General features: G+C 38.3%; 5 protein-coding genes and 2 pseudogenes across 9 annotated transcripts; 2 read left to right on the top strand and 5 right to left on the bottom strand.

The window, feature by feature from the left end:
• Positions 1-2233: 2233 nt before the first annotated feature.
• LOC148932499 (vacuolar iron transporter homolog 2 pseudogene) lies at positions 2234-2848 on the bottom strand (annotated as a pseudogene).
• Positions 2849-20156: 17308 nt separating this feature from the next.
• Positions 20157-23590, bottom strand: LOC125198506 (MLO-like protein 10). The gene is made up of 15 exons (XM_089065808.1): positions 23287-23590; positions 23141-23198; positions 22863-23062; positions 22658-22777; positions 22427-22487; positions 22239-22327; positions 22075-22149; positions 21885-21973; positions 21717-21766; positions 21596-21636; positions 21347-21520; positions 21161-21196; positions 21010-21077; positions 20863-20923; positions 20157-20776 (listed from the first exon to the last, which is right to left on the bottom strand). Exons 1-15 carry the CDS (start codon positions 23410-23412, stop codon positions 20333-20335), a joined length of 1692 nt encoding a protein of 563 aa, XP_088921934.1. The 5' UTR covers positions 23413-23590; the 3' UTR covers positions 20157-20332.
• A 9129-nt stretch (positions 23591-32719) lies between these two features.
• On the top strand, positions 32720-114062 carry LOC125198505 (uncharacterized; annotated as a pseudogene).
• On the bottom strand, positions 58996-60360 carry LOC148932500 (putative B3 domain-containing protein Os03g0621600). The gene is made up of 5 exons (XM_089064079.1): positions 60261-60360; positions 60133-60190; positions 59777-60050; positions 59474-59652; positions 58996-59389 (listed from the first exon to the last, which is right to left on the bottom strand). The coding sequence occupies exons 1-5, from the start codon at positions 60296-60298 to the stop codon at positions 59156-59158; spliced, it is 783 nt and encodes a 260-aa protein (XP_088920205.1). The 5' UTR covers positions 60299-60360; the 3' UTR covers positions 58996-59155.
• Positions 60743-61880, top strand: LOC148932501 (uncharacterized). The gene is made up of 2 exons (XM_089064078.1): positions 60743-61231; positions 61296-61880. The coding sequence occupies exons 1-2, from the start codon at positions 60809-60811 to the stop codon at positions 61716-61718; spliced, it is 846 nt and encodes a 281-aa protein (XP_088920204.1). The 5' UTR covers positions 60743-60808; the 3' UTR covers positions 61719-61880.
• LOC125207332 (uncharacterized) lies at positions 61957-64113 on the bottom strand. 2 transcript variants are annotated; one of them, XM_089064077.1, is made up of 4 exons: positions 63957-64113; positions 63782-63842; positions 62960-63312; positions 61957-62833 (listed from the first exon to the last, which is right to left on the bottom strand). In XM_089064077.1, the coding sequence occupies exons 2-4, from the start codon at positions 63834-63836 to the stop codon at positions 62225-62227; spliced, it is 1017 nt and encodes a 338-aa protein (XP_088920203.1). In that variant the 5' UTR covers positions 63837-63842; positions 63957-64113; the 3' UTR covers positions 61957-62224. The 2 variants fall into 2 exon arrangements, with proteins under 2 accessions (XP_088920203.1, XP_088920202.1); XM_089064076.1 differs by having other exon boundaries at positions 63952-64109.
• A 14568-nt stretch (positions 114063-128630) lies between the features above and the next one.
• On the bottom strand, positions 128631-135065 carry LOC125200893 (serine/threonine-protein kinase/endoribonuclease IRE1a-like). Of its 4 annotated transcripts, none has more exons than XM_048098717.2 (7): positions 134723-135065; positions 134270-134492; positions 130215-131704; positions 129917-130089; positions 129320-129566; positions 128936-129239; positions 128631-128864 (listed from the first exon to the last, which is right to left on the bottom strand). In XM_048098717.2, the coding sequence occupies exons 1-7, from the start codon at positions 134872-134874 to the stop codon at positions 128718-128720; spliced, it is 2736 nt and encodes a 911-aa protein (XP_047954674.1). In that variant the 5' UTR covers positions 134875-135065; the 3' UTR covers positions 128631-128717. The 4 variants fall into 4 exon arrangements, with proteins under 4 accessions (XP_047954674.1, XP_047954675.1, XP_088921710.1 ...); XM_048098718.2 differs by having other exon boundaries at positions 134270-134400; positions 134723-134860; XM_089065584.1 differs by lacking the exon at positions 134723-135065 and having other exon boundaries at positions 130215-131655; positions 134270-134398.
• Positions 135066-144179: the final 9114 nt, after the last annotated feature.

A 144179-nucleotide genomic window follows, 5' to 3' on the forward strand; every position in this document is an offset into this window, starting at 1 on the left:
GGGACGGAGGAAGTATAAAAGAAAACTTTTTTTAAAAAAGGAAATGTAACATCTTTTATGAGACAAACTAACAAAAAATGTAACATCTATTAATCCCACAATAATAAATCTATATTCCAAATACCTCTTAGATAATATTATTAAATCCGACCCTTGAGTGACACGATTCATTGTAATCAAAATAATAACACCGCTAATTACAACAACCAATATCCAACTCACCAAGATTATTCGATTACAAAAATTATGCACCTGTTAGTAAATCAATGTAGTACATATTTGAAGTGTATGCTCAAGATTATATACAATGATTAAGAAATACTCCCTCCGTCTTACAATATGAATCTTTTTTTTTTTATAAATAAAAAATCTCAAACCACTCAGTTGGGCACAAGTTTTAAAAAATATAAAGAAAAATAGATTGAATAAATTGAATATAAGTCTCACTTATTTATATTAGCTTTATTATATAATAAAATGTTAGTTTGGGCACAAGTTTTATAAAATATAGAGAAAATTGATTGAATAAATTAGTAGAATAAGTTGGTGGAATGTGAGACTTACTTATCACTTATAGTAAGTGAAATAAGACTCTTATTGTGGCGGATGGAAAAATATGACTCTTATTATGGGACGGAGAGAGTACGAGACTTTATCTTACAGTAAATAACCATAAAAGACTTATCTCACTATAAATCCATTAAATATTATACCGCACTAGTTTCGTTAGTCTCCTAAATTAAGAAAACGTTCAGATAGACTCTAACCTTTTGTAATAGTCAGTTAAAATCTATCTAGCTTCCACGATAATGTAAAACGTGACAAAGAATTGCTCATTTACTTTTAGATATTAAATGCTAGTAAAGTTATGATAAAATATTCATTTTCATTAAATAGATAAAAAAAAACTGATAAAGAGTTTTCACATGTATAAACACTCATCATACTCTGCAGTATACACACTCTAGCAATGAACCATTGTGGGCTCCGACAGTGAGCCACGATCATGAAGATAAGAACTAGACAAAATTTTTGTTATCTCTTGCATTTTTAATCAGTAATTTAGGTATTATGAATGGACCATGACTGAGTATTTTTATTGGTTAAAAAAAAAAGCAACGGGCAGAGCTTTATTAGAAAAACACAAAATTTTTATTATCTCTTGCATTTTTAATCACTAATTTAGGTATTATGAATGGACCATGATTGAGTATTTTTATTGGTTAAAAAAAAAAGCAACGGGCAGAGCTTTATTAGAAAAACAAATTATCAGAGGTAAGAAAGACATAATCAATCATATATCAACCAGTCGTCATTAAATGCCTCATTTTTCCTTTTTCGCTTATTCACCAATAAATATCTCATTTCATTTTTACTATATTTGGTAAGTGGACTAACTAATTATCTCATTCCATTCACATTTTATTATAAAACTAATACTATATAAAAGTAGATCTCACATTCAACTAACTTTTCTATCTACTTTTCTACATAAAGTCTGACAATTCTTAAGACCCTCCGATCAAATAGAGGAATTTAATCAAGGACGGAGGGAGTAGTAAGACCCAAAGCAGGGGACCCTAAAACATGAACACCTTTATAAAGTTGTATGTGTACAGTGACAAAAAGTTTTGTCGTGAAATTCTCTTCTCTATGCACGTGACGGAGCACTACTAAGTCAAACTCATGCAACAAACTCTGCACTCTTCGTACTATAGATATGCAATTGATGGTCAATTCAAAATTCCCCACAATAAAGGACATAATATATCATATTTAACAAATTATTCATGACACAATAATTGCAATCCTACTTCACCATATTGCATGGCATGGTACAATTCATTGTCATGACATTGGAGGAAGTTTTTACAAAAGCATGCATTATAAGGGCTATTATATTTGATGAGTTTTGTTGATTATCTCGAAACGAAGATGAAGAAGTTTGGTCGATTGAAGATAGGCACAAAACTACCAATATGAGTCAACAAATGTATTGAAGAATATACTCCCTCCGTCCCACTTAAAATGAAACATTTGGGAATCGGTACGGGATTTTATTTAGTGTTGTTTTTTGAGTTAATGAAGAGAAGGTAAAGTAAGAGAGATGAAAAAGTAGAGATAGAATTGTTTCCATTTTAGGAAATGTTTCATTTTTAATGGGACAACCAAAAAAGAAAAACGTTTCATTTTTAATGGGACAGAGGAAGTATATATGTAAAATATAGAAGGCTTAATGACGGTCTTTATCCAAAAGCATGAGCAAGCCATAGGTGAGAGCCATGGAAATCCAACCTCCAAGTAGAACTCTTAGGGCAGATATCCGAACCGGAGAGCCGCCCAACCGAGCCCCAACCCCACCGAAAAGGAGTAGAGCCAGAGAGGTCACTAGTACCAAAGCGATGCACCTAATCCCGTGTCGAGTAAATACCAATGCTGACACTATAGGGACAAGCGAACCGCACAAGAAGGCCAGAGCAGACGCTCCAGCAGCCTTGTACGGATTAGGCAGGCCCGGTGAGAGCGGATGTTTGGCGGATTCTTGAATCTTCACATCCTCGCATTCTACACTGAACTTGTTAATATTTGTGTTTTCAATGTCTCTTTGGGTGGAGACGGAGACGAATTCCCCTACGGCCATGCTGCAAGCACCAGCAACAGCTCCGGCGACCCCTGATAGGATCATGAGGCTGCGGTCCTCCTTTGCAGCACCGATGCCTAGCATGAGGGAGGTGGTGGAGAGGAGGCCGTCGTTTGCCCCGAGGATTGCTGCTCTCAGCCATTGAGCCCGCATGAGGTTACTCCGGCATTCGCCATCTTCAACAGAAAGCTGCTTCACTTCACCCATGTCGAGTGTGCAGACCATGCCAAATTATATTTATATACTATTTAGTAGTAATTAACAAGAATATAACTTGGACATATATATTTAGGTGGTGTCGTGAATAAAAACGTAACGTTATAAACTAGGAATAATATCACAATTATTAGGGACAAGTATAGGACATAGTAATATATATACCTTTTGTTGTTTGAATCACCAATAAAATTGGAACTTGTTTCGAGTATCCAACAAGAATATAACTTGGACATATACAGGAATCTTCCATCTTGGCTTACCTACCAATCCATCGAATTACACTAGCAACTGTACATCTTAACGAAGAAAATTTTATTCTACATGATAGTACTATACTTATTCATTTGCCATTATTAGCAACAAGGATCTTTATGACAAGATGCAATAGCTTAAACGGTCGAGTTGTTTGAGACTCGTCCATCCTTAACCAAATGGTCAAGGGATTGATTCAAGTCTTTGACATTGAAATAACTTTGTAACTTAAAATCCTTAGGCCAGTTTCTCTCATCATTCGATAATAGTCATTGGATCCGCCAGTGGATACTATTGGTCTGACAACACAAAATGCAACAATTTAATTGGAAGGTGGCGTTTACCAAATAGAGGGATCAAAAACTACAAAATTAATACATATTAGGCATGTTCACTTTGCAAGATTATATCTCGGGATTAAATATGTATTGTGTTTAGTTTATGAGATTGATCTCACAACTCAATCCTAAATAGATAATCATGTGATAATAGTCATAGCCACCCTCCTCCAACTAAAATCACCTTGAATTACAAAAGCTTCAAACTAATTTGACAGTGTAGAGTCAGGATCCTATGATTGTTGGAGGTGAAAGTCAAATTGATGTTGAATTGAGAAGTTTGTAGGGATTACCAATTTCAGGTATCGGGCTTCACACTCAGTAGCAAGCAACAAAGTACTTCCTCCGTCCCAGATTTGTAGTAACATTTTGCCATAAAAGTCCGTTCCACATTTGGAGTAACATCTAGAATTTACCATATTTGCACATAAAATTTTACCCCATTATTCACTAAAATTACACCCAAATGTCATTATCTATATTAAAATAAATCAAAACAAAAATAAAAAATCAAAAAGTCAAAGAAGGACCCACCTTCAACCAACTCATTTCATTTATTATACACTTCATCATCTCACTTCATTTATTACACACTCCATCATCTCACTCCACCATCTCATTTCATTTATTACACCACTCCACATCTCACTTCATTAATTACACACTCTACCAATTCCTTAAAATCCGTGTCATAACTAAATGTTACTATAAATGTGGGACGGAGGGAGTATAAATAGGTCGAGTAGCAGGTATTAAGGGATTCTGGAAGGCAAAGGATAGTGGGGGATCGTGATTTACAAGAAAATCTCTTGCACAAAGAAATTGATAGTATATCCAAAATTGGTACTCCCTCCGTTTCGCCATAGTTGAGGCGAAATTTTTCGGTACGGAGTTTTAGAAATGAATATTGAGTGTGTTAAATAAATAGATAAAAAAGTAAGAGAGAGGAAAAGGTAGAGAGAATAAAGTATAAAGTAAATAAAGTAGAGAGAATAAAGTAAGAGAGAGTAAAGTAAGAGAGAGAAAAATGTTACCATATATAGAAATGACTCAACTATAAAGAAACTTTTCGAAATGGAAAAATGACTTAACTATGAAGAAATAGAGGGAGTACATCACAAGATCACAGTGCCTTCAAACCAAAATCAACAAATTTCCTGAAACTATTTATTTAATTCTTCTGAGTTGAAAGAAAAATTAAGTTCACAATAGACTAGTACTCCCTCTGTTCTATGCTAATTGAATAATTTTCTATTTTGTGAAAGTTCCAATAAAATTGAGTCATTTTTATTTTTGACAAAAAATTTACTTTGTCTTACTTTATTCTCTCTTACTTTATTCACTATACACTTAACACACTTCTTAATCTTCGTGCCAAAAATAAGCGCCTCTATTAACATGGAACGGAGGGAGTACCATTTTTGGCCGTCCCTCAAATTTAGGCAAAGTCTAAATATGTAAAGTTTTTAACCAATTATATACCACTAATAATGTGGATCCCACAATCAACTAATACTACTTTCACTACCTTTTCTCTCTCTCTCTCTCTTTCTTATTTTTTTCAATATCTCTCTTACTTTACAATTGCATATTAAAACTCGTATCATATACTCCCTCCGTCCCATTGAAGATGACCCACTTTCCTTTTTAGTTTGTCCCAGCTAAGATGACCCATTACTTAAAATGGAAACACCTTTATCTCTACTTTATTCACTCTCTCTTACTTTACTCTCTCCTCTCAACACACAAAATAAATTTGCATAAAATCGCGTGCCGCCCAAGAAAGGGGTCATCTTCCTTGGGACGGAGGGAGTACAAGTTTGTCTATATTTTGGGACAAGGTAAGTAATATGTATAAAAGTAGGTAGGACCTACGTTCTACTAACCTTTTCCATCTATTTTCTAGAGCACTAAATTTCTAAAAACCCGTACAGGGTCAAATTTGGCCTTGTAATTGTGGTAAATGGATTAATGAAAATAAAATAAAACAGGAGAGAGGAATAAAGTAGAAGAGATAAGAGAGAATAAATTAAATGTTGTAATAAAGTACGAGTGATTAGATGTTTTGATTTTTTTTATATATATATAGGGGTGCGATCATATCATAACTCATATTTATGTGATAACCTAATAACCCTATCATTTTATGGGTCAAAAGTATCATTTTTACTAAAAATGATATTTATACACGATAAAATGACATTTTTTCAGCATGCATAAAATGATACTTTTATTCCATAAAATGATATTCTGTTCCATAAAATGATATTTTTCGTCCATAAAATGAGGGTTATTAGGTTATCACCATAAATATGGGTTATGATATGATCACATACATATATATATATATATGGATGATATGATCACATCATTTTATGGAACAGAATATCATTTTATGGAATAAAAGTATCATTTTATGCATGCTGAAAAAATATCATTTTATCGTGTATAAATATCATTTTTAGTAAAAATGATACTTTTGACCCATAAAATGATAGGGACAGAATATCGTGTATTTAAATCTGGTCTTCATTTTATGGAACAGAATATTATTTTATCTTCATATATATATATATATATATATATATATATATATATATAGGGATGTATTCAAATCCTTTTCATATCTATATATATATATATCTATATAGGGAGATGATCAAAATAAGAATGCATTTAAATCCAGAAATGCAGCCCAAATCTTGGCCCTAGGATTAGATGATCTAATGGTCAATAATTAACCCAAAACACGGAAGGTCATAATTAAGTAGTTTTAGGTCATATTATAATATTTGGGTTTATGTCATGTTAAGATCATTTTAGGTCATGCTTTGTTAGCATGACCTAAAAATAAACTAACTATGACCTAAAAATGCCTTACGTATGACCGTGTTCTGCGTTTCTGTATTTAAATCTGGTCTTCATAGATCAAAACCCTATATATATATAGGGATGTGATCAGGTCCATAAGTAAAATACTGTCAAAAATCAAAGCAAATCTCAGCCATTGGATCCTGTAATGTAACCGTTAGATTAATGTCACGTGTCACCTAATAATGTAGATTGTGTAGTCTAATAATGTAGCTTGACTAATAATGTAACAGCTGTAGTCTAATAATGTAGATTGTGCGGTCTAATAATGTAGCCTAGTTAATAATGTAACGCTTTTAGTGTAATAATGTATCTCGGGTATTATGATCACAACCATCTAATCTGAGGATCCAAGAGCTGAGATTTGCTTTGATTTTTGACAGAATTTGCCTTATGGACCATAGTGCGCCCCTATATATATATATATATATATATATATATATATAATTCTATTAATCACAAATCCACCCTTAAAGACCGAACTAGAGACCAAATTAGGGCCACTCATTTTTGTTAATCTTATGGTTATGATTAATTTACAATTAATTTAATATTTTATTAAATAAAAATGTTTTTTTTAATTTTTTTAAATTTTTTTATATTTTTATTTTATTTTTTTTAATTTGTTTTTATTCGATAAAAACTTGATGGAGTAAATAATGAACTATATTCACTACATAATGAACTAAATGAATGTATGTTATGAACTTATTACTTCATTCAGTCATGCTACTACTTCATTCCATTAGTTTATTACTTCATAATGTGTTATGACATAATTATCTTTCAGTTGGGTTTAGGGTTATTACTTTATTCCGTTAGTTTATCACTTCATTCAATCATGTTATTACTTCATTCTATTAGTTTAGTACTTCATTCCGTTAGTTTATTACTTCATTCAGTCATGCTATTACTTCATTCCGTTAGTTTATTACTTCATTCAGTTATGTTATTACTTCATTTCATTAGTTTACTACTTCATTTCATTAGTTTATTACTTCATTTATTATTTTATTACTTCATAATGTGTTATGACATAATTATCTTTCAGTTTAAGTAAATTCAATATATAATGAATGCGAAAAATTACTTCATAACATACATTCATTTAGTTCATTATGTAGTGAACATAGTTCATTATTTACTCCAGCAAGTTTTTATCGAATAAAAAAAAATTCTAAAAATTTTTTTAAAAAAAAAAATTAATTTTTTTTTATAATTTTAAAAAAAAAAATTTAAAAAAAATTTAAAAAGTTTTTATTTAATAAAATATTAAATATATTCTAAATTAATCATAACCATAAGATTAAGAAAAATGAGTGGCCCAAATTTGGTCTCTAGTTCGGTCTTTAAGAAAGGTTCGACATTGATCACAACTCTATATATATATATATATATATATATATATATATATATATATATATATATATATATAACAACAACGCAGAACCAATCATATGGAGGTCATATTTAGGTCATTGTTAGTTTATTATTAGGTTATTATAGTAAGGATGACCTAAAATGATCTTAACATGACATCAAACCAAAAATTTATAATATGACCTAAAACTGCTTAATAATGACCCTCTGTGTTTCTGGATAATTATTGACCATCAGATTGGCAAATCTCATGGTCAGGATTTGGTCTGGATTATATATATATATAGGGATGTACTAATATGCTAACTAATTTTAAAGTGCTAACGTACATCCAATCACATGCTGCCACGTGGCACGAAAAATGCAATATTATATACAGAAAAATGCAATATGAATTTCGACAGATTGCATTTTTGTTATATGAAGATTGCATTTTTTATTGTTGAGTTTTGCATTTTCGATATTGACTGTTTAATTTGCATTTTATATCTATACGGATTGCATTTATATATGTGAAAATGCAAAACTTAACAATATAAAATGCAATTTATGTGAAAATGCAAAACTTAACAATAAAGAATGCAATTTTCCTATAACTAAAATGCAATATGCGGAAATGCATGAACAACTTCACAAATGTGTATTGCATTTTTATATATACAATATTGCATTTTTCGTGCCACATGGCAGCACGTGGTTGGATGTACGTTAGCACTCTAATTAAGGATGCGCCCTAGTGCTCCCCAATATATATATATATATATATATATATATATATATATATATATATATATATATATTATGATAATACCTATTTAAATCACCAAGTTTGTTTAAAATCTTGTCCATCCCACAAAGTTTAAAATCCGCTAATTAAATACTTTTCTAGTTTATCCCATGAGTCGAATGTAAGGTGGAATCTTTGCATCTCTACATTAAAATCCATCTTAAAATCTCAATTCAACTTTAAGATCAAGCTTCTTATAATTACACTTTGGATTACAAGCATCTTTTTAGTGATTTAAATCTCAATCCATCTTGAAATATCAATCCACGTCAATGAAGATTCCACCTAAAATTTAATTGATGGGACAAACTAGAAAATTGAAACGTCTTGATTTAATTAGCGAATTTCAAACTTTGTGTGATATACCAGATTTTGACCAAACTTTGTGATTTACTAAATGGCTATATATCCTTTTCCGTAAAGGATAATCATATCATTGTATAATGTATATCCTATCTATACCATAATCTCAAAAATATCTAATCTACCAAAGAACAAGATTAAAAAAACCGTGTGCAGAAACTCATTTCTCTGATAAAATAAAGAATTTTCATAGAGTTGCAAACTTGCAAACTCATAACAACGATTTATCAACACAAATTCTGGCAAAAACTTATTTCTTCCACCAAAACCTACTCTCTCAACTTCCTCGTTAGTCGTTACCAAACTACTATGGTGGCGTCCAGATTCCTAAATAAAATAATACGAAGATACAATCTAGGATTGAGTTGTGAGATTATTTTAGTCATATGAGTTAGCTATGACTGATTATCTCATGATCATCCATCTAGGATTGAGTTGTGGGGTTGAATCTCATGAACCAAACACGCTACAAATTTGATCCCGGATACAATCTTGCAAACCGAACACCCCTTATATGTCGATAGCTCCGACAATTAAAATTATTTTCCCAAATTCTATCTCTAGCAGCATAATAGCAAGCAAAACCTAACTTAACCTTTATTATTGTTGAAAGGAAAAATTAAATGTAAGTAATTAGCATTTTATTAGTTAGTTGAAATTGTTATTCCTTTTTATTAGTTAGTCTTTAGCACTTTTCCTAGCCTTATATAAATACATTTTATTGTACTTGCAAGTAATTTTTGCCAAAATGTAGTCATTAGTTATGGTGATTATGAGGTTACGGGTTCAAACTCCACCACCTGCTAGGAGACTTTCAGCCTTAATCTGCAAGTCCGGTCGAACAGAATTAGTCGAATTCCGTCAAAAAACAGGTTCGGTATACCTGTGGTTAAACCAAAAAAAAAATTTCCCCTTTTCACTCTTTCTTTTTAGCATCACAATTTTTGCCATCTTCTTCAATGGCATTTCTCTACCATTTCTATTATTTCAACCAAATTCACTCATTACCAAATCCTATCTGTTGATCTCAGCAGCATTTTATCAAACAAAAAACAGGCGTATTTCCATTTTCCAATTGATATACAACTTAAAATTATAATTGGATATACATAATAAACAAATACCAAAAAACAGGCGATGGATCATTGCAGAAAATATCCAGATAAGAAGAGAGCAAACCCCAAAAGCAAACCCCCATAGATGAGCAGAAGTTTCTGGGCAGACGTCAGCGCGTTCCCTCCCAATCCAAACTGCTGATTCTGCTCGAAACCCGCAATCTCCATTCTCTTACTCTCGAAGAAGCTCTGCGACGCGCCGCACGTGGGGCACCTCCAATCTTCTGGAAGCTTCTCGAAGGGAAGCCCCGGCGGAATCGGGTACGACGGGTCTCCCGCGGTCTCGTTGTATTTATACCCGCAGGATCTGCACTCGTAGATTCCCGTGTTCACGACGGCGAATTTCTCCTCGAACCGTCTCGCGTCAAGATTCGTTTCCGGTTCCTTATCCTCTTCTTTGGAGACGTCGATAGATTTGATGGATGTTATAATTCTCGCACGGTGGAGAAGCTTGGGAAATGCGGTAGGAGGAGTAATGAAGAGCAGCCGCGGCGGAGACGGTGGTGGTGGTGGTGGTGGTGGAGTGAAGAGTGTGGAGGAAGAAGGTCTGGTGTTAGAGGAAGAAGACATTATCATCATTTTTCTTGACTTATTTTTGGTTGTGGTTTCAAATTTCAATTTTGTAAAATAATTCCTTCTGTGGCTCCAAATTTGCCAGGGTATACAAATAAATTTCTTAGTAGTATAAGGTTTATTTATACCAAGTTAATTCCAAGTGGATAAGCCAAATTATACAGCTCCCAAATTATTGACATTAAATTAATGCCTCAATAAATATAAAAAAATTTGAATTTGTAAATCAATAATATATTGAGATGTGGTATAATACTAAATTGGATCACAAAAAGATAAATAGTGGAGTACTTCATTTAGAGGGGAGCACTATACTCCCTTAGTACAGTTTTTAGTTTGTTGAAAATGTTGCTTATTCTATTCAATAACATGCTTAATTTTTTGTTAAATACGCTTATTTTTGTTTCATATTTTGTTTATTGAAATTTTTTTATTGTGCATGTCGAAATGTTGCTTTTTCTACAAAAGATTGCTTACTTTGTGTTTACCTATGCTTAATTTGGCTACAAAAAGTTTTGCTTAAGTTATTCGAAATATTGCTTACTTGTTGAGATACTTTGCTTACTTCAAAAAATTGCTTACTATCCTGGTATAAATCGAGTTGCTGGCGATGGAAAGGAAAGAATCCCTGCTGGCGACGCTGAACAGGTTCAACATATTGAGAAGGAAATAAAGTCACTCCGTTTCAGGAGTTCTCCTAAACATTTTAGTCGTTTGATTGCTAGACTTAATTCGTAGTAGAGGAATGCAGCCCGGGGAGATGGGATTCAGACCACTGCTCCATTTCTCATTAACCGACCTACCGGGTAACCTAGCCTATTGAATTGTATTAAATCTGCATATCGCGTCGAGCAGCATCAAGCTAGCTAGAAACCAACCATTGCATATTGATGCGAAAGACATCCATGTGACGCTTGGATTCTCAACTTCTAGACACTGATGTTGAGAATGAGGTGTTTGCAGACGCGGAGGGAGGGATCAACATCAAAAAATGTTTCCTAATCTTAATGGAAACTGCTATGATTGAAACAAATGTGACCGGCTACCTGAAGCCAAAGATTATGAGCTTCGTAGATGACGTGTCTATCGTAAGCCAATATAATTGGTGTGCGTACACTATTTCTATGATGTTTTATTACTTGCAAAAATTAGGAAATCGGGAAAGGCAAACACTTTAGTGGTATTTCTTTGTGTGAACGAAGATGCAATTCTTTTTGCATTCAAAGCATTCGTGTATGAACTAGGCCAATAATAGCATTCAAATCACAGTGAAATGCAGTAATGAACTGTTTATGATGCAAACATAAAGTTCCCATTTTGACATCCTCCAACGAAAATTTCAATCACATGTGAGTCGTTTGACACAAAATTACACACACAATTCATTGCATTTTGCACATCTCCACAGTTGTTTATTCAACTTGTCGATGGCCGCCTCTGTTTTTAGATTTCTTTCCAATAACAGGCTTCAACTCATTCGAATACTCAGGCACGCACTGCACTGACTAAGAAAATAAAATTCGCAGTTAATATTACTTCGATAGAATATCATAAGCATCGAAGTTGCCGAATATTGCATTGATACTACATATATATTGCATTGTACAATATTGCATTTCTTTTGGGCATTATGTTGCAGTATTCATTCTGAAAATTTGCATTATTGAAAATATAACTACAAACAAAACATTGATTACAGATAAATGCACATTGGATCATAAATTCCTAACTTTATTAGGAAACAAATCATAAATATTTTTTTCTTTGAGATTCAAATTCAACCCAAAAATCAAATAATTTTGTCATGACCCATAAGTATAATGCAAAATATAATACTCCCTCCGTCCCACAAAAGATGTCACACTTGTGAGATGGCACGAGATTTTAGGAGGTTTTGTTTTGTGTGTTAAATGGAGAGAGAAAATATAATTTTTATATTCATTGAGAGATAACTTTTTCTAAAAAGAGAAATGTGACATCTTTTGTTGGACAAACTAAAAAGGAAAGTGTGACATCTTTTGTCGGACAGAGGGAGTAGAAAACTGCAACTTTTTGACGTAAAAATGCAATTGTTAACTGTAATGTAAAACCAGATTTCGATACTTACTTCACACAACATGCAGTTTATTGACATTTGAAATAATGCAATATTAAACACGAGAAGATGCATAATAAGTTTGCTTCTTTTGTCGTGAAACTGCAACTTCTTTTGACGTAAAAATTTACTTCTTTTGTTTGAAAGTTTGCTTAATTTGTTGTGCATAAAAACAAATCTTACTTCGAAAGAATTATAGATTTCCATGAATACGCTTCTGTGAATGAAATATAGCGGTGAATCCACATACATTGCAGTGTAGAATATAGCCTTGTTTACGGGAAAGGTTGCAGTATTCAGTCCAGAAGTTGCAGAGGTGAAATATAACGATGCACAACACATATTACAGAGAAATTAATTGCAAACATAAGTATCACATCAAATTTGAATAGAGTACAAATTCGAAAACAAAGTGATGCGAATTAAATAAAAAAAATCTAAAAAACAATCTAAACTCGAGATTCCATTGACGAATTAAAACATAATAAAATATTCACAAACCGGCGAATTGTCTAATTCCATTAACACATTTCTTTGGAGTAACATCAAGATTTATGATTTGTATTTCAACAATATATAAAACGGAGTACAAGGGTTATGTGCATATGCGTTAAATCTTCTCAAATAATCTGTGTAAATGAGTTTTTTGTAGAAGAAGATAATGAAAGATTGTAAACTTACCATGTGGGAATGACGGCAGTTAAGGGAATTAGTGTAACTGATCAAAATGCATTCCGTGCTTACCCTTTGTGCATATAAATATGAATATTAAATCAAATTGCCAGCAGATGATGTGGCACAATCACGTGCGTCTGTAACTGAAATCGGATGGCCTATATTGGTGGGAAGTTGTAAACTTAAAAAGTGATATTTTTAAAGTGCATCCCGATATCCTAAACAAACTTTTATTATATAAAAACTTAGCTAGTTAGGATTTATTCTAACTAGTATCACCAACGTGCGATGCACGACCCATTTTCTTTTATTTAAACTTATTTTAAACTGTAAAATAATTTTATAAATTCATAAAAATATCATTGTGTGAAATCTGAAATCATAAATATATAAAATAAAAGGCAATTATTAAAAAATATAAAATCAAACAAAGAAAAAAAATAACACATATACCGAATGAGAAACAATATTATAATTTTAAATTCTAAAATCGCAAATTTATACAATAGCAATTTATTGTACCAATAAAAACTCATATAACCAAATAAGTTTATAAACCAAAAATTGCACACAAATCACATATCATTTATATCACTTTTAGATCTATACTACAAAAGATCAATCACAAACACATGTCAATTTAAGTAATGTATAAATATATATTAGAAGATTGCCAAATTGATCAAAATTATCAACAAAAATACAGCAAAATAGCATGGAATATACAACCGATATCAATATGCATGCATTTAGCCGGAAAAAAAAATTCGTTGCATACCCTAATAGTATACCCCACATCGCCTACTTTCAGTGTAGCTGCTACCATCCATACCACGTCCAGGAAAGAAAAATGAATGAGAGTGTCACCAACCTAATATTCATACAAAGCACTACATGAAAAAAGTTATACATTGGACACTTCACAATATGCGAACAGAGGTGAATCCATATCTCAATGCTTTCACCACTAACCTTTGTAATCCTGGCCTCCTGGATAGCTACTAACACAATTTGTGTTTCTTGATCTTCAACAAAACCTCAAGGTTCATGACAACAAAAGGCAGTTGTTTTCGCCTTCTGCTTCCAAGAACAGTAACACGATTGATTACAGGTGGGAGTTTTCACGAATACAGAAACGTGAATTGCGACATTGTTAGGGAACGTTTGGTTCACAAGATGGTTAGGGGGGAGTTAATATTTTCCTGTCATACTAGATGGGAACTTGGGCCAAGATGGGGGTAACATAACTAATGTTTGGTTATTATTTTGGCATGTGGATAAAAAGCCCATTTGATGTTTGGTAGGGATTGTGTTAGTGGATTTACACCAACCTAAATGACGCATATATAAACAATTGCAGCCTTTCTTTAGATCTAACCTAAATTATTTTCATTTCGTTCCCTCTCCACACTGAAATTTGGGCGGGAATACTTTCACACTTTGGCGCCGTCGGAGACCTCAACGGAGCAGAAAAATTCAAACGTACTAGTCAATTTGTTTCTTAAAGCACCTACGCGTTTTTGTCGACATAGATCTGTGTCTGTCCTTTCAACACAAAAGTGTAGATTTGTGGGAATTTTGTGCAGTAGGTTTTCTTTGATGTAGTGGACCTTCAATTTTGAAATTAAAAGATGTGAAATCAATGCACCAACGAAAAGGAGGAGAAACATTCACCCAAGGAAAAAAAAATCAAAACTAACCGTAGATTCGTCGCACCTCGACCATCGTTCTCTTCTTGCTGGGTCACTTCTTTCACTGATTCAGGGAAGCTTTTGGTGTAGGGGTCTTCCTCGTTGAGGTCAATTGAGCTTTGATTCAATTTGAAATGAGAAGGGAGAAGGACAAAAGAGAAGAACAATTGAGAGCTTTGATTGAAATGAGAAGGGAGAAGGATAAAAAGAGAAGAAATTGAATTATTGGTCGCGGAAATCGAGGTCAGATGGACTCAATCTAGGGGTATGGAGTGAGTTTCGGATCTTGACGAAACCAAGTGAACAGTGCGGGCCTCACTTGGCAAACACGGGCTCTGAACTAAACTCAATTGGCAACCAAACACAGGATTGAACATGGTATCAAATCCTTATCTGTGCGAAACATAGGAACCAAACGTTCCCTTAATGGTGTTTGATGCGGCTAAGGATTGCGGATTTGCAAGGAAATTTTCAAATGCGAAAAGTAGAAATTATTATGGTTATTTTATTTATTTAATAATATGAAAAATCTCTTTATAAATCCCGAAGCTAATAGGTTAGTGGATAAGTGGCAATGAATATCATTAGTGGGTAGTTGATCATGAAAAAAAAAATAAAGAGTCATAGTATTAATATTTCATTTAAATAATATAGTAAGTATATAAGAAAAATCTTTTTATATTATTAATGGCATTCATATAATTATTTCCAAAACTCCCCTTTTATAGATACTAGTATTAGCCCACGCGCTATGCGCGACACATAATTAGATATTTTGAATAAATTAAATATAACATCATTACATAAGATTAAAAAATAAAAAATATAGTACTATATAGAATAATATGTTAAATAATTAGAAATATAAAATTAAATAAATTTTAAATTAAATAACATGAAAATATTTGTTAATTACTACACTTATCGTTACAACATACTTCAATACTATCAATATTAAATTGATATAAAATAATAAAATATACAACTAAAATGTATATATAACGGGGACAATAACATCATCATAAAAAGGCATAAAAAGATAAAATGATGTACAAAACAAATAAAACATAAACATTAGAAGAATAAAACAATACTTTGTAATACATAAAAAAAAATTTATGTGAACAATCTTAATTGTAAATTAATAAGAATAGCAAAATAAAGAAAATAAAATAAGTAATAAAACACAAACTCCAATATCTCGATGACTCTTACTCAGCCTTATTTTCCTCCTTCATCTCCAAATTAATTATTTATGCATATGCGCAAAAACAAATGTGATAGTTTATGATCTTCGTCTTCTTTGCTTCCTTCGTCATTTCGTTGCTTTAGGTGTTTTCTTTGCATGAAAACTATGGAGTGACGAAGTTGGTGACAAATATGTAATGTTGTAGCTTCAACATATTATATTATAGATAGTCAGAACTTATGTGATTTCTATATTTTAAAAAATAGAACTATTATAGTCTGGACAGAAAAATTAAAACAAAACTAATAAAAATAAAACAAACTAACATCAAGAAAAAATTGAAATATGAACTAACATCGTTGAAACAAATTAATCTCAAATAAATGTACTACTATAGGTAAAGAGTAATAATCATATCAAGAAAAGTTCTTCCTTTGCAAAGAATCCTTGATGCAATGAGACATGATAATGAGGAATGAATTACTCCCTCCGTCCACGAAAATTTGTCCCAGTTTTCCATTTCCGTCCGTCCCCCAAAATTTGTCCCATTTCACTTTTTACCATTTTTGGTAGTGGACCCCATATTCCACTAATTCATTCCTACTCACATTTTATTATAAAACTAATACTTTAAAAGTAGGACCCACAATCCACTAACTTTTTCAACTCACTTTTCATTACATTTCTTAAAACCCGTGCCCGGTCAAACCAGGACGAATTTTCGTGGACGGAGGGAGTATAAGTTTGCAAATGATACATATTTATAGACAAAAAGTTGAAAGTATTATGTAAATTCCTTGGAACCGTGTGCCTTGAATCCTTGTTCCTTGCATGGAAAAATAAACAATGAATGATTTTAATTTTAGATAAATAACTAAAAATTAGTAATAAGCTAAGCATCGACATACATATCATCCGATCGTGGAGCACACATTCCAAGAAGATTACATTGGTTTATCCACGTTTAATGAACATAAACATGCATGCACAACACTCGAATCTCTGATGAAGTATTGTTAGAGTGTAGATCGTTAAGGAATGTGAATTCCATGATGTGAACAAATTTTTACTTTTGTCGCAAATTTGTGATGGAGTGAGGGGAGACGATGAAGAAGTGAAATAAAATCTTGCAAATGATACATATTTATAGATATAAAGTATTAAAATGAATCATTAATGTGACGGTTACAAAATAATAAGAAACAATTATATTTTGTCCAATCACTAATTTGAATATTGTGAGTCAACATTGTAACTCCTAAATTGAGTGAGACTAATAATCATGAAAATAATTGTCAAAGTAACTGTAAAATAAATATACATAAATATAATATGGTGATTAGTTATTCCATAAATATTTAAATTGATCACATAACTTATAAATATTTTGGAATAAGGATAAAACTTATAAATATTTTAAAAGAAGGCCAAAATTCGCCTTTTATATATGTATTGATAATAAATAATGGTTTCAAAGTCACGGGACTCTTGATAAAAAGTAAATTTAGTATTGAATTATTAGCTGCGAACTTGATTAATTGATGGACATAAAATATCTTAAACTTGAGAATGAGATTAATAATAAAAAAGAGATTGAAATTCGGTAATATATATTTGAACAATGTATCATGGCAGGAAATGAGCTAGAATTAGATTAATATGGATTAAGTAATTATAATTGGCTTACAATTATATTAATTTATGAGCCCAACAATCATAGAGCTCAAGTGACTTTTCAATTGCATGACTCTTCAGTAGGGCTGATAATTCGGCCATCGGTTAGTCGGTTAACCGATGACCGAACCGAACACTTCGGTTCTCGGTTAACCGAGAACCGCCCCATTCGCCCAATTTCGGTTATCGGTCATATTCGGTTCCAATCTGCATGTCTTGATCAGTTATCGGTTAACCGAATAATTAAAGAACCTAATTATGCAAGACTGTATGGTCAATTAAATCAGCCAACACATTCCTCTCAGTATGCAAGTTAGATGGCATAGGGGATATTGCTTAACATAAATTCATGATAGTAAGACATTAAATGACAATCACATAGCACATTTGGGCAATCAAAGGATCACAAGAAATTTCATGCAGTTAAAGGATCACAGTCTTGCATTTTTTTAAAAAAAATTCGGTTCCGGTTCGGTTAACTGGAACCGAACCGACACTATTCGGTTAGGAACCGAACCGAACTGAGGCCAATTCGGTTTCGGTTCCGGTGCTTCTACGTCGGTTACATTTGGTCTCGGTTAACCGAGTTTTCGGTTCGGTTCTAACCGAACCGACTGAATTATCAGAGAGTGGAGGGAGAATGAATAAAGGGGTGAAAGTGGAGGGAAGAGAAGAGACACAAATTAGAATATACGTAAAGTTTTGCAGAGAGAATTCCTAGCTTTCTTCTACATAGCAATTGTATCGGGATAGTTCCTGCATCGGATTGGATTGCATGTGGACCGCGATAGTAGTGGATTCAACCTGTAGGAGATTCAATCAATCGAACAAAACAACACAACAATTAAAATTTAATTTCGTTGTGTTTTACATGCTCAACTTGCAATACACTGGACTTATTAGATGAATACAAGAATGTCTTACATATTGATCATAATAGTGACACTGATCAATATTTTAATAGCCTTTATAATTATATTAAGCTCAATTTGATTATCTCAAAAGTCTACTAAGACAAAGTATATCCAAATCTCATTGGATTCCTAGCAAGCCCATTAATACATTATTTATAGGAAATTAGAATTAGAACACAATATTCCATCATCGAGCAAAATTTCCTCCTGCACCTAAGGGACTTATGATTTTAAGATACAAAGAAAACTGAGGCTAGGTGTGCCTCCCCTTGGGTTGGCTGGTGCGACTATATCACTCAAGTTTAAATGTCTTTCAAAGATCAGGGTTTGATAGAATATTTCCCAAGTGATATTTGAACTTGAGTAAGAGTAATTGGCTAAAATAGGGGTGTCGAAACCGGTATCCGCAGATATCCACACCCGACTCGTCGGGTACCCGCACCCGATTTAACCTAAAAACTTAGTCCCGATACCCGTCCTGCTACATATCGGGTAATCCCGATACCGAGTCGGGTATCCCGCACCCGAAGTTGCGGGTACCCGACCCCGACATGACTATTTTTTTTTTGTTAATTGTACTCCATATTTTAATATTTAGTCGGCACACTTCTGAAATCTAAATTGCAAAGCAAATGAATCTATATACTCCATAATACAGTATATAGATAATATATGTCTGTGTGCTAGAACTATTGTATGCATATAACTGTGTGTTTCGTTCTGTGTACTATTAATACATGGTAGGAGTAATATATAATATAATCATAACTCACCTTAAATCTCTATAAGAAATAGAATGAAAAAAATAAAAAAATTGAAATAGAAGTTGTATGTTGTGTGTTGGAAAAATAGAAAACGAAAGATATAGAATGGTAAAAGAAATAAATACACTCATAACTCCCTTGAACTCCGGCGCCGGTGGGTGGAAGGAGGAGTCAGGTAGAAGAGAAGAGAGGAGACGAGATTTAAAAAATAAACCCTACACCAAAAATGCTGAAATTAATTAATTAAAATAAAAACTAAAAGCCCTTAATCCTATATTAATCGGGTATTTTGGGTATACCTGTGCGGGTATCAGGTATACCCGATACCCGCTACACCAAAAATCATGATACCCGACCCCGCCCCGTTACCCGCTATCACCGGGTAGCGGGTACCCGATACCCGGTGGGTATCAGGTCAGGATGGGAATTACCCGTTACCCGCTGCCCGTTTCGACACCCCTAGCTAAAAGATTATAAGTTCGAATCAATTGGTAGAGTGATAGGAGTAACAAGCATTTATCTACGAAGAAATCTACATTAAAGGGTATTCATTTGATCCATAGGAGTATACCTAAAATCCTTTGTTTAGGTCAATTAGCATCTCTAAATGCGTAGTAGTCACAAATTAAACATGTAATTTATTATAATGTACACAAAAATATCTAAATATCTAGTAACAAGCTCCTCCTAAGACCGTAAATTTTCACCTTTTAATAGAGAATCAAGTAGAGCAATTCAAGGATAGGCAAATCTTGAGAAAATTTCAACAACAGTATATGCTGCCAACCACATTACTGTTGGGTGGGCGCCGGCCGCACGAACGAGAAGTCATCTTCATTCCTTGTTTCCTGTGCATTCAGAGCAAAATCCCCATCATGATCATCATCAAGATGGTGTCCATCATGGTCGTGGTCATGATCCAAAGGATCATTTGACCGTATGATTAAGCTGGCCGTGGGTGGTGGAGGTGTGGATGGTTCCTCGAGATCAGATGCATCATGCTCTTCATAACTAAATCCCCGAGTTGAGTGACCAGTGGTCTTGAATCGCTGAAGCATCGTGCCCGTGGGGTGGAAAGGTGATCCCATGGAAGATGTTGGACTCGCGTTCCCACCTAAGTTTCGCGTAGGGGTGTTTCCTCCCCGCCCTTGCTTCTTCTTCACTGCCATATGCCACTTCTTGAGGGCCTTGGACGTTTGCTCATCGAAGATGGTTTTCTTCATGTTAGATCCCATCTGGATTTTGATATTTTGGACATTTTAGATAACTTTCCCTTCATATAATCTATAGAATAACGCGAAAATCAATATAACAAGATCACCTGTGCAATGAGGGCATAAAGTGGAAGTGTGATGTAGCTGCACAAACACAGGACTGCCACCCTATAATATTAACACAAAAATGAAGTCATTCCATCGAGAATACAAGGAACCACGATTCTTAAAGGGTGTGGAACATCATCACTTACCCTACACCGATCTTGGCAATCACAAGTCCGAGATTGTCATGGATGCAAGAATCAATCCCAAACTCGTACTGCACATGACAAGTTTTTTCCTCTAGTTAGTGACATTATGTAAAGGAAAGTTTAATATTGAATGTTGACTAGGGATCATTACCCAAATCCACAAGAAGTATGTCACTTGGAATGCATTCTGCACAGACGGTTACAAAAGACAAATTATATGCATAATCATGACTACTGCAACACTGAGGTGAATCCTTTTATTTCTCCTATAAAATTGCCCAAGTTTATAGAATATGAAAATGGCCTACGTTTGTTGTAATAGAGAATTATTCAGTACCTGAAATAGTGCGAAATGTATGAGATGCAGCACCAACCGGGGTCGACCGAACCAAAAATATTTGTCCGAGCCTTGAACAAGAGGTATGCCCTGGACTACCGCATGTCTCTCCGTTATCTCAAGGGCCATTTTTGTCAAAATAGCTTGTAGCTTTGTGCCGACAGCCAAGATTATCTGAGACAATCATTGTGTCACTAAGTTTTTCTCTTCTTCCGCATTTGAAACTAGTATAAGTGATAAGAATCTTACAATCACGGGAATTAAGGATGCCCAAAACAGTGCTTGCCACCCTGAAATCAAACATTATGTCATAACCTAAAGAAACCGGGGGGGGCTACAGTTTTATAGAGTAATGGTGTAAGTAACATACCATGAACATTTAGGAGCAAGAACACAACGAATGATCCCCACAAAACTGGACTGTAAACGTATAAACGAAGTGGAAAATGAAATCATCCATATATTTGTGGGTGGAAGAGAATTCTCAACTGATTAAAGAATTAATCAGAAACTATACATTCAACTGGAGAATGTTTACCTTACTCCGACAACAGTCTTAAAGTCGTCTTCTAATGACCTTTTGATGTATTTTTGGAAGTTGAACTTGCTTCCAGGGGCCAAATGAACCTACAAAAAGAAGTAAGGATTTATTAAGAAACAGTACTATTGAACATATAGAAGAAATGACTACACAGGTCAGTAAGTTAGCGATCAATGAAAGGACTCACAGAAATGAAGCCATTGCGTAAAGTCAAGTAATCAGATCTGCTAACAGACCTAAAGAACTGTCGGAAAAAGCATCCCTACATGAAAGGTAAGCATCAGCGAGCTACAATGGCATAGTGACCACTGAAAAATCGAGAATACAAAAAAACACGAAGTTAAATCTCACAATGTAGAAAAACAGAGGTATCCGGGTCCAAAAACTAGTGTGTGCTCTCACAAAAGACGTCTCATGAGTAAGCCTGAATCTTGAAGGATCTGAAAGGTGGTCCAGATAGATTGATAATAACCACAAAGTGTGTGTGCCTAGTCATGTAAGTTAATGAAAAATGAAGCAGAGTGTACACAATGATATACCATTAGAAAACTCATAGTCGTGGGTAGAAGTCTCCTGCTCCCATCCTTTCCAGCCACGAATCTTTACATCGTTTAGATATTCCATATCAATCAAAAGGCTCAATTTCAGATAATTTATTAGGAGTTGTACACCGAATGCAATCTTTTCCATAATATGGTGACAAAAAGGCATTTGATAGAAAGCAATTTAAAATGCACAAACACATTGATAAACTGAATGTTGAGATGTACCTTAAGTCTTCCGAGAGCCATAGTGATGGCACTGTAGCTCACATGAAAGACAGCTAAAAAGAATATAAGAATATGAACTTGATGCAGTCCATCCACGGTCATAAGCGGTACACGCCCCTTCTAAAAATGTCAGTTATGTTAAGCAATTAATTAGATTGTGTTGATTGAAAGCTACCATACAACAGCTTCATTACCAATGGTATACCTCAGCACATTTAGTAGAAGATTTGGCAGCTAAAACGCGGCGTTGAAGCCTGCGATGGCTCTCTTCTTCTTCTTCCTTATCAGCCTGAACCGCTTTGCAAGGAAGCATGATATCAGCAGCAGCGTGAGGTATGCAGATTTCAGCAATGTAGTATTGACTGAATACAAGGGTTAGAGAGATGAAGCCAAGAATCATCAACTCTGCAGCAAAGCAAAACAAAACAAAACCAAATTGAGTTGTAAAAAGTGGAGAAATTTGAGCAGCAATTAGAAATTTACCAGCTTTGACCTTCTCCAACGCCTCATACAGAGCTTTCTTATGCCTATCTGTTAACCACTGCGAAAATTCACATAAAACAAGCCCCAATTCAAAATTTTATTTTCAGAACTTGCTAAGTAGTACAGTAATTAATTGATGTTCTTACTGTTCCGGCTTTGTGGAGGAGCTTTTCAAGGACAATAGAGATGAGTATAATGACAGCACAAACAGCAGCAACTGCCCATGTTGCTGTGTGCTGAAGATCTCTCTCTTTTTCGGCCTCTCCAGCCATACAAATTCAAATTACCCACTTCTAACTTCTAATCAAAATTGACAAAAAATCAAGTCTACATTCATGAACTCAGATATGCTTCCTCCATTAATTGGAAAGTTCAGTTCAGAAAAGGGATGCTATTCCTTGGTTTTTGAGCCTTCATTTTTTATTTTTTTTAAAAAAATTTGAGAAAATCAGTCTAGATCTAATATTGTGAAGAATCCACTATTACAACGTCTGTAATTAAATGCAAAAATGCCTTTTTAATTGACTATGAAAATACTTTTTTATGTTACTAGTGCTCCATCCAATATTTAAGTATTCTGTCGGTTAGTTAATTAAATTTATTTCACTCATATAAATATAATATATTTTTTTAATTGCCAAACACATAAATAATATATCCGATTTTATAGAATCATAGTCCCTCCGTTACATGTTATTAGATCCATTTCTTTTCGACACAGAGTTTAAGAATAGTGTTTAAATCGATTGTGAATAAAGTAAGAGATAATAAAGTAAAAGAGAGATGTATTTTTCGTCAAAAATATAAATGACTTAATTAATTTAAAACATTCAAAAATAGAAAAATGACTCTATTAATATGGAACGGAGGGAGTATTTTCAATAACCTTAATCTCTAATGTTATTATTTTGTTAACAAATAAAATTATTTTTCAATTTTTTTCATTAAATTTAAATCCTTTAATTTCAGATTTTTCTTCTAGATAAAAAAAATCATAGAATCAGTAGTAAGTATACCGGAGTTGTAAACAATGGATATAGCCTTAATTATATAATGGGATCCTATACATTTTCACATTCTAGTTAGTTCAATAACCTTTAAAATGGTAAAACTAAATTATAAAGTTTTAATTCTCAATGATCTCATTCGAATATAAATTGATGTTTTTTTGGTAATGTTAAAAAATATTATTTGAGTAAAATAAGAAAGGGAGTGAAAAAAAAAATACTTATTTTAATGAAATATGTCGATTTGAACATTATTATCAAATAAAACACGACATTTTGTGCATCGTTAAGATAATTGTGAAAAATTAAAACTTCATAATATAATATTTCAAATTCTATAATTATGATATAAATTACCTAAACTTCATGATTTAATTAACTATCCAACCCTTACATAAAAATGCTATTAGAACTGAAAGTTTTCCATGGACTATATAAATTAATGATTACAAAAATGGACACCAATATATATTGAAGGTTTGAATGAACACAAAATGGACTAAACTAATGATTGCAAAAATGGACACCAACATATATTAAAGGTTTAAATGAACACAAAAAAGACTAAATTAACGATTGCAAATGGACTAAATTAATGATTGCAAAACTGTACTCCACTGTATATTGAAGGTTTGAATGAACACAAAATGTTCATGAATATCGACAGTGCCAGGTTAAGGTATAAAACGATAAAACTGTATAAATGTTACTCCTAGTAATTATCTATTAAATCTTCAAACAACAAATATATATATTGTCATCGTAATATTTTATTTAGTAAGTGTATGTATAATAAAAATAAAAGACATATTTATTGGAAAAGAATGGCATCACTATATATTGAAGGTTTGAATGAACACAAAATGTTCATGAATATCGACAGCGCCAGTTTAAGGTATAAACCGTTAAAATTGTATAAATGTTACTCCTATTAATTATCTATTAAATCCCCAAACAACAATTATATATATTGTCACTGTAATATTTGATTTAGTAAGTGTACGTATAATAAAAATAAAAGACACATTTAATAGAAAAGAATGACATCATTAGATATGTAGGTTTCGTCTAACTTTAAGTTAATGGAGTACTACTTATCGCTCAACTTTACCTTGGTTGGTTTCTAAATTTTATTTCTGTCAATTGCTTTACATTGTCATTTTAGATTTATAACATAAATTAACTACTAAAAAAATGAATAAAAAGTTAACAAAAGAATGTGCCACTAAAAATAGAAACGGATGATTAGGTCACATTCCATTTTGTATAACTTATTCTTATTCACATACTATTGGTACACGTACAATTTAAAATGACTCTTACATGTGAAACATCTATAAAATTAAGTATAGCGTTGAAATTCTGGCGTCAATTGTGGAATTTTTAAATTTCTTTCTAGTTTCATCAATTCATAAAGTTATTGCAATGTCTTAGTCAGTCATGTCAACTTCCACATTATGGCTGCAACGTTATTGTCTCAAGAGAAAATTTAATAATTAGGGAGCCCCGAGGCTCCACCATCCTATTCTAGTTGTCATAATTAGGTCTGATATTTTGTGAAACATTACAAAAATAGATATGAACACAACTATTAAATTAGTGTTAAAATTTATGTATTTGTGTGTGGACCGAAATCAACTCGATAAAGACATAGTAATTTAAAAATAAAGATAAATTAACAAAAATTATATGCCCTTAAATTTTAAACCGATTTTTATTTTAATCGATTTTCATATAAATTACTTATTCCTTTGCTTGATTAGCCTTTTATTATATTTGTTAAGTTAAATCACTATCAATTACATGGATTATATGGAAATATAAAAAATATGGATAACCAATGCAACAGAATGGTGCCATTTAATTAGAGAATTTATATAAATTGAAGTATGATAAATTAGCCGATTTTAATAGAGTTGCATCATATGGTTTGCCTAGTTATTTTATTCCATCTACTTGCAATTATATCTTATTCAGGGTGCAATTACTTTTGATTTTTAAATTGCACTTAAAAAAATTCTAAAATAGATTGAAAATATAATTATCTTATAATTTTAAATTAATTTCTTATAGAAATTTATGTTTATAATAAAAAATATAATAGGATAGGAATAGCTATGATTATTTAAATTTTTTAAAATTATTTAATTTAGAATTTAGAGTTTTATAGTAATAGAATAATCGATGTGCATGATTATGATTATTAAAAAATTTTAAAATCATTAAATAATAAGATAACTGGGTGTGAATAACTATGATTATTTCGTTAATGATAATACTAAAAATTTAAGTATAACGTCATATTTTTAGCTTGGAATTTTAATAATTACTCTCTCTGTCCCATTAGAAATGAAACGTTTTCCTTTTTGGTCTGTCCCATTAAAAATGAAACGTTTCTAAAAATGGGAACAATACTCTCTCTACTTTTTCTTCTCTCTTACTTTACTCTCTCTTCATTAACTCACAAAACACCACTACATAAAATCCTGTGCCGAAAAGCAAATGTTGCATATTTAATGGGACGGAGGGAGTATTTTACAGTAAAATAATCGGATGAGAAGTACTATTATTACTTGATTGGATAATAACACTAAGAAAGTAAGTTTATATATATGCATGTAGTCGGTTATACAATTTAGAATTATAAGAGTTATTCAATAATATTATTAGATGTGATATTAATATTATTTCATTCGAGATAACAAGAAATTAAGTATAACTTGGAATTTTAAAATTATTTAATGATGAAATAATTAGATGTGAATGACTATTATGATTATTTTGTTTGATGATAACACTAAGATTGTAAGTATATATGCATGTAGTCGTTTTTATAACTTGAAATTTATAAAATTATTAATAATAAAATAATTGAATGTGAATGACTATGATTATTTTGTTTGATGATAATACTAAGAAAGTAAGTATATATGCATGTAGTCGTCCTAATAACTTGGGAATTTTTAAAATTATTTACTATATAAATAAATGGATGTGAAAGACTTTGATTATTTATTGATGCTAACATTAAGACATTAAGTATTTATATGCATATAATCATTTTTATAATTTAATATTTTTAAAGTTATTTAATAATAAAATAATTCAAATGTGAATGACTATGATTAAATTGCTGGATGATAATACTAAGAAATTAATTATATATGGATGTAGTTATTTTTATAATTTAAAACTTTATGTATTAAGTATTTAATATTAAAATAATTGGACGTGAGAAACTCCTATTATTATTGTGTTGGATGATATGTAGCTAGTTTTTTAGTAACTTAGAAAATTTAAAATTTTTTAATACTAAACTATATGGATGTGAATGACTATGTGATTATTTCATTTAATGGTAGCACTAAGATATTAAGTGAATATACATGTAGTCATTTTAGAATATAAAAATTAATTAATAATAAATAATGGATGCAAATATATTATTATTACGTTGGATGATAACACTAACAGAATTAAGTATATATGCATATTCATTTTCATAACATATAATTATAAAAATTATTTAATAATAAAAATAATCTGACGTGAATGACTATGATTATTTCGTTTGATGTTAACACAATTAAATTAAGTATTTATGCATGTAATCATTTTTATAAAATCAGCCAATAATAAATAATGTGACTATGATTAAACTTTCTGATAATAACACAAAGAACTGAAGTATATATGCATGTAATTGTTTTTATAACTAAGAATTATAAGAATTATTTAGTTATAGAATAACAAGCAGCGGAATATATTAACATAATTTCGTTGGATGATACACTATGAAATTAATTATATAATAATGTAGTCATTTTTATAACTTTAAATTTTAAAATTGCTAATAATAAAATAATTGAATGTGAAGACTAGCTATGGTTATTTCGTTTGATGGTAACACAAAGAAATTAGGTATATATGCATATAGTTAATTTTATAATCTAGAAACTAAAAGATTATTTAATAATAAATTAATTGAATGTGAATGACTATGACTAAATTGTTGGATTATAATACTTAGAAATTAAGTATATAGCCATTTCTTCGTTACTTAAAATTTTATGAATTACTTATTTAATAATAAAAAATTAGATACAAAATACTAATATTATTTCTTTGGAGATAACACTAAATATATAAACTAAAAAATTTGTAGGTATATGATGCAGTCATTTGTTATAAGTGGAAATGCAATTCATGTATGTTATCTATGGAATTGATTACTAAACGTTTCTTAAATGTGTACATATTGATTATGGTAAATTTAATTTTCCTAAATGAGCATAGAAGGCTAATTATGTAAATTTTAAATTAAATAATAATCATAAATTTATTGTAAATTATAAATACCTAAAATATCCAATTTTGTATATACAATTTTATTAATTTATCATTACTCTTTAATTTAAAGATAAAGTATCTTAAATGTTGGATTTGGATTAAATTATCTTAAATTATCTTTAAGAATAAAGATAAATTATCTATATAATAATTTAATGTTGGATTTGGATTAAATTGAGTCAGATTCAAAAAATCTGTTATTAAATCAAGCATTGTTGCATATAAAGTTGTTGCACACATTTAATACGAATCATCAAGATATTTGGGTACATAACGATTGTTATGGTATACTTGCACAAAAAAAAAGATATTCCATGTATTTGTGTCGTGGGGAAATAGTGGGGGACCTGTAATTGCAATAGACTTATAGACATATCAATAATCTTGGTTTAGATAAATTTTTCTCAAACAATAATTAATGCCACTTATAGGTAGTACTCCCTTGTTTCCATGTTAATTGTGTCATTTTTCTATTTTATAATATTCTAAGACAATTGAGTGATTTTTATTTTTGGTTCTCTCTTACTTTATTCAACGTTACTTAACACACTATTCTTTTGTGTCATTTTTCTATTTTGTAATATTCTAAGACAATTGAGTGATTTTTATTTTTGGTTCTCTCTTACTCTATTCAACGTTACTTAACACACTATTCTTAATCTTCATTTCGAAAAGAAGTGTCTCTATTAATAAGGAACGGCGTGAGTATTTGGTTGAGATCTAGTAATTTCTAATTAGAGATGTCAAGTAGGGCCATGTCTAAAGTGAGCTGGGCTAGGCCTATGTTTTATTGGGCCCAGTCTAATCCAAACCCACATTGCAAGTAGGTTGGGCCAGCTAAATCATTATACTTGGCGATTGATTCTAGGGGTGGGTCGATACGATATATCGTATCGAAAACGTTGTATCGTGTATCGTATCGAAAATATTGATATGAAAGAATTTCATATCGTTATCGTATCGAAAGTTTCGATATAAAAAAATTTCATATCGTTATCGTATCGATATTTCGATATATCGTACCGAAATTCGATATATCGTTAAATATCGATATATATCGAAAATTTCAATATATATCGAAAATAAAATATCAATTTATATCGAAAATATCGATATATCGTATTTTCGATATAAAACGACAAATCGCGATATAAGGAAATTCATATCGTTATCGTATCGAAAACTTACGATACGATATCATATCGTATCGAAAATTACGATATATCGAAAATTCGATAATTTTTCGATATTTTTCAATACGATACGAGCGATATATCATTTTTTCGGTATTTTTCCCCAGCCCTAATTGATTCATTTTAAGTTTACACAGAAATGCTATGTTTACACAGAAAAAAGATAATAACCTTAGCGATTGATTAATTTTAAGTTTTATGAAATAAAGATCTCCTTTTTCTCCTTGTTCCTTCTTCAAGTTCATCATTACCATGCGTTCTTCAATTATCAGTTTCTATACGGCATAAATAGTTTTGGTGATAGATCCCATCTATTTTATATATTTTATATAAGAGTGGATAACCCTCTTTTCTTATGAGGCATTTTAAAGAAGTGAGTGGCCCATTTCAAGAATGGTGTTCAAGCAGGGCCCAAATCGATGATGAAATTTATCTCTTTTATCTCGTCTTGTCTACCTATGTGATGGAAGTCCAATGAGTCATTCCTGCCCACACGTGAAGGGGCATGTTAAATATCATAAATCTTATCCCACATCATCTTGGTGAAAATCATACCTCTTCTATTCCCTTTGTCCACGATTTAAACTCTCACTTTGACTCAATGCGAGTTTTAAGAAATGCGAAGGAAAATGAGTCGAAAAGGTTAATAGATGTAGGTCCCACTTCATATATTAGTTTTATAATAGAAGGTGAGCGTAACGAGTTAGTAGAAAATGACATATCTAGATATTATTTTGTGGATGAACGATAATAAATGTGAACATTATTTTGTGGATGGACAAAATTGACATATCTAGATATTGTTTCGCAAACAAAGGGAGTATATAAGAGTGGATAAGCTCTCCTTATGTGAGAAAAATTTCCTAGTCAAGGAATACCAAAGTGGCAATCCTATTTGATATGTCACACCTTTAAAGTAACGTTTGACAAATAGAAATATCTAAAATCTCAATTCCAACTAGATATATAAAATATGGAAACAATCTAAGTATAAATGTACACCATTTATTATACGGAAAGATTGCACATTCGAGTACTACACTATATATACGCACATACTATATTATATATACAGGGGGGGGGAGTGTTATATTGCTAACTCAATACCTAATTGCTAACTACAACTAAATAATAGCCATTAGATATTCAAATTAAGGGCTTAGATCATCAACCACGAAATGTCAATACGATCAACAAAAACGTGAATAAAACCATATGATTAATTCCATAAAATATCAATAGGGGTATTAATGTCAATTAACTACATGTTTAGTTATAACTAACTTTTAAAAGAAATCCCAAAACATTAAATTCATATAACATATATCAAATTAAAGATAATTTTATAAGGATTCCAACGATATCATACATGCATATGTTCCGACGTCAAAATTTGAAAAAAATTTCGAAATTTTTTCAATTTTTTCGTAAAACAGAAATGTCAACATACTATATAAAATATGTCAATATAATACATGTAGAATGTCAATATAAGCAATGAGTTGACATTCTTAAAGCATTGTGTTGACATTCTCAAAGCATTGTGTTGACATTCTCAAAGCATTGTGTTGATATTTCCGAAACACTATATTGATATTTTCATCTAAAACCCTAATTTGACATTTTTTTTTATCTTTTTTTATTTTATTAATAAAAACAAAAATTACACGTGGCAAATTGTAGACCACACGTTTTCTAAAATCCTATGGCCTTAAATTAGTTGTAGTTAGCAATTAAGTGATGAGTTAACAATTGATCACTCCCCTATATATATACAACATATAGGTTCATCATTTCATGAATTAAAATTATTAAATGATTTATTCACTCAGACATCTTAGACGTAAATTAATATAAAAAAATTTATCACATCACCCATTTTATAAATAAAAAAATGTAGACAGATAAAAAAAAGTTTAATTATAACTTCAAATTTGATGGCATTAAACACTATATAAATTAAATTAATACATACAAATGATTATGTAGTGTATACATTAAATAATTATATGGGTAATTATATAGTGTATATATTGACTGTATGAATATTATACATTATGTTAAGTTATAAAAATAGTTATTAATAATAAGATAATCTAATTTTATTATTAATAATAGCTATAAAATGATCTAAAAACTAATTTAATTACATTAATCATTTTCAATATATCATGAAAAAACTTCATAAAAATAATAAGACAAATGATTATTGCAATTTAAAGAAATTAAATAAAATTTTATAAACTAAAACTACTATTAAAAAAGAAATTGCTCGTCATTTCAATTACTATATATTATGTGGGTAGGTTTGTGTTAAAATGACAACTCCTCTTAAAATGACACCGTGACACCACTTATACAACAATATTATAAACGCTACACAGCAAGATCCAACACGTTAGACGTGTTGGATATTGCTGTTCAAGAAAAATTGCTGTTTAAAGACCAACACATTGCTGCCCGTCTTTTTTTTTTTGCCACGTGGCAGCTTATTATTCGTCCGCGTGTACAAATGATTGGCTAAGAATGGTGGTATGATATTATTTTAACGGGTGGTGGCACCCTAACATGCGGTGTTTATATATAGTGTGTCTAGTATAGAATACGCATAAATTTCCCATATAATAAATGGTGTACATTTATATTTAGATTGTTTCCATATTTTATATATCTAGTTGGAATTGAGTTTTTATATATTTCCATTTGTCAAAAGTTTAAGGGTGTGACATATCAAATAGGATTGTCACCTTGGTATTCCTTGACTCTAGGGAATTTTTTCTCTTATTTATGATGCTTTTAAGGAGTAAGTGACTCATTTCTAATAAATAATTATTCCCTCCATCCCAAAAGACGGACCAATTTTTCTAATAAGAAAAGTTTTGAACAAACACACATCACTAATAATATGATACGGACAATCTACCAATACTATTTCCACCTCCCTCTTTCTTAATTTTTCTATATCTATTTTATTTTATCAATTCCACGTGAAACTTTATCAATTTTTGAGTACTACTTACTTAAGAAAATAATTAACGGTAGAATTAGAGTGTATCTCATTTTCCCCAATCTCTCCGATTATTCATCATCACTACAATTTCTCCGACGCTTTTAGATTCTTCCACGGCGCCGCCGCCACTACAACCACCAACGCCTCCTTCGGGTTCACCAGACGACGTCTTTCAGTCCTAGTCGATGCACTGTGGGGCTTAGCTTTGCACCCCACACCAAAGCACTACCCATACCTAAAACCTAATCTAGATATTTTGCTAGTTCCACCACCGTGCATCCGGCGTTAGGATGCTTCGCGGTTAATTTCGATTTCTGCATTGATTCATCCATCGGATTCGTCTTGTAATCAACGGAAATGGCGGGACAGAATCCGAATATGGATCAATTCGAGGTGTATTTCCAGATAGCTGACGTGGATCGGGATGGGAGTGAGGCCATTAATTTTCTCCAAGCTTCAAATTTGCCCAGACAAGTCCTCGCTCAGGTTCTACAAGTTGGTTTTCTATCTATTTTCTCTTTATCAGTGTGCATAGGAAAATAGTTTCTTCTGCTCTTTAACCAGTAACCAACTCCCCATCTTAAGATTGCTAAGTGGTTTGTTCCTTTGCCACATATTTCGGAAAAAGTGTCTCAATTCGCAAACCTTTCAAAATTTATGATTAAATTTGCTGTGCTTTCAAATGTGCTTTCCAAATATGAGACAGTGGCATGCAAATTTTTTATAATAAGGGATTTTTGAATTTTTATCTATTTATTCTTCTTTTTTTCGTATTATTTATCCCCACAATATTTAAAATTGACTTGATTACCCCTTTCACCACAATTTAGATTTTATTTTCACCCAATTTCTTCTTCCTCCTACTTCCCTAACCATCCTGTTCCAGACGTTTTCTTTCTCCAATATTATTTTGCTGATCTAATTTTGAACCACAACCACAGACACATATATAAACACAGTAGAGTTTAATCATCTACTACTACATTTTATGCTATTAGTAATTCATTTGATCGATTTTGTTCCTTGAACTTCTTCATCGTCCAAAACCCCCAATTTTCCCTTATAAGCCTACACACAATCACGATATTCAACAAAGAGAGTGTTGTTAGGAAGCGTGATCGGAACGAAGAGTGTATTCAATTGAAATAGGATGTGAATGGTGAGCAGAAGGAGGAGGGCAGAACGGAGAGAGGTCGGGGAAGAAGAACAGGAAGAGGAAGGAGAAGGTGTTTTATGCTGTTTTGTAGAGGATTCGATTCGGAGGAAGAACCTCGGAGAAGATGGCAATGGAGATATGATTTAATGGTGAATGCTTGATGATTGAATTCAATTAATAAAATGAGTATCCAATTCTTGATTAGCTGCTTAAATTCAATGGAGGCGGCCGTAATTACACAGAATTGTGTGAAAATAAAATTGGAGTAAAATTGCAATTAAAATTGTGGTAAAAATATTAGGGATAATTTATAAATATTGTGGGATAAATAATAAGAAAAAAGATGAGAAAATATATAAAAATTGCAGGTATATTTTCTCGTGGTTAGCATGCTCATTACTAGATGAGTAAATCATTTTTGCTTCTGTTAACTAATCATTGGATGTGGGAAGTAAGAAATCCAAGGTGCTTTGAGCATCGAAGCAGCAGAGCAGGTTCGGCTTTGTTAGGCTGATCTCGGTTGTGAAGGATACATTTGTTTTTGCCTTGAGGATTTAGACTATCTTAGCTTTGTACGAAGAGGCAGCTGAAACATTAGAGCTGTGAGGATTTGTGGGTTAAACTTGAGAGGCAGCTTAATCATCCTTGGGATTGAGAAAGAGAGCATTAAGTCCCATTGTTTTGAAGTAGGATGGGAGTAGGTTTGGATTCGTTCTCTGCTTCTTTTGTTTGTTGGTAACGAGTTTGTTTTGGGTGCATGTGTAAATTATCCGAAAATGTTTTTGAAATAAAGTGATACTTCTTTCCTTTGATGTTACTGACTATTAAGTATTAAGGCAACATAGAGTAGAGGTTTACACAGTGGTTCACCAATATATTAATCTTGAAGAAAGGCAGGGTATGTCATGCTCTCTTTCATCATAAACATTATATTTATGTCTGCGATTTATGGATGTCACTGAAAATAGTCCACATGGTGATAAGTGTTTTATTACAGTGCTGTGGCACCTATTGTAATTATCCTGCTGCTCTTATTTGAATTGAAGAGCTATTTATTGATTTAGCAAGAAATGTTGTGAAATTAGACCTCCAAATCTGTTACAACTACAGCAATACGCCCTTTGGAAAGTTTGTGTATAATGGATACTAAATAATTATACTATTGTGCAGATATGGACATTTGCTGATCAAAATCGACTCGATTTCCTGGGTCGTCAAGAATTTTATAATGCTCTTAAACTCGTTACAGTTGCTCAAAGCAAGCGAGAGTTGACCCCAGAACTCGTAAAGAATGCATTGTATGGTCTAGCTGAAGGGGTTGGCAGCGGAAGCGCTCACATAAATCAATTATATAATAATTATGATCTATTTAGCAGATTATTTAGACAATATCTATTCGCGTAATTATCACATGTATCATGCTCATAAGTCAAATAAAACATGCTTTAAATTAATTGAAACCTAAAACATGCTTTTCTAGGGTTTAGCCATTATACCTTGATGATTCTCCAAAGAATCGAAGATGGCTAGCGCCTTCTCTACGTGAAGATCTTTAGTACAAAACCACGGATCTTCTGTCTGGTTCCCGGACTGTAAACTGATATCAGGGTGGGCTGATCTCACCAGTGCACGACAGAAATCCTTTCCCACGGAGGAGAAGAAAAATCGTCCCTCTTCTATGAAGAGAGGGGGACGAATTTTTTTTTAAAAAAAATTATGTTTTCTGTCTCCTTTATTCTCCTATTTATAATAAGTCACATATTGGGCCCAGAAAGGGATCTATGGAAGGCTTTGGATATGGGCTCCTCCAATTAGCTTTTTACTAATTAAATTAAACCCAATTTAATATAAGCTTATAATTGGAATATTACGAGCAGCCACTACAGAAGTAATATTGCACTCCCCATCCAAATCTGAAATTATAAGTACTTCGGGTTTCCATTACTTGATATTTATTTCCCGCGCTTAAGATAGAAACATCCATTAATTAATTATTGTCTGCTATGGACTTAATTAATTAATATCTTATTTATTCCAAGAGAGGACTCAGCAAGAAAACTTATTTATTATTCATAGAGTAATTAAACTCCAACTAGCTAGGTTCCGAATAATAAAACCTTATTTCAAGCTTCTCTTGAGGATGTTATCAAACGAGACTCACCTCGCGCACGATTCAACATAATAGCAATCCTAGCACCGCTAGATATTAATCACCACTACCCAATATACCAGGCTTATTGGGTTGCGAAAAACCCGCACCATTTGGTAAGTCAAAGTAGTGCATAATCAATACCGTATGCTCAATGCTAACGTACATTGATTAAGAAATAACAATTTACAAGACCTCGTCTTTCAGTAGATAGCATAGAGACTGTCTCGCTGTTAGATCCATTCAGTGCTATACCACACCAACGTCATCTTATTTCAGTAAGACTTAGAAATAATCGGACTGACATTGCAACCTTTCACGATAGGTAGTCTAAGTCTATCTAGGTTGTGAAATTATACTTTTTCTTTGTTTAGAACTGACCGTGTTACCTTAAAGTGAACGACGCCCACAACCGGTCTACTAAAACAAAGACTTAGACTTTGTTAAGTTACTTATACATTTAAACATGTAATAAACATCTATTAAATGTAAAACATAACAGCATTATGACAAAAATAATCTGTTTATTCCTTTGGAAAATAAAATAAGAGTTTTAACAGTATTCAATCATTCGAAAGGTGATTTCTAGTATACAAACTCTAACACCAGCTTCATCCAAAAATTCCTCCTCCTCATATAAATCTTGGGCTACTAGCTCCTCAGTCTAATATAAAGGCAAATCCATCTCCTGCACAGTTAGCCGGACCTCAGGCACCCTTGCCAGGTACTGGTGTAAGTAGCCAGGCACTTCTAACTCAGCCAAACCAAGTGACAAAGCCTCCCCGGACTTTGCCTCCTAGTTCTGGATTTCAATCTAAGCCAACTATTGCAACCCATGGTATGCTTAGGACTGGTTTGATGACCACATCTCCTCCCCAAAATTCGTCTGAATCAGTATATCCCAAAGGATATAGCTCGCCTGCTTTGTAAACTAGAATATAGTCCTTAGTCTGTTTAAGGTACTTGAGTATGTTCTTTACTGCAATCCAATGCCCTTGGCCCGGATTAGACTGATATCTTGCTACCATGCCAACAGCAAAGCAAATATCAGGCCTTGTACAAAGCATAGCATACATGAGACTACCAACTGCCGAAGCGTATGGTATCCTTCTCATCTCTGCTATCTCAGATGCAATCTTAGGACACATCTCTTGAGATAAATGGATGCCATGTCTAAAAGGCAAGAAATCTTTCCTGGCATCCTGCATGCTGAAACGACTAAGTACAGTGTCGATGTAGGGCTCTTGAGATAAGCACAACATTCTTTTCTCACAGTCCCGTAGGACCTTGATACCTAGAATGTGTCCCGCGTCTCCCATATCCTTCATCTCGAACTGGTTTGACAACCACGTTCGTACTGATGACAACATCTTTTTATTGTTTCCAATTAGAAGAATGTCATCTACATATAAAACTAAGAACACCACATTCCCCTTCTCAACCTTCTTGTACACGCAGCTCTCGTTAGGGCATTTTTCGAATCCAAATTATGAACAGTTTGATCGAAACACTGATTCCATGATCTAGATGCTTCCTTGAGGCCATAAATGGCCTTCTTAAGCTTCCAAACCATGTGCTCTTTGCCCTTGACGGCATAACCCTCGGGTTGTTCCATGTAGATGGTCTCCTCAAGACTACCGTTCAAGAACGCAGTCTTAACGTCCATCTGCCACACATCCCAATCCATGTAAGCTGCTATAGACAATAGTATCCGGATCGATTTGAGCATGGTCACCGGGGAGAAGGTCTCGTCGTAATCGACACCTTCCTTTTGGGTATACCCCTTAGCCACTAGTCTTGCCTTAAAGACTTTAACTCGTCCATCGGGTCCACGTTTACGTTTGTATATCCACTTGCTCCCAATGGCAGTACAGCCTTCGGGTAGGACAGATAAATCGTAGACGTCTTTGTCTATCATAGATTGTAGTTCCGAATCCATTGCACTTACCCATTGGCAATGATCGACATCCGCCTGCGCCTCTACAAAATTCCAGGGATCTAGTACATTGCTGTCCGAGGAGTGATCCATAGATTCTCCCAAACCAATGTACATTTCGGGCTCATGAGAGACCCTCCCACTGCGGCGCGGCACTACAACATTAGGTGTAGAAGTTGAAGGTTCGGGAATTGGTTGTACTATAGGTACTTGTTCTTGGTTAATGGAACTTGTGACTGAAGTGAGCTCTTCAAGAGCCACCTCACTGTTGGGTTTATGATTCATAACGAAGTCTTCCTCTAAGAACGTCGCGTGAGTACTCACTATGACTTTCTTGTCTCGGAGACTATAGAATTAATAAGCTTTCGATCCTTTGGGGTATCCTATAAACAAACATACCTCTATCCTTGAGTCCAGCTTAGTTGGATCCTTTTCCAAAACATGAGCTGGACACCCCCATATCTTGAGATGCTCTAGATTGGGCTTGCGCCCAGTCCACAACTCATATGGAGTGGCAAGAACAGATTTTGACGGTAAATTGTCTAAAATGTGACTCGCAGAAAGCAAGGCATGTCCCCAAAACGAAATAGGCAGTCGTGCATAACTCATCATCGATCGGACCATGTTTAACAAGGTCCTGTTCCTTCTTTCAGCTACGCCATTCTGCTGGGGTGTGCCCGGCGCAGTCAGTTGGGATTCAATTCCCTCTACCGATAAGTAGTCCAAAAACTCAGCACTGAGGTATTCGCCTCCGCGATCAGATCGCAGGCTTTTGATACGTTTTCCATGATGCGTCTCAGCATAAGCCTTAAACTCCTTGAACTTGTCAAAAGCTTCAGACATAAAGCGCATCAAATAAACATATCCAACTTTCGAGTAATCATCAATAAAAGTGATGAAATAGCGAAAGCCGCCTCTTGCCTCGGTTGACATTGGTCCACACACATCAGTGTAAACGAGTTCTAGTACTTCCTTGGCCCTATTACCTTTCATCCTAAAAGGTCTCTTAGTCATCTTGCCTTTCAAGCAGGATTCACACGTGGAAAATGATTCAGTATCTAGTCCTTTAAGAAGGTCTTGATCCACGAGAGTTTGAATCCTCCTTTGGTTGGCATGACCAAGTCTAAGGTGCCATAAGTACGTTTCGTTCATTGAACTTGAAGGTTCCTTTCTTTTCTTTGAAATTTTCGATGCATTATTGAGTTCTAATTTGTGATTATTAAATTGTGTAGATATGATTGTGTACAGCTTGTTTTCCATGATACCACGACAGATATAAGAACCATCTTTCTTAATAACACAACTATCATTAAAAGAAATCAAATATCCATCAAAAACCAATTTAGAAACTGAAATTAAATTTCTTCTAAAAGAAGGTATCAACAAAACATTCTTCATAACCAAAAATCTATCACTACTAAAACGCAAATAAACGTCTCCCACTGCTACGGCCGCCACTTTTGTAGTGTCGCCCAGCTGGACTTCGATCTCTCCATCATATAGCCGTCTTGTCACCTGCATTAAGTCAGGATCAAAACAAATATGATCAGTAGCTCCAGTGTCTATAACCCAAGTATGAGATGAAGTTGAAGCCAAACATGACTCAACAACTAGAGCTTGGTGCATACCTGTAGCCTTGCCCTTTTTAGGGCAGTCTGGCTTCCAATGCCCCTTCTCTCCACACTTGAAACACTTTCCGGTTTGCTTCTTTCCCGACCTCCTCTTTCTCTTTCCCTTAGCTTCCTCAGGTGCGACCTGGTTTGTCACTTTCTTCTTTCCTGCGCCAGGCCTAGGGCCAGAGGAACGATTTGATGAACTGACCATCGCAGCCTTAGCTTGGTTCATGAGATCCTCTGCCGACTGGAGTTCAGTCAACAACTCAGCCAATGTGTAATTTCTCTTGTTCATCACAAAGTTGAGCTTGAACTGCTGAAAGCTGGGGGGGCAGACTCTGAAGGATGATAGTAACTTGGGACTCGGCATCAATGACACCTCCCAAAACCTCAATTTGATTGAGGTGGCTCATCATCTCGAGGACATGGTCCCGCACAGACGAGCCTTCCTTCATAGTCTTGCACATGATACTCCGAAAGGCTTGAGACTTAACCGTTCGATTCTGAGTACCAAAGAGATTTGTGAGATTTTCCATAATCTCGGTGGCAGTTGCCATGGCGGCATGCTGATGTCTAAGCACTGTTGACATGGAGGCCAACATATAACACTTAGCCATCTCATTTGCCTTATGCCACCGTCTATGGGCATCTCGCGCTGCTTGCGCGGTGTTAGCCGCCGACACTGGGGGCCGTGGAGTAGTGAGCACAAACTTGTACTCATCAGCCGTGAGAACGATGTCCAAATTTTGTTTCCATTCTATGTAATTTTGGCTCTCGAGTTTTTTTTCTTTAAGAATTGCAGAAAGAGGATTGAGTGACATGTTGACGATTTAGTTTGCACTGCAAAACAAAATATTTACTATTTGTCATAAACTTATGTGATGAAATTGAGTAGATTAACCATAAAACTTTTCAAATTCTCACAACTGTAAAATTAAAATGTTTTACCCTTAAGCAGAGGTCAATACACATTAAAATTTTAACATTTTTACTAGTCACAACACCGACGAATAGTCCAGAGACCGCAGCACGGCATGGCCGCCAAATGTTGCCTAAGCACGACCATCAGATTTAGCATTACAGAATCTCGTTTCTACAACACACTCCCATAACAATGCTCATGCGTTGATAACAAGACCAAGCTATCTCGTAAATTCTGTTTGAACTCCTGAAACTCGTAATTTCTTAAGATTATTGTCCCCACAGCATGGGTGGCGATAATATTGAAAATTACTTTCTAGTTCATACTATTTACATTTGAGAAGTCTACCTATATGAACTCTCTATTTCTTAGGATTATTGTCACCACAGCATGGGTGGCGATAAGATTCAGAAATTAGCTTCATAAGTTGTGGACCAATCGATGGAGACCATATACAAACTTAGTTCGTAATTATCGCTTAGATATTTAAGTTATTCATTAATTATCCTTAGCCTTAGTGCAGATTAAAGGCTTAATTAAATTCTGTTGGTATTTAATTGACTTGATAATTAAATCGTTTATAATCTTTTAAACATCTTATTAAAGGATAATATATTAATTACTAAAGTTTAATCCATATTCATGTCTTCTATAAGATTTATCTAAAATAATTAATTATTTATATCTTTGACGGACATGAATAAATAAACTTACATTAATTCCTTATTAAGATTGGGAAGAGAATAATATTTTATTATTTTAATGAAATCCTACATATCTATCCTTATTAGGATTTTAGATATATAATATAATTAGGAAACTATTAAATTATTCTTGTCCACATCATCTAGGATTAAAAGATATCCCTAGATATGGTCAATAATCTAAATATTCCTAAAATCTAGGGAAATCTTCCCAAATATTTTATTTCCATTATATAATAATATTTTAATGATATCTTTAAATTTAGAAATCAAATAATCATTAAAATTAATATTTCATCGTTATCTCGTCGTACGAGGTTGGCACGTACAACGAACGACGAAAAATCAGCCGGGAGATTCTTGCCGGAACGGCGAGTTCGCCGTCCAGCTCTCTCCGGCAGCCCGCGCGACCGCGCGGCTGCTTCCTTCTCCTTTTCCATCGCGTGAAGAACGCCGACTACACTCTTCATCGTCTCCGACCAGAACGCGGCGAGTCCCGCGATCCTCCGGCCGATCCCTTCCGCCGCTGTCGACTTTGCTCGAACCAGCCGCATCCGCTCAAGGCGGCGCAGCACCGGTCCGACGTCATGCAGCTAGGGTTCGACTAAGGTTAGGGTTTAGGCTAGGGTTAGGGTTTCCGGGTCGGTAGAACCGCCGCTGCTCTCGGACGAGCAGCGACTTCCGTCGATGGCCGGCACCGTCGATCGCCGTGAATTCTGGAGAAGATCAGGCGCGGTCTTGCCGGCGACGTGGACGAGCCCATGCTCGTGTTCACGTTGCCCAGTGATCGCCTCCTTACTCCCACTCGTTTAGACAATATCTATTCGCGTAATTATCACATGTATCATGCTCATAAGTCAAATAAAACATGCTTTAAATTAATTGAAACCTAAAACATGCTTTTCTAGGGTTAAGCCATTATACCTTGATGATTCTCCAAAGAATCGAAGATGGCTAGCGCCTTCTCCACGTGAAGATCTTTAGTACAAAACCACGGATCTTCTGTCTGGTTCCCGGACTGTAAACTGATATCAGGGTGGGCTGATCTCACCAGTGCACTAGGACTTAAATAGAGAAGACAGAAATCCTTTCCCACGGAGGAGAAGAAAAATCGTCCCTCTTCTATGAAGAGAGGGGGACGAATTTTTTTTTAAAAAAAACTATGTTTTCTGTCTCCTTTATTCTCCTATTTATAATAAGTCACATATTGGGCCCAGACAGGGATCTATGGAAGGCTTTGGATATGGGCTCCTCCAATTAGCTTTTTACTAATTAAATTAAACCCAATTTAATATAAGCTTATAATTGGAATATTACGAGCAGCCACTACAGAAGTAATATTGCACTCCCCATCCAAATCTGAAATTATAAGTACTTCGGGTTTCCATTACTTGATATTTATTTCCCGCGCTTAAGATAGAAACATCCATTAATTAATTATTGTCTGCTATGGACTTAATTAATTAATATCTTATTTATTCCAAGAGAGGACTCAGCAAGAAAACTTATTTATTATTCATAGAGTAATTAAACTCCAACTAGCTAGGTTCCGAATAATAAAACCTTATTTCAAGCTTCTCTTGAGGATGTTATCAAACGAGACTCACCTCGCGCACGATTCAACATAATAGCAATCCTAGCACCGCTAGATATTAATCACCACTACCCAATATACCAGGCTTATTGGGTTGCGAAAAACCCGCACCATTTGGTAAGTCAAAGTAGTGCATAATCAATACCGTATGCTCAATGCTAACGTACATTGATTAAGAAATAACAATTTACAAGACCTCGTCTTTCAGTAGATAGCATAGAGACTGTCTCGCTGTTAGATCCATTCAGTGCTATACCACACCAACGTCATCTTATTTCAGTAAGACTTAGAAATAATCAGACTGACATTGCAACCTTTCACAATAGGTAGTCTAAGCCTATTTAGGTTGTGAAATTATACTTTTTCTTTGTTTAGAACTGACCGTGTTACCTTAAAATGAACGAAGTCCACAACCGGTTTACTAAAACAAAGACTTAGACTTTGTTAAGTTACTTATACATTTAAACATGTAATAAACATCTATTAAATATAAAACATAACAGCATTATGACAAAAATAATCTGTTTATTCCTTTGAAAAATAAAATAAGAGTTTTAACAGTATTCAATCACTATCAAGGTGATTTCTAGTGTACAAACTCTAACACCAGCTTCATCCAAAATCCATCCTCCTCAGATAAATCTTGGGCTACTGGCTCCTCAGTCTAGTATAAAGGTAAATCCATCTCCTGCACAGTTAGCCGGACCTCAGGCTCCCTTGCCAGGTACTGGTGTAAGTAGCCAGGCACTTCTAACTCAGCCAAACCAAGTGACAAAGCCTCCCCGGACTTTGCCTCCTAGTTCTGGATTTCAATCTAAGCCAACTGTTGCAACCCATGGTATGCTTGGGACTGATTTGATGACCACATCTCCTCCCCAAAATTCGTTTGATCCTCTTGGTGGGAATGTGGATGGCTCCCAGCATGGAATTTCTTCTCAAGTAAGCAACAACATCTTGATTCCTTCTGCAACTCAGGGTAACATTGGCCAAACAGCATCAGCTATGACTCAACTAAAAGAGCCAGAGATCAATGGGTCACTACAATCTTCATCCTCCACCCAGGTCAGAAAGGACGATCCAAAACCACTTTCAACAACAGGGAATGGTTTTTCGTCAGACTAGGTGTTCGGAGATGTGTTCTATGCATCATCTTCTCAAGCACAACAGAATTCCTCTGGACCTGCATATCCAACAAGTAACGGACCTGTTTCATCGACGGGGAATTTGGTGTTAACTAGAGACCTCTCTTCAGTTAAACAAAGTGGTGTTTCTCAACCTCCAACTATTCAAGCTCAGCAATTCCAAGCCGTTGGGCAAGCAAGCCAGCATGTTTCAGCACATAAACCTCCTCCGTTTCCTGCTGCAGCTGGACAACATCCTCCTGCAGCTGGACCATCTAAGGGTCCTTGGCCAAGAATTACCCAGTCTGATATTCAGAAGTATGGCAAGGTGTTTGTGCAAGTTGACACTGACAGAGAAGGGAAAATTAGTTGCGGACAAGCACATAATTTATTCTTGAGTTGGAAGTTACCTAGAGGTATGCCCTAATTCATTTGTGACTGAAAAAGCTAGTTTGATTTGACTTTTTCTGATCTGTTTTCTTCTTTTCTAGACGCTGGATATTTTCCCACTATCCTGATATCTATTGGTGCTCAATTATTGCAGTTTCATCTTGTATATAAGCAGTTTCTTTTCTATCTTCAGCAGGTCAAAACTGATTTGAAGGGTAATAGTCATAGCTACCTTCTGAAATAATTTATGATGAGTTCTTCTGTCTTTGTTGTAGCTGCTCTTGCTGTGTTACTATTTCTTATGTAAAGCAGTATTTTTATTTCAGTTGTGTTGTAGTGCTCAGTTAAGCTACATGTCAACCTTTCATTCAAATGATATGTTGATATCTACAGTTGTCTGTCTAGATTCTTTTGATGATTGAAAGCTTTCAGGAGGTCAACATACTTTATTTATGGTTGGATATCATAGGCCTAGTGGGATCTAAGATGTATTATAGTGTGGTAATCATGAAGTTTGAGTGCAGTGGTGAGGGGAGTATCTATCCCTCACCCAGTGCCTTATCTGATTTTATCCAATTGTGAGGGTTTCATTAGTTATAAAAGGGTGAAGTACTGTGGGGGACATGAGGGGTCTATTTGTCCATACCATGTGGTGGTTGCCTTTGGGTTGAAAGAATAAAGTTTCAAACTTAGGTGGGTTACTTTTAATGGTATTTTCTGATCGTATCCTATGATTGTTTGTATTCTTTATAAAAGCATGTCATCCTTGTATGATTGTCTGACATCATTTAAAAAAAACTCTCTGCTATCAAGGCTTGTGCTATAAAGGCTGCATCCTGCTTGTTTTCCTGATATGAATTGTTGTATTTGTTTTATTAGAGATCTTGAAACAGGTCTGGGACTTGTCTGATGAAGACAATGACAATATGCTTTCCTTGAGGGAATTCAGTGTTGCGCTTTATTTGATGGAGCGATACAGGGAAGGACGTCATCTTCCTACAGTACTTCCCCACTCTTTTATACTAGACGACACATTGTTTCCCGCCCCAAGTCAACCTACTGTTGTGCATGGTGTTACATCTTGGAGACCACCTTCCGGTTGGAATTTTATTCTGTTCATCTAAAACATCTATGTTAAAATTTAGTAACTTGACTGAAAATCTGTCTATTCTTTGTAAGGTTTTCAACAATCCCAAGGGGCTAACAATGCAAGAGCTATACCTTCTGCTGGTCCTGGAAGGCCTCCACGTCCAGCCGCTGTTCCCCATCCTGATGAGCCCAATCAACAAAAGGCTAAAGTACCAGAGCTGGAGAAGCATCTTCTGGACCAGCTTTCCACAAAGGAGCAAAATGCTTTGAATAAGAAGTCTGAGGAGGCAAAGGATGCTGAGAAAAAGGTATTTATTTTATACCGTTGTTCTATTTCTCCAGAATTTCATTCTTGTTGTGAATACTGTTTTTGTGCTTCAAAACTGGATGGAGAGGTTACTCTAGTCTAGTCTCATTGTGAATACATATGTATCTGGACTACCTCTTCTATCCAACCCATGCTTTTCCTCGTGTTTTTTTTGCATACTTCTATTCTTGTTGAAGTCACACTTTAATAGTATGGTCAATGCACAACTTGGAAATCAACATTTATGAAGCGAATTAGATATCTGGTTTCTTTTTAAAGCAAAATGCTTTAATACTGATCAAACTAGTATAATTGCTTCTTATTTTTCTCAACATATCTCCAGAGATTTTAATTTAACTAGTTACTCATCGTGGTTAGTGCATCGTTGATCATGAAACTACTCATTGTTGCAGTTATTTCTCACACATCAAGTGCCCTTTTTTATAGGTAGCTAATTTTAGACCAAAGAATTTAACTTCCTTTCATCTGACTTTCTCTCTCCCATACACATGAACACAGAGATTCTCAAGCACACAGGAAGTAAAAATTAAATTTCAAAGTAACTTTCAGTAGAATGACGGGATATGTAGCTTGAACATTTGTTTTACTAGAGAAATCCCCCAACACTGAGCATCATTATGGGATGAGAAATCCCCACAGCTTAAAGTAACCTTACTACATATGCAATTTGAATCATTTACAACATCTGACACAAAATAGGGCATTATCTTTCACATTGGAGCATTATCGAACCTTCGTTTATTTGAACATGCGATCTCTTCTATACAGGTAGAAGAACTGGAGAAGGATATTCTGGAAGCTAAATAAAAAGTTCAATTCTACCATGCTAAGATGCAAGAACTTGTGAGTTCGCCATTCATTTCTTATGTGATGATGAAAATACGGGCATAAAGAATCATAGATGCAAATTATGTGCGGGATCTACACCTGTCAGTTTTTAATCTCAAAACTGATCTTGTTTGAGGATTTTCATTTTTAGCTTAAGTTGCAATAGCATTCATTATATGTCATTATCTCTCTGTCAACTTCTACATTACCGAATTTCTACTTACACTTTTTAGTTTTTTGTCCTTTTGTCATAATACGAAACTAATAATAATGAGAAATTCCCTTTTGGTTTCTTGTGAACTTATGACAGAGCTACTGCATTCCTGATGTACCATTTGATTTCAGGTCCTGTACAAAAGTAGATGTGACAGTAGGTTGAATGAGATCTCTGAAAAAGTTGTAGGTGACAAGAGAGGGGTATATTCTTTGATATGACTTATTCATGTTCATCTTTCTATTTGTTGACTCATTTGTCTGAGCTGTCCTTCCTCAGGCTGAATTATTATCAAAGAAATATGCAGAGAAGTACATGCAGGTCGGAGATGTAGCTTCAAAATTAACAATTGAAGAGGCCACCTTTCGTGATATTCAGGTAACCGTTATGTTTGGCTTCCCTCTGCTCTATGTCAATGTATTGGCAATTATATACGATTCTCATTCCTTTCAGACATCAGATGATACTCTTTCGATCATTCTGTATGTAGGAGAAAAAAATGGAACTTTATCGAGCAATTGATAAATTGGACCAAGAGAATGCGGATGGTGCTCAGGTATGTACCACCTCCAATAAATTTAGTGGACAGTTGAAAATTTCAGAATAAAAAAGGTTCAGTGTCCACCAGGATCGAGCTAATCAAGTCCAATCAGATCTTGAGGTGCTAGTGAAAACCTTGAATGAACAGTGCAAAACTTACGGATTACGTGCAAAACCAACTTTACTCCTTGAGCTTCCATTTGGTAATCATAATATATGCATGCCTACATGCCAATCTGCATCTCTTGTAATTTTATATGATTGAAAACCACTTTATTAGCCCTATTTATGCAAAGTATGTTTTGCCACAAGTTATTGGTATTTCAAATTATTTGTCTCTGCAATCTAATTATTGTGTGGTTTGTATATCAAAACCTGGTATTATTTTTATGCATGTTTTGCGCTAAAAATCTAAATATTATTCTTGAAACATGTAATGTTTGTTGTCAATAATCTAGAGCCTCACAGCTTCGGGGCTCTCTATTTTTTAAGTTATTTTTCTCTTGCTACATGGTTTTAGTGTTTGTTTCTTGCGTGATTGAAAAGAGGTGATTTACACGGTGTGCGCACAGAAAGAATATAATAGGTTTCCTTGGTCCAGCAAATCCTCTAGATCACGCGGTCTAGGAACACGTTGGTCGTCGGAAAATCCTGGTCGTCGGACACACAGAGCACGCTTTCAAAAACCCTCAACCACTTTACTAAACCTAGTATAGGGAAGTAGGGATCGATCCCACAGAGATGGATGCGTAATAATCATGTTCAAGGATTTGGACTTGTTTTTGGGGTTGGCTGCTGCCACGCATTTTTCTTGGGTTGAGGAAAATAAACTTAACTTGGGAATTTAAAACTGCTACGCTAATAGCTAGATCTAGGCGAAACACAAAAGCATGCACGAAAACTACTCGAACTATCACTAGATCTAAGAAACTACTCTAATTACCTAGACCTGGGAAACAAACTGACCGTGGGGACCATGACTGAAAAAGCAGAGTACGGACGAAAAGCTGGCAAAACAACTAACTCTGGTACTAACGAACAACGACATCATCTTCTTCAACCAAATTGCGTAAAAACTCAGAATAAAAATAACATGAACCAAATCGGAACAGAGCAGACTGAATCTAAACCATTTTAATGAGTAACAATGAAGAACTAAACAGATCTACAGATGCTAGACGAAGTAAAACAGAAAGCAAGCGGAAAACTCAAAATCCATGCACAACTCAACCTCCTCGCTTCGAATCCAACCTCAGACGCTAAATCCACTCCGGATCCAAGCGTCTGACACAAACTCCAACCAAAAGAAACAATCAATCAACAAACCACAGATCTATCACAAAATTCCCAGATCGAGTACTACCGCAGCAAAAATAGAGATCGACATATAACTTGTCACAATAAACTCTCAACAGCAGGATCTATGTAAATCAACTTGAACAGATCACAGATAAACGCAAATAAACAGAGTGAATAGATAATCAGTAGCATCGACAACCGAATCGACTCCCAAAAGTGAAGTTCGACCGTGAAAGTGCAAAACAAACTGAAATTTAAAGAGATTGTATCTTCGCCCACACGCGGACGGTGTTGCAACTGAAACTTTGTGAAGAAATGAACCCCTTCGTAACCCAAACTACCCCAGATCTCCCATTCCCAAGTGTGTGTTATGTGTGTGAGCTAAGAGTGAGCGAAAAAAAGTGATGATTTGTGTGTTGCATGCTCTTCTATTTATAGGCGTTGGAGTGGGGCCCAGCGAGGTATAGATAGACTTTGTTGCCCTCAGCTACTGACTCCCTCCTTCACGCCTTCTTTTTCCTTAGATTCTGCTCATTTTACTTCATTCCTTCGCTAGATTGTTTCCTTCAACACTTCCTTGATCTAGCGATTCTGTCACACACCTGGCTTATAAACCGTGTTAGACCCAGCAAAATGTAACGCTTTTCACCATATTATAACCGATGCATGAAATTAGCCTTATCAAACTGCTCACACTTAAACCATACTTGTCCTCAAGTATAAAGACAAGAGAAAGGAAAAAGAATAAGGCGAATTTCAAGCAAGGTTATCCCCTGACCGACTCCTTAGACTCTAGACAGACTCCTAGACCTAGACACAATCAAAAACTTAAAAAGTTTAAGAAAAAACATACAAACACATAAACACATATGCATGAGCTAGCTTCAACTTTTTAGGCAACCGTCCCCACAAGATTAAGGTCAATCCAATAGGTTGCACTCCTCCAAATAGGCCCTTTCCCTTCCTCTACCTAGCCAATCTGTCAGCTTGTCAAGATAGCCCTTTTTCTAACCCAATTGTTGGATTCACTCGATCACTCATTCCTCACCAGGGATGTTAGGATCGATTCTCTCTTAAGTTATTGCCACACCACTGAAGCGTCGGGTTATGAGAGTTCCTCCTTTTCCTGGGTCAGGCTATTATTGTTCCTACCCTTTAGGAAACTTCCCCCCTGGACATCATCCAGCTTATTCCTCCTTATATATATATATATTTTATTTTCTCCCCCCCCCCTTTTTGTTTTTTTTTTTTTTTTTTTTTTTCTGGACTTTGTCCAGCTTATTCCTCCATTTCCTCCTCTCTTCTGGACTTCGTCCAGCTTATAACACCTTACCCTGGACTTCGTCCAGCTTATACCTTCATAACCCAATTTCCTATTTTTCTCCTTCACAACTCTTCTCCCTAAGCATTCAGTGGCGACCCTTAAACATGTGTTAGCTCGAAGTTATTTAAGGCTTATAACTCGCTATTATAGTAGGGCTTCACAACTAAGTAAGCAAAGGCATCCTCCATCATTCTCACTTCACTCAGATTGACTTGGCTTTTTAAATGAAAAAGCTTCTAAGTTGAAATGCCTCCTACTTTCAATTACTTTCACTAAGGGAATCATGCCGTATTATATTCACTGGCTCATGCGACAAAACTTAGACCTAAAGACTCTTAACATGCAGACAAATTCATGCATTGACTCTTCTCCCCCTCCCACTTCACTCAAGCTTGTCCCCAAGCCATCGTCGTGAACGGGGGAACAGAGAGATCAATGCAAAACAACAAAATAGGTTATAAAAACAAAAACTTCTCACACTTAGACCAAGCATTGGGCTAAGTGGGAGAAAAGCACAATAAAACAGAAAATACAAACTTCTCACACTTAGACCACGCAGTGGGCTAAGTGGGAGAAGACACAAACAATTACAAAACACACATAGGTAACATAAATAATAATAAAAAAACTGAAAGCAAGAAAATTAAAAGTTACTTGGTCATGGGGTGGTGATTCACTTCTGGGGCTGGCTCCCTCGAGAGCCAGACTGGGGTGGGATACCGGGTCGGGTCATCCTTACTTTCTTCTTTGCTGGCTGCTCCAGCTCTTCCTCTTCCTGGGCTGACTGTTCGGGTACTGGCTTCCTCACTATAGACTTTGATTTAGATGGGGCTGGAACTTGTTTGGGAACGGGCGGGGAGATCAACTGCTTGAGCGATTGTTGCGGTTGCTTGACGGAGGGACTGCTCTGAATGGGTTGCTTGACTTCACTGCTGGACCCAGGAGTTACCTTCGACAGGGTCAAGGGGAGCGTCTGCTGCAACCACTTCAACATTTTCATCGAAAGCTCCACCGCTTCCGTCATTCGCTCATTTTGTTTGGCGCACTTCACTGCCAAATCTGCAATGTTGCCCCTCAGGGTCTTCACTTCCTCCCGATTCCCGTTCAATTCCTTTCTGATCCCACCAAGTTCCTTAATCATTTCCTTCCTCATCAACTGCATCTCTTTCTTCACATCCTGGACTTCCTTTCGTAACTCTTCAACCTCTTCACTTGGCATGGCTTCCTCGGCTTCCTCGGGCTCTGCTTTTACCTTGTCTCCTAACGGTAAAAGAGGGTCTTGGCGCCATGAGTCTGCAGCAACCCCTTGTTGAAAAAATAATCAACACTGAACACCTCCGGGGATTCGCACATGACTACCAACGGAGCGGCCTTGGCAATCTTCATTTCTATGATTTGTTGGAGATAGGCGCCGAGGAGGTGGCAGGTATACATATGACGCACAGGGTTGCTCGTCATTTGGTGGCATGCCTGAGCCAGCCAATAGCCTAGGTGCACCTTCACGCCTTTCGCCATGCACCATGTGAAGTAGAGGTCGGTAGTTGTAAGAGCTGAATTAGCGGTTCCCATCAAGTTGTAACTGACAAACGTTTGAGCAAAGCGGAGAATTCGGTCTTCGATGTGAGAGGCTTTGGAGTAGCTGGACTTAAACGTTCCCGCCATGGGGTGAGTGATCAGTTCCCATGCCGTTTGCACCTTGAAATCGGGCGTGTTCTTCGGCACTCCAATCATCCTTTCATTCCATGTCCCCTCTTCATCTTCGGCTTGGGTAAACAACCCCATTCGCAGAGACCATTCCCAGATGCTCATCTCATATTTTTCATTAAAAAGCCTGAACGTTATTGAATCCGTGTCAAGATCAATGGTGTTTTTTAAACGAGAGGTGGAGAAAAACTCCCTTGCTAGATCCACGGGCACCCTCTCCTGGCTGTGTTGTAATAACCACTCAAATCCTATCGAATAGATACAAGCGCGGAATTCCTTGTCACATGCAATCATTTTAAGCTCCCTTGAGCTGTACTGCTTCCCAGATTTGGCCATCTTCCCAGCGCTACATCTTTCCTTGTACACTGTGGTCCTCTTCTGGTCGTCGAACTGCCTCATCTCCTCTAACAGCTCTTTAGTTAGCCAGACTTCCGGACGTCCTGGAATAGGCTCTTCTTCAGCTTCTTCAGATTCATAATCGGGATCAGGGATGGGCTCGTCTTGTTCCTCGACAGAGGGATCCTCGGTCATAGGGGAAAGGGTCTCCTCGACCTCCTGACGGAGGGAGCTTTCCTTGACCGAGTAGATGAGGTCACCGCCGCCTTCCCTTTTCTCGCCCTTTCCTTGGCCAAGCGGCGTTCCTCTGCCTCCCCAGCATCAGGAACTAAGTCATCGACTTCATCGAGGAGACTCCTCCTGGTGCGCCTCCTTTCTGCCCTCTCGTCTATCTTGGGTTCATCTTCATCCTGGTCACCCACTAGGTTCACAATCAATTTCAGCCCTCCCTTTGGCTCCGGTACTCCAGTCGCAAGTAGATCTGCTTCTTCCAACAACTTTTCCGGGGTTTTCCCTTCACGTTCCACTATCGGGGTCGCCCCCTCAATATAAATGGGGTTCTCCCCCCAGACACCACTTAGGGTCGCCCCCTCTTCCACGAATTCAGGGGTCGCACCCCTGAAATCAATTGGGGTCTCATCCCCAGTTTCTAAAGGGGTTTCCCCCTCAGCAGCATCCTTCACAATAGGGGTTTCCCCCTCAATCGTACTGTCCACAATAGGGGTTTCCCCCTCCACAACTTCATCTAAAACAGGGGTTTCCCCCTCACCAACTTCCTTCTCTTCAAAATTAGGGTTCTCGTCACCTTGATTCTCTGTCTCCACCATCGTCCCGCCGTTTGTTGGTCTATCCTCCTCCGGCCGTTCGTGCACCATCTCCTCTTTCTCCGCCTCCTGTGAAGCGGTTTCTGCGTGTTGAGATTCAGAATCTTGCGGCCTTTCTTCACGAAGATTCTCCGGTTGTGCAGCCGAGTCTGCCGGAATCGTCAGTGGTGGTACGACCGGCGCGGACGTCATCAGGCTAGCGGCGAACAGGGCATATACTTCTTTTGCTGTCTCGACGCTCCCCAATTTCTGCGTCAATTCCGCCAACAGAGTTGGGTCGTACATCGTTCTTTGTGAACTTCCGGTGAGTTGGGTTGAATCCATCACTGCAGATCTGAAATTGACAAAAAAATCTGGTCGAATTTGGGTTAGGGTTTGTTTTCTAGAGAGAGAATGAAAGGAGAGAGAAGGGAGAGTAAATTCAATTTTTTTTCGTCGATTTGGGATTATTGGAGAGAGAGAAGCGACGGTTGCTTTTCTGATGAAAGGATGGTGCAGTTGCAGGCATGAGGTAAGCAACTGTACAACTTCCATAATTATCGGCAGATTTGAAATTCAAATTTTCTCCGTCCCTCCTTGATCTCTTCCTTCAAGCTTTCCTTGACTTCTTCCTTCATATTCTCCTCTAGATGATTCCCTTGATCATGATCCTATACTTAAAAAGAATTGAAGGTGCCAGACTCCCAGGTCAAGGTTAGAGTATAAAGTATCGGTTTCTTTCGGAGTCTGGTGCTTCAAAAATATTTTTGGATTTTCTTAGTTTGAAAAATAATTAAACTATTTACACACTGTATTTTCAAAATAGTTAACCTACTACTTGACCCAGGAATTCATCGAGAATACCTCCTCGTCCGTCTAGGCAATAGTTGGGAGTGCATGTAGCGGAACTTCGTCCACCACAACAACTCGGAATTAACCATTGACAAGGAAAGGGACTGGATCTCCACTGCTCCGTTTGCGCGGATGTCGATGATGGTATATGGGCCGATCCGTTTAGACTTCAATTTTCCTGGCATTAGATTGAGCCGGGACTGGAAAAGGAGCACCTTCTGTCCCACATGAAGTTCCTTGACCCGGAGATTCTTATCATGCCATAACTTCGTCCTTTCTTTGTACCACATGGCATACTCAAATGACTCCAGCCGAAGTTCCTCCAATTCTTGCAATTGTAACTTCCTCTCTTCTTCGCAAGCTATCGACTGTTAGAGTTTGTATACTAGAAATCACGTTTCGAGTGATTGAATACTGTAAAAATCTTATCATATTTTCCAATAAATAAAACAGATTATTTTTGTCATAATGTTGTTATGTTTTACATTTAATGGATGTTAATGCATGTTTAAATGTACAAGTTAACTTAACAAAGTCTAAGTCTTTGTTTTAGTAGACCGGTTGTGGGCGTCGTCCACTTTAAGGTAATACGGTCAGTTCTAAACAAAGAAAAAGATGATTTTCACAACCTAGTTGGAATTTGACTATCCAACGTGAAAGGTTGCAATGTCAGTCCGCATATTTCTAAGCCTTACTGAAATAAGATGACATTGGTGTGGTATAGCACTGAACGGATCTAACAGCAAGACTTGCCTTAGGCTATCTACTGAAAGGCGAGGTCTTGATAAATATTTATTTCTTAATCAATGTATGTTAGCATTGAGCATACGGTATTGATTATGCACTGCTTTGACTTATCAAATGGTGCGGGTTTTTCGTAATCCAATTATCCTTATATATTGGGCAGTGGTGATCAATATCTAGCGGTGCTAGGATTGCTATTATATTGAATCGTGCGCGAGCTGAGTCTCGTTTGATAATGTCCTCAAGAGGAGCGCGAAACAAGGTTTTCTTATTCGGAACCTAGCTAGTTGGAGTGTGATTACTCTATGAATAATAAATAAGCGTTTCATGCTAAGTCCACTCTTGGAATTAATAAGAAGTTAATTAATTAAGTCAATAGCAGACATTAATTAATTAATGAACATTTTAATCTTAAGCACGAGAAATGAAAGTTAAAACGGAAACTCGGATTACTTGTAATTTCGGATTTGGATGGGGAGAGTTCAATATTACTTCTGTAGTGGCTGCTCGTAATATTCCAATTATAACTTATATTAAATTGTGGGTTCAATTTAATTAGTAAAAAGTAAATTGGATGAACCCATATCCAAAACCTTCCATAGATCCCTGTCTGGGCCCAAAAGGAACTTAATATAAATAGGAGAATAAAGGAAACAGAAATAACACAATTTTATTTGCTAAAATTTTCGAAAATATCAGCTCTCACAAGCTGTAGGAATTTTCGAATTCCTCTCCTATTCCAAAAAGTATTTCTTCTGTCTTCTTTATTTAAGTCCTAGTATTCTAGTAAGATCAGCCCACACTGATATTGGGATACAGTTCGGGAACCAGAGAGAAGATTTGTGGTCTAGTACTCAAAGCATCACGTGGAGAAGAAGCTAGCCATCTTCAATTCTTTGGAGAATTAATTAGGTATTTTTCTGCTCCGTAGAAAAGCATGTTTTAGGTTTCAATATTCTTAAAGCATGATTAATTCAAGTTATGAGCATGATACATGTGATAATTACGCGAATAGGTTTTGTCTAAATAATCTGCTAAATAGATCTGATTATTATGTGATTGTTATTTACGCGCCTGCTTCCGCTGCCAGTTCCAACAATTGGTATCAGAGCCAGTCTTTGGCTCTGATTATTTGGATTTAAATTTCGCGAAATTCATGTATGCATGTCTTATTTGATCACGAGGTCGACGGACATGGGGCGACGCGCCGGCGAGCAAGGGCTCGCGCGCGCCGCCAGCCAAGACCGCCAACCCCAGCCAGAATCCCGATGAAGCTCGACGAGCCGCGACGTCGAAGAGGGGCCGTGGGCCGACGATCACGCGGCGACGCGCTAGCGAGCATGGGCTCGTGCGCGCCGCCGGTCGAGACCGTGACCCTAGCCGGAATCCTGCTGCGTCGCGCAAGGAAGACTCGGCGCGGTGGCTCGTCCGAGAGCTGCCGAGGCGCCGGACCTTCACCAAAACCCTAACTCTAATCCTACAAACCCTAACCCTAGTTGCCCGCAATGGAGGCGCACGGCCGAGAGCAAGCAGCGCTCTAGGCGGCGGCTGTTGGTTCGTGTAGAGCCGCCGGAGTAGTGGGAGTTTGCCGGATCTGCATGGCTGAGGCTGCGCGGATGGCTGACGTGACGGAGGGAGATGCGGCGATGCCGCAGAAGGGATGAGGAAGCATCGCGCTTTCGGGCGCGGCCTTACGGCGGCGGTCGGGCGGCGAATTCGCCGCCCCGGCGAGCGTCTCCGAAGGATATCTTCAAATCTTCGTCGTGTAGATTCGTGCCAACCTCGAATCGCAAGATTTTGACGAAAGATTATTTTAATGATTATTTAATTGATTAATTAATAGAAATCATTAAAAATAATATTATTTAATGCAATAAAATATTTTGGGAAGATTTCCCTAGATTTTAGGAATATTTGGATTATTTTCTATATCTATGAATATTTTATATCCTAGATGATATAGATAAGAATAATTTAATAGTTTCCTAAATATAATATATCTAGAATCTATAATAAGATAGATATATATAAGATTACATTAAGGGTGTGTTCTCTTTGTCAAATAGTTGCAATATAACTTATTTATCAGTGTATATCAGCTGTTTGGTTTTCCATATATCTTTTACGCACAGCCCTACAAATGGGCTTCGGCCCGTTGCTTTTTGGCCATATTATGCCGTTAGCGTATCAGGGTGAAGCACTACGATACATATTATGGTTTTGACTCCCAACAATTAATACATACTGAAATATCTAAAATACCCCTGACATTCAAGTTAATAGGGGGAATTGTAAAATTCATTCCCAAAACAACAAACGCAATTGCAACTCCATCGACGAACCACTGCAACGAACTGAGGTGAGTCTGTTCCTTGTTTTAATTGAAATGAAATTTCAATTGACCTTTTTGCAAATTTCACAATGCGTGAATGGATTCTACCGATTAATTTCAATAGAAGTGAATATTTTTTTTAAAAAAAAACCTACGACATTTGCCTTTCTAATCTGGGTCGTTCTATGTTTGTTGAGTAGATTGGATTTAGGGTTTTCCACTGCAATATACTCTCGTGATGATTAATTGAGGAGAGGATGATGGTGAATTGATTAAATTTTTTGCCACCCAGCTGATTAATTTTGAAATGTAATTTTGAATCTAATCGATTCCAAGATATAATATGAGAAATATACTTCCGTCTGTTAATTATGTTGTGTGAATTAATTTAATTAACAATGTTGCATCGGGCAATTTGTATTTAGAGAATTCACATATTTGTAATTGTTAGTTTGACTTATTACATATTAGTTGGAATTCAAACTAAGCTTTCTTGTATTACTTCCATTCGGGCAGATGACGAAACCTATGAAGCAAAAAGCTTATGTCAGGCAAATGGTTGAGGACATAATGTGGACTCACACGGTGGCGCGAATCTGCATCTTGAGCATGATTATGAGCAAAGATTCAAATAAAAGGAAGCGAGCAGAATATACGTTAAACAGACTAATTGGGGTGACTGACACGGATTGTCTAGTTAATTTTAGGATGGACCGGAATACATTTGGAAGGTTGTGCTCTTTGTTTACAGATTTGGGAATGTTGCGCGTCCGGAGGTTCCTAGGGGTAGAAGAGCAAGTCGCCATGTTTCTAGGTGTCTTAGCACATCACAAGAAAAACCGTATGGTTCGATTTGATCATTGGAGGTCTGGGAACACAGTTTCATTCTACGTTCATGAGGTCCTTGCAGCTGTATTAAAGCTGCATTCCTTGTTCTTGGTCAAACCTGATCCTATTCGCAAAGACTGTGTAGATTGGCGCTGGAAAAGTTTTCAAGTATGTTTTTTTTTTTGGTGGATTACTATTCTTCGGAATATTTTCGGTTTTTCCACTACATGGGTGTGTGGCTACTTGTTGTGCATACAGGGGTGTCTTGGTGCGCTAGACGGCACCTACATTAACGTTTTAGTACCAAACGCGGACAAACCTCGGTTTAGGAATAGGAAGGGTCAGACAACAACCAACACTTTGGCCGCTTGCGACAGGCACATGCGTTTCACATACATATTACCAGGCTGGGAGGGATCAGCTGGAGATGCACGAGTGCTTCGCGATGCCGTCACACGTCCTTATGGGCTTCGAGTCCCAATAGGTATTTTCATTAGTTTTGAATAATCAGTATTCAGCTACACATATCAGTTATATTGGAAAATATAGCTTTGGTTTGTATTTACAAAACTGATGTTGAGATTTGTTTGGTATAGGTAATTATTATTTGTGTGATAACGGATATGCGAATAGTGAAGGTTTTCTAACCCCTTACAAGGGTGTTAGGTATCACCTCAAGGAGTGGGGTCCAGAAGCGCAAATTCCACAAAATGCTGTAGAACTCTTCAACATGCGCCATACCAAAGCTAGGAATGTAATTGAGAGAGCATTCGCGGTACTGAAGATGCGGTGGGGCATTCTGCGCAGTGCTTCCTTCTATCCCCTCAAAGTTCAAATCAATTTAATTCTAGCTTGCTTCCTTCTCCATAACTACGTCCGGTCTGAGATGCCTATTGACCCGCTCGATGATCTTTTGGAGTGCATGCCTGAGACTCAAGTGGCTGAGGAAGATCAACGGGACATTGAATACGTTGACTACGTTGAGGCAACGTCATCTTGGAATCAGCATCGCGATGATATGGCAAACTCGATGTGGGCTGAAGTGAGTAACTACATGCACAGTTTTTCTTTAGTTACATGTTGTTTCGATTAAATCATACATACACCATGCTGGATTCATTGGTTTTTTCCACTGTCACAGCGCTTATCCACAATGCAGTGATCGCTCATGCCGAGGTGCAGCACAGTTAGATGTTACTAATGGATTTCGTGCTGGGAAATATCTACCGGGAATATCAAACTTGATCAACTATTTTATGTAGTAAATTTAAGACTTGTGCACCATGTGTCTCATGTAAACTACTCTGTTTGGTCATCAAATTATGTACTTAATCTTAATTTGTCTTTTAAAACATTTTCCCTTTGGAACCCATCAGTGAGTATTTATTTTGTTGTCGAAGTAAAATCGTTGTTTTTGGGTTAAGACCTAAAGTATTTGACTCCAATATATATACATATGTCTGAAACAAAATAAAATGTTCATGGTGAATTAATTAGCCAACATCCACGTACTAAAATACATTCTAATTTGGGTACAGTTTGTCCAAACTTTACACAGCTCAATGAAGCTGTAACAGAAATAAGCAAAATGCGGACAACAGCTAGTTTTGAAGCTTGGACGTTATTTAAAAGCTACATAGGTTCCATAACTAAAAAGTGACCCGAAATGTCGTGACTTCAACCGGTAACAACTCGAACTTGCACATGGTCCCCACGGCGAGATTGTTGTTAGCTACAAATCTGCTCCAACCCTGAACTATTTTTACGGTTTCATTTTTAATCTTCACATAAACATTCCATGAATTATCGGCAACCAAAAGTTTCACACATTGAATGGAGTTATTGTCATCAATGTGGGTTTTCCACCAAATTTCAGGCAAGCTCTGCGACAGAAATTGCAAATGAAGATGAATACAATTTGAAAATGTACAAGTTTTATGGCACCACAACTGAAATGAGTTCAATACCAGGCTCCGGTCCAATTGCGACGCAAGAAGGATGATGGTAAAAGAGGGCAGGGTCGGCACCTCCACAACCGGTCTAACCGGACAACCGGTGTCGTCGTCGTCAGTGGATTCTGATTCACTACACTCCTCATAGTAGGATTTGTCCTTACGTATGGGTTTGTACTCCCAGCCCGCACTTTCTACAATAAAAAAATACATTATGTACAACATATAGTTGGTGACATGAAATTAAAAGATCATATAGTCTTTTTTGCAATTTAAAATTCTATTCATGAGTATAGAAACACAACAAAAAGTATGCACCATTGGTGTGAGCGACGATGTCAGTCGCTGGCATACAACCACTTGCATTGAATCTCATGATCTTGAATTCGCCTTCACCATGGTAACTGAAAACTATGACGTGTTTTATCCCGATTCTATTTGCAGATACGAATGCATTCCAATTTTGATCGAAGTAGCTCTCACGGTCATCCCTTGTTATGCCAACCACCCATTCAAGGCCATTGAGCATCTGGAGCCTGCACAGGTTGGGTAAGGTATCTCCATGCTCACACATCCATTCATAAGGAATAGTCTTCAAGTCAAAAGAATTATGGTTGTGTTAGTTTGTAATGCATTATGCGGCTGGTACAATACATAAGCATTTGCGAACTTACCATGTGGTATAAGCATGAACGGGTAGTCAATGTCCGACAGAACGATGGTTTAACGTGCCTACGAACCGGGAAGATTGTGAGTATTTGCGATGTAAATGTTATACATTCTACGGCAATAAAGTACTTACTCCGGCAGCGGTTGTGGGGGAGCTGATGCTGATGCCATCGCGAACAGGAAGTGACAAGAGGTTGCAGTTTGGCACCGAGGAGTGATGCTTTTTTGGCTTGTCGAGATGAAGCTCTAGAATATAGCTTTATAGAGGATAAAGCTTTAAAAAACTTCATGCCACACTATTTTACCCGTGACCTGATATGACCTAAGCATTTTCCAAATAAATTAAGGCTGCTCCACTCATCACTATGTGAAAGACAATACAAAGGGGCAACAATGAGCTGTAAAATCTTTCAGGAATCTCCCCAAAAACATGCAGGAATCTCCTCTAAGCAAAGCTGCGACTGCAGATATGCACCTCACTATTATGATTTGATTAAACAAATTAAAGCTGCTTCACCCATATCTACTTGAAAGACAACACAGAGGCAACAATGAGCAGAAAAATCATGCACGAATCTCCTCAAAAAATGCAGGAATCTCCTCTAAGTAAAGTTGCGACGGCAGATATGCACCTCACAAGTAAGATTTCGTACATCATTCACGGGCATACAGTTTTTTGGGATGGTGATGAAAGAACTCATATATAAGTTGTGCTTCATTGCAAGCTTGGACCCAATAACTTTGTCTTCTATCATTCCTTCACTTCAAATGGCAACAAAAATCCCTCAACAAGGCACTTTCTTTTACAAATCAAACTGGACAGCAGAGGTGGACTCACTGATGTTGTCCCTGATAATCAAAACCAAAGATATGAACAAGTGGAGCGGTTGCGTGATCCCCATACCCATCCTCGAAGAAGTGGCGGAAGTGCTCACTGAAGAAGTGGGGGTACCATTCACATGGCCACAGTTGTACGAGAGATTCCAGTTCTTTGAACAAAGACACTTACTTTTCCACGAGGTTGTCAACACCAATGGTGTGCATTGGAATGTTAACACCAACGTTGTCATTGCACCGGAGCAAGTATGGGAACCCATTTTGAAGGTAAGTGGTTAATTTGTTTCTTTTCCTGTCCGATTAATTGTAACACCAACTGCTATTCTTGTAGAAAAACAATTTGGCTGCAGCTTATTACTATTTTGGGGACCCTGAATTTGCAAAATTGAGGTTGTTGTTCGGACCACAAGATATCAAGCAGGAGAGTGCGCCACTGATATTCAATATTTCTGACACTACCGTGCCTGTAGAGGATCTCAATCGCATGTATAAGCCATCTGATATTCATGGAATGGCGCCGACTGCAGAGCTCAGCATGTCCGTCTCTTCTCCTCTCATGCCCAAAGTGCCAAAGATGAAACGCAATTTGTTTGGAGATGGAGTCGCAAATGTGGGTAGCCAGACGAACAACGAGGATATGGTGCCGCCGCGTATGGCGAAAAAATATCCCCCAAAGCCGAGGACATTGCCTCCAAGCAACTTTGGTTCACCACATGGATCTTCATGTGGCTCATCGAACACCCACAAGTATTGATGGATGATTATGAACCCGCTTGTTTCCAACTTCCAACTTGTTTTGATGTAGTTTTCTTAATCATGTTTTATGTTGTGTGTTGTCTTCCTCCTCTATTATCCCGATTTTATGTATGTGAACTAGTTTGTCTACAAGTACAACAGTTGGAAATCAGGGTATTTATTTTTGGTTATGTGCAATAATTTAACAACAAACTTGAACATAGCAATCTGATAACACATTCAAAAGCAAAACAATATTCACGACTCAAAAGTTGAGTACAATATGATAGCTAATATATAGAAGTCTGACAAATGCACAATAGATATGGCAGTCTCCAAAAGATGTTTAAGAACATGATCCTACAAAAGATGATAAATTATAATAGAGTCTACACACAATTGCAACGGGGCAACATTCAAGAGGGGCTTCAAAAAAAAAGTTTCAGATAGAAAATAGGCTTAATTAATTATATCATGCAAGCCATATACCTACGCCACCCCTTCACCCGTTGTGGATTTCCCCATCTATCCCGAACCATATTTCGCAAGCACACGAACCACGAAGGCGAGACGGTCATCATCCGGCATCCCGAGAAAGAAATCCAACCTTTCAACCTTCTCCAGAATAATCTCCCCTGCATCAAACTTTTCCTCCCTTGTCAGCCCAGGTAGGCGGCCAAGTTCCGCAAATACTTCCTTCCGTGCCTTGCTCAGATCAAACTCATAACCAATGCGGAGGGATAAACTCTCCAACCTAGCGTTGGTGGCGTCATTCATTTTCCCCAGAAGTTCAATGAGGCCGTCTATAGGCTGTTCAGCCTTCCTCTTCTTTCCACCCGCAGTCCGAGCAGCTTTCTCACGGTTACTATTGCCTGAGCTGTCAACCGGAGCATCAAGAGGATTGTTGGTCTGACTCAGTGGATCAGCAGTGGGCACATCAGTAGAGCCAACAGATTGGCCACTCCCACCTCCGTCGCTTGAGCCAGAGCCGGTGTCCTGATTGTAAAGCCCATTGACCGCATCCATCAAACCAGTAGCTGATCCCCCAGCAGCCCTATCCTTACCGAAGATGACCTGCCAATGGTCCCAGAATGGCCAGCTCTTATCCCTCATGTTGCGAGCATGCGGGTCTTGCTACACATAGTAATTCATAACATAAAACACACCATTAACATTGCAAATATGAAGAAAACATATTGAGTATTATTTGTATCACTAATTTGAAAACATGATGATATTCATAAGGGTGAGCTATTGTACCTTGACAATTTGCGACCACTGATCGTCGTCGCAATCTATCTTGTAGTCATCATGGAGGTTGAATCCTACACCGCTACGACCCAAGATTCCACGCAAAGAATTGTAATCCCTTTTAAAAGCAGTGATCTTTGAGTTAATATGAGGAGTTCCTTTGATGTCAGTGTTGGGGATATGGTTCTTCAGGGCATCCTCAAGTCTGCCAAGGTAGCCTGTCCGAAATCCATTATCGGCTTTCCATCCATTGACGGAAAGGTCCTTCAACGCAACCACGAGAACCTCCTCCTCACGGTATGACCAGGTTCGGCGGGTTCGGTCACCGTTGCCTCTCCTTGACTGTCGAAGGCGAGAATTCACTGCACCACAACAAAATCAACAAAGAACTTAAAAGCACTACAAGATCTAAGAACGAAATACGAAATTCTTTTGCAATATATAACATAGCTGGCACCCAAATCAACAATACTTGACAATATAAGCTGTCAAATGATTGCCACAAAATCAACAAAGAAATGTAAAGCACTACAAGATCTAAGAATGAAATACGAAATCCTTGTGCAATATATAACATAGCTGGCACCCAAATTAACAATACTTGAAAAAATAAGGTGTCAAATGATTGCCACAAAATCAACAAAGAACTGTAAAGCACTACAAGATCTAAGAATAAAATACGAAATCCTTGTGCAATATATAACATAGCTGGCACCCAAACTAACAATATTTCACAAAATAAGCTTTCAAATGATTGCCATATGAAACGATATGGAACCCTAGAAATTACTTTTATTACTACCGATTAAAATATGGGATAGCTATACGTACCTTGCGAACTCGGCACATCAGCGGAAGTGAACCTTGAACGCGTGTAGTCAGACATGTTTTCCTGGACACAATGAAAATAGCTGGGTGAAAAAAAATTCTTGCACCCATTGCAGAACAGTGCATAAGCTACAATGCATAACAAAAATTTGGATAAAGATTGAACACTTTACTGCACCGTGGTAGAACAACAAGGAGCGAACTATGGTATCTTCCTAGGCAGCTTCTGTGGAAAGAGAGGAGAGAGTCGAATGGCGATTAAATAGAAGAAAGGCGAGGGCGGGAAACAGACGAGAGGCGGGGGCGGGAAATAGAAGAGAGGTGGGAAGAAAATGTACTCCAATTTAGGGTTGGGTACGGAGGTATAATATGTGTTTATCATTCAGGGTAATTTGGGAAATACATATATTGTGGAATCTGATTTACGGCAAACCAAACGAAAGATATATATAGCATGTGGTGCATTTAGTGCAGGGAGAACGGCTGTATGAAATAGCCCAGACTCCAATTTGTGACTTTTTTATTTGGATCACACCTTATCTGTATCTTAAACTATTTGACAAAGAGAACACACCCTAAATAATATAATTTAATTCTCTTCCTAATCTTGAACTTGGAAATTATATGAATTTAATTTTTCATGTCTAATTAAGATTATAAATAATGTACTTTATTTTGGATATATCTTATAGTATGACATGAATAAGAATTAAATTCTAGATTAATAATTCCTAAACTAAGATATTAAAGATAATAAAAGATTTAATTATCCAGTCAATAAATACCAACAGAATTTAATTAGTCTTAATCTGCCTTAAGGCTAAAGGATAATTAATGAAAAACCATAACTCAAATATCTAAGCGATAATTATGAACTACATGTTTATATATGGTCTCCATCGGTTGGACTGCCAAAATTTTGTGAAACTGATTTTCTAATATTATCGCCACCTACAAAGTATGGACAATAATCCTACGAAAACAGTAAGTTCATAAGGGCGGACTTCTCAAATAAAATTCTGTAATGCTAAACCTGATGGTCGTGCTTAGGCAGCATTAGATATGTCGACCTCCAGAGGAGGAAGCTATTGATATGTCGGTGTTGTGACCAGTAAATTGTCAAAATTTTAATGCGTATTAACCTCCAGTGGAGGATACAATTTATTAATTTTGCTGTTGTAAGATTTTGAAAAGTTTTATGGTTAATCTACTCAATTTCCTTACATAAGTTTATGACAAATAGTAAAATCTTCTGTTTGCAGTGCAATAAAATCTTTCAAGATGTCTTTTAATCCTCCATTCTCAAAGAAAACAAACTCGAGGGCCAAAATTACATAGAATGGAAACAAAACTTGGATATCGTTCTCACAGCCGAAGAGTACAAGTTTGTGCTCACTGCTCCACGCCCATCTGTGCCGGCAGCTAATGCCGCGCAAGCACTGCGAGATGCGCATAGACGGTGGCATAAGGCGAATGAGATGGCTAAGTGCTATATGTTGGCTTCTATGTCATCAGTACTCAAGCATCAGCATTCAGCCATGGAAACTGTCGCCGAGATCATGACGAATCTCGCAAATCTTTTTGGTACTCAGAATCGAACGGCTAAGTCTCAAGCTTTTCAGAGTATCATGACGAAGTCTATGGAGGAAGGCTCGTCTATGAGGCAACACGTCCTCGAGATGATGAGTCACCTCAACCAGATTGAGGTTTTGGGAGGGACGATCAATCCCGAGTCCCAGGTTACTATAATCCTTCAGAGTCTTCCCCCTAGCTTCCAACAGTTCAAACTCAATTTCGAGATGAACAAGCGGAATTACACTTTGGCAGAGCTGCTGACTGAACTTCAGTCGGCGGAGGACCTTATGGTTCAAGCTAAGGTAGCTATGCTGAGTTTGGCGCCTAATTCCTCTGGCTCTAAGCCTAGAAAAGGAAAGAAGAATGCACCCAACCCAGTGGCAGCTAAGAATGCTAAGGGAAAGAAGAAACAGCGGGGTGACAAGAAGCCTACTGGAAAGTGCTTCAAATGTGGAGAGAAGGGTTATTGGAAGCCAGATTGTCCTAAAAAGGGCAAGGCTACAGGTATGCACCATGCTCTAGTAGTCGAGTCATGTTTGGCTTCGACATCTACTCATACTTGGGTTATTGATACTGGAGCAACTGATCATATATATTTTGATCCTGATTTAATGCAGGTGACAAGACGGCTACATGATCGTGAGATCGAAGTCCAGCTGGGCGACGCTACGAAAGTGGCGGCCGTTGCAGTGGGAGACGTTTATTTGCGTTTTTCTAGTGATAGATTTTTGATTTTGAAGAATGTTTTGTTGATACCTTCTTTTAGAAGAAATTTAATTTCAGTTTCTAAATTGTCTTTTAATGGATATTCGATTTCTTTTAATGACAATTGCGTTATTAAGAAAGATGGTTCTTATATCTGTTGTGGTATCATGGAAAACAATCTGTACACAATCACTTCTACACAATTTAATCAACGTAAATCAGAACTCAATGCTACATCGAAAATTTCTAAGAAAAGAAAAGAACCTTCAACTTCAATGAATGAAACGTACTTATGGCACCTTAGACTTGGTCATGCCAACGAAAGTAGGATTCATGCGATGGTTGATCAAGATCTTATCAAAGGTCTTGAGAAGGAACCGTTTTCGAAGTGTGAGTCCTGTCTTGAAGGCAAGATGACTAAGAGACCTTTTAGGTCAAAGGGGAATAGGGCCAAGGAAGTACTTGAGCTCATTCATACTGATGTGTGTGGACCAATGTCAACCGAGGCAAGGGGCGGTTTTCGATATTTCGTCACCTTTACAGATGACTACTCGAAAATCGGATACATCTATTTGATGTGCTACAAATCTGAAACTTTTGACAAGTTCAAGGAGTTTAAGTCTAAAGTAGAGACGCATCATGGTAAGAGTATCAAATGCCTGCGATCTGATCGCGGAGGCGAATACCTAAGTGCTGAGTTTTTGGACTATTTATCAGTGGCGGGAATTGAATCCCAAACGATTGCGCCGGGCACACCCCAGCAGAATGGCGTGGCTGAAAGAAGGAATAGGACCTTATTGAATATGGTCCACTCGATGATGAGTTATGCACGGTTACCTGTTTCGTTTTGGGGTCATGCTTTGCTTTCAGCAAACTATCTCTTAGACAACTTACCTTCTAAATCAGTTCCTACTACCCCATATGAGTTGTGGAATGGGCGAAAGCCCAATCTGGAACATCTCAGAGTATGGGGGTGTCCGGCTCATGTATTGGAAAAGGATCCAACTAAGCTGGAATCTAGGACGGAGGTTTGTGTGTTTATAGGATACCCTAGAGGAACGAAAGCTTATGAATTCTATAGTCTCAGAGATAAGAAAGTAATTGTGAGCACTCATGCCACATTCTTAGAGGAAGACTATTTAATGAATCATAAGTCCAGCAGTGAGATAGCTCTTGAAGAGCTCACTCAAGTTACAACTTCCATTAACCAAGAACAATTACCTAGTGTACCAACAATTCCAGAAATTTCAACTAATACTCCAGATATTGTAGTGCCACGCCGCAGTGGGAGGGTCTCTCATGAGCCCGATAGATACATTGGTTTGGGAGAGTGCATGGATCATTCCTCGGACAACAATGTACTTGATCCCTGGAATTTTGCAGAGGCGCAGGCAGATGTCGATCATTGCGAATGGGTGAAAGCAATGGATTCGGAACTACAATCAATGGTAGACAAGGACGTCTACGATTTGTCTGTCCTACCGAAGGCTGTACTGCCATTGGGAGCAAGTGGATATACAAACGTAAACGTGGACCCGATGGACGAGTTAAAGTCTTTAAGGCAAGACTAGTGGCTAAGGGGTATACCCAAAAGGAAGGCATCGATTACGATGAGACCTTCTCCCCAGTGGCCATGCTCAAATCGATCCGTATACTTTTGTCTATAGCAGCTTACATGGATTGGGAAGTATGGCAGATGCACGTCAAGACTGCGTTTTTAAACGGGAGTCTTGAGGAGACCATCTACATGGAACAACCCGAAGGCTATGTGGTAAAGGGCAAGGAACACATGGTTTGGAAGCTTAAGAAGGCCATTTATGGCCTCAAGCAAGCATCTAGATCATGGAACCAGTGTTTCGATCAAACAGTTCAAACGTTTGGATTCGAAAAATGCCCCAATGAAAGCTGTGTGTATAAGAAGGTTGAAAAAGGAAATGTTGTGTTCTTAGTTTTATATGTAGATGACATTCTTCTAATTGGAAACAATAAAAAGATGTTGTCATCGGTGCGAACTTGGTTGTCCAGCCAGTTCGAGATGAAAGATATGGGTGATGCGGGACACATTCTCGGTATCAAGGTTCTTAGGAACCGAGCAAAGAGAATGTTGTGCTTATCCCAAGAATCTTACATCGAAACAATACTTAGACGCTTTAGCATGCAAGATGCCAAGAAAGGTTTTCTACCTTTTAGAGGGGCGTCCATTTATCTCAAGAGATATGTCCTAAGACAGCATCTGAGATAGCAGAGATGAGAAGAATACCATATGCCTCGGCAGTTGGTAGTCTCATGTATGCTATGCTTTGTACTAGACCCGATATCTGCTTTGCTGTTGGCATGGTAGCAAGATATCAATCCAATCCCGGCCAAGGACATTGGACTGCCGTAAAGAACATACTCAAGTACCTTAATCGGACTAAGGACTATGTTCTAGTTTACAATGCAGCCGAGCTCTGTCCTTTAGGATATACAGATTCAGATTTTCAAGCTGATGTAGATTCGAGAAAATCAACTTCCGGATATGTGTTTACCTTAGGAGGTGGAGCCGTAATTTGGAAGAGTGTAAAGCAGAAATGCATTGCAGACTCTACCATGGAAGCCGAATATGTGGCCGCTTCGGAGGCTGCAAAAGAGGCTGTATGGCTTAAGAACTTCCTTCTGGACTTAGGTGTGGTTGCGAACATGCCCAAGAGCATCACCATTTATTAAGATAATTCTGGTGCTGTGGCAAATTCGAGGGAACCACGGGCTCATAAGGCGAGCAAGCACATAGAGAGGAAGTATCATATCATTCGAGATATAGTGCAGAGAGGAGACATACAAGTGGTCAAGATTGAGTCAGAGAACAACCTGGCAGATCCTTTCACGAAGGCATTAGCGGTAAAGCCGTATGAAAGCCATGTTGAAGGAATGGGAGTTCGACTAATTCAAGACCTCAATCCGCTTTCAGTATAAGTGGGAGAATATTAGACGTTAGCACTTTTTTTTGTATACTCGAAAGTGTTTTGAGTATAAGTGGGAGATTGTTAGAGTTTGTATACTAGAAATCACGTTTCAAGTGATTGAATACTGTAAAACTCTTATTTTATTTTCCAATAAATAAAACAGATTATTTTTATCATAATGTTGTTATGTTTTACATTTAATGGATGTTAATGTATGTTTAAATGTACAAGTTAACTTAACAAAGTCTAAGTCTTTGTTTTAGTAGACCGGTTGTGGGCGTCGTCCACTTTAAGGTAATACGGTCAGTTCTAAACAAAGAAAAAGATGATTTTCACAACCTAGTTGGAATTTGACTATCCAACGTGAAAGGTTGCAATGTCAGTCCGCATATTTCTAAGCCTTACTGAAATAAGATGACATTGGTATGGTATAGCACTGAACGGATCTAACAGCAAGACTTGCCTTAGGCTATCTACTGAAAGGCGAGGTCTTGATAAATATTTATTTCTTAATCAATGTATGTTAGCATTGAGCATACGGTATTGATTATGCACTGCTTTGACTTATCAAATGGTGCGGGTTTTTCGTAACCCAATTATCCTTATATATTGGGCAGTGGTGATCAATATCTAGCGGTGCTAGGATTGCTATTATATTGAATAGTGCGCGAGCTGAGTCTCGTTTGATAATGTCCTCAAGAGGAGCGCGAAACAAGGTTTTATTATTCGGAACCTAGCTAGTTGGAGTGTGATTACTCTATGAATAATAAATAAGCGTTTCATGCTAATTCCACTCTTGGAATTAATAAGAAGTTAATTAATTAAGTCAATAGCAGACATTAATTAATTAATGGATATTTTAATCTTAAGCACGGGAAATGAAAGTTAAAACGGAAACCCGGATTACTTGTAATTTCGGATTTGGATGGGGAGAGTTCAATATTACTTCTGTAGTGGCTGCTCGTAATATTCCAATTATAACTTATATTAAATTGTGGGTTCAATTTAATTAGTAAAAAGTAAATTGGATGAGCCCATATCCAAAACCTTCCATAGATCCCTGTCTGGGCCCAAAAGGAACTTAATATAAATAGGAGAATAAAGGAGACAGAAATAACACAATTTTATTTGCTAAAATTTTCGAAAATATCAGCTCTCACAAGCTGTAGGAATTTTCGAATTCCTCTCCTATTCCAAAAAGGATTTCTTCTGTCTTCTTTATTTAAGTCCTAGTATTCTAGTAAGATCAGCCCACACTGATATTGGGATACAATTTTTGGGAACCAGAGAGAAGATTTGTGGTCTAGTACTCAAAGCATCACGTGGAGAAGAAGCTTGCCATCTTCAATTCTTTGGAGAATTAATTAGGTATTTTTCTGCTCCGTAGAAAAGCATGTTTTAGGTTTCAATATTCTTAAAGCATGATTAATTCAAGTTATGAGCATGATACATGTGATAATTACGCGAATAGGTTTTGTCTAAATAATCTGCTAAATAGATCTGATTATTATGTGATTGTTATTTACGCGCCCGCTTCCGCTGCCAGTTCCAACATCGACTTCATGTTCAGCTCTTTTACTGCCCAGTACGCCTTGTGCTCAATACCAACAGGTAGTGACACATCTTTCCAAACACAAGCCTGTAAGGCGACATTCCAATAGGCGTTTTAAAAGCAGTTCTATAGGCCCACAATGCGTCTCCGAGCTCTTGCTCCAGTCCTTAGTTGACGGATTTACTGTTTTCTCCAACATCGCCTTGATCTCGCGATTAGAAATCTCTGCTTGGCCATTAGACTGGGGATGGTACGGAGTCGACACTCTATGGTGAACACCATATTTCTTCATCAAAGCCTCGATGGTGCGGTTACAGAAATGAGTTCCTTGATCCGAGACGATGGCCCGGGGAACTCCATATCTGTTGAAAATATTGGCCTTCAAAAATTTTGCCACCTCCTTCGACTCGCATGTTTTGGTGGCCTTAGCTTCTATCCACTTAGACACATAGTCTACTGCAACCAATATATACGTGTTCCCACAAGATGATGGGAACGGTCCCATAAAGTCCATTCCCCACACATCAAAAATTTCACACGATCACCGGGACCTGAGGCATCTCCTGATGGGGTTTGGTGCCCCTTGCACAGCGGAAGACTTGTACAAAACAAATAAATCAGACAAGGATCTATTTGACCGATTATGCGATTAATCAATTCACATGTTTAACATATAATTGCATGCTAGAACGCAAATAATTCATGCTCATAGAAAGTAAATCCTAAACATGAATACTACGGTTTAAGGTTACCGATTTGATTCTCCAAAGAATCGACGATTGCTTGCGCCTTCTCCACGAGATGATCTTCAATACTAGACCACGGATCTTCTCTCTGGTTCCCGAACTGTACTCCAATATCAGTGTGGGCTGATCTTACTAGAATACTAGGACTTAAATAAAGAAGACAGAAGAAATCCTTTTGAGAATAGGAGTGGAATTCGAAAATTCCTACAGCTGGGGAGCTGAAATTTTCGAAAAATACAATAATGAAAAATTGTGTTTTTCTGTCTCCTTTATTCTCCTATTTATATTAAGTTCCTTTTGGGCCCAGACAGGGATCTATGGAAGGTTTTGGATATGGGCTCGTCCAATTAGCTTTTTACTAATTAAATTGAACCCACAATTTAATACAAGCTTATATTGGAATATTACGAGCAGCCACTACAGAAGTAATATTGAACTCTCCCCATCCAAATCCGAAATTACAAGTAATCCGGGTTTCCGTTGTTTATTATTTATTTCCCGCGCTTAAGATATAAATGTCCATTAATTAATTAATGTCTGCTATGGACTTAATTAATTAACATCTTATTAATTCCAAGAGTGGACTTAGCAAGAAACATTTATTTATTATTCATAGAGTAATAAAACTCCAACTGGCCAGTTTTCCGAATAATAAAACCTTGTTCGAGCTCCTCTTGAGGACATTATCAAACGAGACTCGCCTCGTGCACGTTTCAACATAATAGCAATCCTAGCACCGCTAGATATTAATCACCACTACCCAATATATCAGGATTATTGGGTTGCGAAAAACCCGCACCATTTGATAAGTCAAAGTAGTGCATAATCAATACCGTATGCTCAATGCTAACATATGTAGATTAAGAAATAATATTTTATCAAGACCTAGTCTTTCAGTAGATAGCATAAAGACACGTCTTGCTGTTAGATCCGTTCAGTGCTATACCACACCAATGTCATCTTATTTCAGTAAGGCTTAGAAATATGCGGACTGACATTGCAACCTTTCACGATAGGTAGCCAAAGCCTATCTAGGTTGTGAAATTCTTCTTTTTCTTTTGCAAAGCATTGCATAGATCTGACCGTGTTACCTTAAAGTGGACGACGCCCACAACCGGTCTACTAAGCAAAAGACTTAGACTTTGTTTACTTCTTATACATTTAAATGTTTATAAAACATCTTATAAATGCACAAGCAAACACAATGTAATAATAATAGTGATTCTATTCGTGCGGAACTGCTCGAATAATACTGAATCAGGTTAAAAGTGGATTATAGAGTTTTACGTATACAAGCAAGATTCTATTCGAGCGAAACTTGCTCGAAACATGCTTTTCAGTATACCAAACCTAACAATCTCCCACTTATACTCAAAACATGCTTTCGAGTATACCCACTGCCAAAAACTCTCCCACTTATACACAAAGCAGGTATTGATTTTAGATATATCGAACTACCATTCATTTCACCAAGTGAAAGAAAAATCTGCTTGGTTGTTCTCTGATAATATCTTTTTCACCATAATGTCTTTGCTGCGTACTTGATCTTTAATTAATTTCATCCCTATATGTGATTGCTTAGCTTAATAAACTCGTGTGTCCCTTGAGTTAGCCTTCACTAGAGTAATCAAAAAATAATACTCATAGGCATACTCAAACTTACGATTAAAGCTATTAGGAAGATATTCCTAAGGTAAACACATATTCAGAGGATGACTTACTCGATCACTGATTAGTCATAAAACTAAGACAGTGTAACCCCAAGGACATTACATGAATGACTGGTAAACTAGAATATAGTTACTAGTCTTTCTCAAGCACTAGTGTATATTCACTACCTCAATCAAAATCCTTTGCCATGGTTATTATGATATATACTTGCTATGCAAAAGCACAACTAATATCAATCTTAGTACACATTACAGCATACATGAGACAACTATCTCCGAAACTAGTCTCATCATTCTTGATCTCACTAAGCGTCGAACGACACTTGACTAGAGACAAGACAATTCCATCTTGAGAGGTATAAACCTTTTCATGGAATTTATAATGCTTAAATGTTCCAAGCAATGTGTAGATATAGGATTCCTAAGAGAATCTCAACATTCTTTCTAGCAATCTTAAAGGGACTTAGATGCTAAGAATGTAATTAGTTTCTCTTAAATCATTTATCTTAAACTGGGTAGACAACCAGTTTCCTACGCCAGATGCCAATCTTAGTTGTTTGCAACTTTTGTAGATTTCATCATCGTAGAGTACCAATAATACCATATGTAATGCACTTTCAACTTCCTTGTGCTTACAGCACTGTTAAGGACACAAGTCAAATAACAAATATTTGACAATTTTGATAAAACACATATACTCTGATTTAGATGCTTGCCTAAGACCACGAAGGTCTTTATAAGCTTCCAATCATGCGTTTCTTGCCCTTAATTACATATCCATTAGAATGTTCTAGTAGATGATTTCATCAAGACTTCTATTTATAGAAGGCTGTCTTGACAATCATAATACTTACATTCTAATTTATGTAAGTTCTAATAGACAATAGGATCGAATAAATCATGGCACAACGATAGCGAGAAGATAATTCTCTTTGGGCATAACCTGTTTATCATTGTCTAGCCATTTTAAGATCCATATTTACACTTGCAAAGATACTTGCTCCCACTGACTGACACAGCCTGTAGGTAGTATTGCAAGTCTTGTAAAACATGTTGTCTATCTTAGATTGTAGTTTGGAATCTATCACCTTTTCGAGGATGAATATCCAAATTAACCAATACTACATTGTAGTTAAAGGGATTATGTTCAAGTTAATCTAAGACTGAGTCTTACGACACTCTTAGACCCATGAACTTGTTGTGTTCCAGTGGAACGCTCCCACTACGATATGGTTCTTACAATCTTAGGTACTGAAGTTGATTTTATTAGTGCAAAAGTTTCTAATGGTATGACTTCTTGGTAATGTGGAAAATCCAATATCTCTCTTTTGAGAGTTATCACGTTGTTAGGCTTGTAGTTCATCTCTTGATCTTCGTACAAGAATTATATCTTTGAAGATTACAGAACTTATAACCTTACATCATTTGGGACAAACCTTAAAACATGCCTCAGTACTCAACTCCAATTTCTTGGACACTTTTCCAACACGTGTTGGAACAACATTACACCTTGAGATGTGCTAGACTAGAGACGCTCTAGTCCACAACTCGTGTTTTGTAGAAGGTACTGATGTTGGTAGTTTCTTTAATGTTTATCCCATCAATGATAAGATTTTAATGAGTACAACTCATCACTTAATCAAACTTGTCTTAGAGAGACTTCGATTCCTTCTTACATAACTATCCCATTCATTAGATGAATGCTTGGATTCGTTAATGGAGATTAGACTCCCACTACTGATCATAACCCTTTGCTCGTCTCCTTATGGTGTAAACCATTGAGACTTGCTAGTCTTTCTATGTTGCACTTTTATAAGTATTCTGAATCTCTTGAAAAATCAAATGATTCTAACTCATAGTGCATCAAACAGACTTTCTCAACTGTCAAGGTATTTAACGAAATGTTAAAATCTTGATAGTCTAGATCCGTTCGAACAATTTCTAAGTATTTTCTTGGCCTTAAGGCTAAGAGCCATAAATACTTTATCATTCAATGATTAAGAAGTTGATGTGTTGTTGAATACTCAACCTTGTCGCACTTATATTATTTTAATACTATGATGCCTTAAGCATCAACCATAAAACAATAGTTGAGCATTAATAGCTCCCACTGCAACAAAAACCTAACTGGATGAAGATCTCTTACTTAGAAGTTGCATTGTCATGTAAGTCATTGTCCTTCTATAAAATAGGTCAATCCAACTCACAAAGCATCTTTTCTCGCTTTAAACAAACTTCGATGACAATCCAGGCTCTCTCATTTACATATCTAGTCTTATGTTCAAAAGAACTAGGACTTTAAGAAAAATGCAGCCTTTATGAATTCGCCATCTATCATGTTACTTTCCTCTAATAGTAACACAACGACTATTATTCTGAAGATTTTCTACTTTTCAGTTAAACCTTCTTATAGTCATTTCTTGTTACTTTAGGCGATGACTTGTGTCAGAAACTATTTGAGTGATCAAAAGATCCTCAAAACATTCTGTCACTCTAGGATATTCCAATCGAATCATCTTAACAGATTCTATTGATATCCATCTTTCATCGTCATTAACCAAGACTTGTCGAGCTACTTAAAGGAAAATAGCTTGACCTTATTCCTCAAAGAGCTTGTCAAGTACATGCATAATGCATTCTCGAACATTCTTCGTGGAATTATGACGAGGAAATGGAGGACATGAATCATTGAGTATAAACTCCAAGCTTTCAGCGATGAGAATCTTATCCATTTTTGTTTCCGGTCTACATAATTTAGGCATTCGAGTTTACTTTCTTTAAGGATCGCAGACAAACATTAAATGACATAATGGAGATTTGGCAAATAAACTTATTATCACATACTCATGCTCAATACATAATCACAAATAACCACAAAACAATTATGTATCTTACAACAGCAAAATTAATAAATTGTATCCTCCTCTGGAGGTTAATACGCATTAAAATTTTGACAATTTTACTGGTCACAACACCAACGCATCAATAGCTTCCTCCTCTGGAGGTTGACACGCCTAATGCTGCCTAAGCGCGACCATCAGATTTAGCATTACAGAATTTTATTTCTACAACACACTCCCATAACAATGTTCATGTGTTGATAACAAAATCAAGCTATCTCATAAATTCTGATTGAACCCTGAAACTCGTAGTTCCTTAGGATTATTGTCCCCACTCTGCAGGTGGCAATAATATTGGGAACCACTTTCTAGTTCATTCTATTTATTATGTGAGAAGTCTGCCCTTATGAACTTACTGTTTTCGTAGGATTATTGTCCCTACTCTGTAGGTGGCGATAATATTAGAAAATCAGCTTCACAAAATTTTACAGTCCAACCGATGGAGACCATATACAACGCACTTGTTGTAATCATCACTTAGATATTTTTATATGGTTTTTGCATAATTATCACATAAGCAGATAAAGCAGATAATCCACTTAAAATAGATAAACACCAAATAAACAGATAAATCCATCTAATGCATGGCATTTAAACACAGGAAAATTATCGACAATTATTTAATCTAGTCAAGGGAGAATTAATTAAATAATTAAGTTTTATATTGGATCATAATTATCCAATTACTGATAGGATTTATCAAGATAGAGTTAACTATCTAAATCCATTTAGGATTATTCAAGATTTTATTTCGATAAAATCAAATCCTACAATTCAAGATAACGTTGATCTAGGATTATCATTATTTAAATCGTACTAGGATATTACTAGATAGAAACACTTCCATCATAATCTTTAAGACAAATAAAATCCAATCAACCAAGATTTATACAAATCTTAATTCTATTTAGAATAGACATCCAGAATATATCAAACAATACTTAGGATTTCTTAGATAAATAAATTTATCTAAATCCAATTAATTTAAGGATTTTCTTATATATCATTAACATCCTAATCTATCTAGGACATACATCCAAATGATAAGGATAACTTGGATTAATACTTATTTTGATCCATCTAAGATTTGTCTTAATAGAATTAAATCTATTCAAATCCATAGGATAAAATAAATTAATATTAATATTAATCCTAATCCATCTAGGATTTAACTTGGAGTAAATCCATATAAATCCATAGAATTAAATAATATTATATTATAGTTATTCAAATCTATCCAAGATTTATCTAGGAACAAATCCATATAAATCTATAAGATAAGAATAAAATATTATATTATCACTATCCAAATCCATCTAGAATTTATCTATGAATAAATTCATATAAACTCATAGGATAAGAATAAAATAATATTATCATTATCTAAATCCAACTAGGATTTATCAAGGGATAAATCCACATTAATCCATAGGATATAGATAAATATTAGATTCTCATTATCCAAATTTAACTAGGATTCATCTAGGATTTAAATCCCTACAAGTCCATAAAATAAGGATAAAATCTATAATTAATCCATGATTTAATACAAAATCAAATCTTATATAATATATAAAATCTACAAAAGATATATTCAAATCTTATTTCCAAATTAATCTTGAAATATTTCCAAAATTGAATCCAAAGATTAGGAAACCCTAAATCAATTTTGGAAAGCGAAGTCACTGGACGAAGCGATGCGACGTCGCGCGGGTAAACCCGCGCGAGCGTCGCGCATAGGGTAAACCCTAATCTAGCTCTCCGTCGGACTCCCACTTCACCGCAGCGTCGTCGTCGCTGCTGCGATGCCAGCTTCGCAGCGGCTGTTGTGGGGCGATCACCGTCGCTGATCACGGCTGATCGCTGCTGCAGTCGACTGCAGCTGTTGCTGACCGCCTTAGAGCACGGCCGCTGCTGCAGTGTTGGAATCGTTGCTCACCGGCGCTGCTCGCTGCTGCTGCGACATCGTCGACTCTACAGCCGCCAGCGCCGCTGCAACGTTTCACCCACTGCCATGCCGCTGCCTCTGACAGCCCGTGCGCTGCTACGTTATCAACTCCGGTACTGGGCTGCCGCTGTGGAAGCTGCTGCATCCGTCCGCTCAGCCCAAGAGAGGCGAACCGACGATCGAATTGACTCACAATTCACGAAAAAAAAAATCGTTCATGCACTTATTCAAAACCATTGGAGTCAAGATAATCATTACCACATAATAATTATGTTATGATTACTAATATTAGGAATTAGATTCCAAAAGTCACGTCTCCAACATTCATGGAACCTTGGGCTTCTTCGTTCAACAGTAAATAAAACACATAAACGAAGAACTCATGCATTCAAGCAATTCACATAACATGAAATTAATCCACATAATCAGAGCCAAAAATTGGCTCTGATACCAATTGATGGGGTTTGGTGCCCCTTGCACAGCGGAAGACTTGTACAAAACAAATAAATCAGACAAGGATCTATTTGACCGATTATGCGATTAATCAATTCACATGTTTAACATATAATTGCATGCTAGAACGCAAATAATTCATGCTCATAGAAAGTAAATCCTAAACATGAATACTACGGTTTAAGGTTACCGATTTGATTCTCCAAAGAATCGACGATTGCTTGCGCCTTCTCCACGAGATGATCTTCAATACTAGACCACGGATCTTCTCTCTGGTTCCCGAACTGTACTCCAATATCAGTGTGGGCTGATCTTACTAGAATACTAGGACTTAAATAAAGAAGACAGAAGAAATCCTTTTGAGAATAGGAGTGGAATTCGAAAATTCCTACAGCTGGGGAGCTGAAATTTTCGAAAAATACAATAATGAAAAATTGTGTTTTTCTGTCTCCTTTATTCTCCTATTTATATTAAGTTCCTTTTGGGCCCAGACAGGGATCTATGGAAGGTTTTGGATATGGGCTCGTCCAATTAGCTTTTTACTAATTAAATTGAACCCACAATTTAATACAAGCTTATATTGGAATATTACGAGCAGCCACTACAGAAGTAATATTGAACTCTCCCCATCCAAATCCGAAATTACAAGTAATCCGGGTTTCCGTTGTTTATTATTTATTTCCCGCGCTTAAGATATAAATGTCCATTAATTAATTAATGTCTGCTATGGACTTAATTAATTAACATCTTATTAATTCCAAGAGTGGACTTAGCAAGAAACATTTATTTATTATTCATAGAGTAATAAAACTCCAACTGGCCAGTTTTCCGAATAATAAAACCTTGTTCGAGCTCCTCTTGAGGACATTATCAAACGAGACTCGCCTCGTGCACGTTTCAACATAATAGCAATCCTAGCACCGCTAGATATTAATCACCACTACCCAATATATCAGGATTATTGGGTTGCGAAAAACCCGCACCATTTGATAAGTCAAAGTAGTGCATAATCAATACCGTATGCTCAATGCTAACATATGTAGATTAAGAAATAATATTTTATCAAGACCTAGTCTTTCAGTAGATAGCATAAAGACACGTCTTGCTGTTAGATCCGTTCAGTGCTATACCACACCAATGTCATCTTATTTCAGTAAGGCTTAGAAATATGCGGACTGACATTGCAACCTTTCACGATAGGTAGCCAAAGCCTATCTAGGTTGTGAAATTCTTCTTTTTCTTTTGCAAAGCATTGCATAGATCTGACCGTGTTACCTTAAAGTGGACGACGCCCACAACCGGTCTACTAAGCAAAAGACTTAGACTTTGTTTACTTCTTATACATTTAAATGTTTATAAAACATCTTATAAATGCACAAGCAAACACAATGTAATAATAATAGTGATTCTATTCGTGCGGAACTGCTCGAATAATACTGAATCAGGTTAAAAGTGGATTATAGAGTTTTACGTATACAAGCAAGATTCTATTCGAGCGAAACTTGCTCGAAACATGCTTTTCAGTATACCAAACCTAACATCTCCTCCCTCCTTGAATTTCCCCCCGTCTGCTGGCACCTCTCGCAACATTGGCAGAACTCAAAGGCATCCCTATTTAGCGTCGGCCAATAAAAACCGTTGTCCAGAACTTTCCTCGCTGTCTTCCTCGGTCCAAAGTGACCTCCACATGCTAAAGTGTGGCAATGAATTAACACATCTCTTTGTTCCCATTCGGGAATGCAGCGTCTAATCACTTGATCTGAGCACATTTTCCACAGGTAAGGGTCGTCCCAAAAGTAATATTTAGCTTTGCTTCTAATCTTCATCCTCTGGGCCCGGGAAACTTCTTCTGAACTTGGCATCCCTCGCGTGACCAAGTAGTTGGCTAAATCAGCAAACCACGGTTCTGCGTTTAGTGTGCGCTTCCCCTTATTCGATTCTCCTAGACCGGTTAGAGCCAAAACTGCTTCCCAGTTAAGTGGTCTAGGAAATTTCTCCAGAAGGTACAAATGCTCCTCAGGGAAGGCATCGGGTATGGCCTCTTCTATTTCCCCCTGAGGTATTCTGCTCAAGTGATCGGCTACTCTATTCTCCGTTCCTCTTTTGTCTCTTACTTCCCAATCAAACTCCTGCAAGAGTAACACCCAACGGATTAATCTCGGCTTAGACTCCTTCTTAGCCAGCAAGTACTTTATCGCCGCGTGATCCGTGAAGACTATAACCCTCGACCCAAGGAGGTAGGGTCGGAATTTTTCAAACGAATATACGACAACCAACATTTCCTTCTTCGTGGTGTCATAATTCTTGTGAGCCTGATTCAGCGTCTTGGAAGCATAGAAGATCACATAGCTTTTTCCATCAATTTTCTGTCCTAGGACAGCTCCCACAGCAAAATCACTCGCGTCACACATTATCTCGAAAGGATGGTTCCAGTCTGGCGCCCTGATAATTGGTGTTGATACTAACCTGTCCTTAAGCAACTGGAATGCCTTTTTGCATCCTTCGTCAAAGACGAATTCCACATCATTGTGTAACAACCGAGTGAGTGGTTGCGCGATTTTTGCAAAATCCTTGATAAACCTCCTATAGAACCCTGCATGACCTAGGAAGCCTCTCACCTCTTTTTGGTTCGTAGGGTATGGTAACTTTGATATCACATCCACCTTTGCTTTGTCTACTTGTATACCTCTCTCAGAAACCACGTGACCCAGGACAATGCCTTCAGTCACCATGAAATGGCATTTCTCGAAATTCAACACTAAATGCTTCTCTTGGCATCTCTGTAACACTAGATCAAGGCTGGCTAAACAAGTATCAAATGAGTTTCCATATACGGTGAAATCGTCCATGAATATCTCAATGCATACTTCCAACAGGTCCGAAAAAATGCTCATCATACACCGCTGGAAAGTTTTCCCGGTGCATTACACAATCCAAACGACATTTTTCGGTATGCATAGGTACCAAAGGGGCACGTGAATGTGGTTTTCCCTTGGTCCTCTGGATTAACGTAGATTTGGAAATAGCCACTGTATCCATCAAGGAAACAAAAGTACTGTTTGCCAGCCAGTCTTTCTAGCATCTAATCAATGAAAGGTAGGGGAAAATGATCCTTCTTTGTGGCTTCGTTCAACTTCCTGTAGTCGATGCACATCCTCCACCCTGTCACTAATCTTGTGGGTACCAGCTCATTTTTTTCATTCTTAACAACCTGTATTCCAGATTTTTTTGGTACCATATGGACAGGACTGACCCACTCGCTGTCTGGAATGGAGTATATGATCCTTAGGGCAAACAATTTTAACACCTCCTTCAGGACCTCCTCTCGCATATTCGGATTCAGTTTCCGTTGTGCATCTCGATGAGCTTCCGCACCTTCTTCTAAACGAATGTGGTGCATACAAAGATCAGGACTTATTCCTTACAAATCTGAGAGTGTCCACCCTATTGCTTTCTTGTTTCTTTTGATGACTTCCAATAACTCATTCTCTTGCTCCTTGGTCAGGTTGCTGTTGACTATTACCGGAGATGTCTCATTTTTCTCAAAGTAAGCGTACTTGAGGCCTGGTGGAAGCGTCTTCAGTTCCTTCTTTGTTCCGTTCGTCTCCTGGGGCAGGGGATTTTTGTCCGCAATTTCTGGTAACGCCTCCTTCCCAGACCCAGGAGATTTCTCCAGACTAGCCACGTGAGACGATCCCTTAGATTTGGCTGACTCGGGACTTTTGCAAAATTCCATAATGGCCTCCCGTGAGTTCCTCATCTGTCAATTCTGTTGTGTTCACTGCTGCACACCATCCTACAACTTCTCTGTCAATCGAATGACTCAACTCCGAGTTGTCGATTTGTTCCTGTATCAATTCCGTCTCAAGATATTCTTGGACCAAAGGGTTCATAACATCAATAGCATAGAGATTCTCAACATCTAAAGGCCTTTTCATCCCTTCATCTATGCTAAAAGTATACTTCTCCCCGTTATAATCCAAGCAAATTGTTCCATCGAAGACATCGATAATGGTCTTAGCGGTACGCAAAAATGGTCTCCCTAAAAGTACACCACTAGACTCAGCAGACTCATTATCATTCATCTTGATCACATAGAAATCAGCATGATATAGAAAATCATGCACTTTGACTATAACATTTTCCAACACTCCTTCAGGGCAGATGCAAGTTCTATCTGCTAACTGGATCACTACCTTGGTAGCAACCATCCTCACTCCAGTCAATATCTTATAGATCGAAAGCGGTAAAACATTTATGGACGCCCCTAGATCACACATAGCATGCTCGACTTTGATGTCCCCTAGAGAGATGGGTAATGTGAACATACCTGGGTCGGTGCATTTTGAGGGCATCCTTCTCTTTTGTATCACAGCAGACACATTATCCCCGATCACAATCTTCCCATCTGGCTTGGTCTTCCCTGCAATGAACTCCTTGATGAACTTGCTGAAAGCAGGCATTTTTAGGGCTTGCAAGAATGGCAGGTTGATTTCCAACTTGCTAAAAATCTCCATGAGATCCTCTGTATCATCCTTTTTCTTCTTCGCTTCCCCTCGGTATGGAAATGGCTTTGGTCGCTTTACTGCATTGGTGGAAGTCCCAACCTGGGTTTCATCAACTCCCCTGTTTCCTTCCTTGCTCACTTCTTCAGGTTCTGGGTCTAGGAAGAATGGGTCCTTTGGTCGAGGTAGGGATCCCCCTAAATCTCCCTTCAGGAGGTCTTCCTGAACAAGGATTTCCCTGGGTCTAGCGCTTTCCTCTTGATGCAGCTGACTCTTTTTTCCTTCACTAGCCTGCATAGGCACTTCCTCATCAATTTCCAACGTCGGCCCTTCATAACCCCGCCCAGATCTCAAGGTGATTTGACTAATGTTTGCTCGGTCTGGCGGTTTGACGGTGGCAGGAAGTTTCCCTTCATTTCCCCGCATCTCATTCAAGGAGACTACAATCTGGGACAGTTGTTTTGCCATCATATCCATGGCGGCTTTATGTTCAGACTGAGCATCTTGTAACTTGTGCACCACGTCATTGTTAGAGTGTAGGTTACTCTGCATGAACTGCTGTGAATTCACTAGGTTGTGGACCATGTCATCCAAACTCCTCTGTGGTCTGGAGTTGAATTGACCAGAATTTGGTCCTTGACCTTGGTTCTGACGATAGTTCCCTTGATGATTGTTGTATTGGTTGTTAGACCCTTGATTTCCCTGATGGTTGTTGTACTGGTTACCAGACCCTTGATTCCCTTGATGATTTGGTTGGGAATTCTGGTAGTTCCCTTGGTTATTTCTCTGGTGAGGTGGCACATAGGAGCTCCCTGGATTGTTCTGATTCCTATTTCCCCAATTAGTATGGTCTTGATTCCTGTACCCCAGCTGCAATTGCCCCTCTTGACCTTTTCCTGACCAGTTGGACTGCCTCTCCGGAGGGTGTGCATAATTTGTGAGCTGAAGTGGGGCTGGCTGGCCTTGATCATGGTCGGTCCACCTAAAGTTTGGGTGAGTCCTCCATGGAGCATCCCTCTGTCTTCCTTGGTTCCAACTTCCGTCGGGATTCCAACTTCCCATCGAATTTGCTTGAGCTTGGCACTCCCCTTCGCAGGGCTGACTGTAATACGGCTGAAGTTGCCTTTCCTCTTGACCAGGGGGTTTCTCATTTTCCACTGGAGCATGCGGATTGTATTTCTCAATTGCATTTAGCAAGGCTTTTTCCAGTTTATCGATCCTATCTTCCACCTTCTTGTCATCTTGTTCCATTACTGCATTGGCTGATCCTCTCCTCAATATGCTTCGCGGGTTATCATAGGACTTCTTCGCCTCGATCAGCCTTCCCAAAGTTTCCCGAGCTTCCCCCGCTCGAGGAGTTCATCAAGTCCTTTGATTCAGGATTTGCACCTTCGTAGAACAGATAGTAGGTCTCCGCTTCTATCATCCCGTGGTTCAGACAAGCATCCAGCAGCCCCTTGAAACGGGACCAATAAGAACTCAGAGACTTATCGTATTCCTGCTTGCACTCCTGAATCTCTTTCTTCAAGGCATTCGTCTTGTTGGACGGAAAAAATTAATCCAAAAACTCTAGTTTAAAGTCCTTCCATGTGTTGATCGAGTCCGGTGAGAGCCTTAGAAGCCAAGTGTTCGCCTCCCCTTTGAGAGCAAACGGGATTGCCCGAAGACGGTAGTCCTCCTCTGTTGCCTCGTTGGGTCACTTTTGAATGCTGCATAGTTTACTGAACTCGTTCAAAAATTCATAAGGGCATTCGTTCCTTCGCCCAGAGAAAGTGGGTAAAACTCCGAGTACATTTGTTTTGATATCGATTGACCTCCGTCGTGGGTTCGAGACTATAGCATGAGCGGGTTCACCATTGAGATGTGCGGTGAGCGACCCTATTTCCGGATCGGGATCTATTAGATGAGCCATATTCGGGTCCTCCTCCTCCTCGGTCTCTGAATGCTCTGTTTCTGTTGATGACTCCGGGTTCTCCTCTCCCGACGAATTCCACTCTTTTTCACTCTCTGACTCGAACGGGAATGGATCATCCGTCCTCAATCCTGATCCGGTGGTGATGGTAGATGTAGATTCCTTGACTCGCCACTTGTATTGGCCACTCCCTGACCCAGATGAGCTCGCCCAACTTCCAGAATGAAAGCCTGCGTTCATAAGCTGTCAAGGAGAAAGAAAATAACAGAAATTATAATATTTCCATCAAATCCTTAAACACAATAACAATAAACGCCATCCTTCCCCGGCAACGGCGCCATTTGAAAAGAGGTGATTTACACGGTGTGCGCACAGAAAGAATATAACAGGTTTCCTTGGTCCAGCAAATCCTCTAGATCACGTGGTCTAGGAACTCTTTGGTCGTCGAAAAATCCTGGTCGTCGGACACACAAAGCACTCTTTCAAAAACCCTCAACCACTTTACTAAACCTAGTATAGGGAAGTAGGGATCGATCCCACAGAGATGGATGCGTAATAATCATGTTCAAGGATTTGGACTTGTTTTTGGGGTTGGCTGCTGCCACGCATTTTTCTTGGGTTGAGGAAAATAAACTTAACTTGGGAATTTAAAACTGCTACGCTAACAACTAGATCTAGGCGAAACACAAAAGCATGCACGACAACTACTCGAACTATCACTAGATCTAAGAAACTACTCTAATTACCTAGACCTGTGAAACAAACTGACCGTGGTGACCATGACTAAAAAAGCAGAGTACGGACGAAAAGCTTGCAAAACAACTAACTCTGGTACTAACGAACAGCGACATCATCTTCTTCAACCAAATTGCGTAAAAACTCAGAATAAAAATAACATGAACCAAATCGGAACAGAGCAGACTGAATCTAAACCATTTTAATGAGTAACAATGAAGAACTAAACAGATCTACAGATGCTAGACGAAGTAAAACAGAAAGCAAGCGGAAAACTCAAAATCCATGCACAACTCAACCTCCTCGCTTCAGATCCAACCTCAGACGCTAAATCCACTCCGGATCCAAGCGTCTGACACAAACTCCAACCAAAAGAAACATTTCATAACTTCTAATTTAAACAACAACCTCCAATCAATCAACAAACCACAGATCTATCACAAAATTCCCAGATCGAGTACTACCGCAGCAAAAACAGAGATCGACATATTACTTGTCACAATATACTCTCAACAGCAGGATCTATGTAAATCAACTTGAACAGATCACAGATAAACGTAAACAAATAGAGTTAATAGATAATCAGTAGCATCGACAACCGAATCGACTCCCAAAAGTGAAGTTCGACTGTGAAAGTGCAAAACAAACTGAAATTTAAAGAGATTGTATCTTCGCCCACACGCGGACGGTGTTGCAACTGAAACTTTCTGAAGAAATGAACCCCTTCGTAACCCAAACTACCCCAGATCTCCCATTCCCAAGTGTGTGTTATGTGTGTGAGCTAAGAGTGAGCGAAAAAAAGTGATGATTTGTGTGTTGCATGCTCTTCTATTTATAGGCGTTGGAGTGGGGCCCAGCGAGGTATAGATAGACTTTGTTGCCCTCAGCTACTGACTCCCTCCTTCACGCCTTCTTTTTCCTTAGATTCTGCTCATTTTACTTCATTCCTTCGCTAGATTGTTTCCTTCAGCACTTCCTTGATCTAGCGATTCTGTCACACACCTGGCTTATAAACCGTGTTAGACCCAACAAAATGTAACGTTTTTCACCATATAACCGATGCATGAAATTAGCCTTATCAAACTGCTCACACTTAAACCATACTTGTCCTCAAGTATAAAGACAAGAGAAAGGAAAAAGAATAAGGCGAATTTCAAGCAAGGTTATCCCCTGACCGACTCCTTAGACTCTAGACAGACTCCTAGACCTAGACACAATCATAAACTTAAAAAGTTTAAGAAATAACATACAAACACATAAACACATATGCATGAGCTAGCTTCAACTTTTAGGCAACCGTCCCCACAAGATTAAGATCAATCCAATAGGTTGCACTCCTCCAAATAGGTCCTTTCCCTTCCTCTACCTAGCCAATCTGTCAGCTTGTCAAGATAGCCCTTTTTCTTACCCAATTGTTGGATTCACTCGATCACTCATTCCTCACCAGGGATGTTAGGATCGATTCTCTCTTAAGTTATTGCCACACCACTGAAGCGTCGGGTTATGAGAGTTCCTCCTTTTCCTGGGTCAGGCTATTATTGTTCCTACCCTTTAGGCAACTTCACCCCTGGACATCGTCCAGCTTATTCCTCCTTATATATATATATATATTTTTTTTTTATTTTCTCCCCCCCCCCTTTTTTTTTTTCTGGACTTTGTCCAGCTTATTTCTCCATTTCCTCCTCTCTTCTGGATTTCGTCCAGCTTATAACACCTTACCCTGGACTTCGTCCAGCTTATACCTTCATAACCCAATTTCCTATTTTTCTCCTTCACAACTCTTCTCCCTAGGCATTCAGTGGAGGCCCTTAAACATGTGTTAGCTCGAAGTTATTTAAGGCTTATAACTCGCTATTATAGTAGGGCTTCACAACTAAGTAAGCAAAGGCATCCTCCATCGTTCTCACTTCACTCAGATTGACTTGGCTTTTTAAAGGAAAAAGCTTCTAAGTTGAAATGCCTCCTACTTTCAATTACTTTCACTAAGGGAATCATGCCGTATTATATTCACTGGCTCATGCGACAAAACTTAGACCGAAAGACTCTTAACATGCAGAAAAATTCATGCATTGACTCTTCTCCCCCTCCCACTTCATTCAAGCTTGTCCCCAAGCCATCGTCGTGAAGGGGGGAAACAGAGAGATCAAGGCAAAACAACAAAACAGGTTATAAAAACAAAAACTTCTCACACTTAGACCAAGCATTGGGTTAAGTGGGAGAAAAGCACAATAAAACAGAAAATACAAACTTCTCACACTTAGACCACGCAGTGGGCTAAGTGGGAGAAGACACAAACAATTACAAAACACACATAGGTAACAGAAATAATAATAAAAAAACTGAAAGCAAGAAAATTAAAAGTTACTTGGTCATGGGGTGGTGATTCACTTCTGGGGCTGGCTCCCTCGAGAGCCAGACTGGGGTGGGATACCGGGTCGGGTCATCCTTACTTTCTTCTTTGCTGGCTGCTCCAGCTCTTCCTCTTCCTGTGCTGACTGTTCGGGTACTGGCTTCCTCACTATAGACTTTAATTTAGATGGGGCTGGAACTTGTTTGGGAACGGGCGGGGAGATCAACTGCTTGACCGATTGTTGCGGTTGCTTGACGGAGGGACTGCTCTGAATGGGCTGCTTGACTTCACTGCTGGACCCAGGAGTTACCTGTTAGGTTTGGTATGCTGAAAAGCATGTTTCGAGCAAGTTTCGCTCGAATAGAATCTTGCTTGTATACGTAAAACTCTATAATCCACTTTTAACCTGATTCAGTATTATTCGAGCAGTTCCGCACGAATAGAATCACTATTATTATTACATTGTGTTTGCTTGTGCATTTATAAGATGTTTTATAAACATTTAAATGCATAAGAAGTAAACAAAGTCTAAGTCTTTTGCTTAGTAGACCGGTTGTGGGCGTCGTCCACTTTAAGGTAACACGGTCAGATCTATGCAATGCTTTGCAAAAGAAAAAGAAGAATTTCACAACCTAGATAGGCTTAGACTACCTATCGTGAAAGGTTGCAATGTCAGTCCGCATATTTCTAAGCCTTACTGAAATAAGATGACATTGGTGTGGTATAGCACTGAACGGATCTAACAGCAAGACGTGTCTTTATGCTATCTACTGAAAGACTAGGTCTTGATAAAATGTTATTTCTTAATCTACATATGTTAGCATTGAGCATACGGTATTGATTATGCACTACTTTGACTTATCAAATGGTGCGGGTTTTTCGCAATCCAATAATCCTGATATATTGGGTAGTGGTGATTAATATCTAGCGGTGCTAGGATTGCTATTATGTTGAATCGTGCACGAGGTGAGTCTCGTTTGATAATGTCCTCAAGAGGAGCTCGAACAAGGTTTTATTATTCAGAAAACTGGCCAGTTGGAGTTTTATTACTCTATGAATAATAAATAAATGTTTCTTGCTAAGTCCACTCTTGGAATTAATAAGATATTAATTAATTAAGTCCATAGCAGACATTGATTAATTAATGGACATTTATATCTTAAGCGCGGGAAATAAATAATAAAAGTGGAAACCCGGATTACTTGTAATTTCGGATTTGGATGGGGAGAGTTCAATATTACTTCTGTAGTGGCTGCTCGTAATATTCCAATATAAGCTTGTATTAAATTGTGGGTTCAATTTAATTAGTAAAGAGCTAATTGGGCGAGCCCATATCCAAAACCTTCCATAGATCCCTGTCTGGGCCCAAAAGGAACTTAATATAAATAGGAGAATAAAGGAGACAGAATAAACACAATTTTCATTCTCTAATTTTTCGAAAATTTCGAACTCTCCATCTGTGGAGAATTTCGATTTCTACTCCTTTTCCCAAAAGGATTTCTTCTGTCTTCTTTATTCGAGTCCTAGTATTTTGATAAGATCAGCCCACCCTGATATCGAGATACAGTTCGGGAACCAGAGAGAAGATCCGTGGTCTAGTATTGAAGATCATCACGCGGAGAAGGCGCGAGCAATCGTCGATTCTTTGGAGAATCAAATCGGTAACTCTAAACCGTAGAATTCATGTTTTAGGATTTACTTTCTTTGAGCATGAATTATTCGCGTTCTAGCATGCAATTATCTGTTTAACATGTGAATAGATTAATCGCATAATCGGTCAAATAGATCCGTGTCTGATTTATTTGTTTTGTACAAGTCTTCCGCTGTGCAAGGGGCACCAAACCCCAGCAATTGGTATCAGAGCCAATTTTTTGGCTCTGATTATGTGGATTAATTTCATGTTATGTGAATTGCTTGAATGAATTGGATGAATTGCGTTGTTTTAACCGTCGCGTGGTTGGATGAATTGCGTTGTTTTATCCATGTTTGTTGGAGACGTGATGTGTGGAATTGAATTCCTAGTATATGTAATCAAAACATAAGTAATGATTACTTTGACTCCAATTGTGTAATGTACGTGACTCAAATTGAATTAAATTCGAAGTCCAGTTCGTACATCAGCGTGGCACGCTGGGTAGGCTGCGTCGGCAGCCCAAGACGTTGAAGCGGCGATCAAATCGTGACAGCAGTTCAGTTGCGAAGAAGCTGCAGGAACGACGTCGCTCAAACGAGGACGACGCAGCAACGCAGCAACGTTGCAGCAGAAACAGCACGGACAGCAGCGTCAGTCCGTTTGTGACAGCGGGAGCGACCGGAGTTCAGGCTGCCCATGCTGCAGGACTGGGCCGTCTCGACTGGTCGCTGGCAGCAACGGTGATGACGCAGCAGCAGTTTCATGTTGGAGCAGCAGCAGCTGCGTAAGCGACGTCACAGCAGTGATGAGGACGACGCAGCAGCGTCATCGTCACGCAAGAAGCAGCGTTGAGTGGGAGCAGCGACGGCGGGCTGGCCAAGCTGTGTCGGCAGCCCAAGCTCTTGAGCTGGGCAGTTTGCACGACGCAGAACAGCAGCAGTTATGGTGCGAGTGGGAGCCCTTCGTGGGCAGTTCCTGGACTCATGTTCCATCGCCTCGCAGAGCTCAACGTATAACTCTTTCCAAATTTGATTAGGATTTCTAAATCCTTGGATTCAATTTTGGAAAGAAATCAAGATTAATTTGGAAATAAGATTTGAATATATCTTATGGATTTTATATATTATATGAGATTTAATTATGAATTAAATCATGGATTAATTAGATTCTTTCCTTATTTAATGGATTTATATGGATTTTATTCCTAGATGAATCCTAGTTATATTTGGAAAATAATAATCTAATTTTATCTATATCCTATGGATTAATATGGATTTATCCTAGACAAATCCTAGTTGGATTTAGATAATGATGATATTATACTTTATTCTTATTCTAAGAATTTATATGAATTTATTCATAGATAAATTCTAGATGGATTTGGATAGGAATGATATAATATTTTATTCTTATCTTCTAGATTTATATGGATTTGTTCCTAGATAAATCTTGGATAGATTTAGATAATTATAATATAATATTATCTAATTCTATGGATTTGTATGGATTTACTCCAAGAATAAATCCTAGATGAATTAGGATTAATATTAATATTAGTTAATTTTATCCTATGGATTTGAATAGATTTAATTCTATTAAGACAAATCTTAGATGGATTAAAATAAGTATTAATCCAAGTTATCCTTATCTTTTGGATTTATATCCTAGATAGATTAGGATAAAGATGATATATAAGAAAATCCTTATTTAATTGGATTTAGATAAATTTATTTATCTAAGAAATCCTAAGTAATGTTTGATATATTCTGGATATCTATTCTAAATAGAATTAAGATTTGTATAAATCTTGGTTGATAGGATTTTATTTTATCTTCTGGATTATGATGGAATTGTTTATATCTAGTAATATCCTAATACGATTTAAATAATGATAATCCTAGATCAACGTTCTCTTGAATTGTAGGATATGATTTTATCGAAATAAAATCTAGAATGATCCTAAATGGGTTTAGATAGTGAATACTATCTTGATAAATCCTAAATGAATTGGATAAACATTATCCAAGATAAAACTTAATTATTTAATTGATTCTCCCTTAACTAGATTAAATAATTTTCGATAATTATCCAGTGTGTTTAAATGTCATGCATTAAATGGATTTATCCGTTTATTTGGTGTTTATCTATTTTAAGTGGATTATCTGTTTTATCTGCTTATGTGATAATTATGCAAAAACCATACAAAATATCTAAGTGATAATTACAACAAGTGCGTTGTATACGGTCTCCATCGATTGGACTGCCAAATTTTGTGAAGCTGATTTTCTAATATTATCGCCACCTACAGAGTAGGGACAATAATCCTACGAAAACAGCAAGTTCATAAGGGCGGTCTTCTCACATAATAAATAGAATGAACTAGAAAGTGGTTCCCAATATTATTGCCACCTGCAGAGTGGGGACAATAATCCTAAGGAACTGCGAGTTTCAGGGTTCAATCAGAATTTATGAGATAGCTTGATTTTGTTATCAACACATGAACATTGTTATGGGAGTGTGTTGTAGAAATAAAACACTGTAATGCTAAATCTGATGATCGTGCTTAGGCAGCATTAGGCGTGTCAACCTCCAGAGGAGGAAGCTATTGATGCGTCGGTGTTGTGACCAGGAAAATTGTCAAAATTTTAATGCGTATTAACCTCCAGAGGAGGATACAATTTATTAATTTTGCAGTTGTAAGATACATAATTGTTTTGTGGTTATTTGTGATTATGTATTGCACATGAGTATGTGATAATAAGTTTATTTGCCAAATCGTCATTATGTCATTTAATATTTGTCTGCGATCCTTAAAGAAAGAAACTCGAATGCCTAAATTATGTAGACCGGAAACGAAAATGGATAAGTTTCTCATCGCTGAAAGCTTGGAGTTTATACTCAATGATTCATGTCCTCCATTTCCTCGACATAATTCCACGAAGAATGTTCGAGAATGCATTATGCATGTACTTGACAAGTTCTTTGAGGAATAAGGTCAAGCTATTTTCCTTTAAGTAGCTCGACAAGTCTTGGTTAATGATGATGAAAGATGGATATCAATAGAATCTGTCAAGATGATTCGATTGGAATATCCTAGAGTGACAGAATGTTTTGAGGATCTTTTGATCAGTCAAATAGTTTCTGACACACAAGTCATCGCCTAAAGTAATAAGAAATGACTACAAGAAGGTTTAACTGAAAAGTAGAAAATCTTCAGACTAATAGTCGTTATATTACTATTAGAGGAAAGTAACATGATAGATGACGAATTCATAAAGTCTGCATTTTTCTTAAGTCCTAGTTCATTTGAACAAAAGACTAGATATGGAAATGGGAGAGTCTGAATTGTCATCAAAGTTTGTTTAAAGCGAGAAAAGATGCTTTGTGAGTTGGATTGACCTATTTTACAGAAGGACAATGACTTACATGACAATGCAACTTCTAAGTAAGAGATCTTGATCCAGTTAGGTTTTTGTTGCAGTGGGAGCTATTAATGCTCAACTATTGTTTTATGGTTGATGCTTAAGGCATCATAGTATTAAAATAATATAAGTGCGACAAGGTTGAGTATTCAACAACACATCAACTTCTTAATTATTGAATGATAAAGTATTTATGGCTCTTAGCCTTAAGGCCAAGAAAATACTTAGAAATTGTTCGAACTGATCTAGACTATCAGGATTTTAACAATTTGTTTGTTAAATAGCTTGAAAGTCGAGAATGTCTGTTTGATGCACTATGAGTTAGAATCGTTTGATTCAGAATACTTATAGAAGTGCAATATAGAAAGACTAGCGAGTCTTAATGGTTTACACCATAAGAAGACGAGCAAAGGGTTATGATTAGTAGTGGGAGTCTAATATCCATTAACGAATCCAAGCATTCATCTAATGAATGGGATAGTTATGTAAGAAGGAATCAAAGTCTTTCTAAGACAAGTTTGATTATGTGATGAGTTGTACTCATTAAAATCTTATCATTGATGGGATAAACATTAAAGAAACTACCAACATCAGTACCTTCTACAAAACACGAGTTGTGGACTAGAGCGTCTCTAGTCTAGCACATCTCAAGGTGTAATGTTATTCCAACACGTGTTGGAAAAGTATCCAAGAAATTGGAGTTGAGTACTGAGGCATGTTTTAAGGTTTGTCCCAAATGATATAAGGTTATAAGTTCTGTAATCTTCAAAGATATAATTCTTGTATGAAGATCAAGAGATGAACTACAAGCCTAACAACGTGATAACTCTCAAAATAAAGAGAGAGATATCGGATTTTCAACATTACCAATAAGTCATACCATTAGAAACTTTTGCACTAATAAAATCAACTTCAGTACCTAAGATTGTAAGAACCATATCGTAGTGGGAGCGTTCCACTGGAACACAACAAGTTCATGGGTCTAAGAGTGTCGTAAGACTCAGTCTTAGATTAACTTGAACATAATCCCTTTAACTACAATGTAGTATTGGTTAATTTGGATAATCATTTTTGAAAAGGTGATGGATTCCATATTACAATCTAAGATAGACAACATGTTTTACAAGACTTGCAAAACTACCTATAGGCTGTGTCAGTCAGTGGGAGCTAGTATATTTGCAAGTGTAAATATGGATCTCAAAAGGCTAGACAATGACAATGGGTTATGCCCAAAGAGAATTATCTTCTCGCTATCGTTGTGCCAGGATTTATTTGATCCTATTGTCTATTAGAACTTACATAAATTAGAATGTATGTATTATGATTGTCAAGACAGCCTTCTATAAATAGAAGTCTTGAGGAAATCATCTACTAGAACATTCTAATAGATATGTAATTAAGGGCAAGAAACGCATGATTGGAAGCTCATATAGACCTTCGTGGTCTTAGGCAAGCATCTAAATCATAGTATATGCATTTTATCAAAATTGTCAAATATTTGGAATTTGACTTGTGTCCTTAACAGTGCTTTAAGCACAAGGAAGTTGAAAGTGCATTACATATGGAATTATTGGTACTCTACAATGATGAATCTACAAAAGTTGCAAACAACTAAGATTGGCATCTAGCGTAGGAAACTGGTTGTCTACCCAGTTAAAGATAAATGATTTAAGAGAAACTAATTACATTCTTAGCATCTAAGTCCTTTTAAGATTGCTAGAAAGAATGTTGAGATTCTCTTAGGAATCCTATATCTACACATTGCTTGGAACATTTAAGCATTAGAAATTCCATGAAAAGGTTTATACCTTTCAAGGTGGAATTGTCTTGTCTCTAGTCAAGTGTCATTTGACGCTTAGTGAGATCAAGAATTATGAGACTAGTTTCGAAGATAGTTGTCTCATGTATGCTATAGTGTGTACTAAGTTTGATATTAGTTGTGCTTTTGCATAGCAAGTATATATCATAATAACCATGGCAAAGGATTTTGATTGAGGTAATGAATATACCCTAGTGCTTGAGAAAGACTAGTAACTATATTCTAGTTTACCAGTCATTCATGTAATGTCCTTGAGGTTACACTGTCTTAGTTTTATTACTAATCAGTGATCGAGTAAGTTATCCTCTGATTATGTGTTTACCTTAGGAATATCTTCCTAATAGCTTTAATCGTAAGTTTGAGTATGCCTATGAGTATTATATTTAATTACTCTAGTGAAGGCTAACTCAAAGGACACACGAGTTTATTAAGCTAAGCAATCACATATGGGGATGATATTAATTAAAGATCAAGTACGCAGCAAAGACATTATGGTGACAAAGATATAATCAGAGAACTACCAAGCAGATTTTTCTTTCACTTAGTGAAATGAATGGTAGTTCGATATATCTAGTATCAATACCTGCTTTGTGTATAAGTGGGAGAGTTTTTGGCAGTGGGTATACTCGAAAGCATGTTTTGAGTATAAGTGGGAGATTGTTAGGTTTGGTATACTGAAAAGCATGTTTCGAGCAAGTTTCGCTCGAATAGAATCTTGCTTGTATACGTAAAACTCTATAATCAACTTTTAACCTGATTCAGTATTATTCGAGCAGTTCCGCACGAATAGAATCACTATTATTATTACATTGTGTTTGCTTGTGCATTTATAAGATGTTTTATAAACATTTAAATGCATAAAAAGTAAACAAAGTCTAAGTCTTTTGCTTAGTAGACCGGTTGTGGGCGTCGTCCACTTTAAGGTAACACGGTCAGATCTATGCAATGCTTTGCAAAAGAAAAAGAAGAATTTCACAACCTAGATAGGCTTAGACTACCTATCGTGAAAGGTTGCAATGTCAGTCCACATATTTCTAAGCCTTACTGAAATAAGATGACATTGGTGTGGTATAGCACTGAACGGATCTAACAGCAAGACGTGTCTTTATGCTATCTACTGAAAGACTAGGTCTTGATAAAATGTTATTTCTTAATCTACATATGTTAGCATTGAGCATACGGTATTGATTATGCACTACTTTGACTTATCAAATGGTGCGGATTTTTCGCAATCCAATAATCCTGATATATTGGGTAGTGGTGATTAATATCTAGCGGTGCTAGGATTGCTATTATGTTGAATCGTGCACGAGGTGTGTCTCGTTTGATAATGTCCTCAAGAGGAGCTCGAACAAGGTTTTATTATTCGGAAAACTGGCCAGTTGGAGTTTTATTACTCTATGAATAATAAATAAATGTTTCTTGCTAAGTCCACTCTTGGAATTAATAAGATATTAATTAATTAAGTCCATAGCAGACATTGATTAATTAATGGACATTTATATCTTAAGCGCGGGAAATAAATAATAAAAGTGGAAACCCGGATTACTTGTAATTTCGGATTTGGATGGGGAGAGTTCAATATTACTTCTGTAGTGGCTGCTCGTAATATTCCAATATAAGCTTGTATTAAATTGTGGGTTCAATTTAATTAGTAAAAAGCTAATTGGGCGAGCCCATATCCAAAACCTTCCATAGATCCCTGTCTGGGCCCAAAAGGAACTTAATATAAATAGGAGAATAAAGGAGACAGAATAAACACAATTTTCATTCTCTAATTTTTCGAAAATTTCGAACTCTCCAGCTGTGGAGAATTTCGATTTCTACTCCTTTTCCCAAAAGGATTTCTTCTGTCTTCTTTATTCGAGTCCTAGTATTTTGATAAGATCAGCCCACCCTGATATCGAGATACAGTTCGGGAACCAGAGAGAAGATCCGTGGTCTAGTATTGAAGATCATCACGCGGAGAAGGCACGAGCAATCGTCGATTCTTTGGAGAATCAAATCGGTAACTCTAAACCGTAGAATTCATGTTTTAGGATTTACTTTCTTTGAGCATGAATTATTCGCGTTCTAGCATGCAATTATCTGTTTAACATGTGAATAGATTAATCGCATAATCGGTCAAATAGATCCGTGTCTGATTTATTTGTTTTGTACAAGTCTTCCGCTGTGCAAGGGGCACCAAACCCCAGCATTACCTTCGACAGGGTCAAGGGGAGCGTCTGCTGCAGCCACTTCAACATTTTCATCGAAAGCTCCACCGCTTCCGTCATTCGCTCATTTTGTTTGGCGCACTTCACCGCCAAATCTGCAATGTTGCCCCTCAGGGTCTTCACTTCCTCCCGATTCTCGGTTCAATTCCTTTCTGATCCCACCAAGTTCCTTAATCATTTCCTTCCTCATCAACTGCATCTCTTTCTTCACATCCTGGACTTCCTTTCGTAACTCTTCAACCTCTTCACTTGGCATGGCTTCCTCAGCTTCCTCGGGCTCTGCTTTTACCTTGTCTTCTAACGAGTAGAAGAGGGTCTTGGCGCCATGAGTCTGCAGCAACCCCTTGTTGAAAAAATAATCAACACTGAACACCTCCGGGGATTCGCACATGACTACCAACGGAGCGGCCTTGGCAATCTTCATTTCTATGATTCGTTGGAGATAGGCGCCGAGGAGGTGGCAGGTATACATATGACGCGCAGGGTTGCTCGTCATTTGGTGGCATGCCTGAGCCAGCCAATAGCCTAGGTGCACCTTCACGCCTTTCGCCATGCACCATGTGAAGTAGAGGTCGGTAGTTGTAAGAGCTGAATTAGCGGTTCCCATCAAGTTGTAACTGACAAACGTTTGAGCAAAGCGGAGAATTCGGTCTTCGATGTGAGAGGCTTTGGAGTAGCTGGACTTAAACGTTCCCGCCTTTGGGTGAGTGATCAGTTCCCATGCCGTTTGCACCTTGAAACCGGGCGTGTTCTTCGGTACTCCAATCATCCTTTCATTCCATGTCCCCTCTTCATCCTCGGCTTGGGTAAACAACCCCATTCGCAAAGACCATTCCCGGATGCTCATCTCATATTATTCATTAAAAAGCCTGAACGTTATTGAATCCGTGTCAAGATCAGTGGTGTTTTTTAAACGAGAGGTGGAGAAAAACTCCCTTGCTAGATCCACGGGCACCCTCTCCTGGCTGTGCTGTAATAACCACTCAAATCCTAAAGCGCGGAATTCCTTGTCACATGCAATCATTTAAAGCTCCCTTGAGCTGTACTGCTTCCCAGATTTGGCCATCTTCCCAGCGCTACATCTTTCCTTGTAAACTACGGTCCTCTTCTGGTCGCCGAACTGCCTCATCTCCTCTAACAGCTCTTTAGTTAGCCAGACTTCCGGACGTCCTCGAATAGGCTCTTCTTCAGCTTCTTCAGATTCATAATCGGGCTCAGGGATGGGCTCGTCTTATTCCTCGATAGAGGGATCCTCGGTCATAGGGGAAAGGGTCTCCTCGACCTCCTTGACGGAGGGAGCTTTCCTTGACTGAGTAGATGAGGTCGCCGCCGCCTTCCCTTTTCTCGCCCTTTCCTTGGTCAGGCGGCGTTCCTCTCCCTCCCCAACATCAGGAACTAAGTCATCGACTTCATCGAGGAGACTCCTCCTGGTGCACCTCCTTTCTGCTCTCTCGTCTATCTTAGGTTCATCTTCATCCTGGTCACCCACTAGGTCCACAATCAATTTCAGCCCTCTCTCTGGCTCCGGTACTCCAGTCGCAAGTAGATCTGCTTCTTCCAACAACTTTTCCGGGGTTTTCCCTTCACGTTCCACTATCGGGGTCGCCCCCTCAATATAAATGGGGTTCTCCCCCCAGACACCACTTAGGGTCGCCCCCTCTTCCACGAATTCAGGGGTCGCACCCCTGAAATCAATTGGGGTCTCATCCCCAGTTTCTAAAGGGGTTTCCCCCTCAGCAACATCCTTCACAATAGGGGTTTCCCCCTCAATCGTACTGTCCACAATAGGGGTTTCCCCCTCCACAACTTCATCTAAAACAGGGGTTTCCCCCTCACCAACTTCCTTCCCTTCAAAATTAGGGTTCTCGTCACCTTGATTCTCTGTCTCCACCATCGTCCCGCCGTTTGTTGGTCTATCCTCCTCCGGCCGTTCGTGCACCATCTCCTCTTTCTCCGCCTCCTGTGAAGCGGTTTCTGCGTGTTGAGATTCAGAATCTTGTGGCCTTTCTTCACGAAGATTCGCCGGTTGTGCAGCCGAGTCTGCCGGAATCGTCAGTGGTGGTACGACCGGCGCGGACGTCATCAGGCTAGCGACGAACAGGGCATATACTTCTTTTGCTTTCTCGACGCTCCCCAATTTCTGCGTCAATTCCGCCAACAGAGTTGGGTCGTACACCGTTCTTTGTGAACTTCCGGTGAGTTGGGTTGAATCCATCTGATACAGATCCATGTATTTTGTGATCCATTTCCCAAGGATTTACCCAATTTGTAGGTGATTGATCTAATATTTTTGTGAAGTAGATTTTCTATTGTATCAATAATGGCAACCCAACAAGAAATAAAGAAACTAAGATAAACAAAGAAGGAAATAACATTGGATAGGGTGGAAATTGAGATACATAGTCATTGATGAAGCAAGCTAAGACACTTACAACATAACTAACATGCATCCATGGCTAGATCTTCAAGGGAACCACAAACCTCAAAGCATACCTCTACTTGATCCATGCTTAAACTAGCAATAGATGGAAATCTCATGCTTGAACTAGCAATTGATGGATTCAAGCAACCTAAATCTAGGAATTGGATAGAAACCCTCTCCATGAGGAAACAAAGCTCTCAAGCATCTAATTTCATCAAAGTCTAAGGAAAAGAAATGACATCAAGAGGTATTTATACTATGGGTCCAAATATAGAAAGTTGGCCCACAAAATCTAAAAATCGGCATAATCGCCCGGTCGGGCATTTTTCACATGCCAAAATGCCCGGCCCGGGCGTTTTCCCTGTCCCCGTGCGATTTTCACAAGCGAAACGCCCGGTCGGGCGTTTTTCCCGAAGCTCCCGGCCTTCTCTGCGCGACTTCCGTAAAACCGCCATAACTCCCTCATTCGAACTCCGATTGGGATGTGCAAGATACCCACGCGAAGCCGTTTCCAAGACGAAGACAATGGTGGTAGTTTTATAGCTTTCGGATGTCATATCAATAGGACGATTTCCAGTTGAATCCAACTGTAGTTGAAATCCTTGACGCACGGCTTCCATGATCATATCATCCTCCCCTTCTTGGAAAAGATTTGTCCTCAAATCCGAGCCGTCTCTATTCATTGCCTCATCGGGAATCCCTCTAGCTTTGTTGGACCATTGGCTTGTCTTCTCTTTCATCCTTGGGCCCCAATCAACCCATGGCTCACGCCGAAATGAAGACCCTTGACGTCGAGCCTTCGTGGTCATATCATTCTCCCCTTCTTGGAAAGGATTTGCCCTCATATCCGGGTTCCATACACCTATAAAATAGCACGAGATCAAATCAAATATCCAAGTAGGATGATAGAGATTAAGACCACTAACGACTCTAATAGAAGTCACCATACCACGACGGTGGACACACTCTAACAAGCTCAAAACTAATACATAAGCTATGTTGAAACAAATACCTAGGCAATCTTTTACATTGAAGTCCCAAACAAAACCATGTGATGCATAGTCTTTGACAAAATGACAATAAAAGATACCAACCCCACTAAAGGGCTTGATTGTCATGCAATAAAAACAAGTATTATGCCAGACACAAGCTTCACACAATTTGACTCTTTTCTCCTCAAACATTGCCACATTATCTATACCCATGTCTTTCAACATCTTCACAAAAGATTTGACATTCTCATCAAGACAAGGCATATACAAGAAAGGGTCCTCATATGGTGCAAAATGGAAAGTTATCAAGAGAGGCCTAAGCACAAAAATCTTATTCTCACGTTCATGCAACGAACAATCATTTTCAATCATTAACACACCATTCTTGCTCAAATAAGAAGTTCTCTTCCACAAATTGACAAACACTTGGTGGTCAGAATATAGAGGAGGTTTATGATAATTCACATTAAGTTTGCAAGAAAGTGTCTCAACCAACAAACCAAGTTTATTACAAGGGATCTCACTCAATTGTCCCAACAATTTCAAGAAATGATCAAAAATATATGAGCAATGCATCCATATACCTTCATGCACAACATGTAAAGTAAGAACAACATCATGCATGGGGAACTTATGAGAAGCAACATCAAGTATCAAGAGAAATGTTTCCAAATTACCCCCACACAAATGCTCCAACAATTTTAAAATAATACCACAAACATGAGAACGATGCACTTTATGTCATTAATCACAACACCATCCACAAGAGACATGTGAGTGGAAAAATCCTTCACAAAACGGCCATAGAACACTCCAATCCCATTAAAGGGTTTAACCACTTTGCAATGAAAACATAGCAAACACCAAGTTCTAAAATCATTATCCATGTTACTCTTCTTGGTCTTACTATCCTCACCCACATACACATGAAGCTCAAAATTACCAACAAATGAAAGCTTAGGCATCTTAGCATGCAAGGAAGTCACTCCAGCATTCAAGGTAGAAGCCACAAGAGAAATGTCATGTCTCTCAATGCTTGATTTTACCAAGAAAGGATCAATATATGGTGCAAAGGTAGATTTAGCATTCAAAGTTTCAAGCTCATGAGACCACTTTTTACACAAGACATCAATAACAAATTTATCAACACAAAGGGGCTTCTTTAATATAATCTCATTCAATGAAACATCACAAGGAGATAAGGATAGTGCACTTGAACCTTGGGCAAGGAGTTCATCCACTTGCCCCCGTTCCTCTTGTTCGTTCTCCGGGTGAGTAGTTTCCAAGCCATATACAACATGATGCCTCACTTCCATGCCTTCAATTAAATTTCCTACAAATTCATGAACACAAAAGGACATAGAAGAAGTGTTAGTGGGTAAGGGTTTAGTTTCCTCTCCAAGGGCAAGAGGCAAAGGATCATTTGGTGCCCACCCAAGGTTGACCTTAGAATCTAACAAGCACCCTTTACTCACTTGTGCTTGTGGTTTTTCTCTCATTTGATATTTTTCTTTTCTCTCACCCCCACCACTCTCTCTTGACTTTTGCACCTCACACTCTTGTCTTTTATCACGCTCTCTTGGCTTTTTAGACTCACATTCACTCTCAAGCCTTTTCTCTCTCTCTCGTTCTTTTTCTCTACTAATTTGGATTAAGCTCATCGAAGAGGAGACATTTCCACATACATCAAGAGACTTATGTGATAAATGGAAAGAAGAGGGTGTAGCCAAATTACTTGATGAGTTACCTCTTTGGTTTGTGTCAACACCACCATGTGGGTAGGTAGGCCTCAATCGAGCTTTATATGAGACTTCTTCTTCAATTGACCTCTCAAACCCATTATGGCTAACATGATCTCTCACCCTCTTAGAATGCCACTCTCCATGAGACTCGAGAGCTCGTCTCCCACTATATCCTCTATCAAGCCCATCTCCATGGTACCTTGATTCATAGTCACCTTTAAAATGGCCACGGGCACCATTTCTTCCCCCAAACCGATCATTCTCCATGTGATTGACTCTATTTCTATCATTCCCCCTTTGCCATCCCTCATACACCACTTCTTCCATCATCTCCTCCGGGGCAACATTAGGTAGATTGTTACCCCTAGAAGTAGGAGTCCTAGATGTGCGGCTTCCCTTCAAGGTGTTGAACTCCTCAAATAAAGTGTTTTGGGCGGCAAGCATGCGGGCTTCAGATTCTTTTGATTGAGCAATGGATTCTTTTGCTCGCACATCCATTTGGATCATCATCTCTTGTTTGAATTCCTTCATCATATGGGCCATCATGCTCACAAGGTCCCCATCGGGTATAGGGTGAGTCATGCTTGTTTCCTCCCCTTCCGCACTTGTCCCCGCCATTTTGTTGGACCGGGTGCGAGGAGGCATAGAGTAAGTACCTACAAATCAAACAAACACTAGGAACTAGTCCTAGAGGTTAGTAATAAAAGAAAGTATAATTTAAGAAGATGAACTCAACCTTGATGTCCCAAACCCCCCTCAAATCACTCCCCAATAACTCTCGACAAAGGCTTAGAATATTGTGAGAAAGGTGGATTCACTCACACTCACAAATACAATTCCAAGATTTAAGTGCTTGAGGTGGATCAATCAAGGTATACTACTTGGTCAACAAAATCAAGAAGACAAAGCCATAAACACATATTAGCAAGATGCAAGTCAAAGAAAAACAAACAAGGGGTGACACTTTTGCTGAAATTTGGCTGATCTTTATGATTTTTTTTGGTATTGATTCCCGCGCCCAATTTGGATGAATTTTGGTGGATAGATTCCCAAACAAGTCTAGATCAAGGGAAAAATGGCCATATATAGTCAGATTTGATGATTGGATATGTTTTGTATGGTTATCCCCAACTATGCCAAAACAGGGCAATGATGTTAGGTTAACTAGGCAAACGAATGAATGTTTTGATGAAATTTTGCAGATACGTAGGTCACATAACATATATCGTACACACCAAATTACGGCTTAATCTAAGCACAATTGATCAATCCGATCATCCCAACAAAACAGAGCAAAAACAAAGGACAAAAGGAAAAATAACCCAACCCAAAGCAACAATAGATCAAACACCTAGTGGGTAATAGGCTCTAGATACCAAATGATGTGGATTCATGTATTTTGTGATCCATTTCCCAAGAATTTACCCAATTTGTAGGTGATTGATCTAATATTTTTGTGAAGTAGATTTTCTATTGTATCAATAATTGCAACCCAACAAGAAATAAAGAAACTAAGATAAACAAAGAAGGAAATAACATTGGATAGGGTGGAAATTGAGATACATAGTCATTGATGAAGCAAGCTAAGACACTTACAACATAACTAACATGCATCCATGGCTAGATCTTCAAGGGAACCACAAACCTCAAAGCATACCTCTACTTGATCCATGCTTGAACTAGCAACTGATGGAAATCCCATGCTTGAACTAGCAATTGATGGATTCAAGCAACCTAAATCTAGGAATTGGATAGAAACCCTCTCCAAGAGGAAACAAAGCTCTCAAGCATCTAATTTCATCAAAGTCTAAGGAAAAGAAATGACATCAAGAGGTATTTATACTATGGGTCCAAATATAGAAAGTTGGCCCACAAAATCTAAAAATCGGCATAATCGCCCGGTCGGGCGTTTTTCACATGCCAAAATGCCCGGCCCGGGCGTTTTCCCTGTCCCCGGGCAATTTTCACAAGCGAAACGCCCGGTCGGGGGTTTTTCCCGAAGCTCCCGGCCTTCTCTGCGCGACTTCCGTAAAACCGCCATAACTCCCTCATTCGGACTCCGATTGGGATGTGCAAGATACCCACGCGAAGCCGTTTCCAAGACGAAGACAATGGTGGTAGTTTTATAGCTTTCGGATGTCATATCAATAGGACGATTTCCAGTTGAATCTAACTGTTGTTGAAATCCTTGACGCACGGCTTCCATGATCGTATCACCATCACTGCAGATCTGAAATTGACAAAAAAATCTGGTCGAATTTGGGTTAGGGTTTGTTTTCTAGAGAGAGAATGAAAGTAGAGAGAAGGGAGAGTAAATTCAATTTTTTTTCGTCGATTTGGGATTATTGGAGAGAGAGAAGCGACGGTTGCTTTTCTGATGAAAGGATGGTGCAGTTGCAGGCATCAGGTAAGCAACCGTACAACTTCCATAATTATCGGCAGATTTGAAATTCAAATTTTCTCCGTCCCTCCTTGATCTCTTCCTTCAAGCTTTCCTTGACTTCTTCCTTCAGATTCTCCTCTAGATGATTCCCTTGATCATGATCGGTTTCTTTCGGAGTCTGGTGCTTCAAAAATATTTTTGGATTTTCTTAGTTTGAAAATAATTAAACTATTTACACACTTCTTTAGAGTATTCCCGAGATTCCCTGGTTCAGTTTGTATTTTCAAAATTGTTAACCTACTACTTGACCCAGGAATTCATCGAGAATACCTCCTCGTCCGTCTAGGCAATAGTTGGGAGTGCATGTAGTGGAACTTCGTCCACCACACACAACTCGGAATTATCCCTATAGACTTTCACTCTATGACCATTGACAAGGAATGGGACAGAGTTAGGAGCACTTCCCTGGATCTCCAATGCTCCGTTTGCGCGGATGTCGACGATGGTATATGGGCCGATCCATTTAGACTTCAATTTTCCTGGCATTAGCTTGAGCCAGGACTGGAAAAGGAGCACCTTCTGTCCCACATGAAGTTCCTTGACCCGGAGATTCTTATCATGCCATAACTTCGTCCTTTCTTTGTACCACATGGCAGACTTAAATGACTCCAGCCGAAGTTCCTCCAATTCTTGCAATTGTAACTTCCTCTCTTCTTCGCAAGCTATCGACTTCATGTTCAGCTCTTTTACTGCCTAGTACGCCTTGTGCTCAATACCAACAGGTAAGTGACACATCTTGCCAAACACAAGCCTGTAAGGAGACATTCCAATAGGCGGTTTAAAAGCAATTCTGTAGGCCCACAATGCATCTCCGAGCCTCTTGCTCCAGTCCTTACTTGACGGATTTACTGTTTTCTCCAATATCGCCTTGATCTCGCGATTAGAAATCTCTGCTTGGCCATTAGACTAGGGATGGTACGGAGTCGACACTCTATGGTGAACACCATATTTCTTCATCAAAGCCTCGATGGTGCGATTACAGAAATGAGTCCCTTGATCCGAGACGATGGCCCGGGGAACTCCATATCTGTTGAAAATATTGGCCTTCAAAAATTTTGCCACCTCCTTCAACTCGCATGTTATGGTGGCCTTAGCTTCTATCCACTTAGACACATAGTCTACTGCAACCAATATATACGTGTTCCCACAAGATGATGGGAACGGTCCCATAAAGTCCATTCCCCACACATCAGAAATTTCACACGATCACCGGGACCTGAGGCATCTCGTCCCTCCTTGAAATTCCCCCCGTCTGCTGGCACCTCTCGCAACATTAGCAGAACTCAAAGGCATCCCTATTTAGCGTCGGCCAATAAAAACCGTTGTCCAGAACTTTCCTCGCTGTCTTCCTCGGTCCAAAGTGACCTCCACATGCTAAAGTGTAGCAATGAATTAACATATCTCTTTGTTCCCATTCGGGAATGCAGCGTCTAATCACTTGATCTGAGCACATTTTCCACAGGTAAGGGTCGTCCCAAAAGTAATATTTAGCTTCGCTTCTAATCTTCATCCTCTGGGCCCGGGAAACTTCGTCTGAACTTGGCATCTCTCCCGTGACCAAGTAGTTGGCTAAATCAGCAAACCACGGTTCTGCGTTCAGTGTGCGCTTCCCCCCTTATCCGATTCCCCTAGACCGGTTAGAGCCAAAACTGCTTCCCACTTAAGTGGTCTAGGAAATTTCTCCAGAAGGTACAAATGCTCCTCAGGGAAGGCATCGGGTATGGCCTCTTCTATTTCCCCTGATGTATTCTGCTCAAGTGATCGGCCACTCTATTCTTCGTTCCTCTTTTGTCTCTTACTTCCCAATCAAACTCCTGCAAGAGTAACACCCAACGGATTAATCTCGGCTTAGACTCCTTCTTAGCCAGCAAGTACTTTATCGCCGCGTGATCCGTGAAGACTATAACCCTCGACCCAAGGAGGTAGGGTCGGAATTTTTCAAACGAGTATACGACAGCCAACATTTCCTTCTCCGTGGTGTCATAATTCTTCTGAGCCTGATTCAGCGTCTTGGAAGCATAGAAGATCACATAGCTTTTTCCATCAATTTTCTGTCTTAGGACAGCTCCCACAGCAAAATCACTCGCGTCACACATTATCTCGAAAGGATGATTCCAGTCTGGCGCCCTGATAATTGGTGCTGATACTAACCTGTCCTTAAGCAACTGGAATGCCTTTTTGCATCCTTCGTCAAAGACGAATTCCACATCATTGTGTAACAACCGAGTGAGTGGTTGCGCGATTTTTGCGAAATCCTTGATAAACCTCCTATAGAACCCTGCATGACCTAGGAAGCCTCTCACCTCTTCTTGGTTCGTAGGGTATGGTAACTTTGATATCACATCCACCTTTGTTTTGTCTACTTGTATACCTCTCTCAGAAACCACGTGACCCACGACAATGCCTTCAGTCACCATGAAATGGCATTTCTCGAAATTCAACACTAAATGCTTCTCTTGGCATCTCTGTAACACTAGATCAAGGCTGGCTAAACAAGTATCAAATGAGTTCCCATATACGGTGAAATCGTCCATGAATATCTCAATGCATACTTCCAACAGGTCCGAAAAAATGCTCATCATACACCGCTGGAAAGTTTCCGGTGCATTACACAATCCAAACGGCATTCTTCGGTATGCATAGGTACCAAAGGGGCACGTGAATGTGGTTTTCCCTTGGTCCTCTGGATTAACGTAGATTTGGAAATAGCCACTGTATCCATCAAGGAAACAAAAGTACTGTTTGCCAGCCAGTCTTTCTAGCATCTGATCAATGAAAGGTAGGGGAAAATGATCCTTCTTTGTGGCTTCGTTCAACTTCCTGTAGTCGATGCACATCCTCCACCCTGTCACTAATCTTGTGGGCACCAGCTCATTTTTTTCATTCTTAACAACCTGTATTCCAGATTTTTTTGGTACCATATGGACAGGACTGACCCACTCGCTGTCTGGAATGGAGTAGATGATCCCTAGAGCAAACAATTTTAACACCTCCTTCAGGACCTCCTCTCGCATGTTCGGATTCAGTTTCCGTTGTGCATCTCGATGAGCCTTCGCACCTTCTTCTAAACGAATGTGGTGCATACAAAGATCAGGACTTATTCCTACCAAATCTGAGAGAGTCCACCCTATTGCTTTCTTGTTTCTTTTGATGACTTCCAATAACTCATTCTCTTGCTCCTTGGTCAGGTTGTTGTTGACTATTACCGGAGATGTCTCATTTTCCTCAAAGTAAGCGTACTTGAGGCCTGGTGGAAGCGTCTTCAGTTCCTTCTTTGTTCCGTTCGTCTCCTGGGGCAGGGGATTTTTGTCCGCAATTTCTGGTAACGCCTCCTTCCCAGAACCAGGAGATTTCTCCAGACTAGCCACGTGAGCCGATCCCTTAGATTTGGCTGACTCGGGACTTCTGCAAAATTCCATAATGGCCTCCGTGAGTTCCTCATCTGTCAATTGTGCTGTGTTCATTGCTGCACATCATCCTACAACTTCTCTGTCAATCGAATGACTCAAATCCGAGTTGTCGATTTGTTCCTGTATCAATTCCGTCTCAAGATATTCTTGGACCAAGGGGTTAATAACATCAATAGCATAGAGATTCTCAACATCTAAAGGCCTTTTCATCCCCTCATCTATGCTAAAAGTATACTTCTCCCCGTTATAATCCAAGCAAATTGTTCCATCGAAGACATCGATAATGGTCTTAGCGGTACGCAAAAATGGTCTCCCTAAAAGTACACCACTAGACTCAGCAGACTCATTATCATTCATCTTGATCACATAGAAATCAGCATGATATAGAAAATCATGCACTTTGACTATAACATTTTCCAACACTCCTTCAGGGCAGATGCAAGTTCTATCTGCTAACTGGATCACTACCTTGGTAGCAACCATCCTCACTCCAGTCAATTTCTTATAGATCGAAAGCGGTAAAACATTTATGGACGCCCCTAGATCACACATAGCATGCTCGACTTTGATGTCCCCTAGAGAGATGGGTAATGTGAACATACCTGGGTTGGTGCATTTTGAGGGCATCCTTCTCTTTTGTATCACAGCAGACACATTCTCCCCGATCACAATCTTCCCATCTGGCTTGGTCTTCCCTGCAATGAACTCCTTGATGAACTTGCTGAAAGCAGGCATTTTTAGGGCTTGCAAGAATGGCAGGTTGATTTCCAACTTGCTAAAAATCTCCATGAGATCCTCAGTATCATCCTTTTTCTTCTTCGCTTCCCCTCGGTATGGAAATGGCTTTGGTCGCTTTACTGCATTGGTGGAAGTCCCAACCTGGGTTTCATCAACTCCCCTGTTTCCTTCCTTGCTCACTTCTTCAGGTTCTGGGTCTAGGAAGAATGGGTCCTTTGGTCGAGGTAGGGATCCCCCTAAATCTCCCTTCAGGAGGTCTTCCTGAACAAGGATTTCCCTGGGTCTAGCGCTTTCCTCTTGATGCAGCTGACTCTTTTTTCCTTCACTAGCCTGCATAGGCACTTCCTCATCAATTTCCAACGTCGGTGCTTCATAACCCCGCCCAAATCTCAAGGTGATTTGACTAATGTTTGCTCTGTCTGGCGGTTTGACAGTGGCAGGAAGTTTCCCTTCATTTCCCCGCATCTCATTCAAGGAGACTGCAATCTGGGACAGTTGTTTTGCCATCATATCCATGGCGGCTTTATGTTCAGATTGAGCATCTTGTAACTTGTGCACCACGTCATTGTTGGAGTGTAGGTTACTCTGCATGAACTGCTGTGAATTCACTAGGTTGTGGACCATGTCATCCAAACTCCTCTGTGGTCTGGAGTTGAATTGACCAGAATTTGGTCCTTGACCTTGGTTCTGACGATAGTTCCCTTGATGATTGTTGTATTGGTTGTTAGACCCTTGATTTCCCTGATGGTTGTTGTACTGGTTACCAGACCCTTGATTCCCTTGATGATTTGGTTGGGAATTCTGGTAGTTCCCTTGGTTATTTCTCTGGTGAGGTGGCACATAGGAGCTCCCTGGATTGTTCTGATTCCTATTTCCCCAATTAGTATGGTCCTGATTCCTGTACCCCAGCTGCAATTGCCCCTCTTGACCTTTTCCTGACCAGTTGGACTGCCTCTCCGGAGGGTGTGCATAATTCGTGAGCTGAAGTGGGGCTGGCTGGCCTTGATCATGGTCGTTACACCTAAAGTTTGGGTGAGTCCTCCATGGAGCATCCCTCTGTCTTCCTTGGTTCCAACTTCCGTCGGGATTCCAACTTCCCATCGAATTTGCTTGAGCTTGGCACTCCCCTTCGCAGGGCTGACTGTAATACGGCTGAAGTTGCCTTTCCTCTTGACCAGGGGGTTTCTCATTTTCCACTGGAGCATGCGGATTGTATTTCTCAATTGCATTTAGCAAGGCTTTTTCCAGTTTATCGATCCTATCTTCCACCTTCTTGTCATCTTGTTCCATTACTGCATTGGCTGATCCTCTCCTCAATATGCTTCGCGGGTTATCATAGGACTTCTTCGCCTCGATCAGCCTTTCCAAAGTTTCCCGAGCTTCACTTGCTTTATTCTTGGTAAAATTTCCCCCGCTCGAGGAGTTCATCAAGTCCTTTGATTCAGGATTTGCACCTTCGTAGAACAGATAGTAGGTCTCCGCTTCTATCATCCTATGGTTCGGACAAGCATCCAGCAGCCCCTTGAAACGGGACCAATAAGAACTCAGAGACTCATCGTATTCCTGCTTGCACTCCTGAATCTCCTTCTTCAAGGCATTCGTCTTGTTGGACGGAAAAAAGTAATCCAAAAACTCTAGTTTAAAGTCCTTCCATGTGTTGATCGAGTCCGGTGAGAGCCTTAGCAGCCAAGTGTTCGCCTCCCCTTTGAGAGCAAACGGGATTGCCCGAAGACGGTAGTCCTCCTCTGTTGCCTCGTTGGGTCACTTTTGAATGCTGCATAGTTTACTGAACTCGTTCAAAAATTCATAAGGGCATTCGTTCCTTCGCCCAGAGAAAGTGGGTAAAACTCCGAGTACATTTGTTTTGATATCGATCGACCTCCGTCGTGGGTTCGAGACTATAGCATGAGCGGGTTCATCGTTGAGATGTGCGGTGAGCGACCCTATTTCCGGATCGGGATCTATTAGATGAGCCATATTCGGGTCCTCCTCCTCCTCGGTCTCTGAATGCTCTGTTTCTATTGATGACTCTGGTTTCTCCTCTCCCGACGAATTCCACTCTTTTTCACTCTCTGACTCGAACGGGAATTGATCCTCCGTCCTCAATCCTGATCTGGTGGTGATGGTAGATGTAGATTCCTTGACTCGCCACTTGTATTGGCCACTCCCTGACCCAGATGAGCTCGCCCAACTTTCAGAATGAAAGCCTGCGTTCATAAATTGTCAAGGAGAAAGAAAATAACAGAAATTAAAATATTTCCATCGAATCCTTAAACACAATAACAATAAACGCCATCCTTCCCCGGCAACGGCGCCATTTGAAAAGAGGTGATTTACACGGTGTGCGCACAGAAAGAATATAACAGGTTTCCTTGGTCCAGCAAATCCTCTAGATCACGCGGTCTAGGAACTCGTTGGTCGTCGGAAAATCCTGGTCGTCGGACACACAGAGCATTCTTTCAAAAACCCTCAACCACTTTATTAAACCTAGTATAGGGAAGTAGGGATCGATCCCATAGAGATGGATGCGTAATAATCATGTTCAAGGATTTGGACTTGTTTTTGGGTTGGCTGCTGCCACGCATTTTTCTTGGGTTGAGGAAAATAAACTTAACTTGGGAATTTAAAACTGCTACGCTAACAGCTAGATCTAGGCGAAACACAAAAGCATGCACGAAAATTACTCGAACTATCACTAGATCTAAGAAACTACTCTAATTACCTAGACCTGTGAAACAAACTGACCGTGGTGACCATGACTGAAAAAGCAGAGTACGGACGAAAAGCTTGCAAAACAACTAACTCTGGTACTAACGAACAGCGACATCATCTTCTTCAACCAAATTGCGTAAAAACTCAGAATAAAAATAACATGAACCAAATCGGAACAGAGCAGACTGAATCTAAACCATTTTAATGAGTAACAATGAAGAACTAAACAGATCTACAGATGCTAGACGAAGTAAAATAGAAAGCAAGCGGAAAACTCAAAATCCATGCACAACTCAACCTCCTCGCTTCAGATCCAACCTCAGACGCTAAATCCACTCCGGATCCAAGCGTCTGACACAAACTCCAACCAAAAGAAACATTTCATAACTTCTAATTTAAACAACAACCTCCAATCAATCAACAAACCACAGATCTATCACAAAATTCCCAGATCGAGTACTACCGCAGCAAAAACAGAGATCGACATATTACTTGTCACAATATACTCTCAACAGCAGGATCTATGTAAATCAACTTGAACAGATCACAGATAAACGTAAACAAATAGAGTGAATAGATAATCAGTAGCATCGACAACCGAATCGACTCCCAAAAGTGAAGTTCGACTGTGAAAGTGCAAAACAAACTGAAATTTAAAGAGATTGTATCTTCGCCCACACGCGGACGGTGTTGCAACTGAAACTTTCTGAAGAAATGAACCCCTTCGTAACCCAAACTACCCCAGATCTCCCATTCCCAAGTGTGTGTTATGTGTGTGAGCTAAGAGTGAGCGAAAAAAAGTGATGATTTGTGTGTTGCATGCTCTTCTATTTATAGGCGTTGGAGTGGGGCCCAGCGAGGTATAGATAGACTTTGTTGCCCTCAGCTACTGACTCCCTCCTTCACGCCTTCTTTTTCCTTAGATTCTGCTCATTTTACTTCATTCCTTCGCTAGATTGTTTCCTTCAGCACTTCCTTGATCTAGCGATCTGTCACACACCTGGCTTATAAACCGTGTTAGACCCAGCAAAATGTAACGCTTTTCACCATATAACCGAAGCATGAAATTAGCCTTATCAGTGATTTTGGTTGGTAAAAGTTTCTTTTATGCTTCACTTGGATAAGTGGAAGTGAGTCAAGCAAGTGGAAGATAATCTACATTTTATCTTTATACTACCATCATCTCCACAGTGCGATAGATAAGTGCCCAGTATATATACTCACCCACTAGTTATAGGTTTAAAGAAGTACTCACTTGGTCATACTTCCACTGTACTTGGAAGCCTCAACAAAAGACTCTGGACCTGTAAAGAGAAAAGTTAAATGGCAGCTCACAAATATGATATGATGGAATTTGTCATGCCTGATGAGATAATTTTTTGTTTATCTATATTTAACTGCTATGCTCATGTCCAGGTTGGCAACCCGGCATTGAAGGCACATCAGCTGACTGGGATGAAGATTGGGATAAGTTTGAAGGTGAAGGTACTTTTCTAAGGCTTGGATTCTTTGATGCTAGAAGTATTTTGGATGCTACCAGATTTTCATACCTAGAAAGAGCAGAGTATTCGTTTTCAAATAATTCTCACTTATTTGCCTCTGGCGGTGTTCATTCCTAAATTCTTTTAGGATTCACCTATGTCAAAGAGTTTACTCTTGAAGTCCAAAATGTGATTGCTCCTCCAAAACTAAAATATTCCTTTAGAGAGAAGGTTTCTTCGTTGCACAACAACATGAATGGAAGATCACCTTCTAAGGCTGATGACAACTCAGAGTTGCCAAGTTCTGTGGAAGGAGTAACTGAGGATGACAGGCCAGAGACTAACAACTCAGAGTATACAGCAAGAACTCCACCTGACTGTAATGCAGTTGCCAGCCCATCCAAGGAATTTCGAGATTTGCGAATACACAAGGACTTCAATATGAATGGCTCTCCACGTGCATTTGACACCCAAAGTTAATGGCACTACTTGTTTCTCCATATTCTAGACTGAAACATCTTTGCCTCCTTCTAGTAGTCTAGCTAATCGAGTCATTTGAGTTCTCGTCTAAAGGTTTTTCGATCTGTTTAAACCTTGTGGGTCTTCTTCTTCTACAAGAAATCTTGAAGTAACCTGATATACAATTGCAGTGAATATGTGGGTGATTCAATATTTTCTGGGGACAAACGTTTTGATGATCCAAGTTGGGGTACCTTTGATTCACATTATGATGCGGATGCAACATGGGATTCCGTTTGTGTTGCTTCAAAGGTATGTCAGAAGAATGTTTTGGTGTCGTTTTTCAAGCTTTAATTGTTTAGTGGCGACTTACACTTTCCTTCACATTGTTACTCTTCTTTATTTGGCCCTGACGACTGGGTTCTTAATCCAATCAGAACCGGGGCCAGAGGCACGGATGCATCCCTTCCGAAGCAGGGCCCATTTTTCGATTCAGTTCTGAGCACTCCATCCAACACATCTCATCCAAAGCAGGGCTCATTTTTTGATTCAGTCCCCTGCACCCCATCCAACACATCTTTCCAAAAGCAGGGACCATTTTTTTGATTCAGTTCCAAGCACACCACTTCACAATTTAAGCTCTCCTCATGTAGACAATTTGTTTGCAAGGGATAGCCCGTTCGCATTTGCGGACTCTGTGCCAACCACACCAATGTATAACTTCAGCTCATCTCCGAGAAAGTTTATGGACCACTATTATAAGTTATGGACCACTATTAATTTAGGATTTTGGGCCACTTGAATCTTGGGCCATAGGTGGTAGTTTAGTAATGGATTGGAGTTTTGTTTGGTTGGCTATGTTAATCCATGCTGGTTAATTAAGTAATTCTTGAGCTGATGTCGGAAGGAGCTTTTAAAATACGAGAATCTAGAAACCTTTCTAAGAAGAGATGAAGAATAAAATGAGCACACACTTAGGGTGCATGCATTTTAATTAGATGTTTTCTTGAGTTTTGATGAGTTTATTTTTTTATTTTCAAAGGGTTTTCTTTCACAAGCAAGTTAAGACGAAGTGAGAATTTTCAAGTTAAAACTTGTAAGAGAACGAGGTGGGCTTTCTATCCTACATCTTTGTGTAGGCTACTTTTAAATTTTTATGAGCTTAAATTCCAAATATATTGTGTCATGCGGTATTTTTATTTTATGGATGTGCCACTATCTGATCGCCCTAGTGGGGAGTGAGTCCCTACTAGAAGTTATGAGTTTAATCGAATTCGGGTTTGTCTAGGAAGTGAGTCCCTATTCAAGCTAGTGTACACAGAGGGGATCGTGCGCTATCTTTCGAGTTGGCCAGTCCGGTGATCGAGAATGTGGCCATGTTCTCGTTTCACATTTGAGGTTCAGATATGGTACGAGGAAAGAGAAAAATGGGTTGCAACCATACTTTTGAGCGAGAAAATGTTTTGGTGACTTGTTCTTTTGTAAAACCCCGAGTTCACTTTTAAATGCTGACACAATATTTTACGAAAATTATTTTGGCATGTGTTCACTGGGTACATCAAGTACTCAAACCTGCATATGTTTTAAAAATGTGCAGGTTGAGCTGTGATGAGTTCGGCGGGTGTTGAGCAAGACCGTTGAAGAAATTTAAGTGTTCAGAATGTGTCATGTATTCACACGTGGCATATTCCTTCTCTCGAATGCTTCCGCTGAGCAGATGCTTTTCTTTTGAGTTCTTGTATTTCTAAGATCGTATTCCTTTTGAGTTGTTGATTATTGAGGAGATACTCAAATTTTATTCGAGCTATTTCTAATATATCGAGCTTTGGTTGAGTTTTGTTGTTTTTCCCTTTCTTTCCCGCTTCTTTAACACTCCTCTAGCTGCGATTCAACCGTGTTTTCTATCCTTATAAAATGCGGGCGTGACAAACTCGATTAGTCAATTTAATTGGTCCTCAAAATAATAATTTTACTTTTATATTTTACTCTATTTCGCAACAATTTTGATTAACGAAACAAACAAATTTATTTATTTTAAAAAAATTAAATTTGTTAGTTAAGTTAATAAAAAATGTAGTAAAACTCGAAAACTGTAATAGAAGCAAAATTATAGTGTTGCAAACCAATTTAGCAAAAAATAAAATGTTGATAATCAATTTAATTTACTAACGAGTCAAATTTTAGTTGGTTAAAATTTAATGGTTGTGTCATTTTTTGAGCTAAATTGACCAATTCATAATGTTGAGACCAAAAGCTATTAAGCCTAATGGTTTAATATTAAAATCGTTCAACGATCATATGTTAATGAAAAAAAAATAAAAAAAATTAGTTGATACATTATTGGAGATGTTCTAATAACCAGATTTCTTTGGACCCTCCACTTATTTTACTTTTTTTTTAAATACATCCATACTCCCAAAGTTCAAGAATTTATACATTATCCCAAAAAAATCATGTGATAATATTGTTTGTAATGCCAACTATGTACATTAAAATACATAAGGTAAATAATATCCTTCATTGTCATTAACAATTTTGTGATAGTTAATATATTAATACCACTATTTTAACAAGTCAACTATATATGTATAATTTGATTTAAATTAAAGTAGTTATGATATTCTCGTTAGTATACTTTGAATCTAGGTTTCCTAATTGGAATAGAATTATGTTTCTTAGGCTCGATCTGTATCATGTGTGTCTATATATATGGGAGTAGAGTATATAATTCTGTGATCTTACAGATCCAATCTGTATCTGAAAACCGCAGTCATAATACAATTTGGTCTCCGTTCTTGCCCGTAGACGTAGCCAACACAACATTGGTGAACCACGTAAATTCCGTGTCTATTTACGTTCTTTTATTTATCGATTCACAATTGCCCTATTTGTCATAACAAATTGGTATCTAGAGCCTTGGTTTTCGAACTAGGGTTTTGAATTCCGCTGCGAGGGTTTTGTCTGGTAAATCGAGATGTCTGCTCTGACAAATTCACCAGGAGAAATAGTTTTGATTTATAGCAGATCAAGATGCGATCTTTGCTGAAGCAGCAGGGTTTGTGGGAGCCGCTCAAAACAAAGAAGGCTACGGAGGATGATAAGGAGTGGACAACCTTGACGAAAAGGCCCACTCGACCATCATGTTGAGTCTATCTGACGATGTTATCATCGAAGTTGAGGATCAGGAGACGGCTGCTGCTCTTTGGGTGAAGTTGGAGAGTCTATACATGACGAAGTCTCTAACCAACAAGTTGCTCTTGAAGAAACGTTTGTTTCGGTTACGCATGCAGGAAGGCACGCCCCTTCGGGATCATCTGGAAAATTTGAATAAAATTTTTCTAGATTTGCGTAATGTTGAAGTTAAAATAGAAGATGAGGATGCTGCTTTAATTTTTCTTGTGTATTTGCCTGAATCTTACGAAAATTTTGTTGAGTCTTTTATGACTGACAAGGAAACTCTTTTGTTGGAGGATGTTCGATCTGTTCTCCACATCAGAGAGGATCGTCAACAGGCAACGAGTTCAGCCACAGAAGATCTGTCATCGGGATTATCTGTTACGGGTAAAGGACAGAAGAAGCAGAACTCAAAAGGTTCAAAAGGTCCTAAAGGCCCTAAGTCAGATGACATATGCAGATATTGTAAAGAACCAGGGCATTGGAAGGCTGATTGTCCAAGGATAAAGAAGAAATTGGGCAAGAAGGAAGATGCTAACGGTTCTGCGACTGTGGCAGAAGCTGATGACACAAATTCGGAAGAAGAATTGGCCTTGGTTGCGGATGAACAGCCACACTGTAATGATGTGTGGATTTTGGATTCTGGAGCGTCATATCATCTCTGTCCTCACAGGGAGTATTTCAACACTTATGAGCATATAGATGGAGGCAATGTTACCATGGCCAACAGTGTTGTGTTGTTTGCACCTTGAACGATGTTAGGCATATCCCACAGATGACGAAGAATCTGATATCCCTGAGTACATTTGATAGTAAGGGGTTCAGTTTCAAAGGTGAAGGTGAAGTAATGCGTATTTTGAAAGGTTCGAAGGTGGTTCTGACAACATTGAAACGGGATACCTTGTATGTTCTGAGAGGTTCCATCGTGGCAAATTCTGCTGATATTGCATCATCCAAGGTTGCAACCAAGGATATGACCAAGCTGTGGCATATGAGGCTCGGTCATATGGGATATGGGAGAACGTGGCATGAGAATCATGTCGAATCATGCTTTTCTTTCAGGCCATAAGGTGAAGAAACTCGATTTCTGCGAACACTGTGTGTTGGGAAAGCTTCATCGCAGCAAGTTTCCAAAGAAGGGTGTTCATCGAACGAAGGGGACACTTGACTACATTCATATGTGTTGGGGTCCCTCACGTGTTGAGTCTATTGAAGGACACAAGTATTTTGTGTCGATGATTGATGACTACTCGAGAATGACTTGGGTGTTTATGATGAAACATAAAGGAGAGGCATCAAGAAGTTCAAAGAGTGAAAGACTCTAATTGAAAACCAGAGTGGGAAGAAGATCAAGCGATTGAGAACAGATAACGGTCTGGAATTTCGTTCGTCTGAGTTCAATGAGTTCTGTAGGAGTAAAGGGATCGTTCGCCATCACACCGTTAGACATACACCACAGCAGAATGGTGTGGCAGAACGCATGAATTAGACGTTGTTGGAAAGAGCTAGATGTATGCTCTTTCAAGCTGGTTTGACTAGGAAGTTTTGGGCAGAGGCAGTAAACATGGCTTGTTACATGATCAACCGTGGACCTCACACTAGCATTCACTGCAAGACACCGTACGAGGTACAGTTTGATTCACCTGCAGATCTATGTTGAGATTTTTTGGGAGTACTGTTTACTATCATGTGAGTGAATCACAACTCCAAGGTGGAGAAGATCAACACACTACTGCTGAAGCCGCCGATACTTCTAGTTCGGATGTTCATCCACAAGCTCGTCAGAGAAGCATTGCTATTGACAGAGCTAGGAGGACAGATGTGAAGCCTCCGTTGAGGTATGGTTTTGAGGATATGATGGCATATGCACTACAGGTTGTTGGAACCGGCAGCGGAAGCGGGCGCGTAAATAACAATCACATAATAATCAGATATATTTAGCAGATTATTTAGACAAAACCTATTCGCGTAATTATCACATGTATCATGCTCATAACTTGAATTAATCATGCTTTAAGAATAATGAAACCTAAAACATGCTTTTCTACGGAGCAGAAAAATACCTAATTAATTCTCCAAAGAATTGAAGATGGCTATCTTCTTCTCCACGTAATGCTTTGAGTATTAAACCACAAATCTTCTCTCTGGTTCCCGAACTGTATCCCAATATCAGTGTGGGCTGATCTTACTAGAATACTAGGACTTAAATAAAGAAGACAGAAGAAATCCTTTTTGGAATAGGAGAGGAATTCGAAAATCTCCTCAGTTGGGGAGGGGAATTTTCGAAAATTACAATAATAAAAATTGTGTTATTTATGTCTCCTTTATTCTCCTATTTATATTAAGTTCCTTTTGGGCCCAGGCAGGGATCAATGGAAGATTTTGGATATGGGCTCATCCAATTTACTTTTTACTAATTAAATTGAACCCACAATTTAATATAAGTTATAATTGGAATATTACGAGCAGCAACTACAAAAGTAATATTGAACTCTCCCCATCCAAATCCGAAATTACAAGTAATCCGGGTTTCCGTTTAACTTTCATTTCCCGTGCTTAAGATTAAAATGTCCATTAATTAATTAATGTCTGCTATTGACTTAATTAATTAACTTCTTATTAATTCCAAGAGTGGACTTAGCATGAAACGCTTATTTATTATTCATAGAGTAATCGCACTCCAACTAGCTAGGTTCCGAATAATAAAACCTTGTTTCGCGCTCCTCTTGAGGACATTATCAAACGAGACTCAGCTCGCGCACGATTCAATATAATGGCAATCCTAGCACCGCTAGATATTGATCACCACTGCCCAATATATCAGGATAATTGGGTTACGAAAAACCCGCACCATTTGATAAGTCAAAGCAGTGCATAATCAATACCGTATGCTCAATGCTAACCTACATTGATTAAGAAATAAATATTTATCAAGACCTCGCCTTTCAGTAGGCAAGTCTTGCTGTTAGATCCGTTCAGTGCTATACCACACCAATGTCATCTTATTTCAGTAAGGCTTAGAAATATGCGGACTGACATTGCAACCTTTCTCGTTGGATAATCAAATTCCAACTAGGTTGTGAAATTCATCTTTTTCTTTGTTTAGAACTGACCGTATTACCTTAAAGTGGACGACGCCCACAACCGGTCTACTAAAACAAAGACTTAGACTTTGTTAGGTTAACTTATACATTTAAACATGCATTAACATCCATTAAATGTAAAACACAACAACATTATGACAAAAAATAATCTGTTTTATTTATTGGAAAATAAAATAAGAGTTTTACAGTATTCAATCACTCGAAACGTGATTTCTAGTATACAAACTCTAACAATCTCCCACTTATACTCAAAACACTTTCGAGTATACAAAAAAAAAATTATGCTAACGTCTAAATAATCTCCCACTTATACTGAAAGCGGATTGAGGTCTTGAATTAGTCGAACTCCCATTCCTTCAACATGGCTTTCATACGGCTTTACCGCTAATGCCTTCGTGAAAGGATCTGCCAGGTTGTTCTCTGACTCAATCTTGACCACTTGTATGTCTCCTCTCTGCACTATATCTCGAATGATATGATACTTCCTCTCTATGTGCTTGCTCGCCTTATGAGCTCGTGGTTCCCTCGAATTTGCCACAGTACCAGAATTATCGCAATAAATGGTGATGCTCTTGGGCATATTCGCAACCACACCTAAGTCCAGAAGGAAGTTCTTAAGCCATACAGCCTCTTTTGCAGCCTCCGAAGCGGCCACATATTCGGCTTCCATGGTAGAGTCCGCAATGCATTTCTGCTTTACACTCTTCCAAATTACAGCTCCACCTCCTAAGGTAAACACATATCCAGAAGTTGACTTCCTCGAATCTACATCAGATTGAAAATCTGAATCTGTATATCCTAAAGGACCGAGCTCGGCTGCATTGTAAACTAGAACATAGTCCTTAGTCCGATTAAGGTACTTGAGTATGTTCTTTACGGCAGTCCAATGTCCTTGGCCGGGATTGGATTGATATCTTGCTACCATGCCAACAGCAAAGCAGATATCGGGTCTAGTACAAAGCATAGCATACATGAGACTACCAACTGCCGAGGCATATGGTATTCTTCTCATCTCTGCTATCCCAGATGATGTCTTAGGACACATCTCTTGAGATAAATGGATGCCATGTCTAAAAGGTAGAAAACCTTTCTTGGCATCTTGCATGCTAAAGCGTCTAAGTACTGTATCGATGTAAGATTCTTGGGATAAGCACAACATTCTCTTAGCTCGGTTCCTAAGAACCTTGATACCGAGAATGTGTCCCGCATCACCCATATCTTTCATCTCGAACTGGCTGGACAACCAAGTTCGCACTGATGACAACATCTTTTTATTGTTTCCAATTATAAGAATGTCATCTACATATAAAACTAAGAACACAACATATCCGTTTTCAACCTTCTTATACACACAGCTTTCATTGGGGCATTTTTCGAATCCAAACTTTTGAACTGTTTGATCGAAACACTGGTTCCATGATCTAGATGCTTGCTTGAGGCCATAAATGGCCTTCTTAAGCTTCCAAACCATGTGTTCCTTGCCCTTTACCACATAGCCTTCGGGTTGTTCCATGTAGATGGTCTCCTCAAGACTCCCGTTTAAAAACGCAGTCTTGACGTCCATCTGCCATACTTCCCAATCCATGTAAGCTGCAATAGACAAAATTATACGGATCGATTTGAGCATGGCCACTGGGGAGAAGGTCTCATCGTAATCGATGCCTTCCTTTTGGGTATACCCCTTTGCCACTAGTCTTGCCTTGAAGACTTTAACTCGTCCATCGGGTCCACATTTACGTTTGTATATCCACTTGCTCCCAATGGCAGTACAGCCTTCGGGTAGGACAGACAAATCGTAGACGTCCTTGTCTACCATTGATTGTAGTTCCGAATCCATTGCTTTCACCCATTCGCAATGATCGACATCTGCCTGCGCCTCTGCAAAATTCCAGGGATCAAGTACATTGCTGTCCGAGGAGTGATCCATGCACTCTCCCAAACCAATGTATCTTTCGGGCTCATGAGGGACCCTCCCACTGCGGCGCGGCACTACAATATCTGGAGTATTAGTTGAAATTTCTAGAAATTGTTGATACACTAGGTAATTGTTCTTGGTTAATGGAAGTTGTAACTTGAGTGAGCTCTTCAAGAGCTATCTCACTGCTGGGCTTATGATTCATTACATAGTCTTCCTCTAAGAATGTGGCATGAGTGCTAACAATCACTTTCTGATCTCTGAGACTATAGAATTCATAAGCTTTCGTTCCTCTAGGGTATCCTATAAACACACAAACCTCCGTCCTAGATTCCAGCTTAGTTGGATCCTTTTCCAATACATGAGCCGGACACCCCCATACTCTGAGATGTTCCAGATTGGGCTTTCGCCCATTCCACAACTCATATGGGGTAGGAGGAACTGATTTAGAAGGTAAGTTGTCTAAGAGATAGTTTGCTGAAAGCAAAGCATGACCCCAAAACGAAACAGGTAACCGTGCATAACTCATCATCGAGCGAACCATATTCAATAAGTTCCTATTCCTTCTTTCAGCCACGCCATTCTGCTGGGGTGTGCCCGGCGCAGTCGTTTGCGATTCAATTCAAGCCACTGATAAATAGTCCAAAAACTCGGCACTTAGGTATTCGCCTCCGCGATCTGATCGCAGGCATTTGATACTCTTTCCATGATGCGTCTACACTTTAGACTTAAACTCCTTGAACTTGTCAAAAGTTTCAGACTTGTAGCGCATCAAATAGATGTATCCGATTTTCGAGCTCAAGTATCGAAAACCGCCCCTTGCCTCGGTTGACATTGGTCCACACACATCAGTATGAATGAGCTCAAGTACTTCCTTGGCCCTATTCCCCTTTGACCTAAAAGGTCTCTTAGTCATCTTGCCTTCGAGACAGGACTCACACTTCGAAAACGGTTCCTTCTCGAGAGCTTTGATAAGATCTTGATCAACCATCGCATGAATCCTTCTTTCGTTGGCATGACCAAGTCTAAGGTGCCATAAGTACGTTACATTCATTGAAGTTGAAGGTTCTTTTCTTTTCTTAGAAATTTTCGATGTAGCATTGAGTTCTGATTTACGTTGATTAAATTGTGTAGAAGTGATTGTGTACAGATTGTTTTCCATGATACCACGACAGATATAAGAACCATCTTTCTTAATAACGCAATTGTCAAAAAGAAATCGAATATCCATCAAAAGACAATTTAGAAACTGAAATTAAATTTCTTCTAAAAGAAGGTATCAACAAAACATTCTTCAAAGTCAAAAATCTATCACTAGAAAAACGTAAATAAACGTCTCCCACTGCAACGGCCGCCACTTTCGTAGCGTCGCCCAACTAGACTTCGATCTCACGATCATGTAACCGTCTTGTCACCTGCAATTAAGTCAGGATCAAAACAAATATGATCAGTTGCTCCAGTATCAATAACCCAAGTATGAGTAGCTGTCGAAGCCAAACATGACTCGACTACTAGAGCATGGTGCATACCTGTAGCCTTGCCCTTTTTAGGACAATCTGGCTTCCAATGACCCTTCTCTCCACACTTGAAGCACTTTCCAGTAGGCTTCTTGTCACCCCGCTGTTTCTTCTTTCCCTTAGCATTCTTAGCTGCCACTGGGTTCGGTGCCTTTTTCTTTCCTTTTCTAGGCTTAGAGCTAGGGGAATTAGGCGTCAAACTCAGCATAGCTACCTTAGCTTGAACCATAAGGTCCTCCGCCGACTGAAGTTCAGTCAGCAGCTCTGCCAAAGTGTAATTCCGCTTGTTCATCTCGAAATTGAGCTTGAACTGTTGGAAGCTAGGGGGAAGACTCTGAAGGATTATAGTAACCTGGGACTCGGGATCGATCGTCCATCCCAAAACCTCAATCTGGTTGAGGTGACTCATCATCTCGAGGACGTGTTGCCTCACAGACGAGCCTTCCTTCATAGACTTCGTCATGATACTCCGAAAAGCTTGAGACTTAGCCGTTCGATTCTGAGTACCAAAAAGATTTGCGAGATTTGTCATGATCTCGGCGGCAGTTTCCATGGCAGAATGCTGATGCTTGAGTACTGATGACATAGAAGCCAACATATAGCACTTAGCCATCTCATTCGCCTTATGCCACCGTCTATGCGCATCTCGCAGTGCTTGCGCGGCATTAGCTGCCGGCACAGCTGGGCGTGGAGTAGTGAGCACAAACTTGTACTCTTCGGCTGTGAGAACGATATCCAAGTTTTGTTTCCATTCTATGTAATTTTGGCCCTCGAGTTTGTTTTCTTTGAGAATGACAGAAAGAGGATTAAAAGACATCTTGACGGATTTTATTGCACTGCAAACAGAAGATTTTACTATTTGTCATAAACTTATGTAAGGAAATTGAGTAGATTAACCATAAAACTTTTCAAAATCTTACAACAGCAAAATTAATAAATTGTATCCTCCTCTGGAGGTTAATACGCATTAAAAATTCGACAATTTACTGGTCACAACACCGACGTATCAATAGCTTCCTCCTCTGGAGGTCGACACATCTAATGTTGCCTAAGCACGACCATCAAGTTTAGCATTACAGAATTTTATTTCCACAACACACTCCCATAACAATGTTCATGTGTTGATAACAAAACCAAGCTATCTCATAAATTCTGATTGAACCCTGAAACTCGTAGTTCCTTAGGATTATTGTCCCTACTCTGTAGGTGGCGATAATATTAGGAACCACTTTCTAGTTCATTCTATTTATTATTTGAGAAGTCCGCCCTTATGAACTTACTGTTTTCGTAGGATTATTGTCCCTACTCTGTAGGTGGCGATAATATTAGAAAATCAGCTTCACAATATTTGGCAGTCCAACCGATGGAGACCATATATAAACTTTTAGTTCATAATTATCGCTTATATACTTGATTTATGGTTTTAATTAATTATCCTTTAGTCTTAATGCCTTAAGGCAGATTAAGACTAATTAAATTTTGTTGGTATTTAATTGACTGGATAATTAAATCTTTTAGTATCTTTAATATCTTAGTTTAGGAATTATTAATTCTTATTCATGTCATACTTTAAGATATATCTAAAATAAAGTACATTATTTATAATCTTAACTAGACATGAAAAATTAAATTCATATAATTTCCAAGTTCAAGATTTAGGAAGAAAATTAATTATATTATTTAATGTATCTTATATATATCTACCTTATTATAGATTCTAGATATATTATATTTAGGAAACTATTAAATTATTCTTATCTATATCATCTAGGATATAAAATATTCATAGATATATAAAATAATCCAAATATTACTAAAATCTAGGGAAATCTTCCCAAAATATTTTATTTCATTAAATAATATTATTTTTAATGATTTCTATTAATTAAACAATTAAATAATCATCAAAATAATCTTTTGTCAATATCTTGCGATTCGAGGTTGGCACGAATCTACACGACGAAGATTTTAAGATATCCTCTCGGAGACACTTGCCGGAGCGGCGAGATCGCCGCCCGACTGCCGCCGGCAGGCGCGCGCACTGGGCGCGCCGCTTCCTCCCTTCTTCGCGGCGATTGCACGCCGCGAACCCCTTTCCATCGCTGACAATCCAGCTGCGCAGCAAGAGCCACGCAGCTCCGGCGTCTTCTCTCTGCTCCGGCGGCCTTGCGCGAACCAGCAGCCGCCGTCTCCGGCGATGCTGCTCTCGATCGTGCGCCGCTAGGACTAGGCGACTAGGGTTCTAGGGTTAGGGTTAGGGTTAGGGTTGAGGCTCGGCGCCTCGGTGGCTCTCGGACGAGCCACCGCGCCTCTCTCTTCCGCGCTACGTTGCGGATTCCGGCTAGGGTCGCGGTCTCACCCGGCGATGCGCACGAGCCCATGTTCGTCGGCGCGTCGCCGTGTGATCACGTCCCTCGGCTCCCACTGGTCTGTCAGCAATCGTCGAGCTCGATCGGGTGCCGCCTAGGGTTGCGAAGGATCTTGGACGGCGGCGCGCGCGAGCCCATGCTCGCCGGCGCGTCGCCCCTTGATCGTCGACCCTCGGCTCCCCTTTCGTCGACTAGTTCGTCGAATTCGTTCGGGCGCCGGATAGGGTTAGGCGGGTTTGGCTGGTGGCGCGCGCGAGTCCAATCTCGCCGGCGCGTCGCCCCTTGCCCGTCTCCCTCGGCTCCCACTCAATTCGATAACCCTACTCCGATCGCATGTAGTGCAATTCGTCCCGGCGCAAGCGCCGACGAATCGCACATCTCGTGCGTTCGAATAATTCAAGTTTTATGATTCGAATGTTCTTGAGTTCAACATGCATATGCAAAAATAACAAAAACACAAGAACATGCTTCGTAATCAAATAATACATGCATACATGAATTTCGCGAAATTTAAATCCAAATAATCAGAGCCAAAGACTGGCTCTGATACCAATTGTTGGAACTGGCAGCGGAAGCGGGCGCGTAAATAACAATCACATAATAATCAGATCTATTTAGCAGATTATTTAGACAAAACCTATTCGCGTAATTATCACATGTATCATGCTCATAACTTGAATTAATCATGCTTTAAGAATAATGAAACCTAAAACATGCTTTTCTACGGAGCAGAAAAATACCTAATGAATTCTCCAAAGAATTGAAGATGACTAGCTTCTTCTCCACGTGATGCTTTGAGTACTAAACCACAAATCTTCTCTCTGGTTCCCCAAGTGTATCCCAATATCAGTGTGGGCTGATCTTACTAGAATACTAGGACTTAAATAAAGAAGACAGAAGAAATCCTTTTTGGAATAGGAGAGGAATTCGAAAATCCCCTCAGCTGGGGAGGGGAATTTTCGAAAATTACAATAATAAAAATTGTGTTATTTATGTCTCCTTTATTCTCCTATTTATATTAAGTTCCTTTTGGGCCCAGACAGTGATCTATGGAAGGTTTTGGATATGGGCTCATCCAATTTACTTTTTACTAATTAAATTGAACCCACAATTTAATATAAGTTATAATTGGAATATTACGAGCAGCAACTACAGAAGTAATATTGAACTCTCCCCATTCAAATCCGAAATTACAAGTAATAATCTGTTTTATTTATTGGAAAATAAAATAAGAGTTTTACAGTATTCAATCACTCGAAACGTGATTTCTAGTATACAAACTCTAACACAGGTTGCCAATGAGGTCGAAGATGAGCCTTCGGCAGATGAACCACCTACCTACAAGAAAGCTGTTTCGGGCAGTGAGCGTGCCAAGTGGCTCGCTGCAATGTTAGAAGAAATAGAATCACTTTTGAAGATCTGACTTGGGAATTGGTTCCACGGCCTAAGGGGAGAAAGATTGTCACTTGCAAATGGATTTTCAAGAAGAAGGAAGGCACTACACCAGATGAGGGCATTAGATACAAGGCTCGTCTAGTTGCAAGAGGGTTCACGCAGAAGGAGGGGGTTGACTATAATGAGATATTCTCACAAGTGGTCAGACACACTTCCATCAGAGTGCTACTTGCAATAGTTGCACATTATGATTTGGAGCTTGAGCAACTAGATGTGAAGACGGCTTTCCTACACGGATTGCTTGAGGAGGATATCTACATGACTCAGCCAGAGGGAATTGTGGTTCCGGGCAAGGAGGATTATGTGTGCAAGTTGAAGAAGTCCTTGTATGGACTAAAGCAGTCTCTGAGGCAGTGGTAGAAGAAGTTTGACAGCTACATGATCAAGTTGGGATTCAGCAGGATTCCGTATGATTGTTGTGTGTATCATAACAAAGTTGATGATGGTTCTATGGTCTATCTTGTTCTATATGTGGATGATATGCTCATAGCTGCGAAGTCGAAGTCTGAAGTACAGAAGTTGAAAGCTCATCTTAGTGCTGAGTTTGATATGAAGGATTTGGGTGTTGCGAAGAAAATTTTGGGCATGGAGATTTCTAGAGATAGAGAAAAGAAGAAGCTTTTTCTGTCACAGAAGAGCTACATTGAGAAGATTTTGTGAAGATTTGGCAAGTCTGCATCTAAGGCTATTGATACTCCAAGTGCCACAAACATTCATTTGTCATCTGATCTTGCACCGAAATTCGAAGTTGAGGATACATGTCTCGAGTCCCGTACTCTAATTCAGTAAGGAGTTTGATGTACGGCATGGTCTGTACTAGACCAGATATAGCGCATGCTGTCAGCGTTGTTAGCAGGTTCATGGGACATCCTGGAAAGGAGCACTGGCAGGCTGTGAAGATGATCTTTCGTTACTTAAGAGGTACGTCTGATGTTGGTCTCATTTATGGAGGTGATACTCACTGTTTAGTAACTAGTTATTCTGATTCTGACTACACTGGAGATGTCAATAGTAGAAGATCTATGACCGATTATGTTTTCACTCTTGGTGGTTCTGTTGTTAGTTGGAAAGCAACTTTGCAGGCTGCAGTTACTTTGTCTACTACTGAAGCAGAGTATATGGCGTTGAAAGAAGCTGCTAAAGAGGGGTTGCAAGGGCTAGTTGGTGATCTTGGTTTACATCAAGATCAAGCTGTTGTGTTCTGTGACAGTCAGAGCGCTATTTGTTTAGCCAAGGATCAAGTCCATCATGAGATGACTAAGCATATTGATGTGAGGTATCATTTTCTAAAAGATGAGAAGAGAATTGAGGTTAAGAAAGTAGATACTGCTGATAATCCTGCTGATATGTTCACTGTTTGGACTTGCTTAATGTCATGAGCTGTTAGTTGTCCGTGGAAGGCAAATTTGAGGCAAGAATGAAGAAGTTTGTTCGTCAGGTGTTATGATGATGTGTCTGCAAGAGAGAATTCAAGTCAAGGTGGAGATTTATTAGTATGCCTTGAATCTGTATAGGATTAGGTTTCCTATTGGGATAAGATTATGTTTCATAGGCTCAATCTGTCTCATGTGTGCCTATATGTATGAGAGTAGAGTACATAATTCTGTGATCTGACAGATCTAATCTGTATCTGAAAACCGCAGTCATAATACAATTTGTTCTCCGTTCTTGCCCATGTACATAACCAACACAACGTTGGTGAACCATGTAAATTTGTCTATTTATGTTCTTTTATTTCTCGATTCACAATTGCCCTATTTGTCATAACAATTCTAAAGTTCCATCTGCTTTAGTAACCAAAGAATGAATTTAAATAATACTAGTAAACGCCGAGGATTGACACCAGAAAATAAGAATTTACTAAGTTATGTACAACACACAATGCACAATCATATTCTTCTATGTACAAAATAGAAACAACAACTAGAAGTCACTTCCATTGAAGTACTTGGCAAAGCCATCTTCTTTGCTGCAGTATTTGCTCATCACTTTGTACACTTCAATCAATAATTTTGGGAACCGACTCCTGAAATATCTATCGAATCCTTCAGGTACCGCTCCGATTAGTTCCTGTCATGAACACAACACCATTGATAAATGTTTCAGCCAATAAGTAGCAACTTTCAAACACACTGCACTACCTGAATTTCTGCAGGAATCTCCCTGTAATGACTCAGCTTGTTACGCATGACTCGAAGCAAATCACGAACGCTATGAAACCTGTATCGCCTATAATGACCGATATTATTAAGAAATGAAGGATCCAACTTTTCATTCCATCTTCCACCCAAAGCCAAAGGTCCTATATTCTCTAACGATTTCAAGAGATCTGACTGAACCTCTCTGTCTTCCAGTTCCACCCTATCACTCGTGTCACGGAGAAAGGAAAGCCGCATCTCAGCGCTCCAAAAAAGGGGATGGTTAAGAACATCGCTCGCCTTTGGCCTTTAAAATTGAAAGTTCAGATTATGTGTAAGAGTCACTATTGAGCAGTTACCATTAGTAAGAGGGAATGGAAAATCTACCTCATTTCAGAATTGGGATTTAGCAATTGCAAGAGTAGATCAACTGCTTCCGGGATATGATCCAGCAGGGAAAGATCAACTTTATTTTTTGCAATGTTCATATCGCGTTCCAAGCGGCTCCCGAAGGGATGTCTTCCACCAGTAATGCAGAAAAAGAAAACACAACCGAGGCTAAACAAATCGACTGCTCGTGTTTGACGCCCATGAAGAAGCAGCTCAGGTGCTTGCCATCCGGAACTTCCGCAGCCTGAAGCAGAATCAATGAAAAACTGATATTCCCATAATACTGACAGTATCTTCACATATATTAGCCAATGATGACCTAGCTTAGCATTTATACAGATTCATTTTCTATTAGTAACTACACTTTACTACTGCCTCCGCCATTTCAAAGTGACTCGTTTTCCTTTTGAGGGATGTCCCATTCAAAGTGACACGTTTTCAAAAAAGGAAACATCACTATCTTGACTTTATTATCTCTCCACAACAAAAAAAACAACACTACATAAAATCATGTGCCGAAAAAGAAACGCTTCACTTTACACTGCAATTCACAAACATGAACTGGCTCCGTCAATAATTAACAGCACTTCTTACCTGTACCGTGATTACTCAAGGTTGACAAGTCTCCAACAAGGTGCTTGCTGATGCCCATGTCTGAAAGCTTTGCACACAGAGATCTTTCATTTAATATCAACACATTTTGAGGTTTCAGGTCCCGATGAACGATTCCCAACTCATGTAAATGGGAAACTCCTGATATCATATCCCTGCATTTCACATGTGCGTCACAAAAAATAAGCAAGAATCCCCATACACAATCAGCTTTCTGTAAAAGTATATTGTATTACTGAGACTTTTTCCCCAAAAACTAAAAAAGCAGAATAGTTATAACCTCATCAGTTTTAACAATAAAGGTGATGGATATCCATCTGAGTTCCACAAGTTAAACCCATGAATAAGGTCATCCATATAATCCAGACGGATTGAATACTCTGCTGCAACCTCAAAAGCCAAGTTCTTCTTAAAAGTTGGATGAGTAGGGGACTTTAAGTGCATGACAATAAGATCATTTAAGCTGCAACAACAGAGTTCTAACGCAAGATACACGAAATCTTGGTCTTGCTCTACTCCATACCATCTAACAATATTTGGATGACGATCAGACACAATAAGATTTTGGATTTCTTTAACGGCAATATCATTGTAAGCTCTCACAAGGCGCTTCACGGCTACTGGCCGGCCTTCATAAATCCCCTCAAGAACAATGGTGCCGTTACTACCTTTTGCAATCTCTTTGTTTGAAATAAATAATTTACCAACCATGCGTCCATCTTCATTGCAAGAAATTGGTCGGTTGAGGTTCATCCAAAAGTTATTATCACTCCCAATATGTGTGTGTTGAACCTCATTGTCTTCCTTATCTTGTTTTCCATCATTACTTCCGCTTTTTCCTGCTTTGCGAGATTTTTTCCTCTTTGAATGTACATTCGTATAACTCGTACCAGTGGCCTGCACAGCCAGTGCTTTTGGTCTAGAGACCACACTGTACTGGTACTGGTAGTAGACAAAACAGACTACAAGAGTGATAAAAATAAGAGCTTGGGATGTGCTTAATTTCTGATGAGGTGTTACAGATCCATAATCTGAAAGGACCTCCACATCATGCGCACTACTTATGCCACCATTTTCATTGAATGCATCCGAAGGAAGAATATCCTCAATGTCCTTACTGTCATGTCCATCTACAAATACACCCCCATTGTTTTGCACAGGAAGAAGTTCCAGAACTTTTTCAACATTTGGCTGTGACGGAAGAACATCAGCTGTGGATGCTGGAAGCATCATATCATGATGAAGAGCCTTTGACGGCCCATGAGCCAAGGACAAGGTTTCGAACGTATTCTCGTTACGAAAGCGAAAGACATGTGCCCTTGACTGACACGGTAATGGCATCTTATAAGGAAGATCAGGCTCCAAAGACTCATCAGGAAGAGTATCAGTAAGTGACTTATCACCATCTTGACAAAGGAATGCAGCACCAATTTCAGCTACTGTCACGTTCCATAGGACTTTGTCTGAATTTGGAAGAAACGACGTCAATGTGTAATCTGTCCTTGTAACGTAAAGAGGTAGCTCGTTGGTCTTTATATTGGACTCCGTCTCAGATTCGTACTGCTTATTGACAGTAGCATTATAAGGAAATTCACTGAAACTTCTCTTAGTGGTTGATGGAGAATCAGACATTCTGTATGCATGGATAACCTTTCCAGTCTTTGCATCAACTAAAAAAGCGGAGCTCTTTTTGGTACCAAGTACGATTCCTCCATCCTCTGCTATTTGAGGAGTAGAACTTATATACTCTTCAAGACTCTTCATAAGTTTCTAAAATATATGCAAATCACATAGACATTTAGAGGCAGAATGTTTTTAAAATATTAAAGTCCATTTTTTGTTCTAAACATATCGTTACTTTACGATTTTGGTCCCAAAACATTATCTTTGATAGCTTTTGGTGCTCAATATTACGAATCGGTCTATTTTAGCCCAAAGTTGATAGAGCCGTTAAATTTTAACGGTCATCTTAATTTTAACCCAATTAGTCAATTAAATTGGTCTTCAACACTCAACAATATAATTTTTGCCAAATTGATCCTAAACTTTATAATTTTGCTATTATTTCAGTTTTTTTATTTTTGCAACATATTTGCAAAATTAATGAATAAAAACAAAATTATAATGTGGAGGACCAATATAACAAAAAATATAATCTCGATGACTAATTTAATTAACTAATTGTGTCAAAATTGAGTTCGCCGTTAAAATTTAACAACTTTGTCACTTTTTGGGCTAAAATGAACCAATTCGTTATGTTGAGGACTAGAAGCTACAAACATAATGTTTTTGACCAAAATTGTAAAACGACCATGTGTTCGGGACTAAAAATAGACTTTAGTCATTCAAATATAAACAAATAAATGACATGGATTAAGATTAAAGATATGAAGAAAACAAAATAGACAATGTAACGTCACTTACTTAGTAACACAATACATCAATTAAATTAAGAAGTCAAGTACTCACATGCAATTTTGATTTCATTTTTTTTTTGTTGATAGCTAAACAACATTTAGTTTTTAATAAAAACTTCCTTGGGATGATAATATTTTGTTAGATACCATTTAAATGCAAGACCATATAAGTTTCAGTGGCTAAATATTTTCAACAAAACACTATTGTTGCTACTACTAAAGCTAATTTACAAAATTCATAGATAAAATGAAAATTGTGAGACTACAATCGTTTACATGTATGGGTCATCCTCTAGGACTTTTTTGTTGTCGGATTATGTAATTGAATTGAAATATGGGCACATATAAATGATGGGTCATACCCCAATTTAGATAGTTTGGTATTCTCCTCAATGAGTAAAATCAAGATAAATTTCTATTTTTCATGTAAGGAGACATCTTATACAAATCCCACACCTGTTGCACATGAAAATGTGGAAGAACATATACGTGAGAGTCAAACATTCACCTTTGACCATGATTTTGGGTATGTTAGAGCTTCCTAATCATGAGTTTGGGTTAAGTTAGGGCTCCATATCTTACATGCTTATCAACATCATAGTCATGATTCCTTTAAAATACACATTTTACAATATTTGGGCTTAGATAGACATTATAGAGTATAGACAAAATAAGAAACTATTCCATTTTGGGCCATCCTTTAAAAATAGAAACTTTCTATTTTAGGACATGGACCTCACAATCCACTAACACTATTTCTACTACTTTTACTCTTCATCTCTCTACTTTACCCATTTTTCTTTTCATCTTTCTTACTTTACCAATTTTTTTCTCTTACTTTACCAATTGTGCATTAAAACTCGTGTCGTTTTAAAAGTTTCATTTTTCAAAGACTGAGGTAGTATATAAACGAAAGGATTTTCTTCTTTTTTTATGAGAGGTAGTCCACTATAGCTTTTAAGTCAAGGGGTCAAATACATGAAGGAACTGAATCATTCGATTTCTCTGTGCTTTTTATCCCAGAAGTTTAATACTCTCCCTCTGTCCCACCGCTAGTGATTCATATCCCATTTTTGGTTGTTCCATGTAGTGATCAATTTCCATTTTGGCAAAAAAGCAACCCATTTAATTTCACTAATTTATTCTCTCCCCTACTTTATTCACTTTTTTCTTTCTCTACTCTATTCTCTCTCATACTTATTCTCTCTCCACTTAATAAATATCATTTTCTCAAATCTTGTGCCCAAAAGAAATCCATCACCTATAGTGGGACGGAGGAACTATAGTGAATCAATACGGTAGTCGTACATCATTGAAATGTTAGAGAGTCAACTAAACAGCATAAGAGGAAGACCATTAATGCCAGCAATTCAAGTAAACAAAATTTAACTCAACTTCAATATTGATCATTATAAGTCAGACTAGTATGATAGTATCTCCCTACCGATATAAAGATACAAATTTCGATTATTGAATTACATTGATGTCCATGGAGTTTCCTGTGCCTAGAATTCAGTTTTAAGTGACACAAAATATTGACCCAGACTTTTCAATCTTTAAAGTGAAATGTAAACGCACAAACTTCAAAACCTAAGCTACTAATGATTTGGCATGGTAAAGATTTCCATTATACAAATATACTTAGTGATATAAGTCTAAGACAGGGCTGATCTAAGATGATTAACGATCTGGTTAAGAATCAAGCTCAATGTCTAGCAAGCTAAATATATTTAAAGTGAACAAGCTCTAGCTTGGTTGTCAAACTGAAAGGAACTGTTTTTGAGCTATTCACTGTTCAACTGGGCTCGGTTCACTGACAGCACTAAGTAGTATGTTTAACCTTGCAGCAAAGTAATGCATAAAAGTTCCAGCTATTCTAACGAATAGATATGAAGAATGTGGAAAAATAGATAAATACCAGTTTGCCAAGGCTGTTGTGAGCGTATAATTCCCAATCATCTCCACAATCAATAAAGTAACTACTTTCAATTCCAGATGCATTTTCCTTATGATTAACCGGAGCCTGATATGATGAGTAGATATTTGGGCCTGACGAAAATGACCACAGGGGTTTCAGGGAACCAACATCCAATAGATAAATAGTACCATCCAAGGCAGCCACTAGTGCAGTATCAGGCACACTGAGCCAGAAAATAAAAAATAAAAAAATTAAAAAAAAAAAAAAAAAAAAAAACGAGAATGAATAATTGAATTTCCCAGAAATTATCAGCAAAATGTAAGTTTTCAAAACAAAAATCGAATCTCAGACTGCCTAATTCCTTGTAAATACAACTACAACTAAACGGGAGAGATCAATGGAACAAAAGAGTAGTAAAATTAATTTCTTCTTAAGAAAAGGAAAAAAACTCACTTGGTAGCATCGGACATCAAAACACGGCGGCCGGCAGCTTGGAAAGCAGCGCCATATCGATTGACTCCCCATGGATAGTTGGGAGAAGCAAGCGCGGAGTGGTACAACAAAAATAAATCAAACAACGAAACCAGAAAAAAGCGGAGTTTCATCTCGTATCAGATCATAGGCAAATATTTCTACACATAAATAAATAAATAGATAGAGGAAGCGAATGGATGAGAAATCGAAGGGGAAACGAAGATTCGAAGAGTGAATAGGAGATTATCAAAGAAGGTGGGATTTCTTGGTAGCTTCGTCTTCCTCTTCATTCCCGACGCTAACTTGTTTTTCTTTCCATTCAGTCTCCATAGTCAAACTAAACTTTCAATTAGAGTAACTCCAAGGGAAGAAGGTAAATGAAAAGGGTATATCATGCTTATACCTTCCCAAAAAGTGCAATATACCTTTCTAAAAAGCAATCAACTCTAAGGATAAAAGATATATAGAAATATATATCATTTTAAAAAAATAAAATAATAGTACAAGATGCATTAAAAAACATAAAGTGTAATACCTTCTCAAATACCTACCCCCTTCAAGAATGATTTTTTATGAAAAGAAGGTAAATATGGTGGTTATATGATTTTACCTCTCCATCAATAGAGAGGTAAAGATACCTCTTCAAAATGGGAAAAGGTATAATACCTTCTCAAATACCTCTCCCCTTGGAGAATGATTTTTCATAAAGAAAAGGTAAATATGGTAGTTATATGACTATACCCCTTCATTTACCTCTCCCCTTGGAGATGCTCTTATAAGTACTATCCTAACTTTAGTATTATTGCTTTTCTAAATGTCCAAAATAAAATGAATTATTTCTGTTTTCAAAAAAAAATTAACTCTTATTTTATTTAAACACCAACATTACTCTTTCTTTTCTCGTATATTTTATTCTCTTTATTTAATTAATTCAGACAATTTCTTATTCTCTATGTCTAAAAATTTTGTACTAATATAATTGGGACAGAGGAATTACTAATTTTTAATGAAAAATCATAGACAAAGTAAAGATGGACAATATCAATTTATAATGCAAAACTGTTAAATTAAGAGAGATAGTTAAAATAAATTAAAGTATTATTCATAAAAAAAATGAGATTTATTTCTGAAATAATAAAAAAAAAAGGACTATTTGTAATGGTTAATAGCAAAAAAAAATCACTCTGCCCCCTAAAAATAGAAATATTTGAAACGTAACGGGTTTTTTTTTATGTAAAATTGGTTAATTAAGAAAATTAGAAAGAAAAGAGTGATAGTGGATCACAAATGAGTCTCGTCTCATTAGAGATAAAGAAATTTTCTAAAAAAAAAGTTTATATTTTTAGGGGACCTAAAAAAAATAAATTTATTTTTTAGGAGACGGGGGAGTACATCAAGTTACTAAAGTGAGTCACACAAATATTCTCGTATCTAGAGTTCCCATGGAAGATGAATGAAGTGATGAATGAAGTAAAAATAAATTAAAAACTTTTAGATCGATAGAGGAAGTAGATTACTTAACTTTGTTGGAATCTATGCCGGTCAATGGACTTTGACCAATTATAATATCAACGAGATATTTAATTTTTTTGTGAAATTAAATAATATAGTGTCGATCTACGTTCGGAGTAGATGACCGTGGTATATTCATTTTCTCAAATCCGATTCCCGGTGAGTGAGAAATAATGGATTAAAGTTGTGCAAAATTGCAAACTTAAATGAGCTGTGAGAGAAGCTTAGGAATTAATTAAGAGAGTTAATTATCACACATTGGAAGTTACAACCTTGTTAAACTGGTATTTAATAAGAAGGATTATTACATGTAATAATTATAGTGGACTAAGATGGGCTGTAAGAGCCCACACGCGCACGCCGCCCGCCCCGCCACGAGCCGCGAGCCTCGAGCCCGAGCACGCGCCCGCGCCAGTGTCCTTGGACTTGGACTTGGAAATTGGTCTTTGGGTGGCCTAGTGGGTCTAGTTCTTTTTAGACCACCATCGTTTCCACGTCAGCGAGCCAAGCGGGATGACACCTCGTCAGTATGACGCGGTAAGCCAACGTGGCTGACACGTGAAGTCCACGTCATGATCGAATCTAGAAGCGTCGAATCTAGAAGCGTCTAGACTCAACCTCTCTAGCTCTAAGCTTATAATGCTCGACCGTTACGGTCTAGCATTGATGACAGCGTTGACCCGCATTCTAGAAACTAGAATCTGCATCATACACTCTCTTCTCCCTCTGCATTGTTTTTCTGTCGAAAGCCCTGGCCTCTCCTCCATCCAGTTCGCCGTAGCTTTACTGATAGCGGTGCTGCTTCACCAGAGACGTAGCCGTTTTATCTTTGGGGACGAAACGCCAATCCGAAGAGCACTAATGGGGCATATCTCGTCTTGCAGAAAGAGGCCTCCTCGACTCGGCTAATTCTTTCGATTTTCAAGTTGTAATTTTAGTTTTCCATTTGCATTTCTTCTTGGGTTGTTTTACGCCCGACTATAATTCCAGAAACCAACAAACTTAAGGTCGTCAATCAAAAGCAGGTAACACCAAACATATTATATAAGACCCTTAAAAAGTTCTCGCTCTTAAGTTTTTTCTTTAGAGATATTAACTATATCAATTTCGATCTAATATGTGGATTATCTCTCGATTCACTCACGTACCATTAGTTCATACATATGTTGTTGGTGAAGCAACCACATTATCACATAGAATTGACCAAAGTAAATGAAATATTTGGATGAAGGGAGTACAATTTAGCAACATAAATCACATGCATAATATCCAAAACAAGCCAAATCTAGATCTTTAAAGCATGCAAAATCCTTATTGATGACCTCTTAATGAAAATCACATTTTGCATGGTATTTCCCCTTAGTTTTTATACCCTTTTACGTATTTTATAAACTCATTATGTTGTAAGTTTGCTTTTGTAAGTAGTAACTGAAAACAATATGGACGAAGGTCAGCTTAGAAAGATGATATCCAAATGCTCTTAAAGACTTTGCATGCACGTCTCAACTGGAGACGATAGAAAAAGTTATGACCATTTTACGAAAACTATGTACGACCAAAACTTTTACTAGGTTAGTGACTTGAGAGGATAGAATTTAACACCAGGCGTGGTAGAATTGGCCTATTAGCCACCTAGTCATGTGAAAGTCACGCCAAACGCAATGTAGTCTGTCTTGAATTTGATTCATTTCCAACTTCAAATATAACTTAAATCCTAACACATTGATAAGGTTAATTTCAGGCATCGGTTATGTGGTGAAAAATCACCTTTTTACTGGGTCTAACACAATTTTTAAGCCAGGTGTGTGAACGAAATCGCTAGGTCCAGGAAGAGCTCAAGGCAGTGGACCGGCGAAGGAAAGCGAAGGGAAGTGAACAAAATTTAAGAGAAAAAAAAGGGCTAGACGAAGGAAGTCCAAGCTGAGGGTAACGCAGACTATTCACACCCTGCTGGACCTACTTCCATGCCTATATAAAGAGGAGCATGCAGCGCACGAAATATACATGATTTTGCTCTCAGCTCACACACTCACACACACTTGGGGAAAATGGGAATTCTGGGGTAGTTAGGGGTTTCATCATCGGAAAAAGTCAGTGGTAACACCGTCCTCACGGAGGGCGAAGATACAATCAGTTTACATTCAGTTTTTGCACTATTATTCCGTCGAACTTCAACGTTTCTGAAGTTGATTGGTTGTTTGCTACTTACCGTTATCTATGCATTTAGTTTACTTCATGATGGTGTTTATTTTGTGTTGATTTACGTTGATTCCGTGTTTTTGAGGTTTTATTTCAGAAGTTGAATGTTATTCTCTGTTTTGGATGTTTTTGTGCTTGATCTGGGAAATAGGTTGTGGATCTGTGCTGTTGTTGTTGATGTATGGTGGATCGGCGAATCTTTAGTTATGGATATAATTTTGGTCGGAGTTTGTTTCGAATGCTTGGATCCGGAGTGGATTTAGCATCCGAAGTGTGGATCTGAACAAGGGAAACCGAGTTGTGCATGGATTTTGAACTTTCTGCTCTCTTTAAATTTTACTTCGTCTAGTAGCCGTAGATCTGCCTTAGTTTTAACTGTTCTTCGTTTTATTGCTTTAAATTCAGCCCGATTCGTTTCGATTCACGTCCTACCTCTGTTTTTACTGTTTTCTTTTATGCAAATTGTTGGAGAAGATGATGTCGCTGTTAGTTACTCCCTCCGTCCCACTTAAGATGACACATTTTCCTTTTTAGTTTGTCCCAACTAAGATGACACATTTCCTTTTTTGGTAACTTTCTCTCTCCAATTAATACACTCAACCATTTTTTCTCACTCCTATTAAAATATCCATCTATCTTCATCTCTCTACTTTAATACATACACTCATCTTCTCTCTCTCCAATTAAACACTTTAACTAATAACTCCTAAAATCCCGTGCCGGCTAAGCAATGTGTCATCTTAGCCGGGACGGAGGGAGTAGTATTTTAGTTAGTTGTTTTCCAGTTTTTCATCCGTACTTTACCTTTTCAGCAAATGGTCCCCACCGTCAGTTGTTTTCCCAGGTCTAGGTAAATTTAGGAAGTAGTTCTTTCGATCCAGTTGTCAGAATAGCATATCTCAGTTACCAAGTCTAGTTTAATTTCCTCAACCCAAATTGCGTGGCAGCAGCCAACCCAAAAATAGTTTCCGAGTCCTTGAACATGTTTATTACGCATTCATCTCTGTGGGATCGATCTCTACTTCCTTGTGCTAATTTTAGTATATGTGGTTGAGGGTTTTGAAGAGGTATTATGTGTGTCCGACGACCGAGATCTTCCAACGTTCCGTGAGTTCCTAGACGCCGTGATCTAGTGGATTCGCTGGACCCAGGAAGCTTGTTATTCCTTACTGTGCACACAGTCTAACCAGAAAACACACTTCAAATGGCGCCGTTGCCGGGGATGGATGGCGTTAATTGTTTATGCGTTTGATGATTTGGTTTAAATAGTTTAATTTCTGGTATTTTGTTTTTCTTGAAAGTTTATGAATACGGGCTTCCATTCTGGAAGTTGGGCTAGTTCATCTGGGTCAGGAAACGCCCGGTACAAGTGGCAGGTCAAGGAGTCTACGTCCACTGTCACCACCAGATCAGGGTTAAGGACAGTAGACCCATTTCCGTTCGAATCAGAGAGTGAAAAGGAGTGGGATTCCTCGGGAGAAGAGGACCCGAAGTCATCCACAGAAATAGAGCATTCCGAAACCGAGGGTGAGGAAGACGCAAATATGGCATATTTAGTGGATCCCGATCCGGAGATAGGTTCACTCATCGCGCATCTAGACGGTGAGCCCACCCATGCCATAGTCTCGAACCCGCGCCGGAGGTCTATCGATATCAAGAAAAATGTGCTCGGGGTTTTGCCCACATTCTCTGGACGAAGGAATGAATGTCCTTACGAATTCCTAAACGAGTTCAGTAAGTTGTGCAGCATTCAAAAGCGACCCAACGAGGCGACTGAGGAGGACTACCGTCTGTGTGCAGTCCCGTTTGCCCTTAAAGGGGAGGCTAATACTTGGCTGCTGAGACTCCCACCAGACTCGATCAACACATGGAAGGATTTCAAACTGGAGTTCTTGGATTATTTTTTTCCGTCCAACAAGACGAACGCTTTGAAGAAGGAGATCCAGGAGTGCAAGCAAGAATATGATGAGTCTCTGAGCTCTAATTGGTCCCGGTTCAAGGGACTGTTGGATGCTTGTCCGAACCATAGGATGATTGAGGCAGAGACTTACTATCTGTTGTACGAAGGTGCAAACCCTGAATCAAAAGATTTGATGAATTCCTCGAGCGGGGGAAATTTTACCAAGAATAAAGCAAGTGAAGCCAGAGAAACTTTGGGAAGATTGATCGAGGCGAAAAAGGCCTATGATAACCCGCGGAGCATTTTGAGAAGGGGATCGGTCAATGTAGTAACAGAGCAAGATGACAAGAAAGTGGAGGACATGATAGATAAATTGGAGAAAGCACTGTTGAATGCTATTGAGAAGTATAACCCTCATGCTCCATCGGAAAATGAGAAACCCCTTGGTCCAGAGGAAAGGCAACTTCAACCTTATTACAGTCAACCTTGTGAAGGGGAGTGCCAAGCCCAGGCAAATTCGATGGGAAGCTGGAACCCGGATGGAAGTTGGAACCAAGGAAGGCAAAGGGAGGCCCCATAGAGGACTCACCCCAATTTTAGATGGACTGACAATGATCAAAATCAGCCGCCCCCACTGCAGCTCACAAATTATGCACACCCTCCAGAGAGGCAGTCCAACTGGTCAGGGAGGAATCAAGAGGGGCAACTGCAATTGGGATACAGGAATCAGGACCATACTAATTGGGGAAGTAGGAATCAGAACAATCTAGGGAGCTCCTATGTGCCACCTCACCAGAGGAATAACCAAGGAAACTATCAGAGTTTCCAACCAAATCACCAAGGGAATCAAGGGTCTAGCAACCAGTACAATAACCACCAAGGAAATCAAGGGAACTATCGGCAAACCCAAGGACAGAACCAAGGTCAAGGATCAAATTCTAATCAATTCAACTCCAGGCCACAAAGGAGTTTGGATGACATGGTCCACGACCTAGTGAATTCACAGCAGTTCATGTAGAATAACTTGCACTCCAACAACGACGTGGTGCACAAATTGCAAGACGCTCAGTCGGAACACAAAGCAGCCATGGACATGATGGCGAAACAGCTGTCCCAGATCGCGCTTTCTTTGAATGAGATGCGGGGAAACGAAGGAAAACTTCCTACCACGGTCAAGCTACCCGACCGAGCAAATATTAGTCACATTACCTTGAGATCCGGGAGGGGCTATGAAGGACCGACGCTGGAGATCGACGAAGAAGTACCCGCACAGGAAAGTAAGGGGAAGGAAAGTCAAGTGTTTCAAGGGGATAGCCCTAGACCCAGAGAAGTTCATGTTCAGGATGACCTCCAGAAGGGAGATTTAGAGGAATCTTTACCTCGAGCAGCTGATCCATTTTTCCTAGATCTAGAGCCTGAGTTAATAAGTAAGGAAGGAAGTAGTGAAGGTGGCGAAACCCCAGCTGGGAGTTCCACAAATGCGGTGAAGCGAGCAAAGCCGTTTCCATACCGAGGGGAAGCCAAGAAAAAGAAGGATGATACAGAGGACCTCATGGAGATTTTTAGCAAGCTGGAAATCAACCTGCCCTTCTTGCAAGCCCTGAAGATGCCTGCCTTTAGCAAGTTCATCAAGGAATTCATAGCAGGGAAGACCAAGCCAGACGGGAAGATTGTGATCGGGGAGAACTTGTCTGCTGTGATACAAAAGAGAAGGATGCCTTCGAAATGCACAGACCCAGGTATGTTCACATTACCCATTTCTCTAGGGGATATCAGATTCGAGCATGCTATGTGTGATCTAGGGGCGTCTATAAATGTTTTACCACTTTCAATCTACAAGAAACTGACAGGAGTTAGGATGGTCGCTACCAAGGTGGTAATCCAGTTAGCAGATAGAACTTGCATTTGTCCTGAAGGGGTGTTAGAAAATGTCATAGTTAAGGTGCATGATTTTCTATATCCTGCTGATTTCTATGTTATCAAAATGAATGATAATGAGTCTGCTGAGTCTAGTGGCATGCTTTTAGGGAGACCATTCTTGCGCACTGCTAAGTCTGGAATACAGGTTGTCAAGAGTGAAAAGAACGGGTTGGTGCCCACTAAGCTGGTGATGGGGTGGAGGATGTGCATCGACTACAGGAAGCTAAATGAGGCCACGAAGAAGGATCACTTTCCCCTACCTTTCATTAATCAGATGTTAGAAAGGTTGGCTGGCAAACAGTATTTTAGCTTCCTTGATGGATACAGTGGCTATTTCCAAATCTACGTTAACCCCGAAGATCAAGGGAAGACCACATTCACGTGCACTTTTGGTACGTATGCATACCGAAGAATGCCGTTTGGGTTGTGTAACGCACCAGGAACGTTCCGGCGGTGTATGATGAGTATTTTTTCGGATTTGCTTGAAGTATGCATTGAGATATTCATGGATGATTTTACCGTATATGGGGATTCATTCGACACTTGTTTGGCCAGCCTTGACCTAGTATTGAAAAGATGCCAGGAGAAGCACCTAGTTTTGAATTTCGAAAAATGTCACTTCATGGTGAATGAAGGTATTGTCCTGGGTCACGTGGTTTCTGAAAGAGGAATACAGGTAGACAAGGCAAAGGTAGATGTGATATCAAAGTTACCTTACCCCTCGAACCAAAAAGAAGTTAGAGGCTTCCTGGGTCACGCGGGATTTTATAGGAGGTTTATCAGGGATTTCGCGAAGATCGCGCAACCATTCACTCATTTGTTGCACAACGATGTGGAATTCGTCTTTGACGAAGGATGCAAGAAGGCCTTTCAATTGCTTAAGGACAGACTCGTGTCAGCACCAATAATCAGGGCGCCAGACTGGAATCATCCTTTTGAGATAATGTGCGACGCGAGTGATTTCGCTGTGGGAGCTGTCCTAGGACAGAAGATAGATGGGAAAAGTTATGTGATCTTCTATGCATCCAAGACTCTAAATCAAGCTCAGAAGAACTATGATACCACGGAGAAGGAAATGTTGGCTGTCGTGTACTCATTCGAGAAATTCCGACCCTATCTGCTTGGGTCGAGGGTTATAGTTTTCACCGATCACGCAGTAATAAAGTACTTACTGGCTTAGAAGGAGTCTAAGCCGAGGTTAATCCGTTGGGTGTTGCTTTTGCAGGAGTTTGATTGGGAAGTGAGAGACAAAAGAGGAACAGAGAATAGAGTAGCCGATCACATGAGCTGAATTTTTCAAGGGGAAACGGAAGAGGCCATACCCGATGCTTTTCTTGAAGAGCATTTGTATCATCTAGGGCATTTTCCTAGACCAATCAGTTGGGAGGCAGTATTGGCATTAACCGATCTAGGAGAATCCGACAAAGGGAAACGAACACTAAACGCAGAATCATGGTTTGCTGACTTAGCAAACTACTTGGTCACGGGAGAGGTGCCAAGTTCAGACGAAGTTTCCCGGGCCCAGAAGATGAAAATTAAAAGTGAAGCCAAATATTACTTTTGGGATGATCCTTACTTATGGAAGATTTGCTCGGATCAAGTGATTAGACGCTGCATTCCCGAATGGGAACAAAGAGATGTGCTGAATCATTGCCACACTTTGGCATGTGGAGGCCACTTTGGACCAAGGAAAATAGCGAGGAAGGTACTAGATAATGGATTCTACTGGCCGACGCTTAATAAAGATGCCTTCGAGTTTTGTCAGTATTGCGAGAGGTGCCAACAGACAGGGGGAATTTCAAGGAGGGACGAGATGCCCCAGGTCCCGGTGATTGTCTGTGAAATCTTCGACGTATGGGGGATGGACTTCATGGGACCGTTTCCATCATCCTATGGGAATACATA

Source organism: Salvia hispanica, chromosome 2 (genome assembly GCF_029641045.1).
Source record: "Salvia hispanica isolate PSC_SH4W2 chromosome 2, Shi_PSC_v1, whole genome shotgun sequence".
Taxonomy (NCBI): Eukaryota; Viridiplantae; Streptophyta; class Magnoliopsida; order Lamiales; family Lamiaceae; genus Salvia; species Salvia hispanica.

Bases quoted from the DNA above. Each gene is read 5' to 3' on its own strand.
- LOC125207332 (XM_089064077.1), bottom strand. From the start codon at position 63,836: ATGTCTGACTACACGCGTTCAAGGTTCACTTCCGCTGATGTGCCGAGT. The intron at 63,313-63,781 runs GTACGTATAGCT...GTTGTGGTGCAG, and splicing joins TGATGTGCCGAGTTCGCAAG to TGAATTCTCGCCTTCGACAG. The intron at 62,834-62,959 runs GTACAATAGCTC...TACTATGTGTAG, and splicing joins AGTGGTCGCAAATTGTCAAG to CAAGACCCGCATGCTCGCAA.
- LOC148932500 (XM_089064079.1), bottom strand. From the start codon at position 60,298: ATGGCATCAGCATCAGCTCCCCCACAACCGCTGCCGGA. The intron at 59,653-59,776 runs GTGCATACTTTT...TTTTTATTGTAG, and splicing joins CATCGTCGCTCACACCAATG to AAAGTGCGGGCTGGGAGTAC. The intron at 59,390-59,473 runs GTATTGAACTCA...TTTCTGTCGCAG, and splicing joins CGCAATTGGACCGGAGCCTG to AGCTTGCCTGAAATTTGGTG.
- LOC148932501 (XM_089064078.1), top strand. From the start codon at position 60,809: ATGGTGATGAAAGAACTCATATATAAGTTGTGCTTCATTGCAAGCTTG. The intron at 61,232-61,295 runs GTAAGTGGTTAA...CTATTCTTGTAG, and splicing joins TATGGGAACCCATTTTGAAG to AAAAACAATTTGGCTGCAGC.
- LOC125200893 (XM_048098717.2), bottom strand. From the start codon at position 134,874: ATGAAACTCCGCTTTTTTCTGGTTTCGTTGTTTGATTTATTTTTGTTG. The intron at 130,090-130,214 runs GTTATAACTATT...TGTGAAATGCAG, and splicing joins TTATTGTTAAAACTGATGAG to GGATATGATATCAGGAGTTT. The intron at 129,567-129,916 runs GTAAGAAGTGCT...ATTCTGCTTCAG, and splicing joins CTTGAGTAATCACGGTACAG to GCTGCGGAAGTTCCGGATGG.
- LOC125198506 (XM_089065808.1), bottom strand. From the start codon at position 23,412: ATGGCTGGAGAGGCCGAAAAAGAGAGAGATCTTCAGCACACAGCAACA. The intron at 22,778-22,862 runs GTATACCATTGG...TGACATTTTTAG, and splicing joins CTTCTACTAAATGTGCTGAG to AAGGGGCGTGTACCGCTTAT. The intron at 21,521-21,595 runs GTAAGATTCTTA...TGATTGTCTCAG, and splicing joins CATCCTTAATTCCCGTGATT to ATAATCTTGGCTGTCGGCAC.